Source organism: Mesoplodon densirostris, chromosome 5 (genome assembly GCF_025265405.1).
Source record: "Mesoplodon densirostris isolate mMesDen1 chromosome 5, mMesDen1 primary haplotype, whole genome shotgun sequence".
NCBI classification, from domain to species: domain Eukaryota; kingdom Metazoa; phylum Chordata; class Mammalia; order Artiodactyla; family Ziphiidae; genus Mesoplodon; species Mesoplodon densirostris.
This window is the reverse complement of record NC_082665.1, coordinates 2,113,250-2,252,032: the sequence shown is the minus strand read 5'-3', so window position 1 is coordinate 2,252,032 and position 138,783 is coordinate 2,113,250. Positions and strand designations below refer to the sequence as shown.

The 138,783-nt window shown below is 49.0% G+C and overlaps 2 protein-coding genes across 8 annotated transcripts; both read left to right on the top strand.

The window, feature by feature from the left end:
• Positions 1–29,635: 29,635 nt before the first annotated feature.
• On the top strand, positions 29,636–122,157 carry TRAPPC10 (trafficking protein particle complex subunit 10). 6 transcript variants are annotated; one of them, XM_060100400.1, is made up of 23 exons: positions 29,636–29,839; positions 59,761–59,842; positions 63,493–63,628; positions 72,157–72,353; positions 76,768–76,963; positions 79,157–79,268; positions 81,729–81,976; positions 89,823–89,969; positions 90,573–90,687; positions 91,671–91,747; positions 92,526–92,617; positions 94,929–95,069; positions 95,371–95,483; positions 98,000–98,514; positions 99,336–99,477; positions 100,930–101,088; positions 102,029–102,135; positions 109,452–109,552; positions 110,666–110,792; positions 111,848–112,018; positions 115,537–115,714; positions 118,393–118,587; positions 118,883–122,157. In XM_060100400.1, exons 1-23 carry the CDS (start codon positions 29,773–29,775, stop codon positions 119,119–119,121), a joined length of 3,657 nt encoding a protein of 1,218 aa, XP_059956383.1. In that variant the 5' UTR covers positions 29,636–29,772; the 3' UTR covers positions 119,122–122,157. The 6 variants fall into 6 exon arrangements, with proteins under 6 accessions (XP_059956383.1, XP_059956380.1, XP_059956384.1 ...); XM_060100397.1 differs by having other exon boundaries at positions 101,906–102,135; XM_060100401.1 differs by lacking the exon at positions 29,636–29,839 and adding an exon at positions 31,431–31,509 and having other exon boundaries at positions 101,906–102,135.
• Positions 122,158–122,862: 705 nt separating this feature from the next.
• On the top strand, positions 122,863–138,308 carry PWP2 (PWP2 small subunit processome component). 2 transcript variants are annotated; one of them, XR_009532677.1, is made up of 22 exons: positions 122,863–122,942; positions 124,468–124,580; positions 125,677–125,771; positions 126,042–126,141; positions 126,975–127,118; positions 128,004–128,139; positions 128,324–128,541; positions 128,843–128,986; positions 129,590–129,660; positions 130,011–130,147; positions 130,493–130,641; positions 130,797–130,944; positions 131,191–131,341; positions 131,978–132,158; positions 133,188–133,335; positions 133,911–134,019; positions 134,561–134,626; positions 135,126–135,344; positions 135,500–135,650; positions 135,788–135,862; positions 136,024–136,629; positions 137,562–138,308. XR_009532677.1 is itself a non-coding variant. In XM_060100396.1 (21 exons), the coding sequence occupies exons 1-21, from the start codon at positions 122,925–122,927 to the stop codon at positions 136,199–136,201; spliced, it is 2,751 nt and encodes a 916-aa protein (XP_059956379.1). In that variant the 5' UTR covers positions 122,863–122,924; the 3' UTR covers positions 136,202–137,538. The 2 variants fall into 2 exon arrangements, 1 of the variants encoding a protein (XP_059956379.1); XM_060100396.1 differs by lacking the exon at positions 137,562–138,308 and having other exon boundaries at positions 136,024–137,538.
• Positions 138,309–138,783: the final 475 nt, after the last annotated feature.

The window sequence follows — 138,783 nt, the reverse complement described above, 5'->3', positions numbered from 1 at the left end:
CCTATGGAAACAGCATATACCCTTCATAATGACACTACTGAATTGTGCATGGTAACCTTGGTGAAGGGACCAAGGTCACAGGGAAGTGAATCACAGTTCTGGGCTTGCTCATGAGCGGTAGTGAATGCACACAAGTCCTCATGAGGTTGAAAGACAGCTTTGAAGTGCGTTCTCAGAAGAGAGCTTCCCTCTGCCACAGAGCTCGTCTCCCCTCTTCCCTTGGAGCCTAACCGAGCAGGGGCGCTGCTTCCACTGCGGTGAGCGGCTACCTTAGATCTTCTTTTTCTTCACACAGTAGGCCGCTCATCTGTCTCTGTGTGTTTATGTCAGTTGCTAATTCACTAATCCCTAAAAATCTTAAAGGAAAAAGTTGAAGGGTACTACTGTGAAGATATATTACCTGGAAAATGCAAATTTAGATCTTTTACCATTTAATTAATAGTTCTTGCTTCTCAGCTAAGTTCCCTCCCCTTGAAATTAATACACAATGTGTAAATTCTATATTGAGTCAGTGATAAACTGTGAAGACTCCTAGATGAATGGAGATAGAGACTACGTGTAGGTTTTAAATCTCAGTGACTTCCTTCTGATTTAAAAAAGATTAGCTTGTGTATTTGAATACCAAGCCGTCTGAGAGCAATAAAAACTACACCATGAATGTTCGGGTTTTTTTTTTTTTTTTTTTTTTTTTGGAGGGGTGGATTTTGCTTTTCATGCACTTCAGAAGGGAAGGGGGAGGCTCCTTTCATTTTTTAAATTAATAAATCTCAGAACAGTGTTTTTCCTATTTCTTTCCTTTATCCCCTTTGTTTCTGATGTTACCATTGTCCAAATTCAGGCTGAATGTTGGGACAGTCGTGCTTGTCATAGTCGGGGAGGGTGTTCTCTAGACTGAAGTCGTCGGCAGCCTACACGCTAGGCCCTGGGTTGGGCGGGGCAAGGAATTTCTGTGGTGTTTGCTAACCTCTCTGCAGGGGCAGCTTTGTGGCCTGTGACAGCCTCCAGGGCCAGCCCCCCTCCCACTGGAGATATACAAAGGGTGGGGTGCCAGGCCTTGGGCCCCTCCCACAAATGCCCGACAGGCTGAGTTCTGAGCCCGGGGGCTGCTGGCCGGAGTGTTTCTCAGCTCAGGTCCTGGTGCTGTGTCTTTTGTCACCTGCACACATATCCTGGTGCAGCCTGGCGAGTAGAGTTTGGCTTCTGGGCCCTCCCCGTGTGTCCAGCAGTCCCCTCTGGGAAGTTCCAGGGGGCTTCTAGGGTGCCTGTGGCATTTCATGGTGACCTTGTGACGGCTACCAGCACCTGGGGACTTTCTGGCCCCTCTCGGGGTCTTTGTGACAGCGCTGAGCAGAGATGGCCTCGCTCCTGCAGGTGAGCAGACCCTGGGGAAAGGCTTACCTGCTCGGGGAGACCACTGACAAGGGTTTTAACCCCAAAGAAAGAAGTGATGTCGGTCATCCGGTCTTTGGTGACGGCGTACGGGATGCATGGCCCTGTCTGTCCACAGCCCCTGCCTGAGAAACAGAGTCAGGCTGAAGAGTGGTCTCTATACAAACCACTCAGTAATGACACAAATCAGCGACGTGAACAGAACTTTCTTGCAAAGGCAATGCAGGCATGATCGCCGGTCAGTCTGGAATCTCCACCCCGTTCGCCCCGTCGCCCCCGTGTGCACGTGGCACGCACTCTTTGTCACACTAGTTACTGAGCGCCGAAATCGATCTGGGGAGAAAGTGGTGCGTGCAGTCACGTGCAGGTCAAGAGCTGTCTCCAAGCTGTCCACACCCATGGGACCCCCCATTTGTGTCAGATTTGGGGTGAAGAATAAGTATTTCTCTGCATGTTGCTTTGTCTCTGCCCAAGACACCTATAGACAAGCCAAATAGAATCTTCTCAGCCCAACTGATTTTCAGCTGAATTGTCCGACCCTGTGTGTGAACTCGTGCTGCAAATTTCTCACCCACAGCTGCATGCAGCCCCGGCATGCAACACAGCGGGCAGTGGTGCCACGTGGCCTTCAACCCTCTGCAGTGTAACCGGGCTTAGGGTTAAAACCATGGGCCTGACGTGCCTGCCTGCCTTCCGTCTGGAGACAGCATGTCCCCGGCCCACGTGTCTGCCCCTCTCCCTAGCAAGTTAGCTCCCAAAGCAAAGGCAAGCCTCTCCCCAGCACCTGGGCGTGGCCCGTGGCGCCGGCCACACCCCGGCCACGGCCCTGACTTGGTCCCACGAGGTGAGTGGTGCTGCGGGGTGTGTGCAGATGTTCATGCGGGTTCTGCATCCTTGCATATCAGGGCCAGGACACAAGAATGCAGGGACGTTTTTTGGGTAGGAGATGTCACACTGCACTCTGCTTGAGGGAAAGGGTGGACACACGTGAATTAAATTCACTGCAAGCATCAGCCACTAGCTAACTCAGTGGCAATGGTGGCGTTTCCCACAAAACGCTCTGGAAATAAGAGCACTTCAGGGAGCCCAGGGAATCACAGGGTGGCTGACACCAGTCAGCCTGGCAGCGGCCGCGTATTCTTTTCAAAGACAATTGAATCGCTTTAAAGTTTTAAGCTTTGTGATGAACAAGTTCACTTGGAGTTTTCTTTTCCCATAAACTTTTCAGTTTCTTAACTTTTTGTTGCAAAAGTATTTTGGACAGAAGTTGAACTGTGAATGAGATGCTGAAATGCACTAAATTGTATTAAACTGGAGTTACTTGATACCATGAAGAAATGCATCTGATCTACTTGTATTTATTGTCTCAGAGTTGTACGTGGTGACAATCAAATAATACTTGCCTAAACGCCAGGAAATTCAACTGGCTTCTTAATCATAAGGGTCGTCAGCAAGTACTGTAGCTGTAAATGAAAATATCTCTCTTTGGAAAATCACACAAACCATCGACTCGAATGTGTGGGACAGACGTCGGGGTTCTTTTTCTATTGTCGATCCTCCGCCGTACCTGACCGTTGGCCAGCTTCAAAGGGTGATACATTGTATACAGGGTGCAAATGTATTATATGGATGCTTCCTTTTGTACACTTCATTTTTACAATTTTGCTACAGCTTTGTGTAGTTGAGGAGAGTGGTATTTTTGGTCTGTGGGAGCTTGTGGGGGGAGGGAGTGGGGGGAGCTATAACTTCGACTCTAAAAGCCTGTATCCCGAAAAAACTGGCTGCATTTGCCGTGCGCTTGCGAAGGTCACTTTGTACACAGGCGTGCTTGAGCCTGCCTGAGTGGCAGTATTTTCTAGATTAAATGCTGTGGGCATCATACTTGTTTATTAAAATTGCTGCTGTGACAGAGAGGGATAAACTATCCCCGCTACAAGAAAAAGTGACTGCCTGCCTCCTTCCATCCCTTTGCTTCTGGTCTGCGGAGGGTTTTCCCAGGGAAGGAAAGGCCCTCCAGGCACATCCTGGCCCGCGGGGTCCTCGCCTGAACAGACCCTCCCGAGGCTGGAACTGTTTCTCCGAGGCTGTCTTGTGAGGACACTTTCTGAGCCTTTCCATTTCATGTAAGTTGCTTTCGGAAAGGAAATCCAGAAGGAAGGGAAATCGAGAAGGAGAGCAATCGTCAGGCAAAAACAAGGGAGAAAAATCAGTTGGTGCATAAAGCATGCTAAGTGACCCTCTGCCTAAAAACGGGTCTTAAAAGCCATCCAGGACTAAAGGTTTCCAAAGTAGGCATGTACATATCAAAAACTATTTTTTTGTAAAAACAAATGCATTCTGTGGAGAAAACCCAGGAACGCTTTTTCTTCTTTATAAAGAAAAGAACTCTTGTCAGAACCAAGAGCTATTCCAGGGTCTGATTTGTCTGTCTTGTGAAAATAAATCGAGCTAAAAGAACCATGGTGTCACTTCTGCTCTGGGAATGGCCCCTGAGTATGTGCTTTTCTGCTCTGGGGCCGGTGCCGGCAGTGGGGATGGGCCCACGTCCGCCCTGAGACCTGGGAAAGCTGGGCGGGGACCGGTGCTCCTGACACGCACACGTGTACCCACGATTTAGCTTTAAAAATATATCCTGAAATCAGAGCATTCGAGTACCAGCACATGCCTACAGGCGCCCCCCACACACACGTGTATTGGCACACACACACGTACACACACAGGGACACACACCCAGACAGCAAGGGGAGAGCTTGGGGTGGTCATACAGGAAGAGCCCCATTAGGAAATGGGGTGACACCCCAGGCCTGCACTGGGGGATCCCCCTCCCGTGTCTTCTCCCAGCGTGGAGCCTGAGAACACAGCCTGGTCCAAGTGGCCGCACAGCAGTGGGTCTGAAAGTGCTCCCCAAAGGCTGAAACCTCAGTGGGGAGATGGAATTGTCCTGTGACAGCTCAGAGGAGGGGGGCGATGTTGCGTGCTCTGGGCTCCAGATCCACCAGCTGGTGGGGATGGTCCACCTACAGGAGCCCTGACGTCCCGCCAGGGGTCAGAGACGTGGAGGGAGTCCAGGTACTGTGCGGCTGGGAGCCGCAGGGCAAGGGTGCGCTGTCTGGGAAGGCGCTGCTCACCTGCCCCAGGGGTCCTCCGGCCCCCCCACCCCAAGCTCCTCAGTCACGGCTCAGGACCAGAAGACCTCTGGGACACAGTTCCCCTGCAGGCTGTGTTAAAACATCACCACTTACTGGTAAAGGATTCCACTGACGTCTGATTAAACGGTCGGTCCCACCTGCCCAGGACTTTGTAAGAAAGCTGACCCACTGGGCCAGCCCAAGGCTGTGGATATGCTGTCCACCCTAGGAAAGGCAGGGCGGTGGCTGCCACCCTGGGACTGTGCCATCCGGACACAACACGGAGCTGTGCTCCTGGTCTCAGGATGGACCTTCAGTGCCCGAAGTCAGCCGGGCAGGTAGGCACTGTCGGCCACCCCTCCTGCTCAACCCCGTTTTCTGTGGCTCCAAACAGAAAATAGGGTTTGGGGCCAGCCTGCATCGGCTCCTTCTCCAGGGAAGGATTTGGTGTAGAAGGAGGTGGGCACTATGGGTCCTGGGGAGGCTCAGGGTTCGGGGGGGTGCGTCCAGCATGGGGCTGCCCCTGGGGTCACGCAGGACTCCGGGTTTGGAGAGGCACCCGCCCTTGGGCGTGGGAGATACGTAGTCCAGACACCCCCCCCCTCAGCCCCGCTGTTCCCCTGGGACAGCCCCGCACATCGCCCGTGTCCTCGGCACCCCCATGGCGCTGAGTCAGGACAGGCGTGAGGAGAAGCGTTTCTTCGTGGCAGCTCAGTTTGCTGCACACTCTACGGGACCCAATGACCCGCAGAGCTGCTGGGGGTGGAGGTGAAAGCACACACGTGCCGTCCCTGCCAGCCTGCACGGCAGGCGTGCCGCAGAGTCTAGCCCTGCGCAGGGCCATCCGGAGTTGGTCTGACCCTTCTGTTGTTCCCACGCCCTGTCCCCAAGGAGGGAAACTCATTTTACTGTCCTGAACGCTGTTCCCACTTAGACTTTTTATTTTGGCTGCACCGCGTGGGATCTTAGTTCCCCGACCAGGGACTGAACCCACGCCCTCGGCAGCGGGAGCACAGAGTCCTAACCACTGGACCACCAGGGAAGTGCCCCCACTTAGACCTTTTGCAGTGCCTTTTCCAGTGTCCTTAGCGTGAGTGAATTCCGCCCTCTGTAACAACCACGCGTTAACAGATCAGCGCATGGCATCTCACGGGAGACCTCCAGAAGGCTCCTCACGCTTGTAGGATGTAAGTGACCCGCGCGGCATCGTTGGACATTCTTCCTGCTCGTCCCAGAAAGGGCTGCTACGCCACCCCAGGCGGGCGCTGGACTACAGTCTGGAGGTCCAAGGCCGCCCTCCCCCAGAACACGGCAGCAGCCAGCAGAGCGGACGCCTCTCGGCCGTGACATCAAGGTCTCCAGGGCTGGGGGAAGCAGGGGGCCGGGAGACGGACCTTGGGTCTCAGCCAACACATGGCTCCCGGGTCCCTCAGGCCTGCAGCACCCAGAGAAGCAGGAGAGCTGGCCTCGTGCAGGGCATGCCTGGAGAGACCTGGGCTATCGGCTCCGTCCCAGCAGGAGACAGACAGAGACCCGCCCGCCCAGTCAGGAGGGGTTAATAGGGGGGCCGCTCCCGGGACACGGTGGTAGCCGGTCATCAGTCAAAGGCGGGCAAGGCAGGTCTTCTTCCGCGACAGCTGCTGCGGGAAGGGGAGAGCCAGGGAGCCCTGAGCCCTGAGCCCTGCTCCCCATGCCAAGGCAGGAGGCTCCAGAAGGCTGGGCGCCCCAAAGGCAGGGCGCAGGGCAGGGCTGGGGCTGTGAGGCCAGGCCACCCGGGCGAGCTAACTGGACGTGCCCGAGGCACCCTGCAGACCGGAGGCCATGGTGCACCTGGAGCGAGGGGCCCGGAGGGTAGGCCCTGACCTCCCCCGGGACAGGACGGGACGGGACGGGGAGAGCCTGGGGCGCGCTGAGCGTTTGCTCCCTGGTCCTCAGGGCAACGGCGCAGGGCGGGGAGGTTTATGTCTGAAGGTGAAGGGTGGAGGAGGATTTGTAATCACAAGCCGGCTAGAGAAACCACCCCGAGAGGGGCTCGGGGGGCCCCCGCCTATCTCCAGGTGGGGCTGGAACAGGCAGGGGCTAGCAGAGCCGGGTCAGTCTCAGTGTGGGGTTTGGACAGAGCCCTTGGTCCCAGAGTCTTTGCAGTTCTCACCACCCTGCGGAAGTTGCTGGGGGACAAGGGCCGTCCTGCTAGCTGCCCCCTGGCGTGGCCCATAAGGGCACGGAGCCCCTGAAGCGGGGTCACCAGGGCTGGAGAGCAAAGGGAAGCCAACCTGCACAGAAGCTGCCAGAGGGAGCTTGGGAAGGTCACGGCAGAGTGGGAAGGCGGGGAATTTCCAAGGGGAATCGCTGCACTACAGGGCAGGTCCCCCGCAGCACGCGTGGCCCGCGCTCTCACTCTCCCAGGGCTGTGCTGTGTCGCCCTAAAGGCCTGGAGCTGGGGAGGGGGGTGTGTGGTTTGGAAAGGAAGCCCCAAGATGAACTTTGGGAAGGAAAAAGAGCTGAAGTGAAAACGAAGCCCCCCAGCAAAGCAACCGTGCAATCAAGCGTTTGAAACAGACAAGAAGGTGGAAAGAATAGTGAAAAGAATGCCCCCGTGCCCGTCCCTAAACCACGCAGCCTCGGGCATCCTGCGCAGCCTAGCCGGAGGCCCATCCGTGGAGATGTCCGTGGGCCAGGCCGTGTTCTGGGCGCTTCACATGTGGTAACTCAAATGTCACATCAAACCAGGAGGAAACACTGCCGCAGTAGGTGGCAGAGTTATTTGGGCCGGGCCTTGGCATCCCGGACCTGCAGCCCCTGCCTTCCACGGGGTGGCTCTTAGGACGTCACCCAGGTGAGCGGGATGGGGTCGCACGGAGGGGTCACCCTGCATTTTGCTGTCCTCATCCAGCGTTGCTGGGGAGACTCACACAGGAGCTGTGGTCCAGCTTTGCAGCCGTATCATGCTTCTTTGTGTGAACATGTCAGAGTCTATTTTCCTGCTGGACTCGCAGGTGCACCATTTTTGGCTGCAGTGAATCTTCCGTCCACGTTTCTCTGCGCTCTGGTTCTGGTGCGACAGCCTCGGGCGTATGTTTGGGGCTGGACCGGCTACATCGAGGAGGAAGGAGGCCCTGCTTTCCCAGATCTTCCCTTTGTTCCCAACCCCCAACCATGGGTGTGCGGTCACAGGTCCATGGCGAGTGCAGGTCAGCTGCCCCTCCAGGGGTGCAAGGGGTCCCGTGTGGTTCAGCCTACGCCTCCCTGACCACTGCGGGGGTGGGGTGTCCAGCCCCAGCACATGCGTGTTAGCTGTGGGAGCTTCCTCTGCAGAAGTGTTGTAACTTCCCTCCCTTTTCGAATTTGTTGCTGGCCTTTTGTTTATTGATTCCTGGACTTTCTTTACATAAGTTGGATGCACTCATTTTTTTGGCGGCGTTATTCATTACCAAAGTCTTCTCATTTCTGCTTTTGTTCTTTCCCTTTATTTTTGTGTCTTTTGATGCACAGAATTTTTTTCATTGAATGGAACTGAATGTATTCATCGTTTCCTTTGTGGTTTGGGACGCTGTGTGTCTTGCTAAGAAATCCGTTCCCTTCCTGAAGTCATAACTGATTCTCTCACACTCTATTTTGAAAATCATAATGTTTAGCTTTCATTTGGAACCGAAATCCACCTGGAACTGAATTTGGGGGATGGCACATAGAAGTAAGTATCCTATTTTATTTTATGTTTTCTGCCTGGGGAACAGGTCACCCCAGGACTATTTGAAGATCCTGCCCTTCCCCACTGATCAGCAGGGCCCCCAGGGTCACCGCAGGCCTCCTGACGTGACGTGCAGGGTCTGCTTCTGGGCCCTTATTTCATGCGGTTGGCCCACTGGCCCCGCGTTTCTGATGGCTGTGGCTTCACAAGAAGTCCAGGCATCTGGTAAGGCAAGCCCTTGTTTTTCATTCTTCAAATTTTTCTTGGTTATTCAACAACCTTTATTCTTCCACACAGATTTCAAAATCAGCTCCTAAGTTCTATTTAAAAACCAACAAAACATGTTGGAACTTGCACTGGCGTTGTGAGGCTGGATTAACTCGGGAGGACGGCCACTTCCAACATTGATCCTTCCTGTGTGTGGACATCCTATTCCTCCTCTCATATAATCCTCTTTCATGTCTTACAATAAAGTTTTATGATTTTTCCGTACAGATTATGCACACCTCTGGTTCATAAGTACTGGCCACCCATTCTGGACTGTAGAGTCTTACTTGTGTCCCTTAAATCAAGCTCGCTACTTTTATTTTTGCAATTTTCTATAGCCTTGCTCATTTCTACCTGCTAATCTATCACGAAGAGAAAGATATTAAAATTCCGCACGAAGTTGGCATTGTCCATTTCTCCTTGAAGTTCTATCAATTTTTGTTTTCTATTGCTTGGTGCCTATGAATTTACAATTGTTCCATTTTCTTGGTGAGCTGCTTTTTGCTCTAAATCTAATCTAATGTTAATATAGCTACATATTACTTTTCTTGCCTAGTGTATAATTTTTCCTTCCTTTTAACTTATCTGTGTCTTTATATATATATATATATATATATATATATATATATTTTTTTTTTTTTTTTTTTTTTTTTTTTTTTTTTTTTCTGTACGCGGGCCTCTCACTGTTGTGGCCTCTCCCGTTGCAGAGCACAGGCTCCAGACGCGCAGGCTCAGCGGCCATGGCTCACGGGCCCAGCCGCTCCGCGGCATGTGGGATCTTCCCGGACCGGGGCACGAACCCGTATCCCCTGCATCGGCAGGCGGACTCTCAACCACTGCGCCACCAGGGAAGCCCTCTTTCTCATTTTTACCCCCAAAGTCACTGTTGCTCTTTCAGAGAGTTCCCGCTTGCCCGGATTTCCCCGCACCTGCAGCTTCTGGGGTCCTCGGCCCTCTTTCATCTTAGGACCCCACCCTGGGCTCATTCTCCTCGAAACAAACCTTTGGGAACTTCCTTGAGTGGGTCCGGTGGTACTAAACGTCTCAATTTTAGCTTTTCTCTAAATGTCTTTATCTCATCCTGGTTTTGAAATGGGAGTTTAGCTGTGTGATAATTACAAGGCATCATTGCTTTCTCTCAGTATTTTAAGACATTTTCCACTTTTCTTGCCGGGAGGTCGGCAGACGGGATCTTATCGTCCCCCCGCCCCCCTCACCGGTTGCTAATCCGTCCTTTCTCTCTGTCTGATCTAAAATTCTCCCCACTCTTTGTCTTCGCTGTCTGTAGCGGCACTAGAATATGTCTGAGCATGAATTTATTTTTATCTGGCTTGACTTGCAATTTGACTTGCCCCTTGCATCTGAGAATATAGTCTTCTATCAGTTCTAGAAATTTCTCAGCCATCATCGTGCTTCACATATTGCCTCTGTCCCGTTCCCTCTCGCTTTCTCTCTGCAGCTCCAGCCAGGTGTGCTATACCTGCCTTTCCATCCCCAGGTCTCAGACCCTCTTTCCCGTGCTCCACCTCTGTGTCTCTCTGCACTGCATTAGGGGCATTTCTGTCCATCTGTTGATTTGCACATTCTCTCAGCAGCCGCATCTAATCTGCTCTGTAAACTGTCCACCGAGTCTTAAAATTTATATTTTCATCACTATGTTTTTTTAAAAGAGAAAAAACACTTCTCTTTTTCATACAGTATCATGTTTCCGCCTTGTGCTTTTGCTGTTCTTTCAACACTTGAAACATTTTGTACCCACGAAACCACGAGTGGCTAAAAGCCCCAGAGTCCCTGAGTTCTGGAAATACCCATCCTCACCCAGCACACGCAGGGCCAGGCCACCCTCTGGGGAGGTACCGCCTTTCTTTGATTATGAGGCCACTGGCATAAGGAGTGCTAAGTGACCGGAGGTGGCCATAGCTTTGTTTCTGTGCAATACTTAGTGTATCCCCCACGGAGCACCCTCCACGTTTCCCCCAAACCGGAACCTCTAATCCAACAGGATCTAAGGTCGCAGGGATGAGAAGCACACATTTTGCAAGTGGGTTTCTGGGATCGATGGTGAGAGGACCCAACCCTACCCCCCACCATGGGTCCCCGATGGCGTATTACTGGGGAGTCTGGTTATGGGGAGACATTACTGAACATTCCGCTATTGGCTAAATACATAGACCGTGTCCTGGAGCTTAATGCCCTAGCCCCGCAGTCGCTGAGCTTTGGCTCTGCACGGCCGTTTTCTGAGGCTGGCTGCCCTGGGGGATGGCGAACCAGTGACAGAGCAGTGGTCTCTGTGGCCACAGCTCTTCTGCTGTGAAGTGAGTTCCCGGTCTGAGGCTGTGATGCGTGAGGTCTCCTGACTGTGAGCTCGGCACTTCAGGAACCCCTGGATAGTGGTGCGGGCCCAGGCCCTGGGAGCGGGGAGCAAGCCCCTGGCCGGAGCCCATGTCACCTCTGGTGGCGATGACTCACTGCCCTCTCCAGTGTGGATGGAGGTCTCCTGTCACCAATCTACCGCCAACTGGCTGGTTGGGCTCCTTGGGAAAAAGACCAGTGTCATGGGGTCAGCATCAGAGCCTTCTGCTGGCAGGTTGGACATTCGGCCACATCATCCCCGGAGAGCGGGCGCACGAGCTGTCTCGTGCAGTGGCCAGTGAGTGAGATGCCGACACCTGCCCGATGGCCCGATGAGCCATCTGTCCACCTGGGTTTTCTCTGCGATGGATGTTCTCTGTGGACGTTGGCGGGACACAAAGATCCACACGTTTTGTGCCACCCCCTTAGACCAATCCACTTTCCCTAAGGCATCCCATGGATGCCTTTCCCCCAAACCTTCTGGATCTGGTTTTCTGATTTTGCTGCTTCCAGGCAACTGAGGAGTGAGCCAAGCCATTCATCGCTGCCCAGCAGTCCTCCCATGGCATCACCTCAAGCCACCTCTCCCTCTGTCCAAAGGCACGGCACAGTGATCTCTCTAGTCTCTGCCCACCGGCCTTCGGGGCTACCTGCGTGGGCTGGGGTGCGGTCGCTGTGCATATTCCTTTGGCGCCATCATACCAGGCTGAGCCACTCATGAATCAGACCTAGGATGCTCCCTGTAGTAGTGTCTTAGGACTTACAGGACACCCCCAAGGGGCAAGGTGTGGCCGAGAGGGAGGTGTCAGGGTGACAGAGGTGACACGAGGGGCGGGACCACGGTCTGTGTAACTTCTTCGTGCTCAGGCTTGATACCAAACATCCCCTTTCCATCTTGGGACAGATGCTGCTGTTGCACCTGCCCATCCTATGACCCAGTGGTTTGAGAGCACCTAGCTTGGGAAGGACAGTTCCAATCACACCCGACATCCCATGCTGAGGCCATCAGGATGTACCAGGACCCAAGACCTGCTTTGCAAACAGTGTTTAGTTCCCTGATGCAGAAGGCATGGCATCACTCCAGAATCCTACGGTCCTGGGCTGCGAAGTTCCTGTGGGGCTGTTCCCGCTGCCACCAGGGAGCTGAGTTTGGTGGAAGCATCCTCGACCACCATACTGGCCGTGGAGGGCGGCCACCTGAGCTTCTCCGCGATGGCAGTGCCCCACGCTACTGCATCCCCTCTGCCTTAGTGGAGTGGGGGGGACCTCTGACCTTCCTCAGAACACTAGTCAGATGGCAGGTTCTCCAACCGCACGTGTGAATCTGCTAGAACTCTTCACCTCCTGAGCCTCCAGGTCCCTCCTCCACACTCTGCCCAGGCAGTGCTGGCATCTCCATGTGCTACAGGGCGTCACCATGGCCATGCCCCAGGGCAGCCCGTCCACAGCACGTCAGGAGCACCCCAGTCACCCCACCCAGCATGCGAGTGATCCCGAGCTCTGGGCCAGAGCGCCCGGCTCCGCAGCCTCTTCCCTACCCGGCCTTACGCTCTGCACCCCCGCCCCTACCGTCCAGTCCCCTAAGGACCACTCCCACGCAGGAGCCAGACGCTGCACCGAAGCGCACACAGCCCGCGTTCCCCTGCTCAGGCTAGGCTCAGGCCTGGCCCTCGTGGCTGTTCTGGAATCAAGGACTGGTGGCAGCTGGGGGACGCCTGACTCAGGGAAGGCCTCTGCAGGTCTCCAGGGAAGGGGGGATGCTCTCCCTCATACGGGAGAGGGAGGCTGCTTTGCCGGCCCAGAGCTCGGGGCAACTTGGAGTTCACGACTTGCAGGCAGGTCTGGTAAGCTTTTCCCTCCTGAGTCTCGGGGTCCCATTCCCACCCCATGCCTTGTCCTCAGCACAGGAGACCCGTCAGAGTCACATGGCTAGATCGCCTTGAGGCTGAGCCTCTCTCGTGATTCAGGTGACCAACCATCCCAGTGTTCCCGAGACTGTCCTGCTTCTAGCCCTGAGAGTCCCACATCCTCGGAAACAAACGCCTCGGTCACGGGCAGTTAGTCACCTGGGCCCGATTTTCAGGACAGGCCAATTACAAGTGGGGTGACTGACTGTCCAGGGACAGAACCCGAGAACCCCGCTGAGGGCCCGGGCCAGTGCGCTGCCTGAAACCAAAACTGGCCGGAACCATCGTCATTTAAATCAGGGAAACATCTCATCACTAACACTAGGTTCAAATAAGGGGAACCCGAGGACCCCAGGAGTAAGTAGTAGGTGGTTTCATTGACTTTTAAAATGCCGAATTAAGAATTAACAAATGTACAGGGAGTGAGACTGGCTAGTTCAGGAACCGAGGTTAGATTCACCTGGGGGACTCGACTGTCCCGGGCGCAGCGGTCCTCTCTCTCACTCGTAACCTGGTTTGCCAGCAAAGACTGAGGAGTCGTCTGGGGACACGGATGGAGCGAGGACTAACACAGTGGCCAGTGGCCTGGAGGGGGAGCCACGTCCCGCAGCCACCCAGGGCCTCCCTGGCACCCAGCGGGCGCGTCCGTGGCCGCACAACCCACTTAGGGGGTGGCCCAGACTAATGGCCACTTAACAATGCATGACCTCGGCTCCGGCCAGGTGCTGGGTGGTGCTGGGAGGATCGATCCCTGAGGTCTCTCCAGAGGGCCCTGGAATCAGCGTCTACTCCACCTCCTGCCCGCCTTCCCTTCGCCGGCCCCCCCACCCCCCTCCTCGGGGCAAATGCTGCCGCCCTGAGCTTTGTCACCGGCTTCTCTCATCTCAGGGGTGTCTGCCGAGCGAGTGGGTTTTAGGGTCTGCACGGGCATACGGCCCCAGGACGGACCCCAGGCTGCCAGGGCTGAGGCTGCTGTTTGGCCCGTTTCCCATCCCCCGCCCCCACCCCCACCCCCTGCGGCTCTCAGCGAGTCCCAGCCTCAGCTTAGGCTGCAGGGTCTGGCTCTGGCAATCCTGCAAGGCGCCAGGGTATGGGACACCGTGTGGCTGGGGGTCGCAGCTCCCAGGCCGGGGACGGAGGCTCCTCTCAGGTAGGAGATGTCTCTGTGTGTCTCGGCTTTCAGAGCGGCCCCTCCGGTCTGGGTCCAGCCTTCTCTTGCAGGACTTTGCCGTGACCAGCGCAGCCCAGAGCATCCTGCCGTCCCCTCGCGGCCCCAGCCAGCCACGCTCTGCACCCAAGCCCAGCAGGTGGCGCTTTGTCTGAGTACTCAGTCGTCACAGAGCAGAGCCCGCTCTCACGGCGTTCGCTGCGAGTGATAGGAACCCTGACAGTGGCCTAAACAAGGAGCGAGTCATTTGCCCACAATGAGAACAGAGCCAGGTCCGGCCTGACCTGCTCTGCAGCTTGACAAGGTCAGGGCCAGCGCGTTGTCTGTGCAGCCGGCGCAGGCTGGAGGGTAGCTGGACACGGGCACGCTTGGCCTGGCAGCGTCCACGGCAGAGGCCGTGACAGGCTGTGGGGTGTCAGCCGACCATCTCCCCAACGTGCACGGCCGCCCAGCACCTGTGTTCTCAGGAGGGCTGCCTGGAGGGAGTCTTAAGAGCCCAAAGCCCCCTAGGCTGAACCTCCACTGGTGGAAGTGAGTCCTGAGCAAACTGGCTGGCGAGGAATTTGGGAAGTGAGGGGCCCGTGGGCCCAGGACCCCCCAGTGAGTGACAGCAGGAAGTGACAGCTGCCTGAGAAAGGCCGGTGCAGCGGTTGCCGTGGTTACCATACATCCTCTGCCAGGGACACAGGGGCCGCGCCTCTGAGAAAGGGGCCTTCCTGCTTTTAGAGACAGTCCTTAAGACATGGCTTTGTTATAAAGAACCTCAAACCCACCCAGTTTTATTGAGTGGGATGTCTGTCTGCGTGTAAAGTTCAGATGAGAAAAATCACTCCATTTCCAGGAGGGCTCTTAAATGAGAGGAAAGGTTAAATACAGTCGATCCAGTTTTTCTGAGCAGTTAATGCACTCGCCCTATAATCCAGCACGCATGCAGAGGTCCCAGTCTCCCAGGGCCTGTCTACCCATGTCTCCTTCCCCTACTCCCCGTGGACAGGCAGGCCCGGCGGCCACACACCTCCTCTGAGCAGCTGGCGGTCTGATCCGATGGTGCTGAAGGCCCTGCCATTTTGATGGACACTGCCAGTCCACACCCACGGAAGTGGCTGCACTCACCCCTTCCACCAGCATTGCACGTGAGGCCAGTTTCCCACCCTGTCACCCAGTCAGTGTGTTGTCAGACTGGATTTTTGCCGGTTTGATGGGTGTGAGATAACAGAAAATGTATATTGGGCTCTGTCCTGGGTTCATGGAACAGAGCTCCTGAAACCCTTGTAAATTCCCAAGTGACAAGAGCAACAGGAGCATCTTTTGTCCCAATGAGGTGACTCTGGGTGGCTCCTGGATGGGGCAGATCATCAGAAAGACCAATCCAGGGTGAGAGCCTTGGAGCTTACAACCCTACCTCCCGTCCTCTTAAGGAAGGAGGGGGCTGGAAATGGAGTTAATAATCGGTCACACCGATGTGACGAAGCCTCCTAAAATCCCACTGGTGTGGGTCTGGAGAGCTTCCAGTTTGGTGGACACATCCACATAATTGGAGAGTAATGCACCCCAACTCCCCGGGGATGGAAGCCCCTGCACTCAGAACCCTCCCAGACCTCGCCCTGTGTATCTCTTCATCTGGGTTTTCATCTGTGTCCTTTATCATATCCTTTAATAAACTGGTAAATGAAAATCAGTGTTTCCCTGAGTTCTGTGAGCCACTCTAGCAAATTATTTGGACCCAGGAGGGGGTCACGGAAACTTTCAGTTGGTGGCCAAGTTGGGCAAAAGCTATGGGTAACCTGAGGACCTACTTCTTACAAACTGGTGTGGGGGTGGTTCATGTCTTCACCTCTTTTTATTGGGTTATTCTTTTTCTTCTTGATTTGTAGGAGCTCTTTATATATTATATATTAGGAAGATTAGCCCTTTATGATATATGTTACCATTTTTTTTCCAGTTTGTCTTTTATCTTTTGACTTTGCTTATGGTATTTTTTCCCAGGCATATGTTTTTATTTTTACCCGAATTCATCAACCTTTTATTTTTTGGTCACTGGATTTTGATACATATTAGAAAGGCCTTCTTCACTCCAGGGTCATAAAGAAATTTGTTGTGTTTTCTTCTAATGATTTCGTGGTTTCACTTTCTACATGTATATTTTTAAAAATTCATTCATTCATTTTTGGCTGCATTGGTTCTTTGTTGCTGCACACAGGCTTTCTCTAGTTGTGGCGAGCGGGGGCTCCTCTTTGTTGCGGCGCATGGGCTTCTCATTGCAGTGGCTTCTCTTATTGTGGAGCACGGGCTCTAGGCAGGCAGGCTTCGGTAGTTGTGGCACATGGGCTCAGTAGTTGTGGCTCACGGGCTCTAGAGCACAGGCTCAGTAGTTGTGGCGCTCGGGCTTAGTTGCTCCACGGCATGTGGGATCTTCCCGGACCAGGGATCAAACGGAATCCCTGGTGGATTCTTAACCATTGCACCACCAGGGAAGTCCCTTCTACATGTAAAGTTTTGATCTCCCTGAGGCGAGGATTTAATCTGATCTTTTTCTACTTGGGTACTTAGTTGTCCCAACATAATTTATTAAATGTCTGTCTGTTTGATGACTCTTTTTCAAATATCTGATAAGCCTCCCAGAAGCTCTATAAGATTGGTATTGATTCTATTTGATAATAGATCCAAAATGATACAGTGGAGATAAGAGCTATTTTGTCAGTGTCTGGGATTCAATTAGATACATGTATGTAAATCCCTTAGCACACAGTAACTGCTAATAGATGGTATTTTTAAAAATCACTGCACTCAATGAGAATCACTGTGAGACACAGAATCACAGGATCAGCCCGGGTGGTGTGGTGACCACAGGGCAGCAGGCAGATAAGTGAACAGGAAAGTCTTCTTGCTTGTAGTGTTGCACTAATTCAGCCCTGTTGCTGAAAATAGTTATAAAAAGAACAGAAGTACAACCTGTACTTCTGTATTCAGTGCCTCTCAGTCTCTCCTTATACCTACAAATGATTTTCATTAAGTCCATTTTTTTACCTTTTGATTTGAAATTCCAACTTTATCACATACTAAATCCCCATACGTATTTGGGTCTATTTCTGATTTTCTAATTTTGTTCCACTGCTCTGTGGGTAGCACATAGTCCCTCGCACTCGTTTTCGTTATTAAGGCTTCGTGGAACGCTTTACAAGGGTGCTTTAGGGTTTGCTCGTTACTCTTCTTTACAGGGTTTTCCTGGCTGTCCTCTTTGTTTAGTTTTCATATCATTTTTTTGAAATCAGCTTTTCTAGAAGCAGAGAAACAAGCTTGTTGGTACTTTTAATTATAAGGCTTGCATTAAATTTAGAAGTCAATTTAGGGAGAATTGGCATATCCACGATGTTGAGTTGTCCTGGCCAAGAGCATGCAAGTCAACTTTGGGTCTTTGAAGGTTTTTCTCATACATATTTCGCACATTCCTTGTTACAGGTATTCACAGATACTTTATCTTTTTTGTTGTTGCTATTGTGAGGTTCTCTCTCCCATATCTTCTATACGGTACACACACACACACACACACACACACACAATCTGCTGATCACTATAGACATATATGAAGTCTACTGTATATTAACACAATATTAATTAATTTTAATATATTATTAATTTGAATATATTTTAATTTATTTTGGGGGAGCTTTTTTTTTAACTTGCTCCAGTTTATTTTATTCTTTTGTCTGCATTGGGTCTTCATTGCTGTGCGCGAGCTCTAGATGCGCGGGCTTCAGTAGTTGTGGCACGTGGGCTCAGTAGTTGTGGCTCACAGGCTCTAGAGTGAAGGCTCAGTAGTTGTGGCACACAAGCTTAGCCATTCTGCGGCATGTGGGATCTTCCCGGACCCGGGCTCGAACTCATGTCCCCTGTATTGGCAGGTGGACTCTTAACCACTGCACCACCAGGGAAGCCCTTATTTTAATTTTAAAAGAAATTTGCTAAACTCTCTTATTATTCGTGCTCATTTAAAATGGATTGTTTATTGAATCTGATTTCCAAAATAGTGATCGTTTTTATGCCTCTAATTTCTTTCTCTTGCCTGATGGTGCTGATGATGGGGATCTAGTTCAGTGTTACACAGGGGTAATGGTATTGAGGATTCCTGTCCTGTTTCTGACTTTAATGGGAGTAAGTCCAGAGTCTCCTCATTACATACAGTGCTGAGTTTGGGGCTGGTATTTATATGAGTACAATGTTATACATGTTGCTAAGTTAAGGGAGAATCCATCAATTCCTATCGTATGAAGCATTTTTTTTAAAAATTCAAGGGCTTCCCTGGTGGCGCAGTGGTTGAGAATCTGCCTGCTAATGCAGGGGACACGGGTTCGAGCCCTGGGCTGGGAGGATCCCACATGCCGCGGAGCAACTAGGCCCGTGAGCCACAACTACTGAGCCTGCGTGTCTGGAGCCTGTGCTCTGCAACGAGAGGTCGTGATAGTGAAAGGCCCGCGCACTGCGATGAAGAGTGGCCCCCGCTTGCCACAGCTAGAGAAAGCCCTCACACAGAAACGAAGACCCAACACAGCAAAAATAAATAAATTAATAAACTCCTACCCCCAACATCTTCTTTAAAAAAAAAAAAAATTCAAGAATGACTGATGAATTTAGGAAATGTGTTTTCTGAATTAATAGAGATAATCATAAGGGTTTCATCCTTAAATCTATTAATATGATGGGTTATATGAATAGATTTTCTAATATTAACTTGCTTTTTCACTTTTGCTTCGAACTCTACTTGGTAATAGATTATTCTTTAAGAGTTGATGGATTGGACTTCCCTGGTGGCAGAGTGGTTATGAGTCTGCCTGCCAATGCAGGGGACATAGGTTCGAACCCTGGTCGGGGAGGATTGCACGTGCCATGGAGCCACTAAGCCTGTGCGCCACAACTACTGAGCCTGCGCTCTAGAGCCAGCGAGCCACAACTACTGAGCCCGTGTGCCACAACTACTGAAGCCTGCACACCTAGAGCCTGTGCTCTGCAACAAGAGAAGCCACCACAATGAAAAGCCCGTGCACCACAACGAAGAGCAGCCTCTGCTCGCTGCAACTAGAGAAAGCCCGTGAATAGCAATGAAGACCCAACGCAGGCATAAGTAAATTAATTTAAAAAAAGAGAGTTGATGGATCCTATTTGCTAATATTTTATTTAAGCATTGACATTTGTAAGTTACACTGATTTCTAGATTTCTCTTTGTGTGCAGTCTTCATCAGGTTTTGGCATCAATAGTATACTACTTCAGTTAAACAAAGTTGTAAGTTTTCCTTCTTTGTCTATGTTATGGAGTAGTTTAAAGATGGGTAGACTTTCCCTGCGAAACTGTCTGATTGGGTGGGATTTTGGGGTGGGTCTTAAACTACTTTTTCTATTTCTTTTTTTGGTTTTTTGGGTTTTTTTTTTTTTCTCGGTACGCGGGCCTCCCACTGCTGTGGCCTCTCCCGTTGCGGAGCACAGGCTCCGGACATGCAGGCTCAGCGGCCATGGCTCACAGGCCCAGCCACTCCGCGGCATGTGGGATCTTCCCGGACCAGGGCACGAACCCGTGTCCTCTGCATCGGCAGGCGGACTCTCAACCACTGCGCCACCAGGGAAGCCCACTTTTTCTATTTCTTTCTTTTTTTTTTCCTTTTTGCGTTATGTGGGCCTCTCACTGTTGTGGCCTCTCCCGCTGCGGAGCACAGGCTCCGGACGCGCAGGCCCAGCGGCCATGGCTCACGGGCCCAGCCGCTCCACGGCATATGGGATCCTCCCAGACCGGGGCACGAACCCGTATCCCCTGCATCGGCAGGCGGACTCTCAACCACTGCGCCACCAGGGAAGCCCACTTTTTCTATTTCTTATTTGGAAATTATCTGTTTGGTCTTCCCATGTTTATGAGTCAATTTTTTCCTAGAAAATTAAATTTCATCTTGGTTTAAATTTTATTTTAAACAAATATTGCTTAAATTAATTAGTACAAATTAGTCATTTAAATTAAAGACATTTTTTGTCCCTGTGGTTATTTCTCACCTTGTCATTTTTATTTTGTGTATTTTTACTTTCTCTCCCCTTTTCCTTCACCCAATTAGCTAGTCACTTACTTATTTTGTCCAAAGTGCCAGATTATTTCTTTCTACAGCTTTCTATTTTCTCACCTCTTTTGTCTTTATTAACTCCTTCCTTTTTTAAAAAAAAAAAATCTTTATTGGAGTATAATTGCTTTACAATGTTGTGTTAGTTTCTGCTGTATAACAAAGTGAATCAGCTATATGTATACATATATCCCCACATCCCCTCCCTCTTGCGTCTCCCTCCCACCCTCCTTATCCCACCCCTCTAGATGGTCACAAACCACGGAGCTGATCTCCCCGTGCGATGCAGCTGCTTCCCACTAGCTATCTGTTTTATATTTGGTAGTGTATATATGTCCGTGCCACTCTCTCACTTTGTCACAGCTTACCCTTCCCCCTCCCCGTGTCCTCAAGTCCATTCTCTACGTCTGCATCTTTGTTCCCGTCCTGCCCCTAGGTTCATCAGTACCATTTTTTTTTAGATTCCATATATATGTGTTAGCATACGGTATTTGTCTTTCTCTTTCTGACTTACTTCACTCTGTATGACGGACTCTAGGTCCATCCACCTCACTATAAATAACTCATTTTCATTATTTTCTATGGCTGAGTAATATTCCATTGTATATATGTGCCACATCTTCTTTACTCCATTCATCTGTTGATGGACACTTAGGTTGCTTCCATGTCCTGGCTATTGTAAATAGAGCTGCAATGAACATTTTGGTACACGTCTCTTTTTGAATTATGGTGTTCTCAGCGTATATGCCCAGTAGTGGGATTGCTGGGTCGTATGGTAGTTCTATTTTTAGTTTTTTAATGAACCTCCATACTGTTCTCCATAGTGGCTGTACCAATTCACATTCCCACCAACAGTGCAAGAGGGTTCCATTTTCTCCACACCCTGTCCAGCATTTATTGTTTGTAGATTTTTGACGATGGCCATTCTGACCAGTGTGAGGTGATACCTCATTGTAGTTTTGATTTGCATTTCTCTAATGATTAGTGATGTTGAGCATCCTTTCATCTGTTGGCAATCTGTGTATCTACTTTGGTAACTCCTTCCTTCTCTCCTATCAGTTATTTTCGTTTTCCATTTACTAATCTTTTAATTCAGTGATGAATTCATTTGTTTTCATTCTTCCTCTTTTAAAAATTGATGTATTTGAATTTCAGGCGATGTGTTTTCCATGAAGCACTGCTCACAGGTCCTAACATGTAGTGCTTTCATTATCTTTGATTTTTAGGCATTGTGCAGTTGGCTTTATATTTGCCCCTTGACCCAAGTTGTTTAGGAAAAAATTGGTAGATTTCCAAGTAGGATGCCTTTTCTGTTTCCTTATTTTGTTATCAGTTTCTGGTATTATTGCATTATGATCAGAAAATCTTGTATTTTCCTACAGTTTGGAAAGTTACTGAGGTTTTCTCTGTGGCTAAGTATATGGTCGGCATTTGTGAATGTTCCAGGGCCACGTGGAGAGGGGGTGCCTGTCCCTGTAGCTATGCTGGAAATGCCTCCCTCACGTCCACCTTACCGATCATCTTGTTGGGCTGTGACTATGGTTGCATTTGCACTGGTTCTGCCATGGACTAAGAGGCGGAGTCAGCGCCCCTCTTGCCAACAGAGCCAGCCTTTCTCTGTGTCTCCTGACATGAGGATGTATCTTTTTGGGGGTATTTTTTGGCCATGCCGCGGCATGTGGGATCTTAGTTCCCTGACCAGGGATGGAACCTGTGCCCCCTGGAGTGGAAGCGTGGAGTCTTAACCACTGGGCTGCCAGGGCAGTCCCTGAAGCTGTATCTTAAACAACGGTCTACTCCTTTCCTCCATGCACTAGCCTTGAAGAAAGAACATGCTCTGTCTGAGGTTTCTGGGAGGACAGCGTATCTTCCTTCCCCCTCCCCATCTTATCTGGCTGACTGGGTATGTAGAAATCTCTGCAAAGGAAGGGCAGGGGTGAGGAGGAGCCAGGGGTCAAAGGTGGCCACTGGGCCTGGGGAAGCAGCCCTGGGGCCCACATAGCAGCAAGGACCCCAGAGACAACAGCGAGCCCCTCACTCAGAAAACCTACCTGGGGCCTCTGTGCCAGCTGCGGCAAGAGCAGGGCAGACACTGGCGAGCTCACCACCGACACTGTGTGGGCCCAGCTCTGTCGCCTTCTGTCACCTTTGTTCTGGAGCTCCTGGCCTGTCCGGTCAGGGACAGCTGGCAGAGACATGAGGGCGGCCAGGCCATGCCAACTGCCAGGCCTCCTTCAGGGCCATGGTCCTCAAATATTGCTTCCACATTCATTAAAGGATTCAAGGGTAAAAAGGGTTTTCTATTTATTAAGTACTCTTGATGTTCAAAACAAAGCATTTGGGGACTTCCCTGGTGGTTCAGTGGTTAGAACTCCGTGCTTCCACTGCTGCGGGCATGGGTTCGATCTCTGGTCAGGGAACTAAGATCCCACAAGCTGCAAGGCCAGAAAAAAAATTTTTTAAGTAAAAAAACAAAGCATTTATTATGCGTTATTTTTCTGAGCCAGCCAAGTTCCTGGTCAGCACACTAAACATGTAACATTTAGGTAGTCGACGAATCACTGCTTTTCAGTGACCAGGCCATGGATGCGTCTATTTCAGACTTTAGAGAAGGATGCCTCCTTCATGACACGGATCAAGCTGCGTCTTAGGTCAGGTCGGGTGTGAACCAGACTTGGTGCAGGTGGGTTTTCTTTGTCGGTGGCCCCAGAAAGAGGAGGAAGAGCGTGGGGCAGGGGGCAAGGACCAGGCGCGCGACGGTGACTGTCCTTGAGCTCACTGTCTCCGTGGGCTCGACCCGCCGCCAGGCCCGCTGGGGAGCCGTGCACCCCACACTGTGAGGTTTGCACATTGATCCCCCAACTCATTGACGGAGGGCCTGGTGGTGTCAGTTTCCCACCACTTCCTGCTCAGGCTGCTCGGGAGGGCCCAGCGGGTCCTGGAGGTGGGACCCTACCCGTGCCAGGGCCGCCTAGCTGCAGTTGAATCAGAGCGAGCTGCGGGCATGGGGCCTCGGGCACCCTACGTGTCTGCTGGAGTCTGAGTCACGCCGCAGGCCACTGTGACCGGACGATTACGGGGGAAGAGACACACCCGGAGATCTGGCTTAGCTGACCCCGCCCTTCCTGCTTATGCCCATGGAGCTTGGTGTCTTTGGAGGCTGGCATTCTGGGTGGCTTGGCCTTCCCGCCCACCACTCTCTTCTGCCCCTGGCCCCCGATATTAGGTGTGCCAGTAGCTGGCGCAAGATCCACTAGCCCTGCTCCCACAGCTGACTTCTGCCACCGGGGAAGAGGGCGGCCCCCTGGGCTGGAGAACAGCCCAAGCAGGTGGAGGGAGGGCGTGTGGGGACCTCCTGCACGGTGGTCATTCCGGCCTCTGCCTCCTGTCCGCATCCGGCAGAGACCCAGGTGAGGGACAGGAGGTGTGGGCACGGAAAGGCCTCTTGGGGGATAACCTCAGCTTGAAAGGAGAGGGCGAGAATCCAGGCTGTCAGAAAGCCAAGAAAGAAGCAACTGAGCTAAAAATAGGAGCATTGAACAGAATGTCCGGAAATGGCATCCACAGTGCCAGGTTTGATTTCATTATTGCTAATTATTTAAGTCACATTATGCAGAATAAAACCTGGGAAGAGGATACTGTGTCTATACAAACAAACAAGGAAAGTGATGCACAAAGCCAGTAACAGCGAACAGTGAACTGAGCCTATTATTGAGGCTAAGAGGAGGGCAGGTGGGCTGGGGCTTCCGCCCGGCTTGTCCCCCAGCTCTGTCCTTCAACCCGCTGTGCCTCGGGTTCCTCCTGTGTAAAATGGGACGAGGTGAGGCACCACCCCCCGAGCTGTGGCTTCCGGGAGCTCCCGAGCAACACTCACCGTGTTCCCCGAGAGGCCCAGCACCGGGGGCTGTTCTCTGAGCTGCCACCGGGCAAGCACTTCCTCTGTCTGTTCCTCCACTTCCCCATCTGTGAAATGGAGATAGGAATACCTGTCTCAAGGATCCTGAGGGAATTAATTGCATAGCACACATGTTTTGGAGGGGAAAATTCTATCACAATTCCTGCTTTCAGCTGAGAAAATTGAGGCTCAGGAAAAGGGAAGAATGATTTGGAATCCAAGTATCCTGCTCAGAATCAGCTACCTAGCCAGCGGTGCAGTACGGCTCTGTTCTTTTTTGTACACGGTCGGGCTCCTTACAGACAAGTGGAAATGCAGATAAGGTGGGAAAAGGGCGAGGAAGTCACCGCCAGGGCAAGACAGTTTGATGCATTTCCGTCCAATCTCTTTTGAAATCGTTTTTCTTTTTCTTTTTTTACTTTTATGTAGTGGTGGTCATATCACACCTTCATGTTTGTTAAAGACTTTTTTTTTTAGCTTTTTAAAAGCCAATTTTGTTTGTTTGTTTGTTTGTTTTTTGCGGTACTCAGGTCTCTCACTGTTGTGGCCTCTCCCGTTGCGGAGCACAGGCTCCAGACGTGCAGGCTCAGCGGCCATGGCTCACAGGCCTAGGCGCTCCACGGCATGTGGGATCTTCCTGGACTGGGGCACAAACCCGTGTCCCCTGTCCCCTGCATCAGCAGGCGGACTCTCAACCACTGCGTCACCAGGGAAGCCGTAATGTTTATTCCTTTTAAAATGCTCCAGAGACTTTAAAAAGGTCCAAAGGCCTTAAAGATATCCAGGTTTCAGATAACAGGCAGGCGCTGACTGTTGGTTTCTCTGTTGCTAAACCCTCAGTTTCAACCTGTTCAATTCTATCCCTCCACGATTCTTCCAGCTGGGGAGTGGCGGATTCCTCTGACTTTCAGCATACTTCATCAAAGGTACCACACCAATAAGGAGGGGAAAGACAGTGCTAGTAGCAATCATCGTCATGGCAAGGAAAGTTTTATGATCCAGGAATCCACTTTTACAATTAACATTTTACAATTACAATTAACAATTAACATTATACGATTTTCCAGACTATCATAAACACCTTCTAAACACTATTTTGATGGTGACATAATTGTTCATCAAATAAACACAGCATCATTTATGTAACATAGTCATTTTTATTTATTTTCATTGTTTTCCATTTTTGGCTACTGCCAACAACGCTGCCACGTGTGTTTTTATCCATAAAGGTTTGGGAGAGACTGTTTCCTTAAACAGATCTAGAAATGGAATTGTTGGGTCAGAGGATGAAAGGGTGCTACTGCTGTTTAAAAAGGTGGCATCTCAGAGAACCCACCGAGGCAGAGATCCCACTGTCCAGGTGTTAGGCTGCCTGCTTTCCCACACCCTCACCTTCCTCAGCCTCCCCCCACCCCCAACCAAGTTTTTATTAACTTAGTAGAAAAAAAGTTTATATGGTATTTCCTCTATGACTCAAGAAGGAGATTATTTCTCCACATAATTATTACTACTCCTATTTCCCTTTTGTGGACTATTTGCTCCCCTGAGGCTACCATGTAGGAAAGGCTTGGTGAAATGTAAGGAAGCACCTGCCCCAGAGGGTCAGGACCACTCTGCCTTGCGCTGCCAAGCGCTGCCCATGGCGATTTTCCTGAACATCTGGTGAACGAAGGAGGTGCAGTTAGAGGAGCTGGCATGCTGTGGAACGGTAAAAGCAATACACAGTTTACCTGGTGGATTCTTTGGAAACTTGTGTGTTACATCTTGAAAGTCAGTTGAGTTTATCAAACTTCTATTTTGAGACCATGTAGATTCATACGCAGTTGTATGTAGAGCTCCCATGCACCCTTTATGTAATAGGGAAAAACAAATCTGACTTCATACTGGATCTTTCTTTTACTTTAATCTTTATGTTCTATTGCTTTTGCTACAGGTTAATCAGTAAAGGGATGTTGCCTATAACTTAAGGTAAACATAATGGCCCATCTCTGGGAACCCTGCCTCCCATGGCTGAGCTCAAGCAAAAATACCTTTTCTTCAGTTCACCAGAAACACCCTGACCAGGCCCACCTGTAAATGGCTGCAGGAAAGCAGAAATTGACACATCCCCTCCGGGAGTCTGGCTGAAACCAGGAAATATTTGCAACAACTTAAGGCCTTTATAACTTTACCTCCTCACCTCCCCCTCTTTGCTCTATAAAAGAAACTAGCATCCAAACCTGGGCAAGACACTTTGGGACACTAGTCCACCCTCTCCTCTGTCTGCTGGCTTTCCCAATAAAGTCGCTATTCCTGCCCCAACACCTCATCTCTCGATTTATTGGCCTGTGTGCGGCAAGCAGTACAAGCTTGGACTTGGTAACATTTACCCAGGTTCCCCCAGTGGCAGCGTCTTGTAAAACTCTAGCGCAATATCACATCCGGATGCCGACACTGGTGCCGTCCAGACTCACAACCTTCCATGCACACAAGGTCCCTCCTGCTGCCCTTTGACAGCCACATCCATTCCCTCGTTACCCCCACACACCCCTTACCCCTTGGCAACCAATAAACTGTTCTCCACATCTATAATTTTTTCATTTCAAGACTGTTCCATAAATGGAATCATATAATATATAACCTTTGGGGGTTAGAGTTTTTTCTTTTTTCTTCTTTTAAAAAAATTTTTGGCTGCGTTGGGTCTTCGTTGCTGTGCGCGGGCTTTCTCTAGTTGCGGTGAGTGGGGGCTACTCTTCGTTGCGGTGCACAGGCTTCTCATTGGAGTGGCTTCTCTTGTTGCAGAGCATGGGCTCTAGGTGCACGGGCTTCGTAGCTGCAGCACGCAGGCTCAGTAGTTGCGGCATGCGGGTAAGTAGTTGTGGCTCACGGGCTTAGTTGCTCCGCAGCATGTGGGATCTTCCCAGACCAGGGATCGAACCCATGTCCCCTGCATTGGCAGGCGGATTCTTAACCACTGCACCACTAGGGAAGTCCTAGAGTTTTTTCATTCAGCATAATTCTGTCAAGATCCATCCAGGCGGTTGTGTGTATCAACAGTTCAGTCTTTTTTGTTGCCGCGTGGTCTTTCACAGTGCTGATGGACCACACATTGTTTAACCAGTCACCCGTCAAAGGACACCTGGGTGGTTTCCAGTTTCAGCTACCAGTAATAAACCTGCTGTGAACATGTGCTGGATCACCTTTGGTTTTAGCACAGCCCTCTGTGGAGAGGGCCTGAGCAGTGAAGCAGAGAAAGCCCAGGGGGGCGTCCCCTTAGACAAAGCATCTGCAATATCCCAATACATAATTGAACAGGCTCTCTGCAGCCTGAAGACAATGTAATGGGCTACCAGGAAAGACCATTGGGGCCCAAGTTCCAGCAGCCTTTAAAAAAACAAATGCTGTTTCAGCAGAAAAGGATCTGAAAGAGAGAAGAATGGACATCGATGAATAGAAATAGCATCATTTTCACCAATATTGAAAGGAATTGCTAAACCAGTATGTATGCTGAATTCAAGCATTTTCTAAATTCCCATGTGAAAAAAAAAATCTCTGATAGGTCTGCTGGGGGGAAAAATAGCCCAGGAGTCCCCTTACTGCCCTTGAGCCAGAGTGTTACCTGGTATAGAGCGGAAGAGCTTTGACCTCCCCTTCCCTCCATCCAGAAAGAAAATTCTTCCAAACAAGAATTGGCCAGTGGGGCCAGGCCACAGCACTGCCGTGAAGGAAGAATTGTTAGCGTCTGTCTTCTCAGAGTTCCTCTGGACTTAGTTCTCTGTTAGAATAGACTAAAGACGTGGAGACCTGGCCTTGGAGTCTACATTTGGGATCTTCTGTTTCATATTTTATTTTTGTTATTTGAGTAGATGTGAAGAGCTATGTCGTGGTCACTTTAATTTGCGTTTCCTGGATACCTAATGGATGCTGAGCATCTTTTCATGTGATAACTGGCCATTCGTGGTGGTCCTCTCTCTCTTTTACCTTTTATTTTTTTTTTTTTTGCGGTATGCGGGCCTCTCACTGCCGTGGCCTCCCCCGTTGCGGAGCACAGGCTCCGGACGCGCAGGCTCCGGACGCGCAGGCTCAGCGGCCATGGCCCATGGGCCCAGCCGCCCCGCGGCATATGGGATCCTCCCAGACCGGGGCACGAACCCGCATCCCCTGCATCGGCAGGCGGACTCTCAACCACTTGCGCCACCAGGGAGGCCCTACCTTTTATTATTATTTTTATTTTGGCCTCACCGCGTGGCATGCGGGATCTAGTTCCCTCACCAAGGAATGAACCCGTGCCCCCTGCATTGGGAGCGTGAAGCCTTAACCACTGGACCGCCAGGGAAGTCCCTCTTCGTAGGTATTCTACTGAGGTTTTCCTGAGTCTCTCGATCTGTAAGAATTCAATGCTTTCCATCAAATTTGTGGATTTCTGCCTTCTTCTCACTGTCTTCCTGGTAAGCCCTGTGGAACCTCATCCAGTGAGTGCTGAGCACAGCTGAGGCTGAGCCTTACACTGAGCCCCACGCAGACTTCTGTCTCTCATCCTTACCTCCTGCTCTGCTGCCCTGCCTTACAGGCTCCAGCTGTCCTAGACCCTGACCTCTGCCTGCTCACCCAGCCTCAAAGCACAGCGCTGCACTGTGCACACATTTAGCAGCTGTGTTCACACTCAAACTGTTTCACATACATTTACCTTATTTGTAAAAGCTACCCCAAACCTACTTTCCTTGCATAAGAAATGTACATGCAGTTAAGATAAGGTTTTATTTTGTGGCATTCCCAGAAGGTGCCTACTCCGTGGAAGGCCCTGTGTGGCTGGGTATTGGGGGTGGGGACATAAGTAAAAGATAGCCCCTAGTTCAAGAATTTTACAGTGTCACGGAGACAGGAAACTAGTCTTGCGGCAATGCAGAGAAAGGTGGTTGCTTCCAACCGCGGGGCAGAGTTTGTGGGAGTCGGCCTCCCAGATGGACCTTGAGGAGGACCGTGGTGCTGGAGAGTCTAGGTTGTACTGAGAAGGTATATAATCTTGTTCTACTTCACGGCAGCAATATTACTTCATAAAACCAATGTAACGAGAAACACAAGACCAAGAGTGTTGCAAGGGGTAACTGCCATTCGGCTCAGTGGTGGGAATTAACCCGGTGTCCTAATGATTCCCCGGAGGCATCAGGCCTCTGGTAGAAATAACAATGCTAGGCTATGGGCGGCAGTCCCACACAGGTGAGAAATGGACACGCTCGCGTCCACCTGCTGATGTCAGTGACTCCCGGGGTCCCTGTGTCGGTGTCAGCGACCCCCAGGTGGTCCCCCTGTCCGGATGTCTGAGACCCCAGGGTGGTCCCCGTGTCCGCACGCGGCTGTCAGCGACCCCCGGGTGGTTCCACGGGCCCCGGGTCAGCGACCGCCGGGGCCGTCCTCGACGTCGGGAACTCCTGCGGACGATACTTGTGGGCGCCCCGCGGCGAGTCCCGGCTGCCCTCCCCACGCCAGCCCTGTCCGCCCGAGGGCGCCGGCCTGGGGGGCGGCTCCCGGCCGTCCAGTCCCTACGGTAAGGGACCCACAGCGGCCCACATCCGGCCCGCGTGGACTTCGGCCCCGAGGCGCGGAAGATACTTCCGCCGACACTCGCGCAGCCTGGACCGCCTTTCCGTCGGAGGAGCGCGTCCGCGCGGCGGAAAGGCCTCCCCTTTAAGGCGCGCGCCCCGGAAGCGGTACCACCGCGCGCCGGCACCGGAAGCGGATGCGGCCGGCGGGCGGCGACGGCGGGCGGCCGGCTAGGGAACTACCTCGAGCGGCCGGGCGGGCGTCGCAGTCGCGGTTGCGGCGCCGCTTAGGCTCGGGCTGGCCCGGCGCGGCCTCGGGCTGCCCATGGGGCGCAGGAGGCCGGGCCGGTGACGCCGGACGCCCATGGACGCCTCTGAGGAGCCGGTGCCGCCGGTGATCTACACCATGGAGAACAAGCCCATCGTCACCTGTGAGTGCCCGGCGGCGCGGGAGGGGGCGGCAGCCGCGGCGTGCAGCCTGGCCCAGGTCGCCGGCCCCTCGGCCCCCGCGGCCCGGCCCCCGCGCTCCCGGCCGGGCCGCTTCCTGGAATGGAGGTGTGGCCGGGGCGGCGGCTGCGGCGGGGCTCTGACCCCGCGGACGACCTCCGACCTCCCCGGGGCCGACCTCGTATCTCTCTCTCCTGGAGGCGACCTCTGACCTCCTCAGGGACGCTCTTCAGGTTGTCCGGCTGCAGTTGGACAGCACCCGGGGCGGGCCCCGAGGGGGCCCCGCTGTGCGCCCCGTCCGGCTGCAGGCTCGGCAGCTCGCTCCGCGCGGGCCGGTCCTAACCGGCGGGGACGGTCTCCTCCAGGCGCACTGTTTCCTCTGGTCGCGCAGAGGGTCTCCCGGCTCTCGGTTGCGAACGTGGACGAAGTTTGCGTGCGGTTGTCGTGTTTGTTAGGAGACGGGGGTTTGAACTCAGTAACGTGTTAAGTAGTGGAAGACGCAGGAGACCCGTCGGCCGTGCCCAGCTGCACTTGCCTGGGCACAGCGGCTCTGCCGGCCGGGACCGCGACCCAGGGCTCTTCCCCGCAGGCCGCTCAGGCACTTCCGAGACGCTGGCACAGAGCAGAAACCCATTTCACAGATGAGGCTGCAAAGGTTCGGTGAGCTCATCCACGCTCTGGACCACGGGACTGGTGCCTCTTCATTTTGAGTGTCGGGTTTTTTTGGGGTTTTTTTTGGCGCCGCATGTACGCATCCACAAAGGAATTGTTTTTCTGTTACAGAAAATTTTCCTCTAATTTTTACAGCCATAACTTCGGAATTAAATACGTTCAGAAACACTGAGCTTATGGAAAGTGTTGAAATGTTGGCTGACATTTTGATGACTTGCAGACAGGTGTTTCAGACTATTAGGATTTTTGACCTCTGACAGTGTTCTTATGTTCAGTTAATTTTTTCAGATGGTCTTCCACACTTTGAAAGGTAGTACTCTTTCTACAGCAACATCTACCCAGGCACTTAGGCCTTAGTAGGTGGTTCTGTAGGTCTTGAGCCCTCTCTTGTTTCTTTCTCTCTTTCTTTTTCTTTTCTTCTTCTTCTTTTTTTTTTTTTTTTTTTTTTTTGATTAATGGATACTCTCCTTGTATGCTTTCTCTTGTCAGATCCCTGAGAAATTGTATATTTAAAGTTGAAGTCTGTTGCTTTATCTTTAGCTGATAAACTTTCTCAGGGAATTGGACGGTGTCACATCTAAATTTGGACACTTGAATAGTTCGAAGCTGTTTTCTCTTTTCACCAGGACAGCTGCAAGTCTTGCTCAAGACTACACCTTTAGTCGAGAGAACAGGTGTGTGTAGAGCTGATCTGGAGGCCCTGCAGTTAATTCCCAGGTGCTTTCTGTACCCTCAGGGAAGAGGAGCCAGGCTCGGGGTGGTCTTCCTCGGGGTGGTCTTCCTGTTAGGTTTCAGTGTCTTCCAGACGCTGGAGACTCCTCCCCACGTGCCCTGCACACTGAGTGCTGGATCAGTACTGCCTGGAGAAACATTAACAAGTCTCGTTATATCTCATACCCCTTAGGTTACATCTCGTAGCAGTGTTTCTATGGGCGTTATGTAAATACATATCTGAAGAGAAAGTTCAACCTTGACTAAACAGGTAAATCGTTAGCCTAGTAGTGTTTGAGATATGGGTCTAGTGTTTAGTTTCATACCCACGTGCATGACAGACAGCTAAAGGATAGTTTCCTTTCCTACAGATTTATTGTAAAAGCTGTGTTGGTGGAGGTTTTTCCGGTGTTTAAAACTGTTGTCTGTACTGATGGTATCTCTGTTTTAAAAGGCACAACCATTCATTCATTGGAGTCTCAGAAAAGAAAGTGGCTTCAGTAAACTTTCAGAGAAAGTTACCTTGAAAATTAAAAAAGATCCCATTAAAAGTTAAAGATTTTTTAAGTTTTAGGAAGGCTGACTTCATTTTGGTGTGTCTGGGACTGAAGCTGCAGTAAAGCACTTGCTGTCCTGGTTTCACGTTATACTTTCTTTACCTTGTTCCATTCTTTGAGCTGCACATGTGTTGAAGGGAGCCGCTAGTGTAAGCAATGTAGACAAAGGTAGTAGGAAAATTGCTTTAAAAAAATCCATCTGGAGGCTTTGCTGTTGTGTACATAGCTCCTTTAGTATGCAGCATTTTAGTTTTCAAAAGTCTGTTTAATACGTTTCCAGCCATTGCACCCTGAGGAGGTCTGTGTTTGTTCATTGTAAAGTGAGAGCAGAGTTTGTGCTCGTTTTCAATTGTTTTCATAGGATTTAGAACGTTTTACTTTGAGTGAAAGCGAATTGTGCATCAGCCTGTCTGAGAAGAATGTAGAATGTTACCAGTTCAGGTAAACTTAGGAACTGTTCATTTGTGGCCATGAGAAGAGTGGAAAGTCCCCAGAGATTAGGGGTAAACAGAATACATCATTCCTTGAAAACCTTGCTAAATTATTTTAATAATATTCTGAAGGTACCTAAGAGCCTTTAGTCCGTAATTAAAATTTCCCGAAGCTGCTGCCTAACTGCTTCTGGTGCAGAGTGACTACCTCTATGGAGGATCTGCTTAGACTCCAGGCCTGGTGAAGCTTCTGAGTACTGGAGTATGGGTCTGAAATGCACAGGGATGTCCACCAAGCAGTCTGCGGTACTAGTGGTGTGATGACATTGGGCGATGAATCACCTGGTCATAGCAATGTGAATACCTGTAGTATAACTGACTAATCATGAAAGATGCACAGTGAAACTGAAACAAATCCAGCAGATCCATTTGATCTAAATTTAAGTTAGAGCTTAGATTTTTTTTTTTCAACCACTGGAACAGTTCTCTGCTTTGGAATAAAGACTGAGGTTTCTGATCCAAGGGTATGTTAGGAGAGAGATGTTCCTTTTCCAGCTATCTCATTTAGCAGACAAAGCTATTGTAATTCCACTGATTTGTGGCTTTTCTTTATTGGCTGTTGGCATCCTATCTAAGATAGCACATAACTATCAACAGTGGAATTGTGTAGTATCTGAAAAACAACAGTGTTCATTTGAATGATCCGTTCTCACCCACTCACATCAGATGGTGCTGCTTTAATTTTTCTCAATCTCTATATTTAGGGTTCCGGATCTGACATTATGAATTTTCAAAGGGGGGAAAAGGCAACAAAACTGAGCAGATCCGTAATGCTTTTTACCTGGTTGGGTTTTGTTTTTTACCCCCTGTAGGTTAAAGTTTTTAAATTTGTACATTGCAGTTTTCTATCAAGCGTGAAAGTATGGTGCTTGTGATTTAACCATTCTCCGTTTCATTGCCAGAAAAGTAGCTTAAAATGTCCTCTTTTTAAACTGATAAACATAAATGCAGGTCTTGGTCCATATTGAATCCTTAAGCCAGTAGGGAATCAGCTATTGAGAAGTGGCAGAAACATTTCTCCTTAGGAAACCCCAGTTCCATGGGGTGTACTTGGAGGGCAGGGACTGAGGCATTAGTACCTGTACTTCCCTTGATTTAGAAATCACTTCAGACTTCCCTGGTGGTCCAGTGGTTAAGAATCTGTCTGCCAGTTCAGGGGACACGGGTTGGATCCCTGGTCTGGGAAGATCCCACGTGGTGCAGAGCAACTAAGCCCGTACGCCACACCTACTGAGCCCGTGCGCCACAACTACTGAGCCCCTGCGCCACAACTACTGAGCCCGCGCGCCACACCTACTGAGCCCGCGCGCCACACCTACTGAGCCCGTGCGCCACAACTACTGAGCCCGTGCTCTAGAGCCCAGGAGCCACAACTACTGAGCCCGCGCTCTAGAGCCCAGGAGCCACAACTACTGAGCCCGCATGCCACAACTACTGAGCCCGTGCTCTAGAGCCCAGGAGCCACAACTACTGAGCCCATGCTCTAGAGCCCAGGAGCCACAACTACTGAGCCCGCGTGCCACAACTACTGAAGCCCACGTGCTTAGAGCCCATGCTGCACAGCAAGAGAAACCACCACAGTGAGAAGCCCGCGCACCGCAACAAAGAGTAGCCCCTGCTCGCTGCAACTAGAGGAAGCCTGTGTGTAGCAACGAAGACCCAACACAGCCAAAAATAAAAATAGATAAATAAATATTTTTTAAAAGAAGAAGAAATCGCTTCTACCTGTGCGTGGTTAGAAACAGGCAGGACTTACTGTGTGACTACTTCCTCATCTGTGAAATAGGGACGGGTGGTACCAGGCCCAGAGGGTTGATTGGGGATTGAATGAATATGTGTAAAGCATTCAGAAGAGTGATGAATGTGCAAAAAGAATGTTAGCTATTCAGGAGAGACTTCTCAGTTTTCTCTGTTCACGGTGGCCTTAGTGTCTTCAGTAATTTTTTCATGGCACCTCTAGGCTAAAAAGAATATTTAATAATTCCATTTATTAAGTAGTTAGGTTCAAATAATTTTATTAAGTATTATGTCCTAACAGTAGTTATTTGAAAAAAAATACACATAAGTTGGAAGAAAATTTTTATTTCATTCTTAGATAACCACAATAACATTAGGGATGGTTGCACCTGTTGGGCACTGCACAACTTCTCTAACCTGGGAACCAGATTGGACGCTGCTGCTTTGTTTATTTGACAGTGGTGGTGGGGGTGATTCTTGGCCTTTTATTACAGCAGTTACCCTCTTTTGTGATGATAATGATGTCATTGAAAGAACTGTAGCACGATGTAGTATTGAAGCTGATTAACCCAGCTGGGGCCTGGGACATCTTCAGTATTGCTGTTTCCCCTCAAAAATTTGGAACATCCTTTGGGCCCTCTCTGGGTTTGCTGCGGCACCCTGAAGCACCTGGGCACACATTTGGGAACCCATGTTACTGGTATGTTAGCCCAACTCTAGGGTGGATTCAATTGAACCAATAATTCAGAAGTGAAAATCTTCCTTTTCCACTTGAACGTCAGCTCATGTGCCTGATTTACAAGGTGTGTTTCTGAAGAGGTTCTAGTAAAGTTTGGTTTATGCAAATGAGACGCAGGGGTCTGATTTTTTTTCTTAATTTAAGCGCTGATGAATCTCTGAAGTGATCACGCATGGCAGTCATAACACGTGAGCCGGTCTTTCCCTAGAAAGGAACTGACAGCATGGTGGTTGGTCCACACAGCAAGAGGTAGGAAAGGCCCCCTTGGTCACCTTTTATTGAAAAGGCCAGTGACTTACGGAAGAATTGTTTTGTCTAAAAAAACTTTTTTGCCAGTTGACGGAGTGGGGTCTCTTCACATGGATTGCACAACTTGGTGCGTGGTCTCCCAGGGGCTCCCTGTTGATCTCCGGGCCCTCTGCTGTGGCCTGGGGCCTTCGGATCTAGATGACAGACCGCGGGCCGGGGACTGCGCAGCCTCCGATTCTCCCGATCACCCCTCTCTCTCACAGTCTCCCTGCTGGCGTTTGCCCGCAGCCTCCTGGGCTTTCTCTCCTCCCTTTGTATCACCTTTCCGTCTTTCCTCCCTTCTGCCCCCGCCTGCGATCAAGTCGTTCCTTTGGAACTGCTCTGAACGTGAATTTTAAATGTATTCACAGTATTTTGCACTTAGAGAATATTTGGTTTTTAAATTTAAAATGGATGACCTTGGAGTCATTCCCAACTTTTTTTCTCTCACAACTGACATTCAGTCTACCAGCAAATAGCATTCTGTCTTTGAATAGATCTAGAATTCAGCCCCTTTTCCCCACCTTCACTGCTGCTCCCCCAAACCCCGGCCCCCTTCATCTCTCCCTGGGACCCCAGCGGCCTCCCAGCTGGCCACGCCATTTCCATCCTGGCCCTTGAAGCTCGTTCTGTCTGGGGTTGAAGGCAGTCTCTCTAAGAGAGAAGTACAGCATGTAATTCCTCTGCTCAGGCCCCTCCAGGGGGCCACCCACCTTCTCAGCGTAATATTCCAGACCTTCCCATGGGCTCTGAGACCCTCTGCGGCCTACCGCCCCCTGGCCCCAACACTGGCCTCCTGGCTGTGCCTTTAACCACTCGGTCCCTGCAGCCCCTGTTCCCGTGGTGCCCGCATTGCTTTCCTGACCCCCTGGGTGCTTCCCTCCCGCTCCCTGGGCTGCTCACGTGCCACTTCGCAGGCCTGCTTAGGGTTTGGCATCGCTTCGACTTTATTCAGTCTTATTGGCTCAGCACCCCCATGATAGAACATTTGTTTTTTCATGGTTGATGGTTTCTCTTCACCCCTAACCCAGGCTGCCCGCACACTAGAATGTGAGGTTCAGAATTGCGGGAACTTTATCTTTTATGATCACTGCTGTGTTTCTGGCACCTGGACGGTGCTGAGCATGTAGTTGGTGCTCAGTACATATTTGTTGAAGAAATCAAATCAATAAATGAGTAAACGTTACTGTAAAGGGAAAACTGTGTTATATGTCATTGAATGCTTTCATAAGGTAAGCGCTTTTGATGGTGTAAAGTTATTTTCTTTAAATACACGTCTTCATCAAGATCATTTTGTAGAATTTGAATCCTGATCACTCAAACTTGTTTTTAGGTAAACTGCTATGCACTTAGTTTTTTTTTTTTTTCTTTTTGATAGTGGGACATTCTCTGTTTGGAGTTTTTGAATTGAGGAAATACATGTTAATCCAGTAAAAGAAAAGCTCAGTGGTATGGTAGGGACCATAATCTTTGAAATGGTCCTTCTGAGTTGTGTTCAGATATGTTTTCTTTACTATAAGTCAATAGAAATTTAACTGTGACCAAAACAAAGCATTCTCGGGTCGATGATTCAGCTTCTGCTGCGGAACATTTAGGATTGAGGGACTGTCAACCTGGCATTTGGATGAAGCCTTGAAAGAAGATATAGCTGTAACTTCGAAATGAAACTTTAACCTTAAATGTGTATAAATAAAAGCAGGAATACATTTTCATTATAAAGAATGGAATCTAGAAGTGTCATTGCTGGGTCAGAAGGGGGAGCAGTTTAAATTTTGAAACCTGCCCCTGAATCACCCTGTGAAAAAGCTATCCTCTGAGATATACCCTGCCCCACTGGGTGGGAGTCATCTTTTTAATTTTTGCCAGTCTGATGGATGGCTTTTTCTGAACAGCCTTATTAAGAGCTCTAATCTACATACTATAAAATTAATATCCATTGTACATGTACGATCCTCTGACTGTTAGTAAATATTCAGAGTTGTGCAGCCATCACCGTAATTCAGTTCTAGACCATTTCCATCACCCCAAGAACTTGTTAGCGGTCAATCTCTGCTCCTATCCCCAGGCATAGGCAGCCACTAATTTGCTTTCTGTCCCTATAAATTTGCATTTTCTAGACATTTCAAAGAAGTGAATCACGTAATATGCTGTCTTCTGTCCGGCTTCTTTCACTCTGCAGTGTTTCTGAGGTTCATCCGTGTTGCACCAACTATAATTTGCTCCTTTTTTTTTTATTGCTAACTAGTATTCCACTGTGTGGATGGACCACATCTGGTTTATCCATTCGCCAGTTGCTGGACATTTGGATCATTTCCAACTTTTTGTCATGAGTAATGCTGCTCTGTACGTTTGCATGAGTTGTAAGGTTTCACTGTATTTTCTTGATATATGTCCTTTATCAGATAGATGATTTGCAAATATTTGGTCCTGATCTTTGGTTGTCTTTCAGTTAATGTATTTTGAAGTACAAACATTTTAAATTTCGATGAAATCCAGTTACCAATTTTTTTTTCTATGGATTGTACTTTGGATATCATACCTGAGAACTCTTTGCCCAGCCCAAGGACATCAGAGTTGTTTTGGTGTTATATACCTGACAATTAATGAGGTTCTTTTTATGTGTTTACTCGTGCTTGGACCTCTTCTGAATTGCCTGTTCATCTGGCTTTACTTTGACATATGAGAAGTATGGCCAAAAACATACCTAAAAGATGAATTGATATAGCACTAAGAAAGATGTACATTCTATTTTTGTATTTTATACCATATGTATTAGTTTTCTAGAGCTGCTGTAACAAATTACCAGAAACTGGATGGCTTGAAACAACAGAAATATATTCTCTCACAGTTCTGGAGACCAGAAGTTGAAAATCAGAGTATCAGCAAGGCTGTACTCCCTCCCAAGGCTTTGTGGCGGGGGAGCAGGGTGGGAATCCTTTCTTGCCTCTTTCCAGCTCCCAGAAATCCTTGGCATTCCTTGGCTTGTAGCCACATCACTCCAGTCTCTGCCTTGTCTTCACAGGGCTCTCTCTCTCCCTGTGTTTTCCCTTCTGTCTCTTATCTGACCTGACAAGTGACCTCTTGTCATTGGATTTAGGTCCCATCCATATATGATCTGGAATGATCTTATTTGAGAGCCTGAGCTTAATCACATCTGTAAAGACCTTTTCCAAATAAGGTTCATTCTCAGGTTCTGGGATGTCAAGATGTGGACAGATCTTTTGGGCGCCCTGTTCAGCTCCTTCATCACAGTGTCTGCATTGGCATTCAGGTGCACGTTGGCTGGCATCCATCGTGTGGCTTTGGTTTTACATCACTTCTCCTGTCCTTGGAGCCTTGTCCTCACTGTGCTCCTGATGAAGGAGCAATTCCCTGGTATCTGGAATTTGGGGCTTGAGACGTTGATACAAGGTGGGATGATCGCTTAGGAAAAGATGAACGTTTTCTGTAATCTCTCTTTCCCTCTTTTTTCCCCTGGGGAAATAAATGCTTTTGTCTTCCTGCACAAGTGTTACATGGTGTGTCATTCCTCAATATTATTTTAGGCCTTTGTTTGCAAAATTTTTTAAAAAGTGAGCAGAGAAATTATGAAGAAACTGACAGTAGGCTTAGACGTTGGTTTCACCACGGAGTGGGATATGTTTGGAAGTTTTCTTATTTTTAACAGATCTGTTTAGTGTTTGGAAGTTGTTGCCTAAGTTTCAGAGCTGAAATTTTAGGTAGAGCCTCGGAACTAACAATAACCCCTGTGGTAACAATTTTTACTACATCCGTAGCTCACCGTTTGTAGGCACTCTTAGTCTGGCTGGGTCGGCTCAAAAGTTTCTAGGCATTGAGGTGCACGGTGGGAAGGGCCGTCAGGTCATTTTGAGGTTGAAGACCCGAGGGCCAATTTCGCTGTGCCTGACCAGGACCACTCAGTGTTTGGGAGCGCGTCGAGGACCGGCAGCAAGGTGGCGCCTCCTCCTCCCCCACCACCTTACTTAGGGGTCGGGGTGTCAGACACTGCCCGCCCACACGGAAGGCGGGATTGTCCCTAAAATTACCCCTGAGAGAAAGCCTTTGCCAGAGAGTTAAGTAAAATAAAAATATCACTTCCTTTAGTTCAGCAGTCGAAGAACTGAGTAGGGCAGCCGTACTGGCAATTTTTAGTGTAATCTTACTCATTCTAAAATGAAATTCGTACTCTGAGAACTTGACAGCCAGCACCGTCATTGCATCTGCTATAGGGTATCCTGTCCTTTGGGGGCCCTGAATTGTCTAGTGTAGAACATGAGGGAGTTGGGCTAGATGTGCCATCAGCGAATGTGTACTCAGCATCTCTTCTGTGCCAGGCGCTGTTGCAGGTGCTTGGGTTACACCTGTGAGCAAAGACCCCAGCCCTCTTAGAGCTTACGTTCCAGTAAGAGGAGGTAGACAGTGTACATACATAGTAAATTATGTCATGTAATAGGTGATACGTGCTAGGCCAAAAAGGAGAAAGAGAAGAGGGTAAGAGAAATGGCAGAATTGTTAACATTTCAAACTTTTTATTACAGAAACTTGCAAATATGTAAAAAGAAATAGAATTGTGTGAAGAAACCTTACAAACCTATCGCTCAACTTCAATTGAATGAATGTCAATCTTGCTTCTTTATACCCCCCATACCTTCCAATCCTATGTTATTTTGAAGCAAATCTCAGGCGTCACACATTTATAGGTAAATGTATGTGTTACGGACTGAGTATTTGTGTGCCCCGCCCAAATTCATATAGTGAAGCCCAAGCCCCTAATGTGGTGGTATTTGGAGATGCGACCTTCTGGGAGGTCATCAGGGTTGGCTTGGGTCCTGAGGGTGGGTACCTTATGGTGGGGTCACTGACCTCATATGAAGAGGAGGAGAGGTTGGGAGGGCACTTGCGCTCTGCAAGTCAGGAAGGAGAGCCCTGCCTGGGAGCACAGTCAGGCGCCTTGCACTCCAGCCTCCAGAACGAGGAGGAAAACAATTGTGTTGTTTAAGCCACTCCATCTGGGGTGTTTTGTCATGGCAGCCTGAGCGAAGACAGTATGGATCTCTAAAAGACAAGGACTTCTAAAAAACATAACTGCAAAACATTTTATTTTTTTTATTTTTATTTTTTTTGCGGTACGCGGGCCTCTCACTGCTGTGGCCTCTCCCATTGCGGAGCACAGGCTCCAGACGTGCAGGCTCAGCGGCCATGGCTCACGGGCCCAGCCGCTCCGCGGCATGTGGGATCTTCGCGGACCGGGGCACGAACCCGCGTCCCCTGCATCGGCAGGCGGACCCTCAACCACTGCGCCACCAGGGAAGCCCCTGCAAAACTTGTATAGCATCTAAATAAAACAATTCCTTAGTATCAAATATTCAGCGTTTACGTGTCTGAAATGTCTTTTTTAAAAAAATTCTTTGAATTATTTAGTATCCAAATAAGGTTTTTAGATAAATGTCTTCAGTCTCTCTTGAAAGCTTGATTTCCCCCCATCCCTCTTTTGTTCCTTGTAGCTTCTTGAAGAGCCCAGTGGGTGTGTCTTGTCCCCTGCCTGGACTGTGTCAGCTGTGTCCTGTGGTGTCTTTGAACACCATCCTCTGTCCTCTGTTTCCTGTAGGGTGTCAGAGCCCGAGTCTGGGTCAGAATGCAGTTTGGCTTTCTCTGGCAAGACTTGCACAGGTGGTGGTGCGTTCTTCCGTCAGCAGGCGCAATAATGTCTGGTGGTCTCTCTTTTTGTGATGTTAACAGATATTTATTCTCACATCATTAATTCCCTGAGGGTTGCAAAACCGTGCTATTTATTCTTATTTTACCGTTTCTTCATTTATTATCTGAAAGATTTCTGTAAAGAGTGTGTATTAGTATACACACACACACACACAGACACACACACGCACACAGTTTGTTTATGTTATTCGGTTACCCAGTGGTATAGTTTGTATAGGAAAGGCAGACCAAATGCTTGATTCTTCTCCTTTACATAACTTCTCAAAATGAGTTAGTTCACTAGTATTCTTCATTGGTGATCAATTAGCTTTTACTTATTTTTATTTTATTTTATTTTTGCAGTATCATTATGAACTTAAGGATTTAAACATACTTGGTTTGTTTCAGTCCATCGCACTTGTCATCCTTACTGATGGACAAGTTCCCTCTTTGCCAGTGGGCTTGTGAGTGTAGGAATCTTTGTTAGTTTCCCTGCTCTCTGGTATGACACAATGTTCCAGACTCATTCTGTGCATCTCCTGTCCTGGACCTGGAATAGCCATTCTCCAGGGAGCCCTGATTCCTTCTAGTGGGAGATGGTATTTGGAGACCCCAGTCTGTGTGCTTGGGCTTCTGGTTGCTGCTGGGCTTTCTCAGGGGGCAGAGCTAGGAATTTAAAGGTGGAAGCACATCCTGAGCTCACTTGGATCTTTTCAGTTCAAATTCAGGACTTCAGGGTTTTATTTAACCGCTCTTTCCTCTGTATTTGCTTTCTTCCTGCTCTTTTATATTTGCTTTCTTCCAGTTTTCAGGGATGCTTGGGGATGATAGTGTTAGCGCGAGGTTCTCAGCCTGGATCAGAATCCAGTGGAGCGCTCGTTGGAACCTGAGGCCAGGCCCCACCCAGAGTTTCTGACTGAGCAGGTACGGGGTGGGGCCTGGGAACCAGCACTTGTAACAAACATCCAGACGATGCTGGTGCTGCAGCTCCAGGGAGCTACTTACTCCACCTTCCACAGCCTCTGAATAACACTTTAACTCTGCCATCAACAATGTGACTAGTGAAGATAGACTTAAAACTTTTGTAGTAGTTCTTTGTGGCATTTGGATATGTTACCCCACTAGGAATGAACAGTCAAATTTCTACCAACTGCACATACATTTAATAACCTCATTTGCTTTATTTTTTCCTGATATTTTTAGGGAAAGCTTTTTTAAAATTTTATTTGTTTTATAATTATATAAAATACTTACATGCTTCCAAAGGCAAATCTACCAACACGATACATTTAAAACAATCTAGCGTATACCCCTGTCCTCTCTACCGTATCCCTGCCCTTACCTAAATAGTCTCCTTCTATAGGAGACATTCATACATATTTGTATTTCCCTTTCTTAGGTAAGAGATTACAAACTACACACACATTTTTCCCACTTCGCTTTTTTCCCTCAACGTTTCCTGGTGGACGTAGCGTGTGGAGATCTTTCCCATTGCTTTTTATAGTCCCCTAGAACTCTGTCATGTCCATGTGCTGTGGTTTATTCCACCGGTCTCCCATCAGTGGAATTTGAATGGTTTCATCTCTTGCTGTTTGACATAGTCTTGCATTGAATAGTCTTGCGTGTGCGTCTGTCTTCTCATTTTCCCTGTGTACCTGTCGGGGTAGAGCGCTGCGAGGATTGCTGGGACTGTGGTAAACACTTAGTCTTGCTAGATGTTTTCAAACCCCTTTCATAATGGCGCACCTTTTGAAAACTGCAGTTAGACCACATTGAGAAAGAGAGTGATCTTTGAACAGACCTCAAGGAGGTGAAGGGGAAATCCAGGAAAAGAGAGGTTTGGTAACCCTTATGTCCAAAGCCTCAGGTCAGGGACGTGCCTGGAGTGAGCAAGATCTCTTCCTGAACTTGCAAATGCTGTGATTCAAACTGCTACAACCTTACTATATTTCCTTTATTTTAAAAATATGTAAACCTTCAAAGGCTGATTCTTCAGTCTTCTCATATTTAGATGCATTTATCCGATCTTTCTTTTTCTGTTGGAACTCTTCAGTTTTAAGTCTAGTGTGGTGTCCGAGTGCTAGAGAAGCTGACTGCTGTCCCCCTGGTGAGAAGTGTGTACTCAGACCTCCTTAACACTTGGCATGTGTGTTAACTTGTCTTTCATGTCAAAAAAGAAAGACTTGGGGACTTTCTATCTTGTGAGTGGTCTCTGTGTGTTGGTTGTCGTTCCTTTTCTACAAACTCCCATGGTATGAAACTTGATTGACACTCACACATTGTACTTTGTCCCTTTGGTCACACCTGCGGGGTGGTGACTGTTGCGTAGACTGGGTACCAGGAGTGAGGGACACAGGGTGGGGGAGGGGAGCATGTGTGTCTGTCACAGTCAAGCTCGGGGGAAAGCTGGATGGAACAGCCTAACATGAAAGCTAGTGATGACATGGCAGGGTGAGTTGTGATTTAAAATCACCGTCATTTTGGAAGGCCTGACGCAGGGGATCTGTGACAACTGACAACCAAGGGTAGGCGATTCCCATCATGTTGACTGGAGGAATTATTTTCTTTAAACTTGGCCTCTGCGGCGCAGAGCTGTGGAGGGTTCATTTGCTTTTCTTCTCAGTATCCACCTTCCAGTAAAGGGAGCGCACTGTTTATGTGTAGAAATGGGCCATCAGTTGCCTGGTCATTTTCGGGCACAGGCTAAACCTTAATTTCTATTAATACTTGCAGAATCTGGATACCATCTGGGTCTTTTTTGTTCTTTCTCATTAGCCTTCACTCCCTGCCCCCACCCCCAAATGTGAAAGCCTTTTATGTACAGATACTCTGGGAAGACCCCCTGGGGAGGGCTTCCGTATTCCAGGAGTACACATTTGATATTAGTTTTCCCCATGAAAGAGCTACCAATTTGAGGCATTAATTCAATTTTATTACTACATTGACACTGCACATAAATTATGGCAAATACGTTTTACATATTATTGAATAGGCTGCAATGACTTCCCAGTTTATGACTTTGGACTTTTTTTGTTGTCCATTTGAAGGTCTGTTGTACTAGAAGCTGTTGAGGAGAAATTAAGGAATGTACGGTCTGAGGGTGAGCGCCTGTGTGCTTAGGGTTAAAGACAGTGCCCTCCTTAACACTTCCTGTTTTCAAACAGGAGCCAGATGCCTAACAGAGAAGCGTAGCTTTATTTTGTTAACAGCACGCTTAAAGAATGGCTGTTTTTGTAAACTTCTATATAAAGCAAATGTTAGATAAATTATATATTTCCTTTGACTTTTTTTGAAGTAAAATCATAGCATCTCTTGCTTGGAAGGGCCTGAGGTAGGTTACCTAGTCCTAGTCCAGCCGCCCCACAGCGGCCTGGTCTCCAGAGACCCAGCTAGGAGATGGTCAGGTGCGGGTGAGCCAAAGGCACGTTCCTCTGTCTACACCACACGCTTCTTCACGGGGAGCCACAATCCACCCGCTAGTGCTGTGGAGCCTGTGGAGCCATAAAGGGAAAATCTGACCTTTGTTTTTAAGTTGAGACGTTGCCCACTGGATAGTTGAAGACAGCCATCTTATTAACAGACTAAGTCATCTGGATGCCTTCAACAATTGAAGGTAAAACGCGAGATGCATTTTATTAGAAAAGTACTCTTTCCTTTGACTGAGATTACACTAAAGAATTTGAAGAAGAATTGTACTGTATGAGAGTACCAACACAGACTTAAAATCTTTATTTATTTATTTATTTATTTATTTATTTATTTATTTATTTTTGCGGTACGCGGGCCTCTCACTGTTGTGGCCTCTCCCGTTGCGGAGCACAGGCTCTGGACGCGCAGGCTCAGCGGCCATGGCTCACGGGTCCAGCCGCTCCACGGCATGTGGGATCTTCCCGGACCGGGGCATGAACCCGTGTCCCCTGCACCGGCAGGCGGACTCCCAACCACTGGGCCACCAGGGAAGCCCCTAAAATCTTTATTGAAGATCTTTTATCCAACATAAATCTCCAAATAAAGTTACTGATATTGAAAATACATGGTAGCAGGTGTTCAGGAAAGCTGTACCTCAGCGGCAGATTGGCTGGACATTGGGTTTTTATTTGCCACTTTCTCATGGTTGTAATTTCCTGATCCTCTCATGCTTTTGTGTTCGGACCTTCACAGTTTGTATGTTTAAGTATTGGTAACAGTGGGGCGCCAGTGACAGAAAGGTGCACTCTTGTTGGTGGAAGGTCTTCTGGAACCGGTGTTTTCAGCCAAGCTGTGTCAACACAGCCACTGCAGATTCCTTAGGAAACAATAAAATGAGGAAACAGAGAAGCAGCTCGGAGCGGCAGCCAAGAACGTTGAGTTCAGAGTGGGCTGCCCGGTGCGGCTCGGCCCAGCTCTGGTGCTTGGGAGCCGCTTGACTCGGCTGGGTGGGCAGGTGCTGGGTGCCTGGGCCTCCCCGTGTGGGGTGGCCCTCGGTCCCGGGGCTGCTGGGAGGGCTCAGGGCGCCTGTGCAGAGCGCTGTCTGAAAATGCACGGTAAACAGATGGGCCCTCTTTTGACATTTGTTAGCTAGTTCTTACCTGGGGCCAAACCCTCTATAGTTTAGCACATCCTCCTGGCTCATCAGATCAGATTACATAGTTTTTTGGGGGGTGGGGGCAGGGGGGGCGGCAGTGCAAATCAAATGCTTTTATTTTTCCCTTTTAAGTCTGTCATACACTTTTCATAGTTGTGTCAGTTTTTTTGCGGCTGCTGTAACAAACTACGTAGACTTTGTGCCTTAAAGTAACACAGAGATATTCTCTCAGAGCTCTGGAGACCAGAAGTCTGACGTGGGTCTCCTTAGGTTAAAATCAAGATGTGGGCAGGGCTGATCCTTCCTGAGGCTCCAGGGGAGAATCTGTTTCCTGCCTTTTCTGGCTTCTAGAGGTGCCCGCGTCCTTGGCTCTCTGGGCCCCTCTGCCTTCAAAGCCAGTGACACCAGTTCAGTCTTTCTCGTGATGCCATCTCTTTGGCTGTGGCTATTCCGCCTCCCTCTTCCCTACTTAAGGACCCTTGTGAATACAATGGGCCTGTCCAGATAATCCAGGATCATCTCTTTAAGGTCAGCTGACTAGCAGCCTTAATCCACCTGCAGCCTTAATTCTCCCTCGCCATGTAATGTAACATGTTCCCAGGCCCCAGGGAGTAGGCCAGTTACATAGATTTCCAACTGCCCGTAACATGTCTGGGAGAGAACCATTGGAAGTAATGATTCTATAAGTATGAAAACCCTGTGTCCTTCCCAAATGAGAGGTGACTTTTTTCAGTTTCCCCCGAGGCATAATTGGTAGCTCTGGAGCATTCAAACCACATTTGGTAACTTACGCTACTTTTTCTACAGACTGTTTAGTGCCAAATTCAATCTTATGTCATAACCGAGTGCTAAAATCTTTAAAAAATTATTACATACACATTACAGGAACATTAGCAACAACGAATGTATGGCTTTTTGAACATAGATACAAACATTTTTCTTCTAGACTAAGAGAATATGTGCCTTTATTTTAGTCTAGTTTAGACATCCCACATTCCTGAGATGCAGACTGTGAGCCCCTCTGTAATCTCCTCCCGCTAATGGAACCACTTTGCACGGTTTGGTTTGGATGTAGATTTTCAGGAGGATGAAGCATTCACTGCCTGTTTATCTGCAGGAGGCATTTTCACACAGAGCAGGGCTGTGGACTCAGTTCTCTGCTCTTTAAGTATCAATGTAAGACTGATTCTGTTCTGCTTGCAATTGCCTGTAAAGATTGAAAATCTGAATTTTAAAAATGCTTTGACACTAAGTAACTTTGTGGATTTGCAGTTCTAGTGGACCCTAAAATAAAAGTTTTGTGCGTAAAATGATTGAAAGTTTTCATTGTTCTTTAGGATGGTGAAGGGTGCAACAGATGATGTGTGACTGGCCCTGGCCACGGCCGGCCGAGGTGGGTCTGCCGCATCCTCATGGGTCTGTCTGGGCCTGTTACTCAGCTTTGCTTAGACTCTCATCTTAGTGATAGCATCTTGGGTCTAAAAGACTGTCTAGCCTACACATTTCTATTTTTAGTTATAATCGACTTCTTTGAAAACTAGAGTTGTTTCAAAAATAGCCAGCTTTTTACTGTTTTAGCGTTGGTCATCTAAAATCCAAATGAGGGAATTCTCTGGTGGTCCAGTGGTTAGGACTCGGCGCTTTCACTGCTGTGGCCTGGGTTCAGTCCCTGGTCGGGGAACTAAGACCCCACAAGCCGCACAGCGTGGCCAAAAATAAACAAACAAATAAACAAAATCTGAATGATACATCTTTATCTGTAGTTATTTATGTTTTGTTGGACATGTGTTAGTGTCTTTTTACTCTGGTAAAAGTTAACTACTTTATAATTGTCCTTCTGTTTTAAAATTTTTAAGAAAATGTTAAGCTGAGTTTGTTGAAATATGATCCATTTATGCTTAAGTCACTGAAATCATCTTTCTGAATTCTTCCCCCCGCCCCGTGTTTAATTAGTTCTTATCTGCTTTTAACAAAGAAAGTTTAAAATTACATGATTAATACATGAATATATGCTTCTAAAAATCTCAGAGCATGCAGTCATAATTTAAGAAATAGCGAAGGTCTGCATCAGTCATCTGACTGCATGGAACAGCAAATCTAATCACAACTGGCGTAAATAAGAAAACAGGTTCAGATAATCAGAAACCCGGGGCTCTGCCCCCCTTTCTCGTGGAGCGTCAGATCTGGGCTCTCCTCAGCCTTTGGGCTTAGGCCCAGCCTGGGGTCAGGTGCCAGCGAGCCTGGGCACCATCCAGACGGAGTGCCTGCATCCCTCTGCAGAGCAAGGCCACTGTCCCCTGATGTTTCCCTTTACATTTGAGGGGCCCCTCTGCCTGTCGTCAGTCATTGCTCCGGCCTGGGTGCTGCCACGCGCCGATGCTGATGGTCCGCAGACGCCCCTGGAGCTGCCTGTGGGTGCCCTAACTGGCCCCATCCTCATATCCATGTGTCCCCAAGTGAGTGACGAGACACACACACACACAGGGAGAGAGAGGTTTATATTGGGTTGGCTGAAAGGTTCGTTCCGTTTTTTCTGTAAGATGGCTCTGGTAGCGCTTAGTTGTCTTTAACTTCATTTGAAACAATTTGTTAGATTGTATTGTGATAGCTGTCATATCAGCGTGCATTTTAAAAAAAAACTTAGCAAAATTGGTGAATTTTTGTGTAGCCATTTTAATATTGAAGGTGGAAGAAAAACAACATTTTCGGCATATTATGCTAGATTATTTCAAGAAAGGTAAAAACGCAACTGAAAACACAAAAAAAGATTTGTGCAGTGTATGGAGAAGGTGCTGTGACTGATCGAACGTGCCAAAAGTGGTTTGTGAAGTTTCGTGCTGGAGATTTCTCACTGGATGATGCTCCACGGTCGGGTAGACCAGTTGAAGTTGATAGTGACCAAATCGAAACAATAATTGAGAAACAATCAACGTTATACCAAGCAGGAGATAGCCGACATACTCAAGATATCCAAATAAGCATTGAAAAATCATTTGTACCAGCTTGGTTATGTGAATTGCTTTGGTGTTTGGGTTCCACATAGGCAAAAAAAACCTTGACCATATTTCTGCATGCAATTCTCTACCGAAACATAATGAAAACGTTCCGTTTTTAAAACAAGTTGTGATGGGCTATGAAAAGTAGACACTGTACAATAATGTGGAAAGGAAGAGATCGTGGGACAAGCGAAATGAACCACCACCAACCACACCAAAGGCCCGTCTTCATCCAAAGAAGGTGATGTTGTGTATATGGTGGGGTTGGAAGGGAGTCCTCTATTATGAGATCCTTTTGGAAAACCAAACGATTAAGTCCAACAAGTACTGCTCCCAATTACACCAACTGAAAGCAGCACTCGACGAAAAGCGTCCAGAATTAGTCAACAGAAAACACATAATCTTCCATCAGGATAACACAAAACCGCATGTTTCTTTGATGACCAGGCAAAAACGGTTACAGCTTGGCTGGGAAGTTCTGATTCATCCGTCATATTCACCATGTTGCACCTTCAGATTTCCATTTATTTCGGTCTTTACAAAATTCTCTTAACGGAAAAAGTTTCCATTCCCTGGAAGACTGTAAAAGGCACCTGGAACAGTTCTTTGCTCAAAAAGATAAAAAGTTTTGGAAAGATGGAATTATGAAGTTGCCTGAAAAATGGCAGAGGTAGTGGGACAAAACAGTGAATACATTGTTCAGTAAGTTCTTGGTGAAAATGAAAAAAATGTCTTTTATTTTTACTTAAAAACTGAAGGAACTTTTTGGCCAACCCAATATTAATGGGATTGTGCTTTGAATTACCTTTACAAATTATTTTGATGTCTCCCCCCTCTCACCAAAAAAAAGAAAGAAAGAAAGAAAGAAATCTTAGTTGTTGAAATAAATAGTCTGAGTTGACGCTTTTAATAGGCCTCTTGAGTAAGAAAAATAAACACAGCAGTTTTCTGAACAGGGTTCTCTGAACACATCCATCTTAAGCCTCATTTTTGCTTCTAGTAGCTGTTTTCTAACAACTGAATCCTTACTGGGTTTTCTCATGCTCCTGTTGCCCATGGGATCAAAACGAAGTGGCTCTTACAATTCAGACCTCAGAACTCGAATGGCTTTTCTGCTAAGTGGTTGGGCTATTTTGGGGAGCTACAAAGTATACACTGTTAATTGAATTACCTATCACATAAGCCTAGATTTAATTCTTTCGGGGTTTTACACCTAAGCTCTTTCCTGTCCCTCTCTTTTAGAGCTCTGGCTCTCTATAGCTCATTTTCAAAGAAATCTCTATTTTTCATAATACTCAATATAAAGACTTAGGAGTATTATCATTAATAATAGCTATATATTCTGAGAAAATCATGGAGGCTTTTCTTCATGTTCAATCAATGTAGAATTTCAATGGGTGAGAAGAATTTGACCTTCAAATATAAATCAGGGGTGCTCTATCAGTTGGCTAGGGCTGCCATAACAAAATACCACAGACTGGGTGGCTTAAACAACAGAAACTTGTTTTCTCACAGTTCTGGTGGCTGGAAGTCCAGATCAAAGTGTCGACAGGGTTGGCTTCTGAGACCTCCCTCCTTGGCTTGGAGGTGGCCAGCCTTCTTCTTGCTGTGTCCTCGTGCGGTCTTTTCCCACCCCAGAGTCTGTGTATCCACACTTTCTCTTATAAGGATGCCAGTCAGATTGGATCAGGGCCCATTCTAAAGCCCCCATTCTAACTTAATCATCTTTTCAAGACCTTATCTGCAAATACAGGCACATTCGGAGGTACTGGGGATCAGGATTTCAACATATGAATTTTGCAGGGACACAGTTTAGCTCCTAACAGGCGCTGAGATCAAACGGTCACTTGTTAAGTCCCCAGTTATTGTCAGATGACGTCTTTGCCCTTGACAGATGTGCTAATTGATCTATAATCTTTTAAAATTAAATTTAGGACACAGATTAAAGATTTATGTTATGATTGAATATAAGAAAAATTGTTACTTTTTTTTTTTTTTTTTTTTTTTTTTTTTTTTTGCGGTATGCGGGCCTCTCACTGTTGTGGCCTCCCCCGTTGCGGAGCACAGGCTCCGGACGCGCAGGCTCCGGACGCGCAGGCTCAGCGGCCATGGCTCACGGGCCCAGCCGCTCCGCGGCATATGGGATCCTCCCAGACCGGGGCACGAACCCGTATCCCCTGCATCGGCAGGCGGACTCTCAACCACTTGCGCCACCAGGGAGGCCCGAAAAATTGTTACTTTATAGTCTCCACTTAGACAAGTTTTATATCGTATAACAGGATTTCCTGTGGGGGACACTTGGGAGGGGGCGTGTAAGAGGCACTCCATTTGTTTACTCTGTACATAGGTTTTTCTTTTCTTTTTTCCCTTAACATCTTTATCGGAGTATAATTGCTTTACAACGTCGTGTTACTTTCTGCTGTATAACGAAGTGAATCAGCTATACGTGTACATATGTCCCCACATCCCCTCCCTCTTGCGTCTCCCTCCCACCCTCCCTATCCCACCCCTCTAGGTGGTCACAAGGCACCGAGCTGAGCTGCTTCCCACTAGCTATCTGTTTTACATGTGGTCGTGTATATATGTCAGTGCTCCTCTCTCACTGTGTCCCAGCTTACCCTTCCCCCTCCCCGTGTCCTCAAGTCCATTCTCTACGTCTGCATCTGTATTCCTGTCCTGCCCCTAGGTTCATCAGCACCATTTTTTTTTTTAGATTCCATATATATGTGTTAGCGTACGGTATTTGTCTTTCTCTTTCTGACTTATTTCACTCTGTATGACAGACTGTAGGTCCATCCATCTCACTACAAATAACTCAATTTAGTTTCTTTTTATGGCTGAGTAATATTCCATTGTATATATGTGCCACATCTTCTTTATCAATTCATCTGTCGATGGACACCTAGGTTGCTTCCATGTCCTGGCTATTGTAAATAGTGCTGCAGTGCACATTGTGGTACATGACTCTTTCCGAATGATGGTTTTCTCAGGGTATATGCCCAGTAGTGGGATTGCTGGGTCGTATGATAGTTCTATTTTTAGTTTTTTAAGGAACCTCCATACTGTTCTCCATAGTGGCTGTATCAATTTACATTCCCACCAACAGTGCAAGAGGGTTCCCTTTTCTCCACACCCTCTCCAGCATTTATCGTTTCTAGATTTTTTGACGATGGCCATTCTGACCGTTGTAAAGTGATGCCTCATTGTAGGTTTTTTTTTGCAGTATGCGGGCCTCTCACTGTTGTGGCCTCTCCCATTGCGGAGCACAGGCTCCGGACGCGCAGGCTCAGCGGCCATGGCTCACGGGCCCAGCCGCTCCGCAGCATGTGGGATCTTCCTGGACCGGGGCACGAACCCGTGTCCCCTGCATTGGCAGGCGGACCCTCAACCACTGCGCCACAAGGGAAGCCCCTCGTTGTTGTTTTGATTTGCATTTCTCTAATGATTAGTGATGCTGAGCATCCTTTCATGTGTTTGTTGGCAATCTGTATATCTTCTTTGGAGAAATGTCTGTTTAGGTCTTCTGCCCATTTTTGGATAGGGTTGTTTGTTTTTTGGATGTTGAGCTGCATGAACTGCTTGTATATTTTGGAGATTAATCCTTTGTCAGTTGCTTTGCTTGCAGATATTTTCTCCCGTTCTGAGCGTTGTCTTTTCGTCTGGTTTATGGTTTCCCTTGCTGTGCAAAAGCTTTTAAGTTTCATTAGGTCCCATTTGTTTATTTTTGTTTTGATTTCCATTTCTCTAGGAGGTGGGTCAAAAAGGATCTTGCTGTGATTTATGTCATAGAGTGTTCTGCCTATGTTTTCCTCTAAGAGTTTTATAGTGTCTGGGCTTACATTTAGGTCTTTAATCCATTTTGAGTTTATTTTTGTGTACGGTGTTTGGAAGTGTTCTAATTTTATTCTTTTACATGTAGCTGTCCAGTTTTCCCAGTACCACTTATTGAAGAGGCTGTCTTTTCTCCATTGTATATTCTTGCCTCATTTGTCATAAATTAGGTGCCCATATGTGTGTGTGGTTTTATCTCTGGGCTTTCTATCCTTTTCCATTGATCACTATTTCTGTTTTTGTGCCAGTACCATACTGTCTTGGTTACTGTAGCTTTGTAGTATAGTCTGAAGTACGGGGGCCTGATTCCTCCAGCTCCGCTTTTCTTTCACGAGATTGCTTTGGCTATTCGGGGTCTTTTGTGTTTCCATACAAGTTGTGAAATTTTTTGTTCTAGTTCTGTGAAAAATGCCATTGGTAGTTTGATAGGGATTGCATTGAATCTGTAGATTGCTTTGGGTAGTAGAGTCATTTTCACAATGTTGATTCTTCCAATCCAAGAACATGGTATACCTCTCCATCTGTTTGTATCATCTTTAATTGCTTTCATCAGTATCTTATAGTTTCCTGCATACAGGTCTTTTGTCTCCTTAGGTAGGTTTATTCCTAGGTATTTTATTCTTTTTGTTGCAGTGGTAAATGGGAGTGTTTCCTTAATTTCTCTTTCAGATTTTTCATCATTAGTTTATAGGAATGCGAGATTTCTGTGCATTAATGTTGTATCCTGCTACTTTACCAAATTCATTGATTAGTTCTAGTAGTTTTCTGGTAGCATCTTTAGGATTTTCTGTGTATAGTATCACATCATCTGCAAACAGTGACAGCTTTACTTTTTCTTTTCCGATTTGGATTCCCTTTATTTCTTTTCTTCTCTGATTGCTGTGGCTAAAACTTCCAAAACTATGTTGAATAATAGTGGTGAGAGTGGACAACCTTGTTTTGTTCCTGATATTAGAGGAAATGGTTTCAGTTTTTCACCATTGAGAACGATGTTGGCTGTGGGTTTGTCATATATGGCCTTTATTATGTTGAGGTAAGTTCCCTCTATGCCTACTTTCTGGAGAGTTTTTATGATAAATGGGGGTTGAATTTTGTCAGAAGCTTTTTCTGCATCTATTGAGATTTTCATATGACTTTTTATCCTTCAATTTGTTAATATGGTGTATCACATGGATTGGTTTCTGTGTATTGAAGAATTCTTGCATTCCTGGGATAAACCCCACTTGATCATGGCGTATGATCCTTTTAATGTGCTGTTGGATTCTGTTTGCTAGTATTTTGTTGGGGATTTTTGCATCTGTGTTCATCAGAGATATCTTTTTTTGTGACATCTCTGTCTGCTTTTGGTATCAGGGTGATGGTGGCCTCATAGAGTGAGCTTAGGAGTGTTCCTCCCTCTGCTATATTTTGGAAGAGTTTGAGAAGGATGGGTGTTAGCTCTTTTGTAAATGTTTGATAGAATTCGCCTGTGAAGCCATCTGGTCCTGGGCTTTTGTTTGATGGAAGATTTTTAATCAGAGATTAAATTTCAGTGTTTGTGATTGGTCTGTTTATATTTTCTGTTTCTTCCGGGTTCAGTCTTGGAAGGTTGTGCTTTTCTAAGAATTTGTCCATTTCTTCCAGGTTGTCCATTTTATTGGCATACAGTTGCTTGTAGTAATCTCTCATGATCTTTTGTATTTCTGCAGTGCCAGTTGTTGCTTCTCCTTTTCCATTTCTAATTCTGTTGATTTGAGTCTTCTCCCTCTTTTTCTTGATGAGTCTGGCTAATGGTTTATCAATTTTGTTTATCTTCTCAAAGAACCAGCTTTTAGTTTTATTGATCTTTGCTATTGTTTCCTTTATTTCTCTTTCATTTATTTCTGATCTGATCTTTATGATTACTTTCCTTCTGCTAACTTTGGGGGGTTTTTTGTTCTCCTTTCTCTAATTGCTTTAGGTATATGGTTAGGTTGCTTATTTGAGATTTTTCTTGTTTCTTGAGGTAGGATTGTATTACTATAAACTTCCCTCTTAGAACTGCTTTTGCTGCGTCCCATAGGTTTTGGGTCATCGTGTTTTTTTATTGTCATTTGTTTCTAGGTATTTTTTTATTTCTTCAGTGATCTCTTGGTTATTTAGTAACGTATTGTTTAGCCTCCATGTGTTTGTATTTTTTACAGTTTTTTTCCTGTAATTGGTGTCTAGTCTCATAGCGTTGTGGTCGGAAAAGATACTTGATACGATTTCAATTTTCTTAAATTTACCAGGGCTTGATTCGTGACCCAAGATATCTATCAAGATATCTATCCTGGAGAATGTTCCATGAGCACTTGAGAAGAAAGTGTATTCTGTTGTTTTTGGATGCAATGACCTATAAATATCAATTAAGTCCATCTTGTTTAATGTGTCATTTAAAGTTTGTGTTTCCTTATTTATTTTCATTTTGCATGATGTGTTCATTTGTGAAAGTAGGATGTTAAAGTCCACTACCATGATTGTGTTACTGTCGATTTCCCCTTTTATGGCTGTTAGCATTTGCCTTATGTATTGAGGTGCTCTTGTGTTGGGTGCATAAATATTTTAAATTGTTATATCTTCTTCTTGGATTGATCCCTTGATCATTATGTAGTGTCCTTCTTTGTCTCTTCTAATAGTCTTTATTTTAAAGTCTATTTTGTCTGATACGAGAATTGCTACTCCAGCTTTCCTTTGATATCCATTTGCATGGAATATGTTTTTCCATCTCCTCACTTTCAGTCTGTATGTGTCTCTAGGTCTGAAGTGGGTCTCCAGTAGACAGCATATATACGGGTCTTGTTTTTGTATCCATTCAGCCAGTCTATGTCTTTTTGTTGGAGCATTTAATCCATTTACATTTAAGGTAATTATCGAGATTTTTTTTTTTTTTTTTTTTTGCGGTACGCGGGCCTCTCACTGTTGTGGCCTCTCCCATTGCGGAGCACAGGCTCCGGACGCGCAGGCTCAGCGGCCATGGTTCATGGGCCCAGCCGCTCCGCAACATGTGGGATCTTCCTGGACCGGGGCATGAACCCACGTCTTCTGCATCGGCAGGCAGACTCTCAACCACTGCACCACCAGGGAAGCCCAATATGTATGTTTCTATTACCATTTCCTTAGTTGTTTTGGGTTTGTTTTTGTGGGTCTTTTCCTTCTCTTGTGTTTCCTGCCTAGAGAAGTTCCTTTAGCATTTGTTGTAAAGCTGGTTTGGTGGTGCTGAATTCCGTTATCTTTTCCTTGTCTCTAAAGGTTTTAATTTCTACATCGAATCTGAATGAGATCCTTGCTGGGTAGAGTAATCTTGGTTGTAGGTTTTTCCCTTTTATCACTTTAGTTAAATATGTCCTGCCACTCCTTTCTGGCTTGCAGAGTTTCTTCTGAAAGATCAGCTGTTAAGCTTATAGGGATTCCCTTGTATGTTATTTGTTGCTTTTCCCTTGCTGCTTTTAATATTTTTTCTTTGTATTTTATTTTTGATAGTTTGATTAATATGTGTCTTGGTGTGTTTCTCTTTGGGTTTATCCTGTATGGTACTCTCTGCGCTTCCTGGACTTGATTGACTATTTCCTTTCCCATGTTAGGGAAGTTTTTGACTATAATCTCTTCAAATATTTTCTCAGACCCTTTCTTTTTCTCTTCTTCTTCTAGGACCCCTATAATTTGAATGTTGGTGCGTTTAATGTTGTCCCAGAGGTCTCTGAGACTGTCCTCAGTTCCTCTCATTCTTTTTTCTTTATTCTGCTCCCTGGCAGTTATTTCCACCATTTTATCTTCCAGCTTACTTAGCCATTCTTCCACCTCAGTTATTCTGTTATTGATTCCTTCTAGAGTATTTTTAATTTCAGTAATTGTGTTGTTCATCACTGTTTGCTCTAGTTCTTCTAGGTCCTTGTTAAATGTTTGTTGTATTTTCTCCATTCTGTTTCCGAAATTTTGGATCATCTTTACTATCATTACTCTGAATTCGTTTTTTAGGTAGGTTGCCTGTTTCGTCTTCATTTATTTGGCCTTGTAGCTTTTTACCTTGGTCCTTCATCTGTAACTTTTTTTGTCGTTTCTTTTTTTTTTTTTTTTTTTTTTTTGATGGGTGGTGCTGTATTCCTGTCTTACTGGTTGTTTGGACTGAGACGTCAAGCACTGGAGTTTGTAGGCAGTTGGATAGAGCTGGGTCTTGGTGCTGAGATGAGGACCTCCGTGAGGCCTCACTCCAATTAATATTCCCTGGGGTCTGAAGTTCTCTGTTAGTTCAGTGGTTTGGACTCGGAGCTCCCACCACAGGAGCTCGGGCCTGACCTCTGGCCTGGGAACCAAGATCTTGCAAGCTTTGTGGCACGGTTAAAAAAAAAGGAAGAAAGAAAGAAAAGTGCAGTACAATATCAAAGAATAAAAAAATAAAATTGGAAAGATAAAAGGTATATTAGGAAAAATAAAACTATAATTGAAACAACTGCAACAACGTGAAATAAAACCACAACAGGAAAAAGAAAAAAAAAAGGGGGGTGGTGAACAAACCAAAAAGAGAGATCACTAACAAAGTATAAAGAATAAAATAAAATTAGAAAAATAAAAGATTTATTAGGAAAAATAAAATTCTAAAAGAATCAACAACAATGAATCAACAAGGTGAAACAGAACCCCAATCTAAAAGAGGAAAAAACAACAATATAAAGAAGCCTTGGCTATGAGGGTGGAGTTCAGGTGGGGGTGGAACTTAGGCAGGGGCAGGGTTTAGGGTGGGGCAGGACCTAGGCGGGTGGGGGGGGTGACGTTTGAGCATGGGGTGGGGCCTCTGCTTAGGGCGGAAGGGGAGCGGCAGCACGTGGAAAGGAGGGCCTCTGGAGTGTGGAGCTCGGAGTCTGGAGGTAGGGCCCTGAGTGGGGGTGTGTGGGTGGGGTTTAGGCCCAGTGCATTGGAGCGGATCTCAGAGGGGGTCTCCAAGTGTAGGGGCGGGGCTTGGGCTCTGCGCAGCAGGAGGGAGGCTGGGAGGGCAGAAGATTAGGCCTGGAAGCCCAACAGGCTCCCTGGTACCTAAGTGGACAGGGAAAGTGCTGGCCCCGTTCCCTTCCGTTCCTTCGCACCCCTCCCCACCATCTCCCCCAGGATCTCCCCTGCGGCTGCTGGACCCCTAACCGTGCGTGGGTGGGTCCCACTGGGTGTAGGAACTCCTCCCCTCCCCCAGCCGCCCCTCAGGGGTGCTGGTCCCGGAGGTCCGGCCTTTACTTTTGCTCCCACTTCCCTCCCTCCCATTCCCTCGGGACCCTCGCAGCTGAAGGGGGCCTCGGTGGGCACAGGATCAGGCCCAGGATCTCAGTAGGCTCCTGGGCAGGGGAAACCTGGCCACGCTCCCTTTGGACCCTCTGCCCTCCCAGTGGTCCCCCAATTCCCCCCTTCAGGTGTGGGATCCCTTCCCCTCCCCCAGCCACCCCTCAGGGGCACCAGTCCCTTCCCGCCTCCACTTCTCCTCCCTCCTCACTCCCCCCACGCCCCACATCCTACCCAGTTGTTGGGGGTTCCTCCTGTCCCTTTAGGTGTCTGTGGTCCCCCACTGGTTCCTGGTAGGTGCCCAAGTTGTGAGGAGACGCGAATTCCGCGTCCTCCTAGTACACCATCTTGACTCCGCCCCCGTACCTTTATGTGAGACTTTATTGCAAGGACTATATATATATATATATACACACACACCAATAAAACCAAGTGAAAGAGGAGAAGGCTTCTGTGTGTTTGCCCTAATTTCTATTTAGCAAGGTTTAGTGGTCTTTTTTTTTTTTTTTTTTTGCAGTACGCGGGCCTCTCCCTGCTGTGGCCTCTCGCGTTGCGTAGCACAGGCTCCAGATGCGCAGGCTCAGTGGCCATGGCTCACGGGCCCAGCCGCTTCACGGCATGTGGGATCCTCCCGGACCGGGGCACGAACCCATGTCCCCTGCATCAGCAGGCGGACTCTCAACCACTGCGCCACCAGGGAAGCCCATAGTGATTTTTATATGTTAATCTTAGAACCTTTAAAAGAGACAGCAGGAGTTGGCACTCAAAGATAAGAAATCTGAAGCTAACTGAAGGTTTTCTTACTTTGATTTCTAAGACTACTACCAAGTAAATGAACATGATGAAGAATGATGAGTTAAAACATAAAAGTTGGCTTCCCTGGTGGCGCAGTGGTTGAGAGTCCGCCTGCCGATGCAGGGGACACGGGTTTGTGCCCCGGTCCAGGAAGATCCCACATGCTGTGGAGCAGCTGGGACCGTGAGCCATGGCCGCTGAGCCTGCGCGTCCGAGCCTGTGCTCCGCAACGGGAGAGGTCACAGCAGTGAGAGGCCCGCATACCGAAAAAAAAAATAAAGAATAAAAGTTGTTTTTATGTCAACAATAAATTATTAATAGTAATCCTTATTAAGGATTTACTTTGTGTCAGGCCTTGTTCAAGGTTATTTGTGTTGACTCACTTAGTCTCACCATAGCCCTGTTGGGAGCTATTCTTATTTTCCCATTTCACAGATGGTCCCCGAGGCACAGAAAGGCTCGGTGGTCTCCCCATGCTTACTCAGCTGGTAGGTGGTGGACCTCAGGTTGGAACCAGGCCATCAGCCTTTCAGCATCTGTGTCCAGGCACTGTGCCCCACTGCCTCTCTGATAAGCAACTCAGCTGCCCAGAAACACCTTCCTCTCAGCAGTCACCTGACAGTGTTATGTGGTTTGGGGAAGGTTTTGTTTTGGTTTTTTTGGAGGGCTCATGATAGCAAAATAAGCAAATGTGTTAATGGCCCACATCAATTCCCAATGATTTCTTTAAGGTCAATAGAAAAGCAAATGGAAAATGGTTTTGCTTAAAGTTAGAGGATCCTCTGAGTATAAGAATGGGAGTCATCTACCAAAAGGTTCTTTTTAAGCCTAAGTACGATATGGTTATGCTATCATCTTGTGAGAGCTAAGTGGATTTTTCAGTTCCGTCAAAGCTAGGATGAAAGAGCTGAATTAACAGCTTAGCACGCGGAGTCAGACACTCCTGGGTTCCTCACTGGTCTCCGCAGCCAGCCAGCTTTGTGCTCCCCCTCTTCGGCCGTGAGGTCGGGTCTGCCTCCAGGACTTCCCGTGTGGACTGGATGAGAGCAGGCATGTCCGGTGTCCTGGGTGGCGTGGGCACAGAGAGCGTATTGTGCGTCTCGACTCCTAGTGGCATTTGGACGCGTATCGAGCTTATTTTGGTGAAGAAACTCTGTTCACTTGTCCGGGTTTCCTGTTCTGCCTAGAGTTTCATGGCTGTTTTGTCCAAGTTGAAGAGAGCAGCAGCTGTATGAGCTGACGCAGGGGTGAGGCTGGGTGGAGCTGGGCCAGCTCCGCCTCTCCTTAGCTTTCAGAGCCCAGACAGGCGACTCCACTTTCCTGATCCTCCTCCTCCTCCTCGTGGGGAGAATCATACCCACCTCAGAGAGGCCAGGCGAGGGTTAGTTAGATCACGTGTCAAGTGCTGGCTTTTCTTGAGACCACTTATTTAAAGATATGAAAAAATCTTGTTTTGTGATGTCATTCTGCTAAATTATTAAGTTGCCTAAAAATACCAATTAATAAATTTTAGAGTCCATTTTTCCTATATTTACCTAAAAATACCATTTTTATTCCTGTTGTAGGTGCTGGAGATCAGAATTTATTTACCTCTATTTATCCGACGCTCTCCCAGCAGCTTCCAAGAGAACCGATGGAATGGAGAAGGTACGGCGCCTCTGGTTTTCGCTGCATCTCCCTCCTCGTTTTGTAGGCATTTGTGTGAGCAAGTGAAGTAGTAAGAGTTAAAGGCTGAGTTCTCAGGAAACTGAGTGGAGCCGTGTAGTTGTGGTGGGCCTTCTTCTCTAAGGAATGTGTTGATTTTCTTGACAAGACATAGGACGGTAGAAATGGGACACTTCTGAGCTGAAGGCCCACTTTTATAGGAATGGCTTCTGATTCCTCGTGGCATTTTGGAAAGCAGATGCACACTCCGATTCCACATTAGAGCAGGTGCCTCTGTCTGCTGTCTTATGAGGCCTTCTCTCTGCCCTGAGCTCCTGGCTCTTCTCTTAAGGATGAGAAAGTGTACAGAAAGATGTTACTTAAAAATTATGAAGGAGAGGCTTCCTTGGTGGCACAGTGGTTAAGAATCCGCCTGCCAATGTAGGGGACACAGGCTCGAGCCCCCGGCCCAGGAAGATCCCATGTGCCACGGAGCAGCTAAGCCTGTGTGCCACAACTACTGAGCCTGCGCTCTAGAGCTTGCATGCCACAACTACTGAGCCTGCGTGCCACAACTACTGAAGTCTGCACACCTAGAGCCCATGCTCCGCAACAAGAGAAGCCACTGCAATGAGAAGCCCGCACACTGCAACGAAGAGTAGTTCCCGCTCACTGCAACTAGAGAAAGCCCGCGTGCAGCAGCAAAGACCCAACACAGCCAAAAAAAAAAAAATTAAAAATAAATAAATGTATAAAAAAATTAGGAGGGAAACCAAATCAATCCTCCCATTTGCCCTATTGTTTGTAATTGTTCCTCTAATGACTTGTTCTGAGGAAATAATTGACTTTGAATTATCTTACTGGAAGACTAATTTCTGGTAAGATTAGATATTATTTGTAGAAAATGTTTGGATTGTGACTTGTTAATACCAGTAATCTGATTTTAACCAAGGTTTATGAAGAATTTCTTGTTGTTACTCATGTTCATGTAATTCTGATTCTTGCCATGTTATTCCTTTCTGATCACCAGTTTGTAATCTGCTAACGTGAAGAGTTAACATTCTAGATGACTTATCCAGGCTCTCTATTGAATCTAGTCTAATTTTTGTGCCCGATTATAGTGTTACAAGGAATGTATTTAATTACCTACATGTAATATGAAGAGTGTACAGAATGTGGGAGAATTCTCTTACAGAAAAATTATTCACCATCTCAAGAGGCCCAGTGCTGTGAATGAGAGAAAATAGTCCAGCAAACGGAAGAGTTTAATACCTGAAGAAATGGAGTAATCTGTAAAGGGTTTCCAATAGTATACGTTATTTAAACATTCAGAAAGATAGAAGAAACAGGAAAGGGGGTTATGAGGAAAAAAATGAAGTAGAGACACTGCATAGATTTAACACGTATTTTCATCTCTTCACCTTCTTGAAAACTAAATGAGAAAAGAGAACGAGAAATGTTCAAGGACAGAGGAGGGCAGAAGTGGCGGCAGCAGAGACGTGGACGCCTCTTTGGGAGAAGGAGGATGGACAGAGGAATAGGAGGGAAAGCTGAGCCCGTGTGTCTGCAGAGGTGGCTCCCTGAGAAGCAGGCGAGCCCTGACAGGTGACAGGGCCAGGGGCCCAGGACCTTGGTAGGCGAGGCCCGGGCAGGGTTCCCTCTGCCGTGGTGTGTGTGTGGGGGGGGGTGGGTGTAGGGGTGTGTGTGTGTGTGTGTAGGGGTGTGTGTGTGTGTGTGTGTGTGTAAAGCTCTTTAGTACTACTTGACATGTTAAAGTGTATATATATTAGTTTGATAAAATTTTAAATTAATTGATTAGATCTTGGGGGGAAAAATTGAAGCAGAAACTTTACTTCATGCAGTGAACTGCTGTGTAGCTGAAAAGCAAAGTAGTGAGTTGGGAGATTGTGCTTGGAAACTCCAGAGTTGAATGCTGAGAGCTGGAGTTGGAGGCGTGAAAGGAAAGCTGAGCCGTGAAGGCCAAGTCCAGAAGTTTCAATGTCCCTGTAGAAGATGTTTCAGAAGGAGAGTATAGAGCGGGTGGAGGACAGGTGATACTTGAAGAACTGGCGTCAAGATTTTCCCAGCAGTGAGTTCGGAGATTGCAGGGGCCGCTGAATGTCAAGCAGAATGAAAACAAAACAAAGCAAACAAAAAGCCATGCCAAGCAACAGGGAGAAAAGAAAAACCGGATTTGCAGTCTCTAACAGCATTTAAAATGTAGCATAAAATATAGCATTTAAGAAGAGTCTTGAGGGCAAGTACCTCTGAATCTAGAGTTCTGTATTATTCGTACTCATACAAGCGGGAAGACTGCCTCAGCCTCCCCCGGGCCTTGGGAGAGACAGGATGCCAGCTGGGCCCAGGATGGCCGGGGGCCCTGATCTGCCACTCTGGCCGCACGGCACCACACGTGTTCTCTCCAGAGTGCTGTTCACATCTTATATTTGCTGCTTGCCACCGGATGGAGATGGTTGGGAAACATTTTCAGACATGTATGATCAGAAACTCTACTACTCTCTGTGAAATAATTAAGGAATGTATCTCAAGAAAAAGGAAAATGAACCATGAATTCACAGGATAAAGGAAGCAGCTGCCAGCAAGCAAGTCATAAATACTATGCTATATTATGGTGTCGGTGCTTTTAAGAATTAAAAAATCTAAAATTTCAGATTGTGGAGGAAAGCAGGGAGAAGACAGTGTACTATCTTTGTCTTGTTCAAGGAGAGGTAGACATTTACTGTAGTCTTTGAGAGGGAAATTTAAATTTATGCATATTAAAAATTAAAATGTAACCAGCAGCAGAAAAGAAATAGATGGTTAAACTTTCAAACTAACAGAGAAGAAGGATGGAAAAAGAAAATTTGATTAATCTCTCAAAGGACAGAAAAAAATAGAGAGGCTGAAATAGAAAATCCACAAGTTCAAGCATAATCACATTAAATTTGGTTGGTTTTAGCTTATTAATCACCGAGACTCCTTAGATTGGATAAAAAGTACAAAATCCAGCTATAGATATTTAAAAGAGATACAACTACTAGAGGTGGAAAATAGAGGTATGGAAAAAAGATGTATGTAGCATAATTTATTTTTACAAGTATAATAAAACAGCATCCATACCCTCTGATAGCCATAGGTTAGATGAGTGCAGCTTGTGGGATTTCTCTCTGTGTCCTTTGTTCTTGGGTTGAGAAAAAATGGAGGAGGCTGGTTACCACTATTTTATTTATGCTATGTGAACGAAACCTGTTCTTTTTCACCAGACAGTTCTCTTTTTTGGATAATACCGGTTGTCACAAAAGTATTAGAGCAGTTTAAAGCTTTGATAGCTTCACACAGCACTTTTGACAATTGGGAAACCCTTTTCTTCTTTTATAGTGACTGTAGGTTAACATCCGTTTTTCTCAGAAGTCTGTGTTGCAAGCAAAGTAAAGCCGACAGATTTATGGAGAGCCTTGACATGTCCATGTGGGCTGTGTTTAAACTAAGTTACAGCGTCTTTTTAGATAGCATATGTAATCGCTACAGTTCAGGCTTAGTGCCCTATGTGTACTTCTGAACTCATAGATGTGATTAAATTGTTGTTGTTTTCTCCTTTTCTTTCTGCTAAACATTCTTATTTTCTTCAGTGACTTATTAAAAATTGTTTATAGGTCCTATGGCCGAGCTCCAAAGATGATTCACCTAGAATCTAACTTTGTTCAATTCAAAGAGGAGCTGCTGCCCAAAGAAGGAAACAAAGCTCTGCTCACGTTCCCCTTTCTTCATATTTATTGGACGGAATGCTGTGTAAGTATTCATTTAAAGGGAGAAGTTACAAGAACATGTCTTGGAATGGGGTTAAGATTCAGAGGTCTGGGTTTTGCTAAGACAGCTATACTTTTTGAAATTTACTTTTTAATTTTAATTTTTTGGTAGTCTTCTCTTTTCTCCATCCTTCCGCCAAGCGTGTGGCTTTGCCGTGGCCTATTTTCTGCTCTGGCCCAGCGCGGGGCACTCGTGGTGATCACCAAATATAGTCTTACTTGTGTTTCCAGTTCTTGTGAGCCATCTCTCTGTGGCCTAGTGGGCACTAGGTCTTTTTAATATTTACTTTCAGCTTTGTTTTCGTAACACCCTGTACTCACCATCATGACAATTACTGTACTTGCGGATCCTTGTTTGTCTTTGGTTCTGGTTTGTGGGCTCTCTGGGGGCAGGGGACTGTGTCTCCTAACTCACGATCTGTGTCTGGTGCAGGAGGCGCTCTGGGACGCCCATCAAGTGAGGGGATGCTGCAGCTGCGGGCACTGCGGCCTTTACTCGTACTTGGCAGTTCTGTGTTCATGAACCCATTCTTGACGGAATTATTCTTTCATGAACGAATAGAAAATTCTGTGGGTCATTTCTTCCTATCTGTTTGACTCTAATAAAACAAGCATTTAGCAGTATACAAAATATATAAATCATTACATGCTGTGACATTTTAACCTGAAACTGAGGATGCAGAAGTAGTTTTTGTAGTTTTAATGAGAAAGGACTCGAAGCTCACGCCTGTTCTCCCCTTCACCCCGTGCACCTTTTGCCTTTGCTGACTTCGCTTTGTAGCCTTTCCCAGTGGAGTCACGTGGGATGTGCTTCCTCCCGAGAACAAGTGTGATAGCACGTGTGAGATGCTGTCCACCAGGGGAGCTCGTTGGAGACTCGGCACCCAGGGTTTTTATTGGGCCAGGCACATAGGCAGCCTCCGCCTGGCACACAGCAAAACTCCAAGGGTGGCTAGACTCCCGGGGGAATACAGATGTTCAGCATAAGCCATGTTGTTTGCACAGTTTATGCCCAGGGAGGCACCCCTGTCACACAGTGACGGGAACCCCTCCAAAATCCAGACCAGATTTAGCCCCGAGTGATGATTCTTCCTGCACCAGTCATTACCAAGGCTTGCATGTACCACTTCCCCAAATTTATCAGTCAGCACTCTACTCTAGGGAAGAGCCTGTGTGGGCTTCTATTTTATTTAGTGCTTTATAGTCAATTATCCTTACTTATTTTGATGTTCCAAGTTGTCCCAGATTTGGCCAGTGAGAGTCACTTCAAGCTGGCTCCTGTGTCCTTTTGAGCACTTTCTAATTTTCTGGCAGAACAAGGTATTCTGGGTTCTTGTCCCTTTGCTACCCTTGTGCTGGAATCAGCCATTTTTTCCACAGAGCCCTGGTTCCCCTGGCACTGTGGGAGGGTCCCCGCTTCTATGCCTTTTGACTACACGGGGCTAGGGAAGCATGTGTCTTAGAAATCGTGAGTTGATACCGATGCCTCTGATTTTAGCCTAACCCCACAGGGCTTTCTTGCCTTACCCTGTTCCGTGTTTATATCTACCCTGGCTCTGACGCATCAACACATTCACTCACCCGCTCAGTCCTGCAGTATGCATAGAATAGTTTCAGAATTGCTACACCTGTACTACAGCCAGAAACAAACCTGCTTTGAAGAGTTCAGAGTTTGTTTGCAGTTCGTGCTTTCCCTAGACTGACAGTCCACGTTCATACCTGGTCGGGTTGGTCCTCTCTCAGGGGTCATTCTCTTCAGTGTTTGCCTAGTTGCTCTGGCATGTTTATTTTTCCACATGGATTTTAGTTTCAAATTACTTTTCTAAGTATTTTACTTTTTAGTTGCTATTGTCAACGGGGTTTTCTCTCCCATTATATCTTCTAGTTGGTTATTTTTTTTGTATATGAAGACATTGATTTTTTTTCATGTTAACCTTGCTGAATTCTTTTATTGTTTGAGTTAGTTTTATCATTGGTTCTCTAGGCCCCAAAGTCTAGGGTTTTCCAGATATCCTATCCTGTCACCTGCAGAGAGTCTTATTTCTTCCTTTTCACTTGTTATGCCTCAAATTGCCTTTCCTGTTGTAAGACATTGTCTAGTAGCAGTGGAGACAGTGGGTATCTTTTCCTTGTTCCTGACTTAAGTGGGAATGCCGTGGTGTCTCCCCACAGTAGGGCGCTGACTATGGAAATAAGGTAAATTTGAGTTGAGTGTATGAAGGAACTTCCATCCGTTCCTATTTTCTCGAGGGTTTTTATTAGGAATACACTGTTGAATCCTATTAAAGGCTTTCTCATACCTGGTGGAGATAATCATATGATTTTTCCCACTTACATCTACTAATTTGTTGAATTACATTAATGGGTTTCTTATTATTGAACCATACTTGCATTCCTGGCATACTCCGCTTGATCAGAGTATTATTTTCTTAATGTGATATTGGTGTCTGTTCACATTATTTAGGATTTTTTGCATGTATCAATATATTCACAAGTGATTGATGTGTAACTTTTTTCCCTACTGTGTTTATCAGGTTTAGGTATCAATGTTATACTTGATTCATAAAAATAACTTGGAAGTTTTTGTTTTCTATCTGAAACAATTTACGTAGCACTAGTACTATCTGGTCTCTAGGGTTTGATGGAGTTCTCCTGAGAAACCATCTGGACCTGGTACTTTCTTGTGGGATAGTTCCTTGATCACTTTCTGTATCCCTTCCATGGAAATTGATCTGTTTCAGCCATTTGTCAATCTTGATAAACTATATTTTTCTTAGAAATTATACATTTCAGTTTAAAAATTTCTTTCCATTGAGGTGTATGAAGTGGTCTTTTTTCAACTTTTAAAATATGCTCTGGGGCTTCCCTGGTGTCGCAGTGGTTGAGAGTCCACCTGCCGATGCAGGGGACGCAGGTTCGTGCCCCGGTCTGGGAAGATCCCACATGCCGCGGAGCGGCTAGGCCCGTGAGCCATGGCCGCTGAGCCTGCGCGTCCGGAGCCTGTGCTCCGCAACGGGAGAGGCCACAACAGTGAGAGGCCCGCGTACCGCAAAAAAAAAAAAAAAAAAAAAAATGCTCTGTGTCAATAGTTATTGCCCCATCGTTATTTCTTATTTTGTATATTTGTGTTTTCTTCCTTGATTAAATTAGTTGTTTCTTCCCCCACCCAGAGAAACAGGAGTTTTATTTATTAATCTGATATACTATTAGCATGTTTTCTATCTCATTAATTTCTGCTTCCATTTTTATTATTTCCTTCCTTTTGTTTTCTTATAGTTTACTTTGTTCTTTTCCTAGTTTTTTTTAAGTTGGGAATGCATTTATTTTCATTCTTAAATTTTTAGTGATATAGGTCTTTAAAGATGTGAATTAAAATATATCCCCATTTTCTGTTATTATTTTTCAGAAATTCTCTATTTTCTGTTTGTATCACCCCTTACACTCAATAGTTTAACAGAAAGTTTTTTAATCTCCAGAAGGAAGTTTAAAAATGTTTTCACTTTAACATTTCTAATTTTATTGCATTGTGATTAGAGTGGTGTTTTTAATCTTTTCTGCTATTAGGAAAAATTTTTTTCTTTGTGACCTAATAAAGTCTTTGTGGATGTTCCATGTGTGCTTGAGAATGTATTTTCTTTGTTTTTAGATTGTAATATTAAATATGTACCCATAAGAGCTTGTACTGATTATGTTGTTGAGGTCATTTATATTTTGTTTTTTTCACTTGATCTATCTTTAACTGACAGTGGTATGTTAAAGTCTTCTATTATTAGAATGTTTCTATTTCTCCTGCATCTTCTGTAGTTTCTGTTCTGTATAGGTAGTTGATGTATTATTTAGTGCATGGATATTAATAACTATTATAATCTTTATGGAGTGAAATATGTCATTAAAAACATGGTTTCTGAGTAGTGTTTCATGTTTAGGAAGGCCTTGTCTATCTGAAGATAATAACTGATTTTCTCCTATGTTTTCTTTTAATATTTTTATAATTTGTGTTTTATATTTGGATCTGTATAGCTTCAAGTTATTTTTGTATATGGTAAGAGCAATGTGGGTTCAGTGTCTAATTTGTTGTCTAAATGGGGAGCAACTTGACCTAATATCATTCATAATAGTCTACCTTTTCCCCACTTACCGAAAATGTCAACTTTATTTTATTTATTTATTTATTTATTTATTCATATTTTTTGGCTGCATTGGGTCTTCGTTGCTGCACGTGGGCTTTCTCTAGTTGGGGCGAGCAGGGGCTACTCTTTGTTGTGTTGCACTGGCTTCTCACTGTGGTGGCTCCTCTTGTTGCAGAGAACGGGCTCTAGGCACGCTGGCTCAGTAGTTGTGGCTCACGGGCTTAATTGCTCCGCTGATGTGAGATCTTCCCGGACCAGGGATCAAACCCATGTCCCTTGCATTGGCAGGCAGATTCTTAACCACTGCCCCACCAGGGAAGTCCCGTTACCTTTATTTTAAAGCAGTATCTTTTATGCACAATATTCTGGACACATCAGTTCTGTTGATCATTGTCTGTTCTATGCCTGGACCAGACTTTTAATTACATTTAATTACATTTTTATAATATGTACTGATATCTGTTCTTTTAAAATAAATCTCTTGGCTAGCATGCATTTTCTCTTTCATATGAATTTTAGAATCCGATTGTTAGGTGTACAGATTTTATTTTCCAAAAATGTCTGTACCAGTATCTCCCATCCCACGTGTTCTTCTCTGCATGGCAGTGACATCCTGCCATGAGAGCCTGGGTCTGTGTCTCCTCCAATTGAATCTGGGTGGGTCTGACTGGCAGAAGGGAAGCTATGACTCTTGAGACTGTCCTAAAAGGGACTATATCTTTTGCTGCATCCTCTTGGGATGCTTGCTGTCAGATCCCAGCCACCATTCTCAGAGGAAGTCAGTGCCCCTGTGGGAAGGCCATCTGGAGGTGTGCACTCCCAGCCCCGGCAGAGGCTGTCAGCAAGCTAGCGTCCATCAGCAGACATGTCATTGCCGTCTCGCTCCCAGCCTTCCAGTGCCACAGCTGACGCCATGTGGGGCAGGCGAGCTGTCCACCAAATCTCCAGGGTGCAGGTGTGTGAGCAGATCTTCTGGACCACTGCGTCTTGTAGGGGTTTGGTACAAAGCCATAGGTAACTGGAACAGTGACTGAAAAGGAAAAAAACAAAAGACAGAGGTGTTTTGATTGGGATTGTCTTGAAAAAGTTACACGTTCATCTGAGAAGAATGTTAATGATCATGAATCTTCTCCTCTGGGAACCTGGTTTGTTTCTCCATTCTTTATGGCTTTTTTATGTTTTCGTAACGTGTCATAGTGTTTTTCATAAAAGTCTTGCATTTTTTTGCTAGGTGTAGTTTTTGTGGGCGTTATGGATGATGGTGTTTTGTTTTCCTTAAACTTGTTTTCTAGTAGGGAGCCTGTGGGGTTTTTTTGTTTTGTTTTAGATTTTTTGTTTTGTTTTGTTTTGGTTTTGGTTTTTTTGTGGTACGCGGGCCTCTCACTGCTGTGGCCTCTCCCGTTGTGGAGCACAGGCTCCGGACGCGTAGGCTCAGCGGCCATGGCTCACGGGCCCAGCCGCTCCGCAGCATGTGGGATCCTCCCGGACTGGGGCACGAACCCGTGTCCCCTGCATCGGCAGGCAGACTCTCAACCACTGCGCCACCAGGGAAGCCCTTTTGTTTTATTGATAGTTTTTTTTTTAATTTTCATTTTAATTACTTACTTAATTAATTTTTTTGGCCGGGTTGGGTATTTGTTGCTGTGCGCGAACTTTCTCTAGTTGTGGGAGTGGGGGCTACTCTTCGTTGCGGTGCGCGGGCTTCAGTAGTTGTGGCACACGGGCTCAGTAGCTGTGGCACGAGAGCTCTAGAGCGCAGGCTCAGTAGTTGTGGTGCACGGGCTTAGTTGCTCCATGGCATGCAGGATCTTCCCGGACCAGGGCTCAAACCTTTGTCCCCTTCATTGGCAGGCAGACTCTCAACCACTGCGCCACCAGGGAAGCCCTATTGATAGTTTTGATTACCATCTGTTAAGAAAATTTTTTGGAGCAAGTTGACAATGTTTAGGAGTTTAGATTTAAAAGTAAAACTCTTTGTTATGTTATTCCACTAGTTGCTTTATGGTTTATAGCAGCGCTCCCCCACCTTTTTGGCACCAGGGACTGGTTTTGTTGAAGACAGTTTTTCCAAGGACGGGGGGTGGAGTGGGGGGATAGTTCAGGCGGTGATGTGAGTGATGGGAAGCCATGGAGAGTGGCAGACGAAGCTTCGCTCGCTCGCCCACCGCTCACCTCCTGCTGTGTGGCCCGGTTCTTAATAGGCATGGACCGGTACCAGTCCTTGGCCCCGGGGGGTTGGGGGACTCTGGTTTATAGTATACACTGTAAGTTACACCTCTTTCCTTCAAGTCATATTATACTACTTGAGACATAGTTCCTTCCCTTTCCATACTTGTAACTCCCTTCTCCGGCTTGGAGAAGCCGGGCACTCATTATCTTCCATAGGTTTGCTTATTGGAATCATCGCTGCCTGTGAACCTTCTCCTGTCACTGCTGTCCTGCTGCCCTGTGGCGTGGGTGCCCCCCCCACCCCCCGCTCTGGGCTGACGCTCTGATGGATCACCCCCTCCCCACCTCATGTGACCCATGACCCCCCTCGGAGGCCTTGTTTGCCCTACTTGTCCTGGGACACCCCGAGCCAGCCCCCAGTCCTTCGTCATCTGCACTGTGATGCCTTCCTCGCCCGGCTTGGCTCTGGCGCCGAGGCGGCTGCTCCCCGCTAGGACCCCCTCGTCCCCCTTCCTTCCCTGTGATGGCGTCTTCCTCTCTTTGCTGCGGTTTCCTGAGAGACCCTTAACCTCAGTGGCTCAGCTTGGGTTCCTCTTCTGCAGAGTCAGCGAGTCTTTTTAGGAATGTTTGCTGTTTGCTCACCATCGTGAGTGATGTACTGGGTTCTGTCCTCCCGATTCCGCCAGAACTTTGGGGGACTCTGTCCAGCTGGCCGCTCAGCGAGGCCTCTTCCCGAGAGTCCCCGCAAGCTGCCCCAGAATGTCCCCAGGAGAGGGGCTGGTGTCCCCTTGGGGTGCGGCCACCTCTCCTTAGCGTGGATTCTGGTGAAGGGCGCCCTGAACTGGCCCCGGGACAGCCTTGGAGCTTGTCAGGGCTCCTCACCGCCCCTTGTCCGCCCTGTGATTTGTGTCTGCGCCTTGATTTTAAAGCTGCCGGGGTCTGTGGCTGCAGCCCCCTGGCCTTCTGGTTTCACTTTCCAGGCGTCATGCATCTGGGTTTCGACAGAGGACCAGCATTGTAAAATCTAAGCTTCCAGTTCTAAGCACGGCCGTTGTATGGAAAATACGCAGTATGCGTGTATGGTACTGTTGGATATTAGTTCACAGAAATGAGAGTTTTGCAGGATGGTTTTCCTTTTAATTTTTAACCAAAAGATCTTTTTCAGATTGTACTTATTTCAAATTTAAACTGAGGACATAGCAGTTTTTAAATTTTTTAAGTACTGCCTTTTGGAACTTTTCACTTATTAATTAAACGAAAGGAGGGACTTGATACAGAATTTGAGATTTAACTCATTCATGGATCAATCACGTGAGTGTTACTCGAGAGAGACTAGAACATCTAGAGAAAATACAAGCAGGATAGTAAGGAATCTTTCTGTTAAAAGAGGGGAAAGCATATATTTAGATAGTAGCTATGAGTTACAGTTTCCAAAGGTTTTTAAGTGCCTCATATTGAAATGAGTTAAGCATCTTGTTTTTTTCACTCTGAATCCGCTTAGTGGATTTACGGAGCATAACGTCAGATGTAAACAGTTACAAAGCAAGGGAGACTTCTGTTTCCCTGCTTCTCCCTGGAGGAGAGCCAAGGCTCGCCTCGTTGGTGTTCGCGCAGGCTGCTGTGTGGTGCCCTGAGTCCGGAGCAGCTTTGGTTCTCAGGCCCAGGCCGGCTCCCCTGTCGATGCATGGGAACGAGGACCACTTGCAAAAGCCCTAGCGTGTCCTCTTTACTCGGGTTCGCCTCTGAAGCTGCCTTACCCCCGGCGTGGCCTGCATGTGGCACTGAGGTTAGAGTGGTTCTGGGGGCTCCACAGCCACTCGCCTCCCATCAGGGCGGGGCTGTGGCCGTGTTGGGACCCTCTTGTGCTTGGGCCTGTGGCCTCTGGCCCTGCAGACCTGGGTTTTAAAGTCCCGACTTAGTTAGCAGACTGTGTTGCTGTGGGCAGCTTGCTCTGCCCTTTGCCTCTCCGCCTCTGCCTCTGTGACGCTGGAAGCCCTCCCCTCGGCCTCCCTGGTCTCGGGGACAGTGCACACCTGGGGTGTGGTGCTGAGCCTGCCCAGAGTGCCAGCCGCCGGGACCAGCACCGGGCTCTCCGTGCAGTGTCCCCATCCCGGAGCAGGAAAGCACGCTGTCTTCCGTTTTTGGACACATTTGCCGTATGAACTAAAGGATATTAACTAACCTGCTTTCACAGTGAATTATTTATTTTCAGGATACTGAGGTGTATAAAGCTACAGTAAAAGACGACCTCACCAAGTGGCAGAATGTTCTGAAAGCTCACAGCTCCGTGGACTGGTTAATAGTGGTAGTTGAAAATGATGCCAAGAAAAAAAACAAAACCAACATCCTTCCCCGAACTTCCATTGTGGACAAAATAAGAAACGATTTTTGTAATAAACAGAGTGACAGGTAAGTGCATGTTTCTTTTGACCTCTTTGGGCAGATGTCTGGATGATACAGTTTACTGGCTTCCAGGTAGTAGTGAATATTTGCTGTGTGAGCACCTGTCCGATGCCTGACACTGAGCATGTGATGGGTGCTGAAGAGCAGACTAGGTCCCTCTCCTCGTGGAGTTCCTGGCTGGCTGGCGAGAAACTCTGAACAGTCATCTGCGGCGGGTTGCCTGGCAGCGGAGGCCCCGAGGCTTGGTGACCGTGGGAGAGACCACAGTGGGTCCCCTTGGAAGGCCGGTGATGGGTGTTAGCACAGGAGGGGCTCTGAGAAGTCTGCAGCCTGTGTACAGCAGGGCTCCTTGGGCGTTTCTTGGTGCTGGGACCCTGTGTTTTGTTTACCTTAACACCTAGTAAGAGTTCCTTAAGACAGAAGTTATAAAATGCTGGTTTGCTCTTCTTCAGAAACTTTAAAAGGGAGCCTGAGACTTTGGTGGCTACTGCAGTGCCTGGACTGACTTTCCCCTCTTGCTCAAGCCATGTCTGGGCCCTGTCCTCTCCTGCTGGTACCTCACTTCCTGTCTCTTCAGGGAGTCCATGCCTAGCTGTGCCGGCCAGTGCATCTCAGCACCTGGCCAGGTTTAGTCTGTATCTGGCAGTTTAGCACTTGAGGTGCTGGGGATGCCGTGGTGAGCCTCGTCCCTGCTCTGGTACTGCGTCGTCTAGTGGCAGAGGCGGGCATTAGTTCACACCCAAGTCATCACACTTGTGGTCACCACACTGGCAGATGCTCAGACAGAAGTTTCCAGAGTGCGGCAAGAGCTGGGAGTAGGGGAGCTGGCCTGCTCTGGGGGCTAAGAAATGAAGGACGTGCGAGGAGTTAAGGGAAGAGATCCTGGGTGTGTGCGGCCAGGAGTCCCAAGCAGACCCTGCCACGTGGCTGCCACTTGACCGCATCCTGTGTCAGGTCCACCTGATGAGCTGACAGTTCTTCGGGGAGGGAGCCACGTGGGCTTCCTTTCTATGTTCCACACAATACTGGGTACACGGTAACGTTCAGACCTGCTTTATTTAAAGTTGGAATTAGATGGTTGCGCTTACGCTTCACCTTAGGGAAACCGCACTCAGTCTGGACTTCCGGGGATTTTTGTCTGAGGTCTGTTATTCATGCATTAGTTATCTCAGAGGAGTCAGTTTAACATTCTGCTAGATGCTCCATTACTGAGGGTCCTTTTCCTCTCTAGGTGTACTAACATTTTTGCTCTGGAAGAAGAGTGGACGGCCGTAAGGCCTGTAGGGAAAAGAGCAGCTTTACCATCTGAGGGGAAGTGGGCCGCAGGGGATGCTGAGACGGGGGGAGCCCAAAGTCAAACCCGAATGGCCTCTGAGTGGTGCTTTTTTGTTTTGTTTTGTTTTGTTTTTTAATTAATTAACTTATTTGTTTTTTGGCTGCATTGGGTCTTTGTAGCTGCACACGGGCTCCCTCTAGTTGTGGCAAGCAGGGGCTACTCTTTGTTGTGGTGTGCGGGCTTCTCACTGCGGTGGCTTCTCTTGTTGCGGAGCACAGGCTTCTAGGTGCGCAGGTTCAGTAGTTGTGGCGCAGGGGCTTAGTTGCTCCGTGGCATGTGGGATCTTCCCAGACCATGGCTCAAACCTGTGTCCCCCGCATTGGCAGGAGGATTCTTAAGCACTGCACCACCAGGGAAGTCCTTGAGTGGTTTTTTTTTGTTGTTGTTGTTTGTTTGTTTTTTTTTTTTTTTTTTGCGGTATGCGGGCCTCTCACTGTTGTGGCCTCCCCCGTTGTGGAGCACAGGCTCCGGACGCGCAGGCTCCGGACGCGCAGGCTCAGCGGCCATGGCTCACGGGCCCAGCCGCTCCGCGGCATATGGGATCCTCCCAGACCGGGGCACGAACCCGTATCCCCTGCATCGGCAGGCGGACTCTCAACCACTTGCGCCACCAGGGAGGCCCGAGTGGTTTTTAATATAACAAAAGAAATCGTATTTGTTTGGGATTTTGTTAAGTAAATAAATTGGTACTAATGGGGTGTGTTAGTCTAAACTTATGAAAAGTTCAAATTGTGTAATGATTTTTTTGAAGTGCTTATTTATTATTTTTGTCTACGTTATAATTTTATCTAATTTTCAAAAGTATGTTTCTGCTAGGCCTATTTAAGACTAACTTGCTTTTAATGACTATTCTTTATACGAAAAATTTAACTTCCTAAAATTTTTAACATTTCATCTTCAATATTTAGAGATGCCTTCTAACAGTTTGATTTTCATGAATTTGCAAAGCCACCTTTGACAAATCTGTACTTAAAAGTATAGATTTCACTTAATACAGAAAGTTTTCTTTGAACAGTAAATGTATTTCTACACTATTATTGTTAGTTACTATATAGTAGTCTATAGTATTAATGCACTAGAAGTTATTTATACAGTCCTCTGCTGGACTTACAAGTTATTGCTTACCTATTATTACAAAGTTATAAACATCATTCTAGCTCAGATGTTATCTACATCCTTAATTATTTCCTTAGGATAACTCCCTAAAAGGAAAATTGCTTGGTGAAAGTTTTTGTGCATTTTCAGGCTTTTGGTAAGTGTTGCTGAAGCAGAGGGTCGTGTGTTAATTGTCTGTGCCAGCAGCGTCCCCATGACTGGCGGAGACCCCGGCCGGGAGCTCCTTGCCATGCAGCCGTGTGCCGTGTGGACGCTGCTCGACTCCGGATCAGACTCCACCGGGCCTGACTGGAGGAGCTGTTTTGGGTTCTCCCTTTCTCAGTTAACTACGCTCGATGTGACTTTCTGAAGCGTAGTTTGTTGTATTAATTAATAAGAGAAGAAGATGTGGTAGACACAGTACATGTTGAAGGGCATGAGGGGTAGAGAGCGTAATGAATATATTTTCTGATTGGTACGCACCAGGTCACTGAAGGAAAATGCCGTTTTGGTGATTGGTGTTCGTGTCAGTTTCCTTTTTCATCTACCCCTTGTAGGTATAGAGAACTCTGTGTCTGGTCAGGAATAAACATGGATTATAATCCTTGAGAATGCCTTAAGGAGAAACTGCTGAGCTGATAGACCCTCGCAGCTCATATAGTGAATGAATACATGTTAGTCCTTTGAGGGAGGGGGCTTAGGAGTGAGCTGACTGGACCCCTTTATCTTTCAGGGGAAGAAACAGAATCTAGTGGGGATAGAATGACTGGATTAAAGCCGGCCACCGACTTAAAAATTTTCTTCTTGGTACTGATTGCTCACCTGGTGGACCACCTAGACTATGGCTGTTTCACCCTTTGTCCACTGATTTATAATCCATAGCTTTAGTCCTCCCTCCAAGAGGTATGATGGAGCCCAGAGAAAATGAAACTTAGAGTCTGTTCATTTTGCTCCTTGCTGGTAGTTCAGGTAAAATATTTACAGAGGAGGAATGTTGAAACTCATAGCATCAATATTTAAAAGTTATTTCTGAGTTCAGATTTATTCATCTTTCTGAAGTATTGTTCTCAAGGATGAAGAAAGTTACCTTTTCCAGTCTCTCGGATGAATGTGCTGCCTTTTCCAAATCCACTGGGAACGCTTGTAATTTTATGCCTTTGATACTTTTACACCATGCATACAAAGTCTTTTTGTCGTGAACTTGTATTATACCTACAAGTTAAGCAATATCTCTCTAAGCCTTTATTTATCAAGTATTTATTGACGCTGCTCTCGAGGCGCTCACAATCTGGTGGCAGAAACAGACCGGCAAAGAGAGGAGGCGTTTCCAGGGCGCACCGGCTGCTGTGGTCATGGAATCGTGGAATCGAAGTGGGGCCAAGCACAGAGCAGTGGGGGTGGGGCTGGGGGAGAGGCTCAGTGAGGGTGTGTCAGCTGAGCAGGGCTGTGCGGGGAAGGTGCTGGGTAAAAAGACGGGAGAGCGTGAGAAGCTGCGTGGGCTTGAGCTGGAGGTGGTAGGAACCCAAGCTGGCCAGCCGGGTTGGTCTGCGTTGTCCTGGGCCTCGTGTGCCGCGTTAAAACATCTACATTTTAGTCTCTGTCAGTTACAAGGAGCCGAAAGGTTTTGGAAGAGGGCAGGGCAAATGGGGTTTGGGAACTGAGTGAGGTACAATCACCTTACTTTACAGAGAGCCCTGGAGACGGGATCTAAGACTCAAGACTCACCATAAATCCCTCTCCCCCTTTCCAGTCCATGCTACAGCAGCACTCTTGGGAACAGCACTGACTGTTCACGTGGCATTAGATCAGTTCACGATGAAGCCTTTTCCTAATCTGATTTCTCACCACCTGCCTAATGTTTTTTACCCGTTAAAGAAGGAAGAAGGAAGGGGAGGGAGGAAGTCACCCTGCGCCCCAGGAAAGCGGTAGCCGTGGGCAGCGGTTCTGTGCTTGCGGTGGTTTCTCCACAGTCCGTTCATCTCTCCACAGGTGTGTCGTGCTCTCCGACCCCTTGAAGGACTCCTCCCGAACTCAGGAATCCTGGAATGCTTTCCTGACCAAACTCAGGACACTGCTTCTTATGTCTTTTACCAAAAACCTAGGCAAGTTTGAGGATGACATGAGGACCTTGAGGGAGAAGAGGACCGAGCCAGGCTGGAGCTTCTGCGACTATTTCATGGTGCAGGTACGTGGCTGATCACACAGAACTAGGCTGTTTCCTTCTCCTCTCGGTCCCTCTTTCATTCTGTATGAATAAGGCAGCTCTCTTTTGGGAATCCATAGTGACATAGTTTTTAAAACCAAAAGACGATACAGTAGGTAACAAATGATGCTTCGTTCTCTTGGCTTCTTAAGCAGAGGATCAGAGATGGTCTCTGCTGAGTAATCATTCCGTCCGCTGCCCTGCTGCTTCAGAGCTTGGCATCTAGCCTTTTAGGAGATGGCCTTGTCCTCAGAGTAGTTCTGGTTTTGTTAGTGTCTCGGGCCTCCTGGGGTGTCTACCGTGGACAAGGCTTAGGCACAGGAGTCCCAGCAGTGGTGATGATCCTGATGATAAAGACACCCACTCCCTGCCTGGTGCTGTGATTAAATTATGACTTCCCAAGAACGTTTCTTCTGTAGTTTTGTTTTATAACCTTGGGTTCCAATAAAAGAGTGTCTTAAGCTGGTTTCTTTACTCTAGTTTACAAAAGTATGGTCTGTAATCAAGTCTTTCTCTCTTTTTTAAAAAAAAAATTATTTATTTATTTATTTATTTATTTATTTATTATTATTGGCTGCGTTGAGTGTTCGTTGGTGTGCACGGGCTTTCTCTAGTTGTGTCGAGCAGGGGCTGTTCTTAGTTGTGGTGCACGGGCTTCTCATTGCGGTGGCTTCTCTTGTTGCGGAGCATGGGCCCTAGGTGCGCGGGCTTCAGTAGTTGTGGCTCGTGGGCTCAGTAGCTGTGGCTCGCGGGCTCTAGGGCACAGGCTCAGTAGTTGTGGCGCACGGGTTTAGTTGCTCTGCAGCATGTGGGATCTTCCCAGACCAGGGATCGAACCCCTGTCCCCTGCATTGGCAGGCGGATTCTTAACCACTGTGCCACCAGGGAAGTCCCAACTCTTTCTTTTTTAAGAAGAAAAGTCTTAAGAGAACAAAGGGATGTGTAATAGAGTGGTTTGGGGAAGGACACCTTCTTAACACTGCAGAATGATAATAATGTTGCTCTTAGGATTTCTTGTTCTTGTTCACCATGTTTTGACTGAAAAAGTGTAATTTTATATTTAAACATCACTTGTATATTAATCACTGAAGAAATAACGCACTTTGAATAAATAAAGACCAATTCTCATTAGAAATTTTGAAGTTTATCTCTTATTCTGATGCTTCTGTCTTAGTGGTATTTGGATGATTTTGGTCACATAAGGGAATTTGAATGTGTTCATAATTCCCTGTGTGATTGACCAATGACAGCTCTTTCAGATTTCCCTGTCTCTTTACCCTTTTAGCTTATTAAACTTATTTTTTAAGAGTAACAAACCAGGAAAGAGGGAGTCTAAATGAACCCAGTGGTGCTGGTTTAGAATCAGTGTGAACCCATGGTTGGATGGCTGCTGGCTAGATAGAGTCACAAATACAGAGGTATGTGTACGTGAGGCTTAATACATGTACATATATTTCCTTGCTCTCTCCTCTGATGGGGCCTAGAAAGAAATGACACCTCAGTAGCAATGAACACACTCAGTGCCAAGATCTTGGTTTCTAAACTGCATTCTCCAATCAGAGGTGCCAGGGCTCCTGTGGAAGTGGTTGATTCCAGGGCTGGTGTAGGGAAAATACAGTATCATGTAGAACCAGAAAGTTAAGAGGTGCACAAGAAAGGTGGAGGTCTGTCAGAAGAAGACACGCACCACCTCCATGAGCCCCCTCAGTGGCCAAAGCGGGAGCAGTTTGTGCAACAGGATAACTACTAAGAGACTTGGGTCTCAACCCGTGGGGTAAAATTCATATCCATGAGTCTATATAGGTATAAATAAACAGGTAAATGGAGGAGAAGATTCTGCTCTTCCATATAGTGGAATTCTAATGAAAAAGTGTGTGTCGGGGGGCCAGGGAAATACCGAGGACGAGAGGCTGACCAGTCAGGCCCAGTCTGCTGGTAGGTCACGCAGAGACTCCGGAGATCACGTTGGCCGTTCCCTGCTTCTTTCTGGTCTTCTCTCTGTGTGTGCATAAATGTTGACATGTGTGGTCATTAAATTGATCTTTTCTTGGTATAGCACAAGCGTTATTCATTATGCTGCATGCTTTTCTCTGTTGTAATCTTTCATAGCTACTTGTTTTAAAACACTGATTTATATTTTTGCTTTTTTTTTTTTAACTTGTTTTGGGTAAATAGGAGGAACTTGCCTTTGTTTTTGAGATGCTACAGCAGTTTGAAGATGCCCTGGTGCAGTACGATGAACTGGACGCTCTGTTTTCTCAGTATGTTGTCAACTTTGGTGCTGGGGGTGAGTAATGAAGTTTTAGAAACAAATTCTTTTCTCAGCATAGCTTTCCCCACTTTTGAATAGTATGGAAGCTGCTGTTTATTTACCTAATGATTAAATCATCTTTTGTTGTTGTTTTTTGAAAAACAGTATGTACAGTATATTCCCATGGTTCCTATAGGAAATGAAGTGAGAATTAAGAATTAGTCACTTACACTTGTAGAAGAATCGTGAGAAATGAAAGTGTTTAAGGAGTTGTTTTTTAGATATAAAGTGTCATTTCTACAACCGACAGCTGGCTAGTGTTGCTTCTGATTCTGTGCCTCCTTGCTAGCATAAGAGTGGGAATCTTTTTCTTCTGTTGAGAGGTTGTCTTTGTAATATTCGAGGGTTCATTACAATGAGTCCTACATGACACCATTGTAAAGGGTGTTCATCTTGCTTTTAAACTTTTAAACGATGTCTTAAAGTCTTCTAAAAATACAAAACTAGCACAGTGACCCACATACAAAGAAAACGTTTATAATTGTGCTCACTGTTCTTTGCTTGATATTTATTTTGAAGGAAATGGCATCATATTATCATGACCTTTGTCTGTAGCTTGTTGTTCTTACTAACAGTCCATCACAGGCATCTCTTCAAGCTAACAGATCAGGTTCTAAGCTATTTCTGATAAGAGCTGCAGAGTGCTTCACGGTGTGGATTCGTTAGACTTCATTCAGCCCACTGGTGCTGGACATTTGGGTTGTTTCCGCTCTTGCTACCACAAGCAGTGCTGTGATAGACATCTTTGTTGGGGCTTCTTTTGAGAACCCTTGTCACAGTGTCTGAAGAAAGGCATGATTCCAAGGAGCCACCGTAGTGTCTGCTGGGAGACCCGTAGGGAGTGAGGTGCTGGGACAGTCAGCGTGGGCTGTGGACACCGCCCTTGTCCTGGGAGTGATGAAACGTCTCCCACTGAGTCCCACTCCAAAATAGTTTTTATGCAGTTCAGGTTTGGATCTCCTTACTTTGCTGGGATACAAACATAAGCATATAACCAAAGCAAAGTATTCACCAATTAAGTTTTAAAAATTTAGAAGAGGTAAAATTCCATTTCTTATATCTTACATATCCATATTATACATATATATCTCAGATAGCTCACATGTTTCTTACATTATATTTTACATAATTTCTTTGTTCTCTCAGTTTTAAAATAAACCTGGGGCAATTTAAAATCCAAAAGTAAGCCTGGACCAACTTTAGGAGCTAAATAATATTGCTCATTTTTGTTCATTCATACAACAGATACTTCCTGAGAGCCCACTCTGTGCCAGGCCCTGTTCTAAATGCAGTAGGGAACAAAACAAAATTCCTTCTTTTATGGAGTTTACGTGAAGGGGAAACAGAAACAGAAAAACAAAAGTGTGACTTAAAGTCAGGTAGTGAGACCAGTAAGTGTGGCCTGTGGAAGAGGACACAGGTGCAGGGGTAGGTGACGGTAGGTGCTGTTTAGTGTTAGACAGATGGCCTGGGAGGCTCTCCGAGGAGAAGCCTGACTGAAGTGTGGGGGGAGCCAGGAGAGCGCTGGGGGTGGGGGCCCCGGCAGAGGGACCTGCTGGGGAGGGGGCCCAGATGGGTGGGGAACACCTCACTTAGTGGGCACTGACTCAGCTGAGTCTAAGTTCAGATCAGTAAAGGATGCTCTGCTGCATTGGGCACTTCAGACACATAGTAACGTCAGCGTGCCAGTGTCGAGTCACTTCCGGAAGAGAACGTAGAATTAGATGGCGTGACGCCTCTCCTTTGGAGTGAGAAGCGTGGATTAAACAATTTCTCATAAAGGTCGAGTGACTTGTTACTGTAGATTCGTATCTTTATTTTAAGACCACATTTGAGTCTTAGGGCTGTAAGTTAACATCGAGGAGTCTTACTGGAAACGTTTGACAGAGAATTTTTCCCCTCCGCTTCCTGCTACCACGTCTTCCCTGTGCCTGCCGTCCCTTCCTCTAGGAGCGCGGCTCGGGTATTGACGTGGTTGAGTTGAGACAGGCGTGGGGCTTAAATAGGTCAGGAAAAGTGCGGAGATGAAGGAGGATGAGCTGCACAGCACGCTCAGCATGCTCCCGCCCGGGCCTCGCCCCTCCTCCTGGGACCGGCTGACCGCAGAGCCTGAGGTGTCCCTGACCCTCGGCCTGGCCGTCTCTGATTGCATCCTGACCTGCTTAGGACCTTCTGGGCCTGGTATGGCGTTGTGCCCCGTGGCCGACGTCCTGTCCCTTAGTGCTCATCACCAGGTGCCAGGTACCCAGTGGGTGTCCTTGTGGTCACCACCCTGTCCCGCATCCCTAGACGGGGTCCCCGCAGACAGAGGGGTGGGCCGGCGCTTCTGGCCTATCCAGTAGCTGAGCCGCCTGTCGGTCCACGAGGGCTCATGGTCCTGTGCAGTGAGGTGGAGGGATCTGCAGTCAGCGCCTTTCACGATGTGTGTTTGTTTAGATGGTGCCAACTGGCTGACTTTTTTCTGCCAGCCGGTGAAGAGCTGGAATGGATTGATCCTCCGAAAGCCCATAGATATGGAGAAGCGCGGATTGATACAGAGGCAAGAAGCCACCCTGTTAGATCTGCGCAGTTACCTGTTCTCTCGCCAGTGCACCCTGCTCCTCTTCCTGCAGAGGCCGTGGGAGGTGGCTCAGCGCGCCCTAGAGCTGCTGCACAGCTGTGTGCAGGAGCTGAAGCTCTTGGAAGTGAGTGGTCTCTTTTCCCCATTTACCCGCTTCCTGACTGTTGGCGTAGAAAACGCGGAACCTTCGATCCCAGGCATTGAACTGTATGTGCTTAGGAAAGAGTTTTCCTCTTGTGAATGTCCTTAATTTTTACCATATTATTTGCATACTTACTCTTTACACTGATGAATTAATTGCTCGAAAATGTAATTTCTGCTCTCAACCAGGTGGAGCTCACTCACGTTGTCCCAAAGCGAGCCTGTTAGATCACTTTCTTTTTGAGGTAACTCTGGCTTATTCTGTGGGAGCTGGTCTTCACCGATAAAGATTAATTACCTGGTGGACACACAGAATGAGGTTTTGTAGGTAGACGTTTGTTTTATTTCAGAACTGTCTTTTCAGATAAATGATTTTGCACATGAACATGCCGGTAACAATGTGAGTGATACACAGCAAGCTGTGCCATGTTAATTAGTAGCACGAAGTTTAATGGAGGTATGTTATGAATACGTGTGTGCATGTGTGTATGAAAGAAACCCAGTTAGCGAGGCTTTAAGTTGTTTATTTATAGTGAAATATTTGTCTTTATAGACTAATATCCCTCAGGGCTACTGAACTCTTTTCTTGCCCATAGCATCATAAACATTTTAGTGAGGTAAGGGAACTTTAATGACTGTCCAGTCTGAGGGTTCTCACCTTTTTTGTTTCAGTGACCTCTTTACATGGAAAAATGCACATACAGAATGTTACATATAATTTCAGAGGATTCATAGGCACCCCCATTCCCTGGTTAAGAACTAAGTGGATGGTCTAATTCCATTTTATAAATGAGGAAAGTGGGTCTGGAAGTGGTTAGATGACTTATAAGTAACATAGCTAGGCACAGAATCAAATCCTCCAAGCCAGGCTACTGTCCCTTCTGTCGTGCTCCACACCAGGGCTCGCAGGGGCACAGTTACAGAAGACCCAGGGTAACTGGTGGTAGGGATAGTTTTCAGGTTATAGTAATTTCTGTTTTGTGTTCCCTAGAAAACTAAATAACAGGCTCAACACTTAGTTTGAAATGACCTTAAGAGATCTACACATTTTTTTTTTAAAACCCAAATGAAGAGAAACTGTTTTAGTTAATTTCTAAAGAAGAGATGCCTAGCCTAGCTGAGTCACAAACTTGAGAATTTAAGACTTTTTATCAAATTGTTTTTTTTCCTTGGACATCTAATCAATGATTATGAGGAAAAATAACATTTTCAACCTTGAGATGATATTCTTGTGGCTGCCTGTCACCTACTAGATTTCGATAATCTGCTTTGGCTACTCCTATGTAGCTGTACAGACTGGGGTGAGCGGGGGCTTTGCTTCATTAATGGGGCAGGGCCGCCTGTGTTCATGGGTGCCTAGAGAGTTTACTGACTTAGAGATTTTGTCTTGTTACTGGATTGGGGAAAAACATGGGATGTGTATTAGAGTCCAAGCAGTTCAGCCGTGGCGCTTTCAAATTGGGGTCACCCCAGGAGGGACTTTTAGGACGTGCACAGATGGGGGGCAGGTGTGGGAAACCACGGATGGTGGTCGGAGCCAGCCTCTTCAGTGCTGGGCCCAGCCGGTCACAAACTCTCTTTTTCAAATTCTTTTTCTTGCCTTAGACGGTTGACTAGTCAGTCAACTGCCAGGCTGCAGAGAGGAGAGGGAGCACCAGGGGGCCTCTGGCCCTGCAGGAAGGAGCAGGGTGCCGCCCACACTTCTTTCTCCTCCCCCAGGGGACGGGGTACACTCAGCTCCCAGGCAGGCGGCCGGGACAGCCAGTGTGGATTGGATGCCACTAGCATCTTTGCCCGCCGTGTGTGGGGACAGTGTCCTACTCATTTGCCGTGCAGTGGGTCCCCTGGCTTGGCCTGTGTCCCGAGTTCTGTAGAAGTCGCTGGAATGGGTCAGTTTTTACCCTCTTGGCTGGAAAGGGAACCGAGTGAGTGGTGGCGGGTGGCGTGAGCGGGGCGGGGTGAGCAGGGCGGGGGCAGCGGCCGGGACGCCTGTCCTCCAGGGCCGGCTGCCCGGTGCTCCCTGCAGATCCTGTCCCGGCTGGCGCTCTTCCCTTTCCTCGCTCCCTGCGTGAAGGCGCTCCCCACATCTTGGCGCTTGTCTGCTTCTGCTGCAGAGCGAGCAGGGTGCTGAAGTTGGGGAGGGAGCCGCACTGTGGTCCCCTCCTCCCCGAGGGAAGCCGTTCCCTGTCCCCCTCGTGCTGTGTGACCGTGCCCCGCTTGGTGTCCCCTGGTGTCAGGGCAGCATACAGGGCAGCTGGGCCCGTTGAGGTGCCTCCTCAGCCACCGTTGCTGATCCCGGCGGGCGCCTGGCATGCCCTGGGCATGGCGCTCCTGTGGGGCCGCCTGTCCTGTGTGCTGTGCTTCAGAGGGGCCTTCCGCTCTCGCCCCAAGCTTGGCTCCTGTCCCGAGTCAGGCACCCTTTGTGAGGGGCAAGCTGCAGGGTGACAGTGCAGCTCGGAGGCCAGCAGTATGGGCTTGCACGGGACGCCCCCCACCTTCCTGCTCGGCCCTGCAGATGTGCGCCCAGCAGTGGCTGCCTGTGGGTCGGGGACCCACGAGGTGACGCGAGTTCAGGGCGGTCAGCCCGTTGTCATCCTTCAGGCAAGTGAGGACACTCCTTACTGGCGTCTTCTTGGCTCTTTCTTTCAAAAGATGACACTGCAGAGGGCACGCAGGGCTTCACACACAGAATTCTTCTCTCAACTTTCTCAACTGAAATTCTTTCTCTAGGTAGTTTGGGGGCGGGGGGTTGTTAACATCTTAAGCTTTGCAGTTGGCAGTTAACCCGAGAAGTTTATTCTTAGAGTTTCTTTAAATTTTTACGGAAACAATGAAAATTCAAGACTCAGAATTGTTTACTTTTTCTGTACATTTGATTGTACCCTCAAAACTAGACTCATTTCCTATGTCTGGCTAGCTTTCTGCTGATTGTTCACAGTCACGTCCACGGCCAGAGGCCGGCATGGAACCTTGGGTTCTGCTGCACAGGGCCGGGCGGAGCCGCGCGGGCACATAGGCCAGGGCGTCAGGCAATGCGCAGGCTGAGCCAGTACGTGGTTCTTTTAGGGTTAGGCTACGCTTGTTCATCCTTTTAAAGCCAAAAGCCTAAGTATTGCAGCCGTCTTGTGTGTTTCTCATTGTAACATTTCTTCTGCAGAAAATGCTGTGTGGGTTTGCTCTTGTGGCTTGTAAAGCATGCCCTGGTAACTTCCTGGTTGGCTTATCAGTTGATTTAAAGTATCTTCTCTGAGTAGGCGGCACTGTGGTGGCCAGATGCCAGCTCTGGGGTGGGGCCTGGAGTCACACCGCAGGGGTGCTACCTAAGGCCTGGGGCCAGCTCCCCAATTGCAAATGTGTGAACATGGAAATTGTACCTACCCGGTACAGCTGCTGGGGTCAAGGAGTAACACCTGGAAAGTTATGTCAGTTCTGTGTGAGCTCCAGTGACTCCATTACAGAGTACTTCTTTTTGTCTGCAACATTTTTAAAGATTCCTCCCCCCTTTACCAAAAGTTGAGTATATTCTCTGTATAAATTTGGAAAATACAGACAGATATACAGAAGAAAATGTCATTGCTTATTTTAAAGCAAGAGGTTCCCTTTTTGGTCTGTGGCCTTTCTGTCTGGAGAAGAGCTGCTGTTTATCTAATTGGTCCTGTTTCGGACATTTGGATTGTTCAGCAGTGTCTGCAGTTGCAGGAGTGTGTATCCTTGTACACATCTTTGTGCAGCACATTCATACAAGTAGAATGGCCAGTTCAAGGATGCATGTGTCTTTAACGCTTTTAGTGTACATCGCCAAATTGCCTTCCAGAAAGATCATCCCATTTTTAGTTACACTAGCGGTGCTATTTTCCTGCATCTGTGGTAAGAAAGAAAGAAATTTCTGTGTATATTTTAATCTTTACCAGATTGGTAAACGAGAACAATATAAGGAAGATATTTTCTAGAAGGCCGTTTTATTTCTGTTACAATGACTGCCCAAAAGATTTCTGTTTTAATGTGTTCGCCTCAGTACTGACTTGTCTTTTATCAGCTTAGGTTCTGATTATGTTCACAGACAGGGCAGGCCAAGAGGGATCGGGACTCTCCAGGATCTAGAGACAGGCCAGTGCCGTGTATGAGAGGCCACTGCCCCAGCTGGCCGTGTGAGTGGGGCCATGTGGGGTAGACACTCCAGGCTGACCCGGAGGGATAAGGCTCGCCACCCAGGCCTGCCAGCTGGCATTGCTATTCCAAGGTTCAGGCCCCGCAGAGGACAAAAGCAGAGGTGTAGCCCAGGGGCGTACCTCGGGGTCGTCGAGTACTTGCTGTGTACCAGACACTCTGCTGGGCTCCTCCCCACGTGGATAGGTGGGGTCCTTGTGGGACCTGGAGCCCTGAGGACCTGAACCGGGAGAGCAGTGGGAGCCGACAGGAGGAGGTAGCGACGTGAGGTGTCAGCACCGGTGAGAGCCAGTGGTTCGCAGGAAAGGGGAAGGCGTTCGAGGAGGAACTGCCCAGTACCATTCAAGAAACAGTTGCTTACCTGCTGGGCACTGTGGTAAACACAGTGGTGGGGGAGAGGGCCCGCAAATGCGGAAGAAATGGGTCCCACCCACCCTCAAGAAACCCACAGCGGGGCGCGTGGGGCCAGCAGGTGAGCAGGCTGTCAGCGCCCAGGGCCTGCAGACGTGGTCTCGGGTGAGCTAGGCTTTCAAAGGTTCATTCATTCGGCAGTTGTTCGTTGAGCACCTGTTTTGTGCCAAGCAAGCATTTATTCTAGGCGCCGTGTTTTTAGCAGAGAGCAAGACAGACCACCCCCTGCCCTGTGGAGGAGCTTTGGTTTTCACGGGCTGAGTCAGGATCCACCAGGTGGACGTGGCTTGGGCGGCAGGTGCAGAGAGAGTAGAGTGTATTTCAGGCAGAGAAAATTCACTGTTACTTAAAGAACTCCGAAGGAGCTTAGTCTTGCTGGGACTTAAGGGGTGAGGCAGGGCGTGGAGGTGAGGCTCCAGAGGTACTGGAAGCCAGGTTTTGAACGTGTACGTCATCTGGAGGGTTGGATTTTATTCTGTAGCTATTGGGAAGACATTGTTGGGTTTGAAGCCGGGGTGCGTGCCAGGTGTTAGGACCTGGAGGTGGAGGCGGAGAGAAGCGAAGGGCTAGGAGGAGGCGTGGGGAAGAGTCCGAGGAGAAGCCGAGGCCTGAGCCCAGGCGCTGGGGTAGAGCCTGAGTACATGAGGTGCAACTCACTCAGTGAATACACGGTTCCGAGTCAGCCAAGTCTCACACCGGCCACGAGTGATTATTATTCTATGAAAGATAAAACAACAAAGCTTCTGCAAGATAATATGGGAGAGCATCCTTACGTCCTTGAGGTTACCAGGTGTTTCTGAAACAGGCCAGAAAGGCACTGGCCATAAAGGAAGTGCATGGCAATCAGAGCTTCTCTTCATCCGTCAGCACCACGGAGGGGGTGACGGGGCCGCAAGCTGTGCGGTCAGGAAGGGCTCTTGCTCAGGATATGGGAAGAGCTCCTGCAGATCAGCTTAAAAGACTGACGAGTAGAAAATAGGCAAATGAAGCTATCCAGATGGCCAGTAGGCATATTGAAAGGTGCCCCATCTCATTAATTATAGTGAAATGCAAACTGCCACCCCAGCGAAGCCCCCCCTCCCCACCCCGGTGGCTGAAGTGGAAAAACCGGACAAGTGTCAGTGACGGGGGAGGAGCCGGAGCTCCCTCCTTGGCGAGGAGAGTGGGAGTTGGCGCCACGACTTTGGAAAACGGTTTGGCGGTGTCTGCTGGAGCCAGACCTGCGCGTGCCCTGTGCGCCGGCAGTCTCCCCCCAGGTCTGCACGGAGGGTGTTCGCAGGTGTCCAGGAGATAGTGCCAGCATGCTCGTGGTGGCGTCACTTGTGACTCTGCTAGAACCGGAGATAACCCAAATGTCCATCACGTACGAGGGAGACGGTGACTGCCGTCTGTTCAGACAGCAGACTGGCGTCTGGCAGTGGGAACGAATGAACCCGGAGTCTCATGAGCGTAAAGGTTAGCTGGAGCGGTCAGACAACGAAGAATACCTACCTGTTGATTTCGTGTACAGGTGCAAGAGGAAGCACAGATGTTGTGTCGGGAAGCATGTGGCGGCCGCGGCCCTCCAGCGGGGCGGCCCCGTCAGGGTTCACGTTAGGACGCTGGGTTTTTCAGTATTTGGCTTATATTTTAAGAAGTAGTTTTAGCAAAAGAGAATGAAAAGAATGCCTTTAATCATATGCTTGGAAAATGGTAAAGCGGCTCTTGCCATGACCAGTAACACTGATAGCAGAAGAAGAGAGAGGCTCGGAGAAAACTAAAGGGCACATGATAAGGAATCAGTTTTAAAAAGTCTGTTGTTCACGAAGGAAGTTGTCCACAGGGACCCGGAGCCCATAGAAAGGCGCCCGCGCCCTTCCTGTTAGGGTGTGCGAGCTGTGAGATGCCCAGCGCGCCGCATGGTTCCGGCCGGGGCTTGGCCCTCGCGTGGGGGCAGGGTTTGCTCTTTGCCAGGTGCAGGCAGCCTGGGTGCTGGGGTGGGCGGCCTTCCCAGGGACACGGGCTGCCACTATCTGTAGACGTGTGGCTCCTGGGTGAGAACCTTGTGGGCCGTTGGCATCCTTGTGTGTTTGTTGGAGTGCGTGCGCCCACCTCGGCTGCGCGCCCTGCGGAGCTCACCTAGTTCAATTGCGGGGGGGCACGTGCTCTGTCCAGGGTCCCCGAGCTGCATCCTCCCGACCAGCTGTCTGTGCGTCCCTTTGAGGGTGCTCCACTCTGGGCAAGAGAGTCAGTTGTACCACTTGATGAAAGTTGCTTCTGGTCATGTATTTTTTTTTCTATATTGCTTTTTTTCAAAGGATCTAAGCAGTTTGTCTCATTTTTCAAAGACTGGGCAGTTTAGCGTTTATAGGAACATTAATAGCGTTCTTTGTTCTGTCCAGTTGGTGCCACGTCCTTTTGTCCGTGCTCAGGGTGTGTTGAAAGAGTCTTCTGACATAAGTCAGTCTCATCAGCTTATGCGGCTCTTCCCTTGTCACCTACGTAGCAGCACCTCTTACTTCCCCACTTGGAGCAGGACTAAGCAGCGTGTCTCACCAAAGCTAGGACACCAGTCGTGAGATACCTCATGATAGTAGTGCCACCAAGAAGACAGTCTGCTCTGAGTGTTAAGATGCTCTTAAGATGACTGTGAGGCGTTCCTATGTCAAAAACACTGAAACGTAGAAAGAAAGTCCATTTTAGAATCAATCACATACAGTAGATGCTTTTGGATTTCTGATAACATTTTATTGTATCTCTAAAGCAACAGGTGCTCTTTTTTACAAACATGATTACACTTAAATAATTAATAGCAGTTCCTTAAATGTCATCTAATATTTACTTAATATTTAGATTTCTAGCGTTGAACATGATCTTCTGACATGTGACCAAGTAGCCATCTGAGGTCTTATTAGCTTCCCACCGTCACCTTCTATGCTCTTTAAACGGAGAGGTGACTAGTGTTCAGAAGTAGACTAAGTGATGACAGTTGGCCTTTTTGTAGAGGCTGCTTTTGTTAATACGCTTTTAAAGTACATGATTGCAAGTTACATCCCTGCCGAGTCACTCAGCATCATCAGAAATATGGCACCAAATAGTGTACTTGGACACAGATCGCTGCTTTCCTCCCGTAGGTGGACTGCTGTACAGGTCCCGTTTCTCTTTCCTGTAGTTTTGCAGACTGGGTAGCTGCTTGGAGGGGCAGAGGAGGGTGAGCGGGCGCAAGTGCTTCCCCCAGCGCTCTCCTCACGCGCCCGCGCCTGTGCCCCCAGGTCTCCGTGCCACCTGGTGCCCTGGATTGCTGGGTGTTCCTGAGCTGCTTGGAGGTGCTGCAGAGGATAGAAGGGTGTTGCGACCGGGCACAGATAGACTCAAACATCGCCCACACCGTGGGTCTGTGGAGCTACGCCACAGAGAAGGTAACTGCCCCAGTGCAGGTGTGAGCCTTGGCTGGGGCTCTGCCTGCGGGGCTGGGGGATGGAGTTAGCTGTTTGGAGAAGTGCTGCTCACTTAGTCCCTGCACAGGCAGCTCTGGCTACTTCAGGGTGCGTCTAGGAGCAGCATGGATGCAGTCGTTCCCTGCCGGTATCACTGTATCTGGCAGACGTCAGGCACTCGCTGTGCTCGTGCTAAAGGAGGGCTTCTGCTCCAGGAATGGGTGGGGGGACAAAGCAGGGTAAGCGTGCAGCCGTGTGCAGAAGTGCAGAGAATGACAGTAGTCCCTCGCGCAGCAGGAAGGCCTGCCGGGGGAGGGGCTGAGGTGGGGCAAGCTTGGGAGAGCATGGGCGAACAGCACCGGCTGGGAGTGACCAGCGTCAGAGCCGCTCTGAGGATTATTACGTAGAAGGTTTGAGTTTGAAATGATCCCAGTAAGATATATTTTCATATCCAGATGAGAATCATTTGGATAGGAAAGCTAAATTTCTCTTAGTATTTAGATGGTTTTAACTTTATATTTAAATTTGTAAATTCTCTGCTGACTCTTATGGCAAATTAATTGAAATTTGGGGTTATCTCAACAGCTAAAGTCCTTGGGCTATCTGTGTGGACTTGTATCAGAACAGGGACCTAACTCAGAAGACCTCAACAGGACTGTTGATCTTTTGGCGGGCTTGGGAGCTGAACGGCCTGAAACAGGTACTTTTTGAGATGTCCCTGTACACGTGGTGGAAAGCAATGAGAATGTAGGCTGTAAGTGGCACATATAATTTGGGTCCCGTGATATAATTACTCACCATTTGGGAAATTACACTCATTATTAGCTGACCAGATTAATACATAGGATATTTTACCTTTTAATAGCATAAAGAAATGTCAGAAATAGTTTAAGAAATTGTGGGACTTGCCTGGCGGTCTGGTGGTTAGGACTTCACGCTTCCACTGCTGGGGGCGTGGGTTCCATCCGTGGTCAGGGAACTGAGATCCCTCATGCCCATGCGGTGTGGCCAAAGGAAAAAAAAAGAAAGAAATTGTAACGATTCTTTAAAATGTGTCTGAGTTTCTTGTAGGCTTAAATGAGCTGATCGTGCCTTTTTACAGCCCACGTGAAGTTTAAATGCACCAATCTTCCTCTGAAATACAGATGATTAATTTTCTAATAATATGGCCAGACAAATCCTTTTATTGAGTAAATTACCCCTAGGTAATAAAGCACTTTGAAAGGAACGTTACTAATTCTTTTAGGTAGGAACACCGTGATGAGTATGATTTAGCAAAACTGTTGTGGAAGTAGAGCGTACCTAATGGCCTGAGAGGCCTCTTGCTGGATTGAATCAGTTTGTCAGGGAAAATTCCTTATGTGTATATTACACTGTTTCCACCTGAGACCACATCAGATCATTTTGGAAGTAATTTAATTCATTGTAGGATTTGTAACACATACTTAAAAAATTCTAGTCTCAATTAAAGATAAAAGTATTACTTGAAGGGTTTAGACTATTTCATGAGTAAATTAATTAGACAAGAATGTAAGTAATAACGTAGTTTCAGTTGGCATGGGTTGTTTGTGATATCCATAGACATCAGACAAAGTCCTTTACCTGTGACATTTGAGGCACAATGTAAACTCATATGACTGGACATGATGAAGATGAATAAGGACTCATTTCTTTCTGTTTAAGCCAATACTGCTCAGAGTCCGTATAAGAAACTCAAAGAAGCGTTATCATCAGTAGAAGCTTTTGAAAAGCACTACTTAGTAAGTATTACAAATCTTCGCTGTACCCACGGCAGAAAGCCCCTCTCTACTAGACTTTGCTACTTTGTGACCTTTTGAGTTGGGAATGAGCTGGTATTTGGAACCTCCTTCTTGTTGGCCTTTGAAGTTTCTTTGGTACCCTAGGGCGTTGTGCATGAAACCTGGAATAGTTGGTTTATTAGTATCCATGGGCCATAATTAGGCATAAAAGCATCTTTGGATATTTATAATTTTGTTCACAATGGTATTGCTCATTCAGTAGAACAGAAATTGTGAGAAAGGCTGGTGAATGTTTTTCTGTGTACAGAGGAACAATTTGAACCTGAACAGAGCTATTGTACTTGATTTTAAAGGACTTAAATTTGGACAATCTTAGAAAGCAGTGCAGTAGAAGCTCGGTGGACTGTCTGCCTTCCCGAGTCACGGTTAATTCAACAGCATTTGACAGTAGTTTGTAATACTGTCTCTGTCATCCAAAATGTGAGAAAAATATTTAAAATGTTACCCACAGATGGAAAATACTTTGAAAAAAATTATTCTGTGCCTGCTGAGTTCACGTTTCTTTTATTATTATGATTTATAGTTTATGTACAAGTTAACGACTTTATATAAATCACTCTTACATAAAAACTCAAATAACACAAAAAGAGATACAAAGTAAAAAATTATGTTATATTAATAAGGAAGTCTTTTGCTTCAGCCTTGGGTAAATAAATGTAGGATTTGTCTAGCATTAAATTTAAAGTACAGAATTATTTGGTTCTTTGCTTTTCCGCAGGACTTGTCCCATGCTACCATTGAAATGTATACAAGTATTGGGAGAATTCGATCCGCTAAGTTCGTTGGAAAGGATCTGGCAGAGTTTTACATGTAATTGATTTTGAACTTTTTTTTGAATTTCAGACATATCACATGTGTAGTAAGAGGTTTGTTATGTAGGAGTTAATATGAAGTGTACATAACTTTGTAGAACAAAAAATGTGAACTGTTAACCAATCATCATTTCTTAAGCAAATTTCTTTGAAAACCAGAGTGAGTTCAGCTTATTACCCTTAATAATTGTTACTGATCTTTGTGTTTCTTTCATTTAATTAATTTAATGAACTTATATGTAAATATTATATACATGTAGACAACATATGCTGTTATATGCGATACATAGTATGTGTTCTGTAGCATTTTCTCTAGTTGCTGTTAAACGCCTCCTCAGAGGATTGAAAGCCTCGAGGTCAGTGACGTGAAGCGCATGATGTGTCAGGTCCGTGAGAGAGGGCTGAGCCGTGCGTGCTTGTGAGCTGGGGTGTGCAAGCACTGTGCGCACTTCTAGTCTGGCTCCAGCTTTGGAATGGATTCCAGAGAAAAGACTAAAAGCATGGCATATTTCTCCCGTGTTTGGTAAAGAACCCCTGCTGGCAGTGTAACTGCTAGTTCAGAGCACTGGGAAGAGATACAGATTATGAGGGAAAAGACGTTCACATTTCCTCAAAAGAAATGTGTGTTTGAAATGGTATCTTGAAATCTATAGTTAGTCATTTCATTAGATGAAACAAGAAAGAATAATTTACTTTAACTGATTGCAGGGCTCCGAGGGGATTTGTAGATCATCTAAGTGAACTTCCTAGTGTCTCAGGTGTGGTTAGAGCAGGCAGTCAGCTGCACCGCTGAGTAATGCTGGGGCTGGAGGTCGGCTCTCCTGAGCCTCCAGCTAGTGTATCTGATGACTAAATCAGTAGCCATGTTCTCAGGTGCTGAGAGCTGAGGCTTGGAGCTGCAGTGGGGTGATGCTGCCCTGCTAACTGGAGACTTGGGTCCTGGTTCTGGCTTGACCATGGACTAGCCGGGTGACCCTTGGCCTGGGTCTACGGGGACTGGATGAAAAATAGCCTCCCTTCCAGCTCTACAGTGTAAGAATCTTTGGCTGGAGATAGTAACTGAAGAAGTATATAGAAGGTTCTGACCCCTTTGAAAAATGGGGGAGGACTTCCCTGGGGCACAGTGGTTAAGAATCCGTCTGCCAATGCAGGGGACACGGGTTTGAGCACTGGTCTGGGAAGATCCCACATGCCGCAGAGCAACTAAGCCCGTGTGCCACAACTACTGAGCCTGCACTCTAGAGCCCGTGAGCCACAACTACTGAAGCCCATGCACCTAGAGCCCGTGCTCCACAACAAGAGAAGCCACTGCAATGAGAAGCCCGTGCACCGCAACGAAGAACAGCCCCCGCTCGCCGCAGCTAGAGAAAGCTCGCGCACAGCAACGAAGAGCCAACGCGGCCAAAAATAAATTTATTTTTTAAATTAAATAAATAAAATATAAAATAAAAAATGGGGGAGAGGACCATAAAAGTCTAGAGAAACTGACACATGTAATTGATAGGTTTAAAATTTATTTGAGAATTTGGGAACTCTCACTGCTTCAGAAGTCAGCCTGGGATGTTGTCCCAGGATGCTTAGAGAGCGAGTGCTTGTTTGGTATTGGCCTTCGTCCCGTGAAGTCAGTAGCCCCAGCCCTCTGGGAAAGGCCAGGGCATCCATGTTGTCACCGAAGCTTTGGCAAGCTCTCATTAATTGGGTTTTAAACTTTGTTATGTTCTGATCGTCTTGAGGGTTTAAATTTGGGTGATAAGTGTTGATATTTAAATTCCTCATAGTTCTCTGTAAATCTTTGAAACCTGCTCAGCACTTCTGCCTGAGTTTCCAACTTGAGTCAACTCCCCTGTTGGCTGGCCTGTGTAGACCACTCTGTGTTGGCCTGTCTTCAGCAGTTAGTGTGGCCCCGAGCCCAGGTTTCAAAGCTTCCTCCATAACTAGTTGTGTGCCTGTGGACAAAGCCTTCCGCTTTCTTCATGCTTGGTGTTCTTATGTCAGCTTGCAATCGTGAGTGATACCCTCACGTTCTTATCCGGAGATTCAACTCTGAAGGCCCTTTGGCTAGTGTAGGATGCTGGGCAAACAGCGTGTGTGGGATTCTCAGCCGGAGCGCATTTCTCAGGTCCAGTTAGGCGTTCCTGATTTCTTGTTCTTTCTCATATGGGGGGATGGTCAGAGAAAGACTGTCTGCAGATGGCACCAGTTTCCTGGTGTGGGGTTGTTAGGGGCGGAGAGCAGACTGTGAAAGGTTATGTCTGAGTTTGTTGATTATCACGACCCATAATGAAAGCTTCTGTTTGTTCATTTGCAAGGAGGAAGAAGTCTCCCCAGAAGGCAGAAATCTATCTTCAGGGAGCCTTGAAGAATTACCTGGCTGAGGGCTGGGCACTGCCTATCACACACACAAGGAAGCAACTAGCTGAATGTCAGAAACACCTTGGACAGATTGAAAAGTATCCTTTAAGTTGAATATGTTCATGAAGTAGGAGGCTTGCTTTCTCTTTGTACGGCAGCAGCGCCCACCATTGAGGGTTTAATGAGTACCTGATAACTAGGAGAGAAAAGCCTGCCTTGATACGCATACTGTGTTGGATAGAAGCTGCTGCGTCGTCAGCGTATCTGACCTCTGCTTGAGTTCCTAACACCCTAGAGAAAGGGGAACACCTGTCAGGATGCACCCTCTGGGGACTGGAGGGGCTGTGTGCGCAGTGCCCCAGCGTGTGGTCCTCTCAGGCCCCTTGACTCTGCACTCAGCTACCTTCAGACCAGCAGCCTCCTGGCCAGCGACCAGCACCTGACTGAGAACGAGCGGGAGTACTTCTGCAGAGAGATTCTCAGCTTCGCCAACCGGCAGGCAGACAGCCCAGGTGAGGCTTGTTTTCAAACATAACTATGAAAAATTTCAAATGTCATAGAAAAGCAAACACGATGATACAGCGTGTGTACTCTATACTGACCACCTAGATTCAGCAGTTGTTAACATTTTGCCGGGTAGCAGACGTGTGTCTGTATCTTTCTTTTTTCTTTTTGCCGAACTTCAGAGCAGCTCCAGACCCTGGAACAGTGTAGCGTCTTCTGAAAACAAAGGTGATCCCCTAACCACCCTGCCCACAGACGGACAAGGTTCTAAGTCGGGCTACCCAGTTAGCCCCTCTTCAGATCTCCCCCATTGTCTTGAAAAGTGTTTTTACACATTATTTTATATTCAGAATAATTGGACTCTACTAGTCCAGTCAGGGGTCACAGGCTGCATTTGATGGTTGTATCAGTTCTCCTTTAACTTAGAACAGTCTTTGCATCTCATTTTCTTCCTCTTTTCCAGACACTGACCTTTTAAAATACAGCAGCTTTATTGAGATAGGATTCACAGCGTGTGGTATAGGACTCTGTGGCTTTTGTGTCATCACAGACATGTGCGCCCGCCCCACAGTCAGTGTCAGAGCATTTTCATCACCCGAAAGAAACCCCACGCTTATTTCCTCCCAACCTCCTCCTACCACCCCCCATCCCCCCAAGTCCCCGGGAACCACTGATCCACTTTCTGTCTCTGAAGATACGTGTTCTGGATATTTCACGTAAATGGAATCATACAATATGTGTTTTGTTGCGACCGGCTTATTTCACTCAGCACAGTGTTTTCAGGATTCAACTATGTTGTAGCGTGTGGTCAGCATTTCATTCCTTTTTGTGACTGAATAATATCACGTGGTACGGATGGACCACACTGTGTTCACCCCTTCAGCGGTTGTTTGGCAACAGGGTTGTAAGGCACTGACGTTTTAAAGACATCGAGCCTCTTGTCTCATAGGCTGTCTCACCGTCTGAAGTTTCTTGAGTACTTCCTTGTGGGAATGTCCGACAGCAAGGTAGATCTCAAAGCCTTAGGTTCAGGCTAAATGTTTTGGCAGGTATACTTTAAGAATTGCCGTGTAGTAAGATTAACTTTATTGTAATATTTAGCTTCTCATGTTCAGTTTATCAGGAAGAGTATTTATTTAAAATAGCCACTGTCTTAGTCAGCTCGAGCTGCCATAACAAAATGCCGCAGACTGGACGCTTCAACAGCAGGTGTTTATTTTCTCACAGTTCTGGAGGCTGACATCTGAGGTCAGGATGCCAGCAGGGTGGGTTTCTGATGAGGCCCCTCTTCCTGGCTTGTCCCTTCAAGGCAAGGGGTGGGGTGGAAGGGAGGTGGAGAGAGAGACTCAGAGAGAGGGAGGGAGCGGGAAGGGAGGTGCGAGGAGAGATGGGGGAGAAATGGAGAGACTCAGAGAGAGGGAGGGAGGAAGGGAGGGGGAAGGGAGGTGGGGGGAGAGATGGCAGGGCTGTGTGGTGCGTCCTCCTACAAGGGCATGCATCCCTTGTGACCTCATCAAACCCTGACTCTCTCCCAGAGGGCCCACTGCGGGGTAGGGCTTCCACTTAAGAATTTTGGCGGGACCGCATTCAGTCCATAGCGCTTGCTAACTGCTTGAAAGCCAGTGTTTCCAGAGGTTTTGGCTTTGGGTTGCTGTGGTCGTTGCCTGCTGGGGTGCGCGTCACGCACATCGAGCCATCTGCATGGGTTTCTCAGGGGCACCGTGGCACTGATTTGTGTTTTAGAGCCTTTAATGTGCCCAGACTGGTCACTGTAGAGCTGTGTGCCGAATCTGCTGTGTGTGGCACGTGCGTGAGACTGTGCAGTTACGCAGTTACGCTTCTCCTGCCAGCTTTCCGTGGCGTCTCTGTGAAGAAAATATTCCGTGATTGTCCCTGTTTTCTTGTGATTTTATGGCATCAGTCTCGGCACCGCCTCACCTACCGGTCAGTCCAGTGGCCTTGTGGGTGTTCTAGACACACCAGTGCTTGTGGAAAGGAAGTTGGAGGATGCAGTGGGTTCTCCCCTGATGGTGCCTCTGGGGCTGGGGACCTGCTGCCCTCCTGGCTCCTCCCTTCACTGGCTGGCCTCACAGGGTGGCACACACCTGGGTTCATTTCCAGATGCACAGGGGGGTTTGGGCATCTCTACTGGAGAATCTTTCTGTGCGTGGGGAGGTGGTGGAATCCCCTGAAACAGCTCTAGGAATTGGACTTTACAAACCTTGTTTTGAAATTGAGGAGTTAGTTGACCTGTGTTTCTCTTGGGTTTGCCAAAACAGGAGTTAGAAACCTTAATTCTTCAGGTTTTATGATTTCCAGGAGTTATCTAGGCGTGTGTTTCTGTTCTCTTTTTGACAAAATAACTCTTTTTGGTGTGTAAAGATGGCGCAAGGTTGGGAGGGTCTGAACCATCTCTTTTACACGTTATTGCTTCCTGCAGGCCCGATGGTGGCCCAGCCCTGCAGTCTCTGCAGCATCTGGCAGTGTGACTTAGGAAGTAGAACATGGCACTGTGTATTTACAGGTCACAAAATAGTACTCCCTATGCATTCTTTTGCACAACTGCGAGATCTCCGTTTCACGCCTCCCAATGCTGTGGTCCACGTGGGTGGCGTTTTGTCCGTGGAGGTGACCGTGTGCAGTCAGATGCCCGTGCCTGTCCTCGCGGAGCAGATCGCCGTCAGCGTCCACTTCAGCGTCGAGAAAGACAGCTACCGGAAGACTGCCGAGTGGCTCGCCAAGCACAAGACGGCCAACGGGGTTGTCAGCTTCCCGGCAGAGACCTCGCCTTTCCCCACGTCTCAGAACAGCCTGCCCGCGCTGGAGCTGTGCGAGGTGTTTGAGAGAAGTCCTTCCGACAGTTCCTTGCACACAACGGGGATTATCTGCAAAAATGTCCACATGCTGCTGAGGAAGCAGGAGAGTGGCGCGTCCCTGGAAGCGCCCTCGGGTGCCGCTCTGGAGGCTGGGGCCCACATGCTGAAGCGCACCGCTGTGACCCTGGAGCCGGGGCCCAACGCAATCACGTTCAGGACTCAGGTGTGTGTCGGGCGGGGGGTTTCTTCAGGGGAGGGCGGGAGCGGGTGGCACGTGCAGGAACCCTCTGAAGGAGCTGGGAATCCAGTAGACATCTCTGTCCTGTTAACCTGACTTTGATTTTTATCCTTAAAGAAAAACAGACTGATGTTTTGAAAAAACCTTTTGTACTTAAATAATTATAAGGCAGTTGATAAATTTTGAATGAAGTTCTTGACATGGGTAATTATTTGTGTTCTCACTGGATTTAGTTAGACTTTTTCCCTTTGTATTAGAATACACCCTCATTTGCTAAAATGAGGAAGTTTCAGAGAAGATGGCACTTTCACGTGAAACTCTCTTCTCCTTTTGTGGCTGCATGGATGGATGTCCAAACAGTTGTTTCTGCCCTGCTCCGATACAGATCTTCCTCCAGTGCAGCGGCTGCTGCTAGTTCCACTGACCCAAGAGGCCAGTGGAAAGTACAGCTCTTTGCCACATGTGTTTTCAGTCTGGTCTCAGAGCAGGTCTTAAATTCCATGCTCCCTGTCTCCATTAAATACCTTTTCTAGAAGAGAAAGCCACAGATAAAGCTTATTAAATTGAGAATGCATTATTAGGCGTAAAGTCAAACTTCAGCATCCGTTACTCAGAAAATCCTCGATTGAGAGATGCCGAGGGATCTTCTGAACAGCCCGCGCGCGTGTAGACGTGTTAGCACAGAGCGGCAGGATGAAGAGGGTGCGGAAAACGGTCACTTCAGAGATTGTGGCTCAGCCTCCCCTTGAGAAGCTCGTCACTGCAGGAACGGGGACGGCTGTTCGAATGCTCGGTTTTGCCCCCAGGCCAAGGAGCCGGGAACCTACACGCTGCGGCAGCTGTGCGCCTCGGTGGGCCCTGTGTGGTTCGTCCTTCCTCACATCTACCCGCTGGTGCAGTATGACGTGTACTCGCAGGAGCCGCAGCTGCACGTGGAGCCGCTGGCCGGTGAGTGGGCCGCGGGGGCTGCGGGGGTTCTGCGCTGCACTTGACTCCTTTACTCCAAGGGAGCACGTGGCAGGAGGGCTCTCTGCAGCGTCACGCGTGCGGCCCTCTGTAGCTGCGTCCCTCTGTAAGACACACTTTGGGGAGCATCGTGGCGATTTTGCCTGCGAACTGACTCTGGCTCTTTTGTTCATCTCAATAGTTGCTTTTCTCTAATGGCTACTTTCATGTTTTCTAAACATTAGCTGAGAAAAATGAGCTAAATCTCAGCTGATGTCTACTGCAGAGAATTTAATAAGTAAATACAATTTCCTGCTTAGAGTTCCATTTCAGAGGCTGAATGCTAGATTAGTTATGGTCTGTGCTCTGATCAAAAGTCTCTTCCTTTGAAAGTGTGGATTAACCTTGACCCCCGGGCATGGCATTTGAGAAATTCAGTGCTGCCTTCCTTTTTGTTAAGTCCTACAATTAGGAGGAGTTGGTGTAAACAAATTATTGAAGACCACATGGCACTTCAGCAAAACATGAATGAGTGAGTGTCTCTGTGGTTTAGGCTAGAAACAATGTATTTATTTGCTTGCTTCTTCCATTTGGGAAAAAACAATCAAGGAAAACGTTTTTTTCTATTGAATCTCTCTAACTACCTATTTTTATGCTTTTAAACTTCTCCCCTGGCTACCTGGAAAGGCCCTCAGGTGCGGAGCACAGCAGTCTCTCAGTGGTTCTTCCCTCAGAGAACCTTTTGTGAGAAAGGCTGAGCCCCGCGGCTGGGAGAGCCTGGGAGGTGCTGGCCCACGCCTCCGCCCTGCCCTGGCCCGCCCCCCCCCCACCGCCGAGCCGCACTCCCTTTCTCACCTCCCGCCTCTCCTCCCTCTCTCTCTCTTCTCTGTTATTCCTCTTCCTTGTGTCTTGTCTTTTGCCTTCTTCCTTCTGCCTTCCCTGGAACCGATTCTTAGAAAACCTCAGCCCATTCCCGCCCTCCATTTCCATCCAGGAGAAAGTGTACCGCATCTCCTATCGAGCTGCTCTGAACCAGAGATCTGGAAGAGGCCTAACCTGGAAAGGCCAGAGGAAAATCTGAATAGCAGCAGCACATGCGGTTTCATTAGTTTTTTCTTTAGTGTCGTTATCTGAGTTTCTGTCAATAACTGGCTAGCGGGTCAGTTTTGAGACCCTCGTAGACACGGTTGCCACCACAATCCCTAACTCTCTCAACTGAAGTGGTGATAAGGTCCCTGAGGCTCCCAGATTCTCTTGTGCCTGGCGAGGACCCCTCAGCGCTGCAGACCACGAAACTGAGGTGAGCGGCGAGGGTGGACACTGAGCCACTTTACGGAGTGTGTCCAGTGAACAGGTCTTCTCCAGTAGAAGAAACAGGCTCTTCTCACTCACGCTAGGCCTTCCGTCGGCGCCCTTGGTTGGTAATGGTGCTCACTGCTGTCTTTTTCCCTTTAGATAGCCTTTTGGCTGGCATTCCTCAGAAGGTCAAGTTCACTGTCACCACTGGCCATTATACAGTAAAAAACGGGGACAGCCTTCAGCTCAGCAATGTAGAAGCCATGCTTATCCTGTGTCATGAAGAGAACAGAGCAGTGATCTATTCCAACATGAGAGGTAAGGCAGCGGTCACCTGGGGAAGGTGGACTCTTAGCGTTGTCACGCACCACGAGGATGTAAGGCGCTTGTCATCCCTGCTGTCCTCAGGCGGCGTCTGAGGACCGCTTCTCCTCGCAGCTCTTTCATGGCCACGTTCCACCCATAGGTGGACTGTAGCCCTTCCCCTAGGTGGGGCGTTACATTGGAGGGGAATAGACTTAGAGCTGTGCACGTGCTCAGTGGCCAGGTGGTGCTGACCTTGCTGGGGTCTCGTGAGGCAGCGTTACCGCCTGGGCTCACCCTCCGCGGTGATGCCCTGCTGGCCTCCAGCCTCCTTCCACCCTCCTTGACTTTCCTCAGCAGAAAGAAAACACAAATCAGCCTTTTAAGACACTGGTTGGAAGCCCTAAAAAAGTCCCATCTCCCACAGTCCCCATCCACGAGGTCTGGAGAGGGGAGGATGCAGCTCCCTTTCTCAGTGGGAGTTGGTCTGGCGGTGGGCTGGAGAGGGAGCATGTCCTGTGGGGACACATGCGGTCTCGGGCGGGCTGTGCGAAGAGCGTCTCTTTTCTGTCTTCAGACTGAGCACAGTGACAGTTCTCTGAGCCGAGCTCAGCTGCACAGCTTTCGTGCAGTGCTGCTCTGTCTTCGGGGGTTTTGCTCCTGGTTTTCCTGTCTCCCTCCCTCTTCGATCCTTCCCAGTTACACTCTTGCGTGTGTGTAGGAGCAGCAGGAGCTGGGCTGGAACTTCACTGCTGGGCCCATCACCCGCTGGAGGGGAGGGAGCAAGGACACACGGGACTGTGTCACAGGCGGCTTTTCCTGTCTTCCCTAGAAAAGGCTTCTGACGCTGCGCTCCGGGTTCAGTCATCCGACAAGGTCACGAGCATCGGCCTGCCGGCTGCGCCTGCATACCACATGATCGAATTTGAACTGGAAGTTCTCTCTTTACCTTCAGCTCCAGCAACTGGAGGGGAGAGCACCATGCTGGGGATGACAGAGCCCCATGGGAAGCATAAGGACACACAAAAAGCTGGCCACTGCATGGCTACCATGGACCACAAAGTAAGGAGGGGCTGGGACGGTGCAGTCCTGGGGGCAGCCTCTGCGTGTCCCACTTGCTTTGAAAGACAGTACATACAAGATGACTTCTTTTGGGGTGGCAGGTTTTCAGTCCCTGTACCACAAGCTCGGGTTGGGTTTAGCATTTATGGCTATGAATCACCCCTTCTTAGATGAGGGGTGCATCTTGCAAAGACAAAGACAGACGGGCTCTTAACTTTTCTGTCCCAACTCGAGGAAGGACAGTTTATTGTAAGAGATACAGTTTTTGCTTAGAGGGCAGTAACTTTGCCTCTGTGGTCCATTTGTCCTGGTGATTAGGCTAGAGGGAGTTCTGTGTCTTGGTGTGCTTTACTTTTTGTTCCCTGAAATATCACATCATACTTAGCAAGGAAGAAGTGCTAAGATTTTATACTTTGGTGCTGGTATTTATTGACAGTTATTTGAGAGATCCATGACTTTGATCCTAAATCCACAGTCCGTCAGCTCACAGAACCAGTCACTAGCATCGTGCTTTTTCTGAGTTTGTCCATGTCTTATAATACAGATATCAGTTCCGAGGGCTTTTGAACAACCCAAGGGTAGAAGTGTGTGCTTGTGGTCCCATGGGATTGTATTTTTTGCATACTGTTAAAAGCTGCTGCCTGAGGGTCTGGCTTCCAAACAGCCTGAAGGTAGTTGCTGAGACCCTCCCCTTTGGGACACAGGTCTTGGCACACCCTCAACTCCTGGGAGCCACTAGAAATACAATAGGCGCTTGGACAAGCACAAAGGTTTGAGAGACAGCCAAGAGCTGGGGCAGAGTTGAACAACAAGGTTTATCTCCTACACGAGGCCACTCCTTCAAGACTGGGAGAGGTGGTGGTTTCATCTACTGTACAGAAAGCGACACAGACAAGCAAAGTACAGAAACAGAGGAGTATGTTCCAAAATGAAAGAACAAGATAAAACCTCAGGAAATAACCTTAATGAAACAGATGGGTAATCTTCCTGGTAAAGAGTTCAGAGTAATGTTCACAAAGATGCTCATCGAACTGGGGAGAAAGATGGAGGAAAACAGGGAGAACTTCAACACAGAGATAGAAACTTACAGGAAAGTGCCAAATAGAAGTCTCAGAGCTGAAGAGCACAATAACCAAACTGAAAGATACACTAGAGGGGTTCAACAGCAGACTAGATGAAGCAAAGAAAGGACCAGTCCACTCGAAGACAAAGCAGGGGGGTTTGTCCAGTCAGAGCGAAGAAAAGATTGGAAACAGTGGAAGATGGCTTAAGGGACTTACGGGACAACATCAAACAGACAAACATTCACATCATAGGGGTCCCAGAAGGAGAAGAGAGAGAGCGAAAGGGGCAGAAATTTTATTTGAGGAAATAATGGCTAAAAACGTCCCTACACTGGGGAAGGAAAGAGACATTCAGATCCAGGAAGCCAGAGAGTTTCAAACAAGAGGAACCCAAAGAGACTCACACAAAGACACAGTATAGGTAAAATGTCAAAAGTTAAAGACAAGAGAACCCCATAAAACTATCAGCAGATTTTCAGCAGAAACTTTGCAGGCCAGAAGGGAGTGGCACAATATATTAAACTTGCTGGGGGAGGGGGTGGGGGACAAACAACTTCCAACCAAGAATACTCTGTGTGGCAAAGTTATCTTTCAGAATTGAAGGAAAGATAAAGAGTTTTCCAGACAAGTAAAAACTAAAGTTTATCACCATTAAGCCAGCCCTACAAGAAATGTTAGAGACTTCTTTAAGACGAAAAGAAACTGTGCTAATTAGTAACAAACACATGAAAGAATAAATCTCATTGGAAAGGTAACTATTTGATAAATGTAGTGGATTAATCACTTATAAAGCTGGTACGAAGGTGAAAAAAAACAGTAAAAATAGCTATGATTACAGTTATTAGTTAAGGGATGCACAAGATAAAAAGATGTAAAATGTGACATCTCAAAAACAAAATGTTGGAGGGGGGAGTTACAATGCTGAGTTTTAGAATGGGATCAAACTTAAGTTGTTATCAACTTAAAATAGGCTGTTATAGATGTAAGTTACTACATATAAGCCTCATGGTAACCACAAAGCAAAACCTATAGTAAATACACAAAAGATAAAGGAATATAAACATACCACTAAAGACAGTCATCAAACCACAAGGAAGAGAGCAAGAGAAGGAGATAGGAACAGAGAGGAACTTTAAAAACAGCCAGAAAACAATTAGGAAAATGACAATAAGCACACACCTATCAATAATTACTTTAAATGTAAATGGCTAAATTCTCCACTCAAAAGACAAAGTGACCGAATGGATAAAAAAATCAAGACCCATCTATAAGCTGCCTACAAGAGACTCACTTTAGATGTAAGGACACACAAACCGAAAGTAAAGGGATGGAAAAAGATATTCCATGCAAATGGAAACGGAAAAAAGCTGGAGTAGCTACACTTATATCAGACAAAATAGACTTTAAATCAGAGACTGTAGTAAGAGACAAAGATGGGTGTTATGTAATGATAAAGGGGTCAATCCAATAAGAAAATATAATGTTCATAAGTATCTATGCACCCAACATAGGAGCACCTAAAATACAAAGCAAATATTAACATATCTAAAGGGAGAATAGCAGTGTAATAATAGTACGGGCTTTAATACTCCACTTACATAAATGGATAGAACCTCCAGACAGAAAATGAATAAGGACACATCGGCCTCAAATATGTTAAACTAGATGGCTTTAACAGACATTTACAGAATATACCGTCCAAAAACAACAATACAGATTCTTCTCAAGTACACATGGAATATTTTTCAAGATAGATCATATGTTAGGCTGCAAAACAAGTCTTAATAAACTTAAGAGGATTGAAATCATATCAAGCATCTTTTCCAACCACAAAGGTATGAAACTAGAAATTAATTACATGAAGAAAACTGCAAACTGCACAAATATGTGGAGATGAAACAACATGTTGTTGAAGAACCAGTGGGTCAAAGAAGAAACCAAAAGAAATAAAAATCTACCTTGAAACAAATGAACATGGAAATGTAACAGATCAAAATTTATGGGATGCAGTGAAAGCAGTTCTCAGAGGGAAGTTCATAGCAATAAATGCCTTCCTCAAGAAACAAGAAATGTCTCAAATAAACAACCTAATTTTATACCTCAAGGAACTAGAAAAAGAACAAAGCTCAAAGTTAGTGGAAGGAAGGAAATAACATGATCAGAGGAGAAACAAATGAAATAGAGACTAAAAAGATAATAGAAAAGATCAGTGAAACTAAGAGCTGGTTCTTTGAAAAGATAAAATTGACAAACCTTTAGCTAGACTCACCAAGAAAAAAAGAGGACTCAAAATCAGAAATGAAAGAGATGTTACAAGTGACACCACAGAAATACAAAGTGTCATAAGAGACTGGTACTATGAACAATTATATGCCAATAAATTGGATGACCTAGAAGAAATGGATAAATTCCTAGAAACATACAACCTACCAAGACTGAGTCATGATGAAATAGAAAATCTGAACAGACTGATTACTAGTAAGGACATTGAATCAGTTTTCAAAAAACCTCCCAGCTAACAAAAGTCCAGGACCAGATGGCTTCACTGGTGATTCTACTAAACATTCAGAGAATTAATACCAGTCCTTCTCAACCTCTTCCAAAAAATAGAAGAGGAAGGAACTCTCCCAAACTTGTTTTACAGGCCTGCATTACCCAGGTACCAAAACCAGACAAGGATGCCACAAGAAAAGAAAACTACAGGCCAGTGTCTCTGATAACCATAGGTACAAAAATCCTCAACAAAATATTAGCAAACCAAATTCAACAAAACATGAAAAGGATTATACACCATGATCAAGTGGGATTTACTCCAGGATTGCAAGGATGGTTCAACATCCACAAATTACTGTGATACACTACATTAACAGAATGAAGGATTAAAAATCATGTGATCTTGTCAATAGGTGCAGACAAAGCATTTGACAAAATTCAACATCCATTTATGATAAAAATTCTCAACAAAGCCTGAATAGAGGGAACGTTCCTCAACATAATAAAGTGCATATATGGCAAGCCCACAGCCAACATTGTGATCAATGGTGAAAAGCTGAAAGCTTTTCTTCTGAGATCAGGAATAAGACAAGGATGCCCACCACTTTTATTTAATATAGTATTGGAAGTCTTAGAGCAATTAGGCAATAAAAATAAATAAAAGTCATCCAAACTGGAAAGGAAGAAGTAAAACTGACACTATTTGAAGATTATATGATATTATATAGATAAAAATCTGAAGACTCCAACACAAAAAACTGTTAGGACTCGTAAGCAAATTCAGTAAAGTTACAGGATACAAAACCAGTACACAAAAATCTGTTGCATTTCTTTACACTAACAATGAACTGTCAGAGAAATTAGGAAAACAATTCCATTTTCAATTGCATCAAAAAATAAAATACCTAGGAATAAATTTAACCCTGAAGGTAAAAGACTTGTTTATTGAAACCCAGAAGACATTAATGAAAGAAATAGAAGAAGACAAAAATAAATGGAAAGATAGTCTATGCTCATGGGTTGGAAGAATTAATATTGTAAAATGTCCATACTACCCAAGGCACTCTGCAGATTCAGTGCAATCCCTATCAAAATTCCAATGGGAATTTTCACAGAAATAGAAGAAACAATCCTAAAGTTTGTGTGGAACCACAGAAGACCCCAAATAGCCAGAGCAATCTTTTTTTTTTTTTTTTTTTTTTTGACTGCGTTGGGTCTTTGTTGCTGCCCGCGGGCTTTCTCTAGTTGCAGTGAGCGGGGGCTACTCTTTGTTGCAGTGAATGGGCTTCTCATTGCAGCGGCTTCTCTTGTTGTGGAGCACAGGCTCAGTTGTTGTGGCACGCGGACCCTAGAGCACGTGGGCATCAGTGGTGGCGCGCAGGCTCTAGGGTGTGTGGGCTTCAGTAGTTGTGGTGTGCAGGCTCTAGAGCTCAGGCTCAGTAGTTGTGGCACACAGGCTTAGTTGCTCCGCGGTATGTGGGATCTTCCCAGACCAGGGATTGAACCTGTGTCCCCTGCATTGGCAGGTGGATTCTTAACCACTGAGCCACCAGGGAAGTCCCCAAAGCAATCTTGACAAGTACAAAGCCGGAGGTATTATGCTCCCTGATTTCAAACTATTAATATATTACAAACCTATAGTAATTAAACCAGTGTGGTAATGGCATAAAAACAGACACATAGATCGATGGAACAGAATAGAGAGCCCAGAAATAAATCTACCCATATATGGTCAATCAATTTATGATGAAGGATCCAAGAATGTATAATGAGGAAAGGACATTCAGTAAAAGGTGTTGGGAAAACTGGAGAGTCACATACAAAGGAATGAAACTGGACTTTACACTGTACACATAAATGAACTAAAAATGAATTAAAGACTTGAAAGTAAGACCTGAAACCATAAAACTCCTAGAAGAAAATACAGGTAGTAAGTTCTTGACATGGGCCTTGATGTTGATTTTTTCAATCTGACACCAAAAGCAAAGCAATAAAAGCAAAAATAAACAGATGGGACTCCGTCAAACTAAAAAGCTTCTACACAGCAAAGAAACTATTGACAAGATGAAAAGGCAACCTACTGAATGGAAGAAATATTTCCAAATCATATGTCTGATAAGTGGCTAATAAACAAAATGTATAAAGAACTCATACAACTCAATAGTAAAAAAAAAACAAGCAATCCAATTTAAAAATGGGCAGAAGATCTGAACAGACATTTTTCCAAAGAAGATATACAGAAGGCCAACAGGTACATGAAAAGATGCTCAACATCACTTAATCGTCAGGGAAATGTAATCAAAACCACAATGAGATAATCATCTCACACCTGTCAGAATGGCTATTATCAAAAAGACAATAAGTGTCGGCAGAAAGGGAACCCTCATGTATTATTGGTGGGGATGTAAAGTGGTGCAGCCACTGTAGAAAACAGTGTGGAGGTTCCTCAAAAAATTAAATATAGAACTGTCGTACAATTTAGCAATTCCACTTCTGGGTATTTTTCTGAAGAAAACAAAAACACTAACTCAAAAAGATATCTGCACCCCCGTGTTCATTGCAGCATTATGCTTAATAGCCAAGATATAGAAGCAACCTAAGCATCCACTATGGAAGAATGAATAAAGATGAGTGTGCGCGCACGCACACACACACACACACACACACACACACACGAATATTATTCAGCCATAAAGAAGAATAAGTCTTGTCATTTGCGACAACATGGATGGATCTAGAGGGCATTATGCTAAGTGAAAGAAGACAAAGACATACCATGTGATCTAACCTATATGTGGAATCTAAAAAGTAAAAAAGACCAAGCTCATAGATAAGGAGGACATATTGGTGGCTGCCTGAGGCGTGGAGTAGGGATTGAGAGAAATGGATGAATTGTTTTTTTGTTATTTTGTTTTTGTTTTTTAGTTTAAATAAATTGAATAATTAAAAAAAAAGAAGTGAATGCACAAAAGCAGTAGGATAAAAGGCTAATAGAAGCAGTCGTTTCAAAGGGATTATGGCATAGAATATCAGGCAAGGCAGGATCTCAAAAATAATGTCTTAATTTTCAGTCCTTGAAATTTCTTCCCTCTTTATCTGATACAGAGTTCAGGAGGCAAAGATGATACTAATAACAATAAGCGCACGTTCTCTACTCAGTATATTCCTTTGTTCTGTGGGGGGAAATAAAATACAAGTTTGGGAACTGGTTTCTGCCCTTAAGGAAGGTAATAGCTTATTGGTCCACACAACAGCCCCAAATTGGTTTTCAGTTATGTATTCAGTGTCTTGTGGATTAAGAGTTTGGGTATGTGCTCCGCAATGGGAGAGGCCACAACAGTGAGAGGCCTGCGTACCGCAAAAAAAAAAAAAAAGAGTTTGGGTAATTCACTTGATTTGTAATAGTTAATGATTGATTAGTATCATCTGCACATGAGTGACTAAAAGCACTTTGTCATAACCTCCTGCACATTAAAAACGCATTTGGCGTTGTGGCCACACACCCATGAGAATAGCAGGGTAGGGTCTGTGCTGCGGGCTGCGGCGTCTGCTCGGAGCCGTTGATACCATGCTGATGGCACATTTTTCTCTCCTTTGTTTGTGTGTATGTTTAATGGGGTTTATCTCTCTGGATAAGAAATGGTAAAGACATCAAATGTCTAGGAAATGGGCAGCCACCACAGATCTGGATGGATGGTGGTGGCGGTGCCTGTCCCGTGTGATGAGGGGTCTGAACACCTGTCCCCCGTCTCTCCCCAGGTGTCCATCGATTGCCCGTGGTCCATCTACTCCACTGTCATCTCGCTGACGTTCAGCATGCCCTTCAGGACCACGCACTCCCTGCTGTCATCCGGAACACGGTGAAGGACCCAGGCCCCTTTCCCAGGCTCCCCTGCCTGCAGGCCCTACTGTCCAGAGCTTGGCTTTGGTGACACTGAGCATGTTTTCTCATAGCCGTGATGCCACTGTCCACCTGTTAAAATTTGCAGTAATTCCCTGGGTCCTATAGCGCCCAGCCCATACTCAGGCTTGGTTTGTAGGATGTGGGGTTCAAACACAGTCCCCTCTGTTTCTGAGATCCCTTCTTATCCCTCCTCCCCTTGTTTTCAAGCCATTGGCCCATTGCCAGACTTGGGTCAGTTGTCATTCTGGATTCCCCTGGTCACGTCCTCGTGGGTTTGTGTAAGTAGCTCCCTGTCAGCTGCTGTGTGTCACCTCTAGAGGGGGGCTTGCAGTCTCAGCACTCCCGACGCTCGGTCAGATCCCTGCGTTGTGGCTGTTTGGCAGCACCCCTGCCTCCCCCACCCCCCGCCCTGCTTTCTGCCAGGGGCAATCCTCGCCCTCCGTGCCCTTAGTGTGAGCCACAGATGTCTCCAGACACTGTCCCCAGGTGAGATCTGCTGCTTTAGAGGCTTGACTAGGTTCAGATTCAATTTTTGGACAAGGAAGTCTGCAGGTGTCATCCTGTGCTTCACCTGTCCCCGCATCAGGAGACTCAGTGTGTGGTGGTTAAAAACACCAACAGCTCTACAGAGAATCTGGGTTGCTTTATTTGAGCCTGGCTTTTCAAAACTCCTCTTTACGTGTAACAGAAATTCAAGTGAATTCTGTACTGACCTTGTTTCTCAGTGAGTAATTGTTACTTCTATAGATGAAGAGTAATTGTTACTCTTTCTTCCAAGACTCATTGCAAGCTATTGTATGTTTAGGAAAATCAGTTACAGTCGTGTAATAATATATCCAAAATAGAATATTCTTTGACCCATTTTTCCTAAGAGATAGCTTGCTTAGAAAGATTTGTTTTTTTCTGACACTTTTACGTGTGAAATTAAAAGTAGAAATACATGTTAACAAATGGTTCTTATTTTCCTTTGTCACTTTTTTGATTCCTTACAGAACATCTTCTTAATACAGCCAAAATATATTTAATAAAGTTCTTAAATGGCAAAATCTTATTCGTTTTTCTCCTTTAGGAAATATGTTCAAGTGTGTGTCCAGAATTTGTCAGAACTCGACTTTCAGCTGTCGGATAGTCATCTTGTGGATACTGGTGATAGTACCGACCTGCGACTAATACCGCTGAACACGGAATCCGAACAGGTAACCGTTTCCTAGGACCGAGCACAAACCTCTCAGCAGAACACGGAGGAGAGCAAGAGTGTAGTGATATTGATGGAAGTGACCGTGTGCTTCAGCTGAGCTCTTCCGTGTAGGGAACGGCCTTGCTGGTGGTCAGCAGGAAGCACGCCCTGACATGCAGCTGTGTTGCTGCGACGTGCATGTTTGCGGTTCGCTGTGGGCTGAGTGGCACAGCACATGGAGTAAGAAATAGGTTGATATTTGTATTTTTAGAAAAATTAAATCTTACATTTGTCAGACTCCACACACAGATTTATTCCAAGCTTGTCCTGATCAGTCTCATGCTGATTGCGTGGACGCCATCACCCCCAGAAACAGTGGCTGCTTGTACGTGCCTGCGTTGCCCAGCGACGGGCTCTCAGGTGCCGGGGTAGCTTTGTAAAGGAGTCACGTTCGTGTTCACACGGCCTGGCTGAACCCTGGCCCTGTTTTTTCTATTCATTGGTTGCGTGTGTTTTTAGACAGTCAGTGCCGAGTGTTTAGAAGATCAAAGGTTTTCTTAATGGATATCTGACCTTTGGCATTTTCAAAGGATTTTTCCCAACATTTGACCCATTTCAAATGCTTCCCGGGTCTGTTACTGTGCTTATAGGTATGGACTTGTTGCCTAGGTGGTGCCAGTTCCCTTCCTCACTTCACTTAGTGGCAAATACAGAGCAGCTGGCGTGGGTGTAAGGATGTCCCTTTAACTGTTGGATGACATTTCCCACTTTGGGAATGTATGGGGTACTGAATACTAGTAATTGCTCTTTATGCTTTTAAAAATAATCCCCTGTGCTGTAGAGCTTATGGAATCACAAAGGCTGAGACGCTTTTGACCAGCTCGGGGCAGTCTTCCTCGAGGGCAGCTGGGGGCCGTGCTGGGGGGGCGGGTGCGGCAGTGCAGGCGGCGTGTGGGGAAGCGGGCCCTGGGGGACCGCCTCCCCCCGACCCTCTCGCCCCCCTGGCGGGAGGCGCCCCCTGGGACCGAGCGCCTGTGTTGCGTGCGCGCGCAGTGACGACCGACTCTCTTTCAGCGCATCCACAGCAAGCAGGCGGTGTTCTTTGTCTGGGAGCTGAAGTGGACGCGGGAGCCTCCCCCCTCCCTGCACTGCCGGTTCTCCATAGGATTCTCCCCGGCTTCTGAGGAGCGGCTGTCTGTCCCCTTAAAGCCCTATACTTATGAATTTCAAGTGGACAATTTTTTGGTATGTATTGCCTTATTTTCTGGTGGCGCTGTGTGGTGGCAAGCTGGAAGAAGGCATCACATTCTTCACCTTCTGTGAACCAGACAAAAGCTTCCAATGTAATGAAGCAGCCAGTCGCCGAGAAGAGCCAGCACTCGAGGCGTGGAGGCCCTGACTGGCTATTAGAGCCCGAGGTCCGGTCGGGGGCGGCCTGACACTCGTGCCCTCCTGTGCGGCTCCCGCTGGGCGCCATCGTCTCCAGAGACAGGACCCCCGCCTCTCCTCCCTCTTCTCTGCCTTACGCTGACTCAGTCGTGTCCTGCACCCGTTTCTTAGAGTCCTTTTATCTTGAGCATTAGCTGCTACGTCTCTAGTTTTTTAGAAGAAAAACTGACAGTATTATGGAAACTTACTTAAAGCAGATTTTCTTTAACCTGCACATTAGGTGTGGAGCTAAAAGCAGCCTAGACCGAGGTGAGTGAAGGCAGTAGTTGTGTTTTGTTTCTGTAGTGAGATGGTTGGGTTTGGTGTTAGGTAAATCAAAATATGGATACACAGCTTTGGGGTGTTCCCTTTGCTTCTCTTTACGACTGAGATCGTCAGACACTTTATTTGAGAAGGTGTTTGTATAGCTCTTGATGTTAGCAATTTTTTCAACACCTCCTTCCAACCCAAAGACTATTTGTTTCGACCCCCCTGCTCTCCTCATTAGCCTTAGAGTTAAATGTAATCACTAGCGTAGCTCCTCTTTTTGTTGGACAAACAGGTGCCTTTTTGATGTGTCAGTAGCAGCTGAACATTAAATTCTTCACATGGTAAAGAGTCTGCATAAATTTAATCTGGCTTCCTTACTGCAGATGACGATTAACACTAGTTAGCAGTTTCCACTATTTTCTGTCTTTCTTGCTTCCTTTTCAAAATGAGCATAGGAAAAATTTTCCTTTCGAACTGAACAAGCTTAGTTAAAGGCCAGAGAAAAATACCTGGTGGATTGCTCTCTTCAAAACCAGTATTCTGAGGATGAGAAATACAGATACCACTTTCCTTTTTTGGCTGCGTTGGGTCTTCGTTGCTGTACATGCGCTTTCTCTAGTTGCGGCGAGTGGGGGCTACTCTTCGTTGCTGCTCACGGGCTTCTCATTGCAGTGGCTTCTCTTGCTGCGGAGCAAGGGCTCTAGGCACGTGGGCTCAGCAGTTGTGGCTTGCGGGCTCTAGAGCGCAGACTCAGTAGGGGCACATGAGCTTAGTTGCTCCGCGGCATGTGGGATCTTCCCAGACCAGGGCTCCAACCCGTGTCTCTTGCATTGGCAGGCGGATTCTGAACCACTGCGCCACCAGGGAAGTCCCCAGATACCACGTTTTTTAAAAAGCTTCATTGAGATTTGATTTCTATACCATGAAGTTCACCCGTTTGGAGTGTGCACGTCAGTGAAGTTAGCGCGTTGACAGAGCTGTGCTACCAGCACCGTGATCGTGTTTTAGCACACTTTTCATCCTCCCAAGAAGAAGCCTGTGCCCCATTCACACTCACCCCCTCTCCTTCCTCTTCTCACCCTGGGCCACCCCTGATCCAGAGGCAAGTGTGCCTGTGCTTTGCCTGTTCAGGTGCAGTCGTGTTATGTGCGATCCTCTCAAGACTGGCTGCTTTCACGTGACAGGATGTTTCCAGAGCTCATTCATTTCACAGCATGTTCAGGACTCCATTCTTTGTTGTGGGTGAATAATATTCCATTGTGTGGATAGGCCACATTTTGTTTTCCATTTACCTGTGGCTGGACATCTGGGTTGTTTCCACCTTGGGACTATAATAATAGTGCTGTGAAAATCCTTGTGGAAGTTTTTATGTGTATGTATGCATTCCATCCTCTTGGGTAAATTCCTCGGTGGAGTTGCTGGGTCATATGGTAGCTCTGTGTTTAACTTTTTGAGAAGCTGTTAAACTGTTTTTTAAAGAAACATCACTTTATATCCTCTCGGGTGACCTGTGAGGGTTCCAGTTGCCACATTCACACCAGCACCTGTTCTTGCTGCCCCTTGATCATAGGCATCCCAGTGGGCGTGAGCTGGTCTCTCACAATGACCCATGATGGTCAGTATCTTTCCTGTGCTTTTTGGCCATTTGTGTGTCTTCTTGGAGAGATGTCTATTCGTATCCTTTTCCCATTTTTTAGTAGGGTTGTCTTTTTATTGAGTTGTAAGTGTTTCTCTGTATGTTCAGTCCTTTATCATACATATGATTTGCAGATATTTTCTCCCATTCTCTGGTTGTATTTTCACTTTCTTGATGGTTTCCTCTGAAGCACAAAAGTTTTTAATTTTGGTGAAGTCCAACCTTAGTCTCTTATTTCTTGTACTTTTGGTGTAGGATCTAAGAAATCATTGTTTATCCTAAGTTCAAAAAGATTTCCTCCCATGTTTTCTTCTAAGAGTTTTATAGTTTTAGCTTTTACATTTCAGTCTATGATCTACTTTGAGGTAACTTTATGTATGGTGACAGGTGGCAGTCCAGATTCATTCTTGCCATGTGGTGCCCCTGTACCGTTCGTTGAAAAGACCCTTCTTTCCCCGTTGGATGGCCCTGGCACCCTTGTTGAAAATCTGCCGAGTTGATTTCTGGGGAGCTTACTTCTAGGCACTGTACCCGCAGCCTCCGCGGCTGCTGTCAGCGGGCCCCTTGCTGCTGGCTTAGGCTCAGCCGCCCCTCCTTCCCGAGAGCAGCCAGGAAGCCGTGTGTGAGGACACACACTTAGGAGCGCAACCGCCTCGTCACTCTGTCGCTTGGAGCTGCCTCTCCAGCTCTCAGCACAGTCGCGCTCGTCTGGCTGCCCTTGCAGCCCTCGCGGACCGTGCGGGCTCCGGCCGTGAGCTTCTCGGGCCAGGGCCTCTTCCATCGGCCCCTTTGGTGTTGCTGTTCTCTCCTTCAGAAGGGGGGCAGCCACGTGTTGGGGGCCCAGGCTGTGCTCCCTTGTACGGGCTTGGGGCCTTTGTCCCGGGTGGTGGGCAAGTGTGAACACGTGTGACTACCAGACAGGTCACGGAGAAAGAAGCATTATGGAGAAGGTTCATTATGGACCTTTCCAAGGAACTCCTGTTAATTTTGCTAGTTGTGATAACAACATTGTGTTTTGTTAAGAAAACGTCCATACTGTTTAGTAACACATCCTGAAGTATATATGGATGAAGTGACAGGTCTGGAATCTGCTTTAAAGTAGCCTGGGCAGATAAATCAATGTGGATCGATGGATAGCGGAGGCTCAAGAAGCAGGATCTGACCCTGACTGTGGGTGACAGGCCCATGCAGAGTCACGGGCCGTCCTTCCTCCTCCTGAGATGCTTGGACGCGTTCTCGTTAGGAAGGGTGTTTAAGGCTCTTGAGGTGGGGCTTCCCGAGGGCATCATCTCTACAGGGAGCGAACGCACAGCTCCTCCTCTGGCCCGTTCTCTCTCGAGTCTGCGGGGGGCACCGTGGCGGCCCCAAACAACATTTCTTCAGATGGTTTATGTGTCTCCTTTGCCCTTCTCTCTCCTTTCTTGCCCAGACCTTGTACACTGTGCGAGCGGAGATCTCGCCCCCTCCAGGGACGGAGCTCTGTAAGACGGGCTCACTCTGCTCCTTGGAGGTGTCCGTCACGCGGCTCTCGGACCTCTCGGAGGTGGACAAGGACGAGGCACTGACGGAATGTGATGACTATTTTTCAACGAAGCTTATGTATGAAGGTGGGTCTAGAGGCTTCTTTCCACTGGCGGTTGTGCTCATCCCTGCCATTCACAAAGTGTAGTGTTCCTCGTCTGAAGAGAGAACATTCTAGAATTGAAAGAGCACCTTTGAATGTTCCAGTGTATGATATGGTCCTGGGCCCACAGGATGCTGAGCCTGGTTACTGTGGAGTCGTTCTCCTAACAGGCATGCGAACAGCCTTGGGGCTCAGGGCTGAGCACACAGCGGTGCCTAGAGCTGCCCTGTCCTCTCTACCCGTGAGTCAGGCCCATCCCCCCGAAGCAGAGCCCAGACCCCATCGCTGAGCAGGCCAGGCATCCTGTAGTCATGCTCCTGCCCTTTCCCTCCAGGCTCCTTTCACTCCCTTTCCCCTCACCCCCGGCCTGGACCCCGACCCTGACATGCCCGGGCCCTCCACCCTCGCCAGTCTCTGCCAGACACCCCTGTGAAGCCCCCCTCCTCCTGGGCCTGGGCCTCTTCAGTAGTGGTTCTTAGGTTTTGGCGTCAGGCCATTAATGCTCTAAAAGTAATTAAGGAGGCAAATATTTATTTACTTATTTTAAAATAATAGGGAAGCCATTACCTGATAATACTCTTGAAAAAGAACTATTTTCCAGAACAGTAAATAGAGCGAGAAGAATGGCGTTTTGCAGCCTTTCAAATCTCCTTAATGTCTGGCTCATGGCAGGTACTGAACTTTCCCGTCTGCTGCATTCAATCTGGTGATGTCCCGTACTGGTTAAGGTAGATGAAGAAACTCCAGTCTTGCACAGATTTGTAATTGGTAAAGGGAGCATTCTCTCAACAGCCTTCAGATAACTGTGGATGTTCTCTGATACGCCACCAAAACTCAACAAGCGGTAGTTTTTGACAGGCTAGTTACAACGTGGAATCTGAAATCACATGAGTGAGCGTTTCGTGCCGTTTCATTCAGTCCTTTCATCTGCCTTGCATTTTGGAAGGATCTTTTACCCGGGCACATTTTGTAGCCCCGCGCCTCCGTCATTTGCGAAACACGGTTCCTGAATTGTGCAGCCCCTTTCCGTTGTTCAGGGCCACAAACTCATGCTGGTCTCAGGCTCATGCTGGGCCCATCACAAGAGTCTCGGAGTGCCAGGACCCTGCCAAGCTCACAGTGGCAAAGGCAGGTTTTCCAAAATGCTAACTTTTGATCAGAGTTTTGAACTGTATCATGGGCAACTTCTCTGAAGTGCCAGGCTTATGCCATTCATTTATAAGCAGGCGTCTGCCAGATGCCTGAGGCTGACGAGCTCGCTGGTGAAACCCCAGCAAGCTCAGTGGCCTGGCGACCTGTGCTGTGCCCAGGCCCGCTTCCCATGTTATGGGAAGCAGGGTGATGGGTGCACGGACCTCTCTCTACTATTCTGCAAGTTCTTATGAGTCTCTAATCATCTCAAAATTAAAGTTAAAAAAAGAGGGCTTCCCTGGTGGCGCAGCAGTTGAGAGTCCGCCTGCCGATGCAGGGGACACGGGTTCGTGCCCCGGTCCGGGAAGATCCCACATGCCGCGGAGCGGCTGGGCCCGTGAGCCATGGCCGCTGAGCCTGCGCGTCCGGAGCCTGTGCTCCGCAACAGGAGAGGCCACAACAGTGAGAGGCCCACGTACCGCAAAAAAAAAAAAAAGAGATATGTACGAAAGGGTTGAATTAATAAAATTAAATTGATTTTGACTGCTTCATGAGGGCATGCTTAACTAAAACTGGCGGTCTTTTCCTGCAAGTTTGTGGTGGCGAAGAACACAATGCCTTGACTCGCTGAGTGCACATGGGGCCTCGGCTCACACTCAGGCCCTCGCATTTCCCACCAGAGGGCGTGTGAACACTGAGGAAGGCAGGACTGTGCCCTCACGGGTGCCCTGAGGACCAGCTCTGAGAACCACTGCTCCGGTGCGCCCCTCCGCGGTGCTGCTTGGCCTCTGCCCGTCCTCGAAGGCCCCCCGGCCCCACCCGTGGGGAGTTCGCCCTCTGCCACCCCTTCTGTGCTCGTGGAGCGTCTAGTCACCTGCTCCTGGGCTCTTGCTTTGTGTCCCATGGCAGGGACGCTCTGACCTCTGTGCAAGGTCACCTGCTGCTCGAGGACAAGCAGCACCTGTCCTACCTAACTTCTGAACGACTGCTCAGTTAGGTGTTTGAACCGCACTGACTTACATCCCAGTTGTAGTTTCAGCTAGTGTTTGTAACAGCACCTGCCATAGAGTAAAGCCTCTCCGAGGTGCGCGTAGAGGAGCTAAGGGCTTGACCTGCATCTTTTCTTCCCATCCCAGCAGAGGCTTCTTTGAGTGGCAGAGTTGGGGTCAGACCCGCCCCCAGAGGAGCCAGCTTCCCTGCCCCGCCCCCAGTCTGCAGCCGGAGTGACCGCGCTCTTGAAGCATCACACGGCGCTTTCAAGGGGATTTGAATGCAGGATTGATTCACTGCTCATTTATTAACTTGGGGAGGAAAAAGTGGTTTTTCCCTGTGCCCCCAACCTGTATCTTCCTTATTAAATCAGAGGTGTTTTATTTTGAGGTGCAGTTACAAGGCATCGAGATACAGAGTATACGCTCTGGTTCTGGACTTCACATTGTGGAGTGTGAGACTGTTGATGTTTCTTATTTTGGCGTGAACACGGAAGGTCCTTTTTTGGGGTGAAAACGGTGCTTTCCCTCTTTGTTTCAGTTGTCGACAACAGCAGCAATTGGGCAGTGTGCGGGAAGAGTTCCGGGGTCATCTCCATGCCTGTGGCTGCTCGGGCCACTCACAGAGTCCACATGGAGGTGATGCCCCTCTTTGCGGGTTACCTGCCCCTCCCCGACGTCAGGCTGTTTAAATACCTGCCCCATCACTCTGCGCACTCGTCACAACTGGATGCCGGTAAGGACTCTGCGGTGAAGGCGCCGTCCGTGCGGAGCGGCCACAGACTAGCATGGGGACAGGCTTGCTGCTTAACAGCCCGTGTCCAGGGCCAAACACTAGTCAGGGTTACACGTGTTGGGCCCTGGTCTGGAGAGCAATCCGCCCAGGACCCAGGCGCTAGATTCTCTTCAAAGGCGAGGCCGCCTGTGACATCCTTGTGCCCTGAAGGGCGACTCGGGAGGCTCGCGGCTCCCCGGGGTGGGGAGAGGTCGGCGCGGGGCGGCCTCCATCTCACTTCCTATGTGCTTTGCAGATAGCTGGATAGAAAACGACAGCCTCTCGGTGGACAAGCACGTGGACGACCAGTTGGACAGCGGCAGCGTCCAGAGCAGGGGCAGCACGCGCTCGGTGGCCAGCAGCGAGCACAAGGGCTTGCCCATGCCCCGGCTCCGGGCGCTGCCCCCCGGCCAGGCCTTCAACGCCAGCGCGGGCACGCAGGTCCTGGTCATCCCCAGCCAAGACGACCATGTTCTCGAAGTCAGCGTCACGTGACCATGCCCAGGGCTCACACAGTCCCCAGACCGGCCGTGCGCGCGTGCGTGCGTGCATGCGCACGCTTGAAGGGATCCCGACTCGGTTGTAACTTTCTCGCTCTAACCAGACTTCTGGTGATTCTGCGTGGCCGTGGGCGCATCAGAGAATTTCAGTGTACAGCTGGTCAGCTGAATTGCATCGTTACTTGTGTGCTGTCCGGGGTGTACGATGCCTCGTTGTTTTCTCATCTCCCCGGCCCTGTGCTGCTGTCCTCCCGTGTCTGCCCAGAGCCCCGCCTTTTCCCTCACCCTCTGCTCGGGAAAGAGCTTCTAGTGCTCTCACCTGAGCAGCGTGTCATCTGCTGAGTCTCTATGGAAGCCCAGGGGTCTCTCAGCTAGACTCACAGCAGGCCTTGCAGGCTTATTAGTGACACGTGTGTGCCTTTCTGGTCACACGGCTGCCCGATTTCTGGACCAGGTGGATTTGTATGTCTCCTAAGGGGTAAAGCACAGTCCTTTACCCCCACATCCTCTAGTTGTGCTTTTCTAGAATAACACCCTTTCTGGGCAGGGGGATGGCGCTGGGGGTTGGGGTGGGGAAAGAACAAAACCCCTTCTGTGCCTTGGGCTGTCAAACTGGGTGACCTGGAGCGTTCATCAGCTGGAGCCATTTTAAAGGTACTTTAAGACTAGACCAGGGCATGAGAAAGAACTCGGTATTGAAATGACTTGGAAGTAAATGTTTCTGGAACCCTTTCTCCCTTCTCCCTCGATGTGGATTACGTATTATATGCACATGGAATTAAATATATATTTATTTTAATTGTCATTGTGTCTGTGGGGGTTAGTACGTTGTTTTTCTCTCACCTTTAAACTTAGTCTTTACGTGTAACTGTAACTGTGTAATGAATGTTTTTCTTCTGCACCTTAAGTCTCAGAAATTAAGAGGTTCCATTTCAATGACGATTGGGGGGTCTTCTCAGTGTACTCCTAGTCTGGTTGCAGGAAGGACGGAAGTCTTGGACTGTTACTCTCTGCTGTCCACTACATTGCGGTCATACCAAGTGGGTTAATTTGCTCTAGGTTGTAAATTTAATTGTACATATGGTTGATTTATTATTTTTAAAAGTACAAACTAACTGATGTAATGTTTAAGTTGCACCAAAAATCAAGGACAAAATAAACGTGTGTTAGTTTTTATTGGTGTGAAAGTCACAGCTTGTAAATAAGTGTTGTATGTATTAAACCTTTTCCAGCTCTCCAAAGGGATGTATTTTTGTACATAAGAAATAGAGAACTCTTAATTCACTGGGAAAGTGTGGTTGGAATTGAACTTGACCAGATTAATGCGAGTGTAGCCGGTCCAGCAGAGGGTGGGGCCTCATGAATAACCTCAAACGTGTGAGCGGCAGGGAAGAAAGGGCCTTCTGCAGCAGCTGCCACTGTCCTGGCATGCCACTTGCTGGAGGTGCGGGGCAAGCGGGCACGGGGCAAAGTGAGCATAGAGCGGAGCAGTTGCTCTCTGTGTGCGGTCTTCAGCTTGCTTAACAAATGAAGGTGGTGATCCCCGCCCCCCTCCATGGTTTTCATTTGTAGAAATTGGAGAAGTGTACAAAGATAAATGCTTGTATGTTTAATTAAACTTCTCAGAAATTTACCTTTCTTACGTGCAGTTTAAAACTAATAAATTAGGCAAATTAGTTCAGAATCTAATGATAGTTTAGGGTTTCTAATGTTAAGTTTGTTTTATTGTAAAAATTGATGATTGCCCTACAGATCCACCAAGCCTTGTGAATGAAGAGATCTTTGATATTTGATTCTGTCAGAAAAGCCTCATCCACGTGGTGAGCCTCGGAGCCCAGGGAAGGCGCCCTTGCTTCATGTGTAATGTAGCGTTCCCTCTCACCTTCTGGAGGGGGAATGCGAGTCAGTGCTTCCCTGATTTTTGGTTGACTTGTGCTGGGTTCTGATCCCAGGATGAAATTCTCTAACTACTTACATATTTAGAGGAGAAAAAAATGGAGGGGAAATCCAAAATGTTTATGGTGGTTTCTTATGTCTGGAAATTGAATGAAGTCAAATTTATCGCAGGTTTGTTTTTTACCCCCTAATTACCCAAAAGATCTTTTGCAAACTAAGTTACATGGGTGCCTCTGTTGTTGTTGTTTTTAACAGAAATGAAGACTGTCACCTAAAACTTCGTCTTTTTTTTTTAACTAAAAGGCTGTAATTGGATTTTTGTTTTGTTTAAAATAAGGCTTATGTGTTTGAGACACGCTACGCTGGTTTTGTTGGTAAAGGTGTAGCAGCTGTTAAACAATTGTGAAGCCAGGTACTGAATGTGCATCTAAGAAGCAGAATATGCAGCCATTTTACAAATATCTGTGGAAGATGTAAATACTAGCAAATGAAAAAGAAAATAAGTTATAATTTTGGTGAATTTCATAGGGTCTCCTATGATTGGAAAAATTATAACTCTTCTGATTGTAATGTGGAAATTGTATTTAATCTGAAAATGACTTCTACCTACAGTTCCATTGTCAGCCCAGCCTGTAGTGGGTCGGGTTCCCATGTTCGTCTTAGTTGATGGGGCTGGGTATCCCATAAAGGGTTAGTGGAGAAAAGACACACAGGCTTCTAGTCAATTTTTCTTTAGTGTTTAAAATAAAATTGAGTTATAAAATGAAATTAAACACTCCAGGTGTGTACATAAAATGAAAACTTATACAACTTTTTATAAAAGAACAAACTAGGCTGATCAAAGTGTTTTATTGTCAACTGTGATCTTTAAAAGAAATCTCCTATGTGATTTTAAAATTTGATTTTTCATGAAAATGCCCCTTTCTCTAAATTATTCATCCTGTGCGTCAGGCTGTAAGACCCAAAAGCATTGTTGATATGGTTTGCTGGGATTCTGTGGCTGGAAAAGGTGACAAGTTGGTGACTTTGATACTGCAGGTATTAACTCCATTTTCATGGTTTACTATGAAAGTCATTTTTCACATTATTCTGTAATATATTTAGACTAAAGCCATTGTATTAAGACTGTTTAAAATGTAAGCATTATAATTCTGAAAATACACATTTTAAGAAGAAACTTGCTGTGAACTTCATTCTTTTGCTGTGGAGTGTGAAAATTGAGTGTTTAAAGTTAAAGAACTTTCTTGTTTTCTTTCCCTAATCCTTGTTCTTGACTCTTAAGCATAGATTATTTACTTTGGGGGGAGCATTAGGGATTTTTTTTACAACTTATTACCCAATAGCTCACTAGAAGTAAGACATTTCAGTGTTCAGAGTTCTCTAGTTTTTTGTAGACCTATTTGCCAGCCTGAATTTTGACAAGGTAAAACTGCCTCTGTCATGTTTGGTAGCATCGCTAATACAATTTATTTTCTTTGGAAAAGGTTTTCAGTTTATTCAGTCTCGTTGTTTTGGTCCCCACTTCATATTCGAGATCTTTCAAACGGATAAGCGTGGGGTTGGACCTTCTCACCCTCCTTGGTGCCCGAATGGCTCGTCAAGGCCCGGCCCAAGCCCGTGAAGATCCAAGCCTGGACTGCGGTGGGCGGTGCGGGCGGACAGAAACCCACGCCTCCGGGGGTAGAGGGGCGGTGGGCTGGGGCTCCGCCTCGTGGGGCGGGGCCACGCCTCGGGGGCGGGGCCGGCGGGCTGGGGCCCAGCCTCCGGCGGCGCAGCTCTTCCGGGCCCCGTGGGGGCGCTGTGGTGCGTTGGTGCGGGACCGCTCTCCTGCCCCGGAAGTGCTTACTGCGGGCCGGGAGGCGAGGCGCAGAGGCTGCAAGCAACGCACGTGTGGCGGCCGCGATGAAGTTCGCGTACCGGGTGAGCGCGGGCCGGGGATGGTGTGGGGTCCTTAGCCCGGGGTCCCGGTGGGGCCGCTGCTCGAGACTGCTCCTTCGGGGCCAGGGAGCCGGGCCTGGGCGGGCTGGGTCCGGCAGCACCGGTCGGTCCCTCACCGTTCAGCCTGAGACAGGCCGGGCGAGGGGCCGCAGCGCCCTGGACTGGGACCGAGCGGCGGGCGTGGGCGGGAGGAGCAGGAGCGCTGCGGGAGGGTCCGGCTGAGCTCCGAGAGGACAGCGAGAACCAGCCCGGACGGAAGTCCTGGTTCCCAGAGCCCGCAGCGCGCGACGTGGGGAGGACGCGGGGACACAGGGAGGGGGGACAGGCGCCGAGCCCCCTGGAGCGCTTCTGCATCCTCCCCACGTCTCGGGACCCTTGGCACAGCGGGCCACCCGCTGGTTTGGAACTCTGGGCGTTTGCGCGGCCCCGCTCGCTGCTGCCACTCCCCTGAAGGCTGTTCCTCCGCAGGGCCGCCGCCTCCGGCCTTTCCCCCCTCCGTCGGGTCCCAGCTCCTTACAGCCTTGGTCTGGCCCTGGCCACAGCGCGGGCCTCCAGCAGCTGCACCCCACACCCACGCTGCCCCCCACCCAACCTGGTCTTCCCGCTCAGGCTGCTTCCCCACTGTGACCCAAACCTCCTGCTGACCAGCTCCTCTCGGGCCTGATTTCATCCACGCTCTCCATTCCTTGGGTCATCTCCCCAGTTCCGACACCATTGCCTTCTGTGCGGAATGGTACCAAAGGCTCACCGACTCCCTGCATCTCCTCTGGCTCCCAGGGTCACTTAGCGTCACCTTCGAAAAAGGGGATCGATCATGGTTCACCTCTGCTTAAAACATGGGCTGACCGGGCTCTCCTTGTGGCCTCCTTGGGGTCCCAAGGCCCTGCCCGCCTGCAGCTGCAGATGCTCCTTGTCATCTGGGTTCCAGCTCAGGTGGCCCCTCTGAGGGTCCTTCCCTGAGCACCCTCTGAAGTTCCTCTCCCGCCGATGGTGTTGGCTGTCTGGGTAGCACGGCGCCCTTGCAGGCACAGCTCTCTCTCCATCACCCGCCTGCCCGACGTGGAACCTGAGGGCGGCTGATGGTTGAATGAATGATTGAATGGATGGGCTGCAGCAGGTTACCCTGTTCAGGAAGCCTTGAACCCAGGATGCACTTGGGACGCTGTTCCATTGTCACAACTGTTCTCGTCCTGCAACGTGGGTCCTGTCCTGTCCTCCACCCGGCAGACACCCTGTCTGGACGCTTCCCCACGCTCACCGTGCCCCTTACCCACCCCAGCGGGAGCTCAGGGCCCCTGGGGACTGGGCTCACTTCTTCCTCTCTCTTGCTCAGGGCCTCCTGGCCTTGTAGGTGCCCAGGAAGTGTTCCGGGGGGTGGGGGGTGGCTAGCGGGACCCCAGGAATGATCAGGGAGCCTGCGGGGGTCTCTGCGCCATCGGAGGCCTCGCTTAGCCCTTTCCCGGAGTTGTGTTTTCTTTGTGTTAAGACAGCTTTGTTTTCTTTTCAGTTTTCAAATTTGCTGGGGACAGTCTATCGGTGTGGAAACTTGAATTTCACGTGTGATGGAAATTCAGTTATCAGTCCCGTGGGAAACAGAGTCACTGTGTTTGACCTAAAAAAGTAAGTTCACTGAAATGACGTTAACAGCTGTGATCACTGTAGTTGGCAGGTAAAAACAGTGTTTTCCTCACCTCTCTTTTTAATAGCACACCTGTTACTGTTAAACAGGCGATGGAGACAGCCCCCTGGTAGGGGGCTACGGGATTTACATAGTGCTGACGGGTCAGCAGTGGGACTGGCAGTAGGGATCCTGGTTTCTTCCTTCTCGTCTCTCAGCTGAACCCCATGTAATGAGGTTGTTGATGTTCCCTTCAGCGTAGTAGCTGCGTGTCGCTTGGCTGAAACGTTTGGGAGGGGGCGCCTGGGGTGTGGGAGCCGCCCTGGACTGCCGTCCGGCCGGGACCAGCTCTGTGTGCTCAGGTTCACTCTGTCTCCTGCTGAGCAAGCACGTGGCTCCATTTCTGTCTTCTCGGGGGGAGGCTGTCACCCCTTTGCAGACATGTGTGGCCTGGGCGAGACCCTCCTGTTGCAGAGGCTGCCTGGGTCTCTGCAGGCCTCCGTTTCCGAGTCTGTAAGATGGGGCCGTAGTACTTGCCTTGCTTGTGAGTTGTTTCCTGAAGTGCAGGGCACACCCAGGGCCAGCTGCTGGCGGGGTCATCACTGGTGTCGATAGTGACGGTGCTGTGTAGAGGAATGACCACAGGGTGGCACTATATAATAACAAAATTAGAATGTAATCCGGTGGTTGTTTATTTTTACTTAGCTTTCCATTTTCTGTGTTTTTGCATTTCTGCAAAAAGCTTTACCAGGCATGCTGTCCATGAGCTCACCCTCCTGTTGGACAGCTGGCTTGTTTCTGGTTTCCTGACTATATGTTTCCAGGGTCCTCTCAGGATGAGGTCCTGGAAGCAAAATTGACACGTTCGAAACCCACTTTTAAGGTTTTTACATGCTTAGCGAAATTTCCTCCAGGATGTTGTCTTATTTCTTCTACCTCTCAAGGGAGGGGCGGTTGAGGAGTCCGGGGCTCTGGCAGGCCTGGAGGGGCGGGGAGACAGGTGCAGGGTGGGTGCTGCTGGTCCAGGCTGGCCCGGTCCCCCACCCCCGCCTGGTGACCCAAGAGCAGCAGCTCAGCTCTGTTTTTTTTGTCTCCCAGCAACAAGTCCGACACTCTGCCTCTGGCCACTCGGTACAACATCAAGTGTGTGGGGCTGTCCCCGGACGGCCGCCTTGCCATCATTGTCGATGAAGGTAACCGCCCTCGGCCGAGAGGTGGCAATGGCATGGGGTGGTGACTGCCGGGCGGGCGTCCAGCTGACCCGAGGCCGACACTAAGACCCCTGGGGGTCCAGGCCCGCATGGTCCCCTCGGCTGCTTCCATGTCTGCGGCCCCGGTGGGCCTCGGGCGGGCACGCGGGGTGTCCTCCCTGGCCGTCTGCCGCCGGCCCCGCGGGGCTGGGCCTCACGACCTGACGCCTGCGTGCAGCGTGCGGGGCCTCCCTCTGCTCTCCCTTCCCGCAGGGGGCGACGCGCTGCTCGCCAGCCTGGTCTGCAGGGCCGTGCTGCACCGCTTCCACTTCAAGGGCGCTGTGCACAGCGTCTCCTTCTCCCCCGATGGCAGGTACGGCCCTGCGGGCGGGGCGGGAGCTGTGGAGCTGCAGGCTCCCTCGCACCTGGTGGGCTCAGACATCACCACAGCGGCCACAGACAGTCCCCGAGCCCGTGCCCCTCTGGGTCCCCCTCTGGATCCCGGCTGCACAGGCCCCTCCTCTCCTCCCCCGGGGCTGGTGCTCACACCTCGAGTGGCAGGTTCTGCAGGTTCCTGTCCAAAACTGTCTCCAGGGAAGCTGTGCCCCCAGACAGCGGGTCATGGAGGAGCCCTTGTGCTGAGCGGCACCGACCCGCGGCCTTGACCCCGCTGGGAGGAGCACGTGGCGAGTCCTGGGCCTGCTCTGGGCTCCAGGGCTGTGGGAAGGGGGGCTGTTCCCGGCTGCTCACGCCCACGCTGGCTGGCTGTGCCATGAAAGGGGTGGCTACAGCAATCAGTGGTGAGCCCCGCCCCACGTCCACCCTCAGAGACCCCGGAGAAGCCGTCCTGGGCAGGGGCCGCGCCCGGGTCCTGTCACAGGGCCTGTCTGTGTCTTGCGTTCGGTTCCACCTGGGGCTGTCTGAGCTTGGTCTGGCCTTGGTGACCACCCCCTGGGCCGGCGGGAGAACCTGAAGGGTCTCTGCTCCGGGGCAGAGGTGTGGCAGGGCCCGGGGTCTGTCCACTTCTTCCTGACTGTCCGCCCAGAGAAGGGGGGACTCAGGGCCCGTGAGAGGCAGGGTTAGGGCTCCAGGTTTGCCGCCTGTAGGGCTGGCCTCGGAGCAGGAGATCGGCCCTCTCCGGAGCTCTGAGCTGGGCTTGGGGCCCTCACTGGCGTTGGATGTTGATGGCACCCATTTCTGCGGCAGGAAATTTGTTGTCACCAAAGGCAACCTTGCTCAGATGTACCACGCCCCTGGGAGGAAGCGGGAATTCAACGCGTTTGTTCTGGACAAAACCTACTTCGGGCCGTACGATGAGACCACGTGCATTGACTGGACAGACGACTCCCGGTGAGGCCTGGTCGGGGTGGGGCTGGGCATAGGAGGGGCCCGAGGGGAACCTGTAAACAGCACCTTGTTGGGGAACTCGGGGTGACTTGTCGCATCCCCGTCTTGTTTTCAAATGGTCTCTCACGAGCCTCGTGTGGCACAGGGCGCAGGCCTGGCTCCTGGGTCTGAGTCAGGTTTGTCTGGCCCTTGTCACCGGAAACCAGGGCAGAGCACAGCCCTGGATGAGGACCACGATAAGCCAGCGTGCGGTGGCCCAGCTTCCGGGGCAGCTGTGGGCAGGAGGAGAGCTGGCGGGCGTCACCCAGCCTGGCTGCCGGGCCCGTGCTCTGGCCCAGCTGTCCCTGAGAGGGGCAGGATGTGTCTCCGCTGCCCTGGGTTCTGTGCGCCGGGAGGGGGAGGGAAGGCTGCTGGTGGCTGCCACTTCATGCACCAGGTGGGCTGTTCTCACGTGGTTGGCCACAGTGCGGGTCACGCAGCCCCCAGGCGTGCAGTGCGTCCGCGGGAGATGCAGGTGGGCTCCTCGGGGGTGGGTCTGCGGGGAGGACCGGGCACCCCATAGCGAAGCCTCCCTGTCCTTCCGCAGGTCCTGGGATCGAGGGCGGGTCAGGGAGGCATGAAGAGCTGGGTCCCCAGGCAGCCCCCCACGGGCTCAGTGGTCGGTTCTCAGGCTCCCCTGGGCTGCCCCCCGCCGGGAGACTCCTTTGTTCGGAGGGACAGTGACACACGTGCAGTGAGGCTCCTGGTCCCGGGAGAAGCACAGGTGGATGCAGCAGACGAGAGCTGTCCCCGCCTGGAGCCTTGGGCGTCTCCCCTGTGCCCGGGGACCCCATGGGGAGGCTGACACCTGCAAGCCCGAGGCTGAGCTGCGACTCCCCTGTCCCCCAGGTGCTTTGCGGTCGGGAGCAAAGACATGTCCACGTGGGTGTTTGGGGCCGAGCGGTGGGACAACCTCATCTACTACGCGCTGGGGGGACACAAGGACGCCATCGTGGGCTGCTTCTTCGAGTCCAGCAGCCTGGACGTACGTCCCCGGTCACAGCCTCGAGCGGGCGCTGGGCCCTCCCCTGAGGCTGCTCCCAGTTCCCTGGGGAGGCTGGGGAGGCTGGGGCCGCGGTAGCCGGGGCAGGCTTGGGCGGTGTCTGTGCAGCCTGGGCACCGTGGGCTGGGGGTCAGGGGGACCCAGGCTCTCGCGTCTCCCTCCGCAGCTGTACACGCTCAGCCAGGACGGCGCCCTGTGCGTGTGGCAGTGTGACACCCTCCCTGAGGGCCTGAGGCTGAAAGCCCCCACGGGCTGGAAGGCGGACCTGCTGCAGAGGGAGGACGGGGCGGAGGACGAGGCGGAGAGGGAGACCACCGTCCACGGGAAGGCCGCGCCGGCCGCCGAGGAGCAGCAGGGGAAAGTGAAGTACTCGCGGGCGGCCAAGTAGGTCTCCCGCCTGCACGGGGTGGCCTTGCACCCTCTGGGGCCACGTTGTGATTCCTGCCCCGGGGCCCCAGGCGGGGGTGGGCGATGAGGAGTCGGGGGGTACCTGGGGAAGTGCGGTCCCAGGCAGACCAGGGTCAGGAGCTGGGCGCGCAGAGCTGCAAGTGTGAGGACGGAGGAGTAGGTGGTCCTCAGGAGGAGGGGCGGCGCCCTCTGCATGCCCCGGGGGTCGGGGTGTGGCTGTGAGGCCAGCCGCGCTCTCTGGTCCTCTTCCCACAGTCCTTGTGTCCCTGCCTGCTAGGTACTTCTTCAATAAAGAAGGAGATTTCAACCATCTGACAGCTGCAGCGTATCACAAGAAGGTCCACCTCTTGGTCACTGGTTTTGCTTCCGGAATCTTCCACCTTCACGAGCTCCCCGAGTTCAACCTCATCCACTCCCTGAGGTCAGCGACTCTGCTCTGTGTGGTCACGTGTGTGCATGCGTGTGTGTGTGTGTGCGTGTGCACGCACTCTCAGTCCACCGGCGGGCAGTGGGGGAAGGTGGAAGCCGTGCTGCGCCCGTCTGGACCAAGGGCCGTGGAGTGGCCAAGAGGCCCTGCCAGCCGCACGGATGGCTTCCCAGGACACTTGCGCCTTCCTCTCTCCTGGATTAGAGAGACTGGGGGCGCTGCTGCCCTGCCCCCATCTCAGACGTGCAGTCCCCTCGGCCGCATCCACCCCCAGTCAGAGGGAGCTTTGGTTCCACGTGTAGATCACACTGTTTTTACTTCCTGTTCTCATCTTTCTTCTGCATCTTTGGAACGTTGAGAAAACTAAAAGCACTGGTTTCCCGAAGTCACGCAGCTTCGAGGTTTTGAACGCGGGGCAAGAAAACTCTGGGTTTCCTGATGCGCTCAGTGAAGTGAATTGTCTATGTCTAGTAAACGGGTGGGGAGGAAGTGGGTGCTGCTAGTGGGGAGACCTGGCCCTGTCCTCACTCGCACAGCCACCCCGGGGAAGGGATGGGGGCCCTTGCTGTACTGACCGCGCCCCGTGTTTCTCCGCAGTGTCTCGGATCAGAGGGTCTCGTCCATCGCCATCAACGGCTCTGGGGACTGGATCGCCTTCGGGTGCTCAGGTTGGTACCTGGGTCTGTGAGGACAGGAGTGGGACTCTTCCTCCGGGAAGCCTGCCGGCCATCCCGCCTCCCCCCAGGGCACCGCGCCAGGCCAGCAGCCAGGTACCTCCCTAGGAAGGAGCAGCCGCCGAAGCTTCCTGCACAAAGGCTCCTCTGAGCCCTGAGTCCTGTTGCTGCCTGAATTCTGGCCTCCCTCGGCAGCATCCGGCCTGTCGCCTTGGCCTCTGGCGGGCGACGCGGGAGGCTGGCGTCTCCGTGCTGGGGCCCCTCGTTCAGGCGGAGGCTGACGGCACCTGCCTCGGGCCGAGACGGGCGAGCGGTGTCACGAGCAGTCCCCGTGTGCCCCGCAGGCCTGGGCCAGCTGCTGGTGTGGGAGTGGCAGAGCGAATCCTACGTGCTCAAGCAGCAGGGCCACTTCAACAGCATGGTGTCCCTGGCCTACTCCCCTGACGGGCAGTACCTTGTGACCGGCGGGGACGACAGCAAGGTGGGCCACGGGGGCCGCCAGGGGGGGCCGGCGGGGTCCTGCCCCCGTCCTGCTGGCCTGGCCGAGGCGGGTTTGGCACCGTGGCCAGGCCCTGACCTGGGGCTCAGCCTGGAGCTCCAGAGCCCACCCGCCTCGGCTGGCTTCCTGAGAAGCCGTTTGCAGACTTGCCCGGTCTGAGTGGAGAGGCCTTGGGTGTCTGTTTCCCCCTTTTCGGCTCGGTTTTCTGGGCACGCCTGAGGGGTCCATGGTGCCAGCAGCCGCTCTCAGATGTGGGAGGCTGCCCCCCCGTCCTCGCTCGCGGGGCACCCCGTGGGGTGTCCTGAGCCGGGGCGCTACCCGCCACAGGTCAAGGTGTGGAACACCCTCAGCGGCTTCTGCTTCATCACTTTCACGGAGCACTCGAGTGGGGTCACCGGCGTGACCTTCACCACCACTGGCTACGTCATCGTGACCTCTTCCATGGACGGGACCGTGCGCGCCTTTGACCTTCACAGGTGAGCTTCCTGCGGGGAGGCCTGCCCCACAGCCTCTCCCCGTGTGCCGGGCTGAGAACGAGGCTGAGGGTTTTGGGCTCGTCGGTCAGACACGGGGTGAGGCCCACGAAGGCTCATGGCCCTGGGACCGTCCCAACCGGGCTGTCCTCCTGCAGGTACCGCAACTTCCGCACCTTCACGTCGCCGCGCCCCACCCAGTTCTCCTGTGTGGCTGTGAACTCGAGCGGGGACATCGTCTCTGCTGGGGCCCAGGACTCTTTTGAGATCCTCATCTGGTCCATGCAGACGGGCAGGCTCCTCGACGTAAGGGCCGCGAGTCCAGGAGCTGCACTTTTGGCCGGGGGCTGGGGTGTGGGGAGGGGGCCTGGCTGACCCGAGAGGAGTGGGGGCAGAGTCACATCCCGGGCACGGGGAGCACTATTCACACGCGTCTCCTGGGCGGGCTCCTCTTCCGGGCCCACACCGCAGCCCAGCGGCCACGGCCTCTGCACGCCGGGGCGGCCCGCTGGGCGTCTCTCGTCCTCAGAGCTCTTTTCTGAACGGCCGTAGGTTTTGTCCGGCCATGAGGGGCCCATCAGTGGTCTGTGTTTTAACCCAATGAAGTCGGTCTTGGCCAGCGCCTCCTGGGACAGGACGGTGCGTCTCTGGGACATGGCGGACAGCTGGAGGACCACAGAGACGCTGGCCCTCACCTCTGACGGTAAGTAGCTGCCGGGTACCGGGGGAAAGGCCCGGTCTCGGTCGCGTGGTTGGATAAACCCAGGGCTCCGAGTGCTGTGGGCTGTTAGGGTTGGCGGCCTGGTTTTGTCACTTGGCATCGGGCTCCCCAAGGGGAGCAAGCCGGGGGCCCTGCTGTAGCAGCTTCCTGGGCCTGAGGCCCTGTCCTGGAGCCCCACTGCCTGCGCTCAGGGGCAAAGCGTCCTGGTGCACAGCCGGCCGAGCTGCAGAGCTGATGGGTCACAGCGAAGACTGTGCTGCCCGTGTCTGGCCCTCATGGAACCCGGTCGTTGGCCCCGGGGCTCGTGGTCTCTGTGGTGGTCTCTGCTTCCTGCCACCCAACCTGGCTCTGATTCAGGCTTTTAGCCACTGGCCCCCTGCGTCTTCTGGGGGCCTCTGTACCACCCCCGCCTCCAGCTAGTCCGTCTCTAGCCCCGCCATGACCTCCACGTGACGCCTCCCGCTCAGAGCCCTCCACTGGGCCGCCCCTGCTCGGTTATGCCTTGTGCGCGTCCTGCGGCCCCCAGGCCCTCAGGGTGCCGGGATGAGGGCAGCTCAGTGTGGCCCATCGGCCGGAGCCCAGGGTCTTCCTCGGCCCTAATTCCGCGCCTCTTCTCAGCTCTGGCCGTGACCTTTCGCCCTGACGGTGCCGAGCTGGCTGTAGCCACTCTGAACTCGCAGATCACCTTTTGGGACCCCGAAAACGCGGTGCAGACTGGCTCCATCGAGGGCAGGCACGACCTCAAGACGGGCAGGAAGGAGCTGGACAAGATCACTGCCAAGCACTCGGCCAAGGGGAAGTGAGTGCTCGGTGGGGCTGTCCCGGGGCCCAGGAGCTCCTCAGCGGGGGCCCCTCCCAGAGGGAGCGGGGTGTTGGCGGGGTCCGTGTGGATGGACAGGCTTCTGCATCCTCCCACCCCGAGGACCAGAATCTGTGGGCCCATTTTCAGTTTTCGGGTGCATCCCTGCCAGTGTCATTGCCGGGCCCCCTGGTGACTCTGTTTCACCTTTTGAGGACACCCCCCCCCCGACTGTTTTGCAAGGGGCCTGCACAGTTGACATCCCCCCAGGGCAGGGGCTTCCGCTGTCCCCACATCATGGGCAATGCTCCTTCCTGCCTGTTCTTAAAAATCCCAGCTGTTCTGGTGGGTGTGAGCTGGCGCCTCATAGTTTTGGTTTCCATTTCCCTGAGCAGTGATGTTCTTAGCGTCTTTTCACGTCCGATGGACCATTTGTGTGTGGGCTTTGGAGAACGTTTTCTGCAGAGCATCTGCCTGTTCTAACGGGCCGTCTGTATTGCTGAGTTTTTAGAGCTCTTTGTGTACTTGAGACATGAGACCCTCATCAGATATACACTTCGCCGGTATCTTCTTCCTCCTGTGGCTCATCTCCACTTGCTTGAAGGTGTTGTTTGAAGCACGTTTTTAATTGTGGCAAAGGCCCACCTGTGTATTTTTTCCTTGGTCACTTGTGCTCTCGGCGTTGTCTCTGAGAATTCTCGGCCCAGTCCAAGGCCACCGTCTTGAGTCCTGTGAACCAGCAGGGCAGCGAACGCCAGGTTTCTGGTCCTGCGGGCCCGAGCAGACGCCCCTGTGAGTGCTGCCGTGAGCGGCGCGGGCGGGCGCCTCCCCGTGGCCCTTCTGGGAGCCGCCCTGACTCTCGGAAGCTGCGGCGTTGCCCCTCGTCCAGGGGCTGTGCTGCCCAGAAGGAGCCTGGTGACTGGGCCAAGGTTCTGACCCTGCAGGGTTTAGGCCAGAGCCCTGGAGGATGCTGGGGAGGGTGCTGTTTGCCTTCTGGGTGGCATCTGAGTCAGCGTCCACTCTGTGCAGGGCCTTCACCACTCTGTGCTACTCTGCGGACGGCCAGAGTATCCTGGCGGGAGGGATGTCCAGGTTTGTGTGCATCTATCACGTCAAGGAGCAGATTCTCAGGAAGAAGTTCGAGATCTCCTGCAACCTCTCTCTGGACGCCATGGAGGTGAGCGAGCGCTGCAAGGCCGCAGAGCAGGGCCCGGGGGCTGCACGGGACCCCTGTGTGGTCCCTGCTGCAAACGCCCAGGGCTGCCTGGCCTCACCCATGGCCCTGCTCACGCGCCGGCTCCACGGGGACCTGGGGGGGCGCCTCTGGACAGGTGCGCCTGCCCGGGTTCACCTGCTCTGGCTCCCCTGCTGGGCGAGGGGCTTCTGCGTGCGGCTGTGGGCCCGCCCCTCCTGGGTGTTCCGGGGTGGGCTGTCCTCGTCATGTCCCCGGGGACATGCAGCAGGACGGGCTGTGGCCGGTGGCAGCAGGCGGCACCCACGTGCGGCTCCCTCGCAGGGTCACGCGCGCCCTTCGTTCGGCTGTCGGGTTAGAGAATCCGCCCACCACGGGGCTGGCTGCGGGAGCCCAGGGGAGGCGCTGCCCTGTCCCGTCTCAGGCCCCGTGTGCCCCGTGGGGTTCCAGGCAGGGCCGGCCGCCCCCCAGCCTGTGTTGGTGGCACAGGAGGGAGGGGGGCAGACGAGTGCGCCCTCCCTGCACCTCCCGCGGTGAGATGTCCGGGTTTCGCCCTTTAGGAATTTTTGAACCGAAGGAAAATGACAGAGTTTGGCAACCTGGCGCTCATTGACCAAGACGCCATGGAGGAGGGCGGAGTCACGATCCCGTTGCCAGGCGTAAAGAAGGGTGAGCAGTGGGTCCTCTTGTGTCCCCCTGGCCAGGGCACGGCAGGCCGCCCTGCTCACCACCTGCTTGTCCTGGGGGATGGCGGGCGGTGTTGCTCTCGTCGGGGCTGCAGCGATTGACGTCCAGGAACTCTGGCGCTGGTGGCCAGGGCGCGGGGTCCCCCCTGCAAGTGGCTGGGCATCTGGCCGGTGCCCAGCCCTGTGCCTTGCGCCTGCCCCCATGTGGGCTTCAGGGCAAGCCCAGTGTTGGGCTGGCAGCCTCCCCGGCCTGAGGGCCCTGAGGGGCTGGAACTACCTGCCTCGCATCCTGGGCCGGGCAGGGCTTTTCTCCAGAATGGACAAGCCGGCTGCTGGCTAGGCTGGAGCCCAGAGACCGTCCGCCCTGAGGGCTCGTCCGCGGAGGCCCGCAGGGCCCACGAAGCAGCACCTGAGGCCCCAACACGGGGCTGCTGCTCCTGCTGGCTCTGCAGGGCGGGCCTCCCTCTGTGGGGCGAGTGGTGAGGGATGTGCTGCCCTGTGACGGGCGGTGCCTCTGTTCCCAGGTGACATGAGCTCCCGGCACTTCAAACCTGAGATCAGGGTGACTTCGCTCCGCTTCTCTCCCACCGGTGCGCCTGGGCATCAGGTCATTGATGTGGGAGGGGTGGGCTTGGTCCCGATGGGCTTCTGGGCCTGCGGTGTGCACAGTGGGCCTGTCAGCCCCCTCCCGGGGCGAGGGCGGCATGGAGCCTCTGGCCGGCTCTGGGCACCACCGACCCCTGGGGGTGAGACGTGGCCATCTTTGTCCCCACTGGTGGACGGCCATGGAAGCTATGGCTTCAGACACGCCCAGCTTCCAAGCAGGGAGGTGGGCACCTGCCCTGAGCGCCCTGCCATGTGCCTGTCGGGCCGCCCCAGCAGTGTCCGGCAGGGGAGGGAGCAGGACGGGGCTGCGGCAGGCTGACCCTCATGGGGCGCTGCTTCCCAAGGGGCCGGCGTCCCCCAGGCTCCCTCCCGCTTGTCGCACTCAGGACCCCGGGGACATGTTCAGTACCTGTTCTTCAAAAAATGGGGAAAAGTGGAAATAAACGTTCAGGAGGCCTTTGTTAAGTCTGCTTAATTTCCCAGGGCGCTGCTGGGCGGCCACCACCACCGAGGGGCTCCTTATCTACTCCCTGGACGCCCGGATGCTCTTTGACCCGTTCGAGCTGGACACCAGCGTCACGCCTGCGCAGATCCGGGCGGTGCTGTGCCAGCGGGACTTCACCAGGGCCATCCTCATGGCCTTCCGGCTCAACGAGAGGAAGCTGATGCAGGAGGCCCTGGAGTCGGTTCCCTGGGATGAGAGTGAGCCCACCAGGCCAGCGCTGGGGAGGCCCGCGGGGCCGAGGGGCCCTGTGGCCACACGCGGCGGCCGGGTCTCTGCACGTGCAGAGCTGTGAGTGCGTCTCTCCTGACAGGTTCTTTGCGGGCTGAGTGGGACTTTCCTCCTTCTCTTCCAGTTGAGGTCGTCAGCTCCTCCCTGCCTGACTTGTATGTGGAGAAGGTGCTGGAATTTTTAGCTTCATCCTTCGAAGAGTCTCGCCATCTAGAATTCTACCTCATATGGACTCAGAAACTGCTTATGGTCCACGGACAGAAGCTCAAGTCCAGGTACGACCCGCCCGCTCCCTGAATCAGCTGTCTGTGTGGACGCACAGACCAGGGGAGGCTTTTACAAGCGTACAGCGTGGAGCAGGTCCGGGTGGCCTCGTGGTGGCCGCCCACGCTGAGGGACGTTTCCTTTCCAGAGTGGGGACACTGCTGCCGGCAGTTCAGTTCCTTCAGAAGAGCATCCAGCGCCACTGGGACGACGTCTCCAAACTGTACGTATCTCGGGAGTGGCTGATGGGCAGGGCGGGGCTTTCACTGTCACCAGCAGGTTCCAGTTGGTTCCACGCCAGGGCCGCTCTCTGTGTTGTCTGATCTGGGGACAGAAGGGCCCAGCGTTGGTCTTACTAACGTGAGTCCCGTGTGCCCTCGGCAGCTGTGACTGGAACCGCTACAATATGCAGTACGCTCTGGCCGTCTCTAAGCAGCGGGGCCTGAAGCGGCCCTCTGAACCACCGGGCAGCGAGGAGGAAGCAGACGCACCTGAGGACGACGACAGCAGTCTGCACCTGCTCAGGAGCGGACCTGGGGATGGAGACGGGCCGCTGGCGTAGAGCTGGCCGCCTGCAGCCCTGCTGGCTTCGGTGGGGATGTTGGGCAAGGTGGGCCCTCCACCGCGGGGGTCAGCTGGGACGCAAGGGCACTGTTGCCAGGACTCACTCTTCTGCAGGAACCAAACGCGACCATGGGGTCGGTGCCTGAGCTGACGGGTCCCTGGCAGGCACGGGCTTGGCACCCAGGGCCCAGGAGTGTCTGCCGTTGAAAGCACCTTGCGGAGAGGTGAATGGGCTCACGTGTATAGACTCAAACTTTGTATGAGTTTTTATGTTTTTAATATAAAGCTTTGATAACGTGTATCTCTACAATGTAGGTATGAAGTCTGACCTCTGAATTTGAAATGTTTGTATTGTATCCTGGGTGTGATTGTCGTGCTGGGGGATCAGGGCCACCTGCCTGCTGGCACCTCTGTGCCAAGGAACAGGTGAGCAGGGCAGGTGGTTCGCCCTCACGGCCCCAGCCTAGGCTGCCAGCCCCATCATCCCTGCACAGGGTCCGGCAGGGGATATCTGCTTGACTCTGACCTTGAAGAGGGCCAGGGCCTGGGCCTGGGCCAGGACAGGCTTTCCAGGGAGACCCATCAGACCTGCTGGCCAGCTCTGAGAGGAAGACTCCATCCTGCGATGCCCCTCGGGAAGGGTCACTGTGAGGGCAACCTAGAGCACAGCCAGGCCCCCGGTCCCTTGGTAGCTACAGCTTCCAGGGCCAGGACACAGGCCCCAGCCTGCAGGTCACCAGAGGTGTGGCCATGAGTCACTGGACCACTATTAGGATGGATGGCGGGCAGGTTCTTGCTAGTCTGGTGGGGCTGTGTGCTCTTCTGTCTGCTTATGAAACTCACGTGCTATCTTGGGATGGAGTCATTTACTTTGTAAATATGATAATGTCTATCAGAGCCTCTTCTATTCTTGGGTATTAAGGTAGAAAATAAATACGTTGATAGTCGTGTATTTTTAGATGCAAATAAGTCATCTGTAAACTACCCCCGTGGTCCTGAAAGGAACTGGGATGGACCCTGTTTTCCTCCTCCTCCCATCTTCCTGCCAGGGGTTGCCACACACTGAGCTTGGGACACAGACACTCTGACTCACCTCTCAAAAGCCACTGCAGCAGGGGGTGAAAGGCACTGTTGGGTCTGTCATCCTAACCCCCCGCTGGGGAAAGATACACTCAGCCCTGCCAGCCCTCTCCCAGGCTCCCCCACTAATGATTACAGGAGGACTAAATAATATAACCTTGACCTTCCTCTAGAGGCTGCCCTAATGCCCACTCCCGAAGCAAAATTCTCCTGTAATTTGACCTCCCCTTGTACCCTCTACAGTTCACTTAACGATGTACTCAAATGCCTCCCTACAGAGCTCGGACCACCGTTCATCCACAAGCCAGGACACCCTAGCAAGTGGGAGCCACTGAAAACTATAACCTTCCAACGTGTAACTAGTCAGCAGAGGAACTGACCCAAACCAGAGATGGTCTAGCCTTCCAAGGATACTCCCAACTTGCCTGGAGGGCCTTAGAACACACTGGCTACCAAGGGCCCATCAAATGGCAAAAATGGGTCCAAGCACACCAAAAGAAGAGTTGGTGTGATAGGCCCGCAAACAAAGAGGCCTGCAGCTCACCAGGCCCTACAAGCTGGCCCCATTCTCACGTCACTCACGTGCCACTAACTCATCTTCGGCCCCAGCCCGTTGGCCTCTGCAGAAACACGCATGGATGACGATGTGGACACCAGGAGGATGTGTTCCTCTCTGGGGCCCAGAGAGCCCCAACCTAAAGGAAATGTCCCCAGCAAAGCCCACTGGGGTCCCCGGAAAAATAAGATGGAATCCAGGTGATACGGTCCCACCTCTTTTGTGTTTATTCTAGTTTTACTTGTCTGTAGGGGGCCGTGTGCAGAGGCTTCCCACCTAACATGTTGGATTAGTGTTCCCAGTGCAAACCGGCTCTGCCTGACAGCCAGACTGGGTGAGCCGTGTGCAGAAGTGCTGCACCCGCCTGACCCACAATGACTCCACCCCTCCCTTTGCCAGAACCCTATAAAGCAGCACCGCCCCTGGGCCTTTCAGGGGAGACACTGCTACAGAGCAAGCTCCCATCTCTCCGTTCTTCGATCAAAGAATAAAGCTTTCCTTTGCTTCTCAGCTGAACTTGGTCTCTGTCTACTGGCGCGAGCGACACTGAGGAGAAGGACGCTTATTGGTGCCCGACTCAAAAGGGTCGGTAATGTCCACCCCAGGAGAGCAGACAAAAGGAAGGAGGCCTCAGACTTCATCATCACGGGCACAGGCTTAGCACCAGGATGAGCAGCCCCACGGGGAGGGGGTGCCTATCACAAGGCCACCCTTCAAAATCGACCTGCCTCAGTGGAGGAACTGGCCAAAACGCCAGCCTCTAGTTAGACGGACCAAAGATCATGGTGAGTTCCATAGCCACTGTAGTAATGGATAACAGAACAGCCTTCGGTTACCCCCTGGCAGAACAAGGCGGCGCCTGTGTGGTTGTAACACCTGCTGGTGCATGTGGACAAATACCACATACCACCCAGTGTAAAGGAAATACCACCAACAGGCCAGCT

Coding starts and splice junctions, on each gene's coding strand:
- TRAPPC10 (XM_060100397.1), top strand. CDS start 29,773: ATGGACGCCTCTGAGGAGCCGGTGCCGCCGGTGATCTACACCATGGAG. Junction 63,629..72,156: donor TTTATTGGACGGAATGCTGT/GTAAGTATTCAT, acceptor ATTTATTTTCAG/GATACTGAGGTGTATAAAGC. Junction 91,748..92,525: donor CTTTTGAAAAGCACTACTTA/GTAAGTATTACA, acceptor GCTTTTCCGCAG/GACTTGTCCCATGCTACCAT.
- PWP2 (XM_060100396.1), top strand. Junction 130,945..131,190: donor AGACGGGCAGGCTCCTCGAC/GTAAGGGCCGCG, acceptor GAACGGCCGTAG/GTTTTGTCCGGCCATGAGGG. Junction 132,159..133,187: donor AAGCACTCGGCCAAGGGGAA/GTGAGTGCTCGG, acceptor CACTCTGTGCAG/GGCCTTCACCACTCTGTGCT.